This window comes from Phyllostomus discolor, chromosome 1 (assembly GCF_004126475.2).
Source record: "Phyllostomus discolor isolate MPI-MPIP mPhyDis1 chromosome 1, mPhyDis1.pri.v3, whole genome shotgun sequence".
In the NCBI taxonomy this organism is placed as follows: domain Eukaryota; kingdom Metazoa; phylum Chordata; class Mammalia; order Chiroptera; family Phyllostomidae; genus Phyllostomus; species Phyllostomus discolor.
Genome location: NC_040903.2, coordinates 90,705,020 through 90,849,198, shown reverse-complemented (window position 1 = coordinate 90,849,198; position 144,179 = coordinate 90,705,020). Strand labels below are relative to the sequence as shown.

General features: G+C 37.4%; 1 protein-coding gene and 1 pseudogene across 1 annotated transcript; both read right to left on the bottom strand.

The window, feature by feature from the left end:
• Positions 1–42,176: 42,176 nt before the first annotated feature.
• Positions 42,177–43,272, bottom strand: LOC114493422 (annotated as a pseudogene).
• Positions 43,273–81,325: 38,053 nt separating this feature from the next.
• EIF4E (eukaryotic translation initiation factor 4E) lies at positions 81,326–128,443 on the bottom strand. The gene is made up of 7 exons (XM_028505969.2): positions 127,472–128,443; positions 97,827–97,933; positions 91,055–91,150; positions 88,568–88,631; positions 87,367–87,480; positions 86,122–86,261; positions 81,326–83,316 (listed from the first exon to the last, which is right to left on the bottom strand). The coding sequence occupies exons 1-7, from the start codon at positions 127,487–127,489 to the stop codon at positions 83,202–83,204; spliced, it is 654 nt and encodes a 217-aa protein (XP_028361770.1). The 5' UTR covers positions 127,490–128,443; the 3' UTR covers positions 81,326–83,201.
• Between the last annotated feature and the right edge of the window lie 15,736 nt (positions 128,444–144,179).

Here is a 144,179-nt window from a genome sequence, read left to right as displayed (position 1 = left end):
GGGGTGCTGCAGGGGATGTGTGGCTTTGTGGAAGCAGAGAGCTGATGTTCAACATCACCCAGTAAGAGTTCTGATTGTATGCAGATTTGTGGGACTGAAGTGGTTAAAGAGTTTGAGAGGAAAGTTGGAAAAAGAAAGTACTTCTCTCCTGGTCATTGGAAATGTGGTTTTTAAAAGCCCTTATTTTCTCTAAATAAGTTATTTTTCAAATTTTCAACAAAAGCCAGTAGAAAGATAAGTATAGGAGAGTTCATTAACAACATACCAGTAAAATTCAATACTGATGGAGAAATACTGCCATTAATTTTTCCAAGAAATAGAATACCTATTAGAATTGACCAAAGGGTAGAAAATTTCTGGAATGCCCCACCAAAGTGTGCTTCAGTGTCTGTGGTGTATTCATTGTAGCGGGGTGGAAGTCTCTGTACAGGCTGGAGGCCAAGGCAGGATATTAACAGGACAGCTGGTTTACAAAGAAAATTCAAGGGGCAAGGTGAAGCTGTTGACTAGAAGATAAATCACAGAATGAGAAGTTGAAAGATTTGGAGGAAGAGGCATGGTGCGTGACATTGCATGGCCAGTGATTTGGGACCACGGTTGTGGGAGACCAGTGTTGAAGTGTCGTTTGCTGTTTGTTTTGGAGGCAGGACCCACCATGGAAAAGAGAACAGACCTCCCTGCAGGCCTAGTAAGACCAAGACTGTCTCCACACAGTCCAGCATTGCCTTTTGAGAGAAAGCAAACCCAGCCATGATTTCCAGCACACAAAACTACATTGATCCTTGTCTTCCCAACCTTTCCAGCCCCACCTCCCTCCATTCCCAAGCACAACACAGCTCCACATGGTCTTTCAGGGGCCCAGGTTCCTAACATCTTGTTGCTTTACCATCTCCTGGGGCATTGCCCTCATCCACAGGGTGGAAGTGGGCAAGAGAGAATAAGTGACTTTGTCTCCAAGGAGAGGACTCAGAAGTTGCACATATAACTTTTGCTCACATCCTCTTGGCCTGAAGCTAGTCACGGCAAGCTGTACGGGAGGCTGGCAAGTTTAGTCTCTACTTGGTGGCATATGTTTTACCCAAACACATGGTGTTCCAAGAAGGGGGAGCAATTACAAGTTTCTGCCACCTGTCTATTATTTTCTTGGCTTTGAATGTCCTTTGCTCACCTTGATCACTTCCCTGACCTTCCCTTCCTGCCCCTTTGTGACTTAGTTAAAAATAAATTTTCTCTATTCCTTAGCCCTTGCATTTTAACTCCTCTCTGTTATACTTATCTGTGCACAACTTAGGCTGTGAGAGCTGAAGAAGCAGCCAGCAGCAAACTATTGAAATCACTCCTGAAATATAAGAATTTTAAAGTACCTATAAAACCTCCTAGTTAGTGCAGCCTTGGTCACCCTTCAGGACAGTATTGACACTGAAGAAAATTGTTTACAACCCTGAACACACTCTTTTATATATTCCTGAAGTCGAAGATCTTCTGTTTCCAGAAAATGGTCTGTCTTACACACCGACTTCACTGTTCTTCACAGCTGTTACTCCTTGAAGCAACCTGTGTCCCACTCTCTGCTGTTTTCTAAGACCTGCTCAATTTCAGGAACCAGGCATCCCTGTAACCACAAGAGGCTCTCATCTACACAGAAATAAAATAAAAAGAAGTAGGCCTTCATTGAGTGTTTAGTGAGTGAATGATTTACTTATTGAACAAATGAACAAAGACATAAATAAAATGATAAAACTGGTTAATATTTGAACCAAAAGCTAGTTACAGAGGCTGGTTCTTTTGACTGTCTTAATCATCACATGGCATTTGCAGCTCGCACATCTGCTCGCTAGCTTTCCATTGAACAAAGCAGATTGTCAAGTTGCAGACTCTGATCTGAAGGGGTAATACAAAGTTTCACACTTTCTTGAAATCTTGGCAATTCGAAGGAATAAATCCTATTGGACTGCTTGTGTGGAAGGTGGTCTAGGAACCTGCTTTTTCTGGCTTATAGGACAACCCTCCTCTGGCTCTCCCCCAACCCTTTTGTGTAGTCTTTATTTAAGGCAGAGGGGTGACAGCAGAACACACAGGCCCCCGACACTTCAGAACTGACCCAGGGCAGCTACCCATGGTGCGAAGCCCCAAGAGCCAAGGTAAGTATAGGCTGGCATCTCCACCCCAAACAGGTTTGCTTGCACCTGAAAGTTTAGGAGAACAAGGTAAACAAGAAAAATAGTCTGCTATCAGGATTCATATTTAAAGACAAAACAACCAACCAGCTACATCCTGGTATCAATAAACATTCAGCCCTGTCTACATTAATATCCAAAGCACCCTGTAAAGATCACTTCCAGTGATCTGACTGGTTAACAATGTTGCTCAGGCTCTTTAGACCTCAAATCATCACAGAATAAATCGTGTTCAGATGCCCATATTTCTCAAACATTGCAATATGGCCTATATTTTTATAAAGGGTGTAAATGAAAAATTCACTTTCACTCTGTCCCCTGCATTTCTTGAGTTCATTCTATCACAAAGCTGGTTTCTTCTTAAAGAAAGGTAGGGTCAGGAATCTGCCAAGCTTCTAAACACTAATCTAGGGAAACTTCAAGTTACTTGTCATAGTCTCATTATCAAATTCAGTATTGGCTGTGTTTTTCCCCCCCTGAGAATAAGAGGAAACTTTCTATTTATATATAATAATTTATGTCTCACTTTTAACTGGGGGAGAAAACACTCTTGTTGAATGCAACTGGGGAGGTTTTTACAGAAATAGCAACACTAAAACTTTAGTCAAATGAGAGAAAATTTTCTTGAGAGGAAGGCTAATACTTTTGTAATGAGATTTTCAAACACATAAATACTATGTACTTTTACAGAGTACTATAGCTGATGTTTGACTTAGGGCCTGAATAGGATTCAAACATCCTGTTGAGAGGTGGGCAGGTTTGGAGTTAACAGCTTACATAGGAAGAGTTATTTGTGGCTGAAGTAGTAACCAAGGGTTAGAGCACAGGTGCCTGGGGTGTGGACTAGGAAGGGAAGGCCAGTGTGACAGCAGTGCCTTGAACATCTGGTAAGACATGAGGAATTCACACCACACCTGTTATTTAATAAAATAGGCATGCTACAGAAAGAAAGCAAAGCTGATTTAAAACATTCTGGGGGAGATCCAAGGTAGCAGAGGAGTAAGTAGGAGCTGCACAAACCTCCCCACAAGACCAAACTGGAATTACAACTAAATTGTAGAGAAATAAACCTGAATAACCAACTGAACATTAGGCTGGGGAGAAGACTTATAACCATGGACAGACAGAAAAAGCCACATCACTACAGTGTGTGGAGGAGATGCAAGAGGGCTGGCTGGGCTTCCATGGGAGGCAGCTGAAGTGCTGGAGGGAAATTTTAGCATCTGAGTGTGAGTGGGGAAGCCACTCCCCTGAGAAGTGTGAGGTCTAACCCCCAAGCTGGGCTCCCCAGACTACAGCACCAGAGCCTGAAAATAAACCCAAAAAACATATGGCTGTGAAAAGCAGTGGGGTTTCTATCCACCAGGGAGGAATGGCTAGAGACACAGAGAACCTCTGAAAGGGCCAATGCACAAAATTTCATTTGAAGCCATTTACTCTGGGCTCTGGCAGAGGGAGGTCAGAGTGTACTAGAGATGCATAAGAAGAGTCTGGGGTTGGTGGATCTGGGGAGAGAACTAAAGGAACAGCTACCAGGATCCCTGTGCTGAGTCATTCCCCATACTGCAGAGGCCATCTTTCTCAAGGCAAAGTACTCCTCTCCAAGGGTCATCAGCCTGAGGGGAAGCAACAGCCCCATCCAAAGGAATTGTTCTGCCCCACCCTGTGGTGCTTAAGCCAGGCTGCTGAGTACAGCTTGATCTCTGAGTACAGTGGATCTCTGGGAGCTCTACGACCTCAGCTGACCCTCCTCTAGGACCAGTGCTGGTAAATGTTGGTGTTAGTGTGCAGCCTGGTTTTTTCTACATACAAACAGGCCCAGCAAAGGGATCCATAAGCTGTGGATCACTGATAACTCCAAACAGGTTGGCTAGAGCCAGTCACAGGCCATATCTAAAATAGGTATGCAGAAGAGTCTTTGCAGATCTACCTAATATATTGAAACAGATACAAAAAGGCAGCCAAAATGGGGAGACAAGGAAACAGGACTGAAATGAGAGAAGAAGAGAATCCTCCAGAAGAAGAGCTAAATGAGAGGGAGCAAGCAATTGATCAGATACAGAGTTTAAAGTAATGATTATTAGGATATTCAACAGCATGAAAAACACCACAGAAACCATAAAAAAGGACCAGTCAGAAATAAAGAAAGCCACATCTGATATAAAGAATACACTGGAAGGGAAAAAACAGTAGGCTAGATGATGCAGGGGATCCAATCAGTAATTTGCAAGAGAGGGTAGAAAAAAGATACCCAAGCAGAGCAGCAAAAGAATGAAAAAGAATGAGGAGAGTCTGAGAGACCTTTGGGACAACATGAAGCATTACACCATACACATCATAGACTGGAAGGGAAAAAACAGTAGGCTAGATGATGCAGGGGATCCAATCAGTAATTTGCAAGAGAGGGTAGAAAAAAGATACCCAAGCAGAGCAGCAAAAGAATGAAAAAGAATGAGGAGAGTCTGAGAGACCTTTGGGACAACACGAAGCATAACACCATACACATCATAGGAATACCAGAAGGAAAAGAGAAGAATAAGGGATCGAGAACTTCTTTGAAAAAGTAATAATCAAAACTTCCCTAATCTGGTGAAGGAAAAAGACACACAAGTCCAGGATGCGCAGAGTCCCAAACAAGATGGACATAAAGAGACCTACACCAAGACACATCATAGTTAAAATGGCAAAACTTAAAGACAAGGAGAGAATCCTAAAAGCAGGTAGTTACCTACAAGGGAGCACCAATTAGACTGTTATCTGATTTCTTAAAAGGAATATTTCAGGCCAGAAGGGATTGGCATGAGATATTCAAGGTGATAAAAAGCAGGGACATACAACCAAGGCTACTTGATTTAGCAAGGCTATCACTTAAAATTGAAGGACAAATAAAGAACTTTCCAGACAAGAAAAAGCTAAAGGAGTTTGTTGACAACAAACCAGTATCACAACAAAAGATAAAGGGCTTGCTTTAAGAAGAGAAGAAAAAGAAAAACAGTTTAAAAATAAAATGAGGGTAAATACATAATGCCAATAATCACCTTAAATATAAATGACTTAAATGTTAAAACCAAAAGACATAAGGTAGCTGAATGGATAAGAAAACAAGACCCATATATATATGCTTCCTCCAAGAGACCCATCTCAGATCGAAAGATACACACAGACTAAAAATAAAAGGTTGGAAAAAGATATTTCATACATATGGAAAGGAAAAAAAAGCTAGGGTAGCAATACTTATATCTGACAAAACAGACTTTTAAATCACGACTATAGTAAAAGACGCACTACGTACATGATAATGATACAACAAGAGGATACAACTCTGGTGCATTTTTGCACCCAACACAGGAGCACCTAAATATGTAAGACAAATCTTAATGGATATAAAAGGAGAGAAAGGCAGAAGTGCAGTTGTAGTAGAGGATTTTAACAGAAAATGAACAAAGAGACAGTGCTCTTAAACAACATACTAGAGCAAATGGATTTAGTTGATATTACTTATTAATACATTAATATCAATTAATTGATGGTGTTATTAATACAATATTAATACATGTTAATACAATAATAATTGATAATACTTCAGAGTATTTCACCCCAAATAGCAGAATATACATACTATTCAAGTGCACATGGAACATTTTCTTAGACCACATGTTAAGATACAAGTCTCAATAAATTTAAGAAGATTGAAATCATATCAAGCATATTCTCTGACCATAATACTATGAAACTAGAAATCAATCACAAGAAGAACACTGAAAAAAGACACAAAGGCATGAAAGCTAAATAACATGTTATTAAACAATTAATGGGTCAATAATGAGATCAAGAAATATCAAAAAACACCCTGAAACCAATGAAAATGAGGACTCAACCATACAAAATCTGTGGGACAAAGGGAAAACATTTCTAAGAGGGAAATTCATAGCATTAAGATATCTCAAAAAAAAAACAAGAAAAAGCTCAAATAAACAAACTAACTTTACACTTAAAGGAAATTGAAAAAGAACAATGAAGTCTGAAGTGAGTAGAAGGAAGGAAATAATAAAGATCACAGCAGAAAAAACAAAATAGAAAAAATATACAAAAGATCAAGGAATCCAAGAGCTGTTTTTTTTTGAAAAGATAAATAAGATTGACAAACCTCTAACCAAACTCATCAAGGGAAAAAGAGAGGACCCAAATCAATAAAATAAAAAATGAAAGAGGAGAAAAACACTAACATCAAAGAAAAACAAAGGATTGTAAGAAAATATTATGAACAACTATATACGAAGAAATTGGACAACCAGGACAAAATGGATAAATTCCTAGAAACATACAATTTTCCAAAACTAAATCAGGAAGAATCAGAGAATCTGAATAGACAGGATATACCTAGTGAAATTGAAGCAGTAATCAAAAAACTCCCTACAAACAAAAGCCTTGGACCAGATGGCTTTAGAGGTGAATTTTACCAAACATTCTGGGAAGAGCTAACATCTCTCCTCAAAAATTTCAAATAATTCAAGAGGAGGGAAAGCTCCCAAGCTCATTCTATGAAGCCAGCTTTATCTTAATGCCAAAAATAAATAAAGATACTACAAAAAAGAAAATTACAGGCCAATATCCCTGATAAATATAGATGCTAAAATCCTCTACAAAATACTAGCAAACTGAATAGAGCAACACATCAAAAAGATCATATACCGTGATCAAGTAGGATTTATTTTGGGAATGCAAGATTGGTACAACATTCACAAATCAGTAAGTGTGATCCACACATAAACAAAATGAAAGATAAAAAACACATGATCATATCAATAGATGCAGAAAAAGCATTTGATAAAATCCAGCATCGATTTATGACAAAAACTCACAGCAAAATGGGAATGGAGGGAACATGCCTAAACATAACAAAGGTCATATATGACAGACCCACTGCCAGCATCATATTCAATGGGTAAAAACTACAAGCATTCTCCCTAAGATTAGAAACAACACAGGGATGTCTGCTCTCACTTCTCTTATTCAACATAGCACTGGGGTCCTAGAGATAGCAGCCAGAGAAGAAGAAACAAATTTCATACAAATTGGAAAGAAAGATGTAAAACTGTCTTGATTTGCAGATGACATGATATTATACATGGAGAACCCCCAAAGATTCCACCAAGAAAGTACTAGAATTGAGGAATGAATTCAATAAAGTAGCAGGATACAAAATTAATATCCAGAAATCAGTTGCATTTTCATATGCTAACAATGAACTAACAGAAAAGGAAATTAAGAACACAATCCTATTCACAAATGCTTCAAAAAGAATAGAATATCTAGGAATAAATGTAACTAAGGAAGTAGAAGGCCTGTACTCAGAAAATTATAAGATGGTGAAGAAAGAAATAGAAGATACAAATAAGTGGAAGCACATAACATGTTCATGGTTAGGAAGAATTAGCATTATTAAAATGTCCATCATACCCAAAGCAATCAATAGATTCAATACAATTTCTATCAAGATCCTAATGACATATTTCACAAAACTAGAACAAATATTTCAAAAATTTATATGGAACCACAAAAGGCTCCACATAGCAACAGCAATCCTGAGAAAGAAGAACAAAGTTGGAGGAATCACACTACCCAATATCAAACTATACTATAAGGTCATAGTAATCAAAACAGCAATGGTACTGGCATAAAAACAGACAAAAGATCAATGGAACAGGACAAAAAGTTGAGAAATAAACCCACACCTTTATAGTCAATTAATATTTGACAGAAGAAGCAGGCACATACAATGGGCTAAAGATAATTTATTCAATAAATGGTGCTGGAAAAATTGGACAGATACATGCATAAAAATGATACAAGACCACCTTCTTACACCACACACAAGAAGGAATTCAAAATGTATTAAAGGCTTAAGTGTTAGACCTGGAACCATAAAAGTCCTAGAAGATAACATAGGCAGCAAAATCTCAGATGTTGCTTCTAGCAATATTTTATCATATATATCTCCCCAGGCAAGGGAAACAAAAGAAAAAATAAACAAGTGGGACTACATCAACATAAAAAGTTTTTGCACAGCAAAGGAAATCATCAACAAAATAAAAAGACAACACACAGAATGGGAGAACATAATCACCGATACATCTGATAAGTGGTTAATATTCAAAATTTATATAGAACTTACAAAACTCATCACCAAAAAATAAGTGACCCAATTAAAAAATGGACAAAGGACCTTAATAGACACTTCTCCAAAGAGGAAATACAGATGGCAAATAGACATATGAGAAGATGGTCAATGTCAGTAATCATCAGAGAGATGCAAATTAAATCCAGAATGAGATATCAACTCACACCTGTCAGAATGGCTCTCATAAATAAAGCAACAAACAACAAGTGCTGTCAAGGATATGGAGAAAGGGGCACCTTTTTGCATTGTTGGTGGGAATGCAGACTGGTGCAGACACTGTGGAAAGCAGTATGGAGATATCTCAAAAGATTAAAAACAGATCTGCCTTTTGACCCAGCAATCCCACTTCTGGGTATATATAGAAGGAACCCAAAACACTGATTTGAAAGAGCATAATAAGCCCTTCAATGTTCACTGTAGCATTATTTACAATCTCCAAGATATGGAAGCAGCTCAAATGTCCATCAGTATATGAGTGGGTAAAACAACCATGGGGCATTTCCACAATGACATACTACTTGGCCATAAAAAAGAAGAAAATTTTACCCTTTCAGACAGTGTAGATGGATCTGGAGAACATTATGCTAAGTGAAATAAGTCAGTTTGAGAAAGACAAGTACTATATGATTTCAGTACTCCACTATATGATGTGGAATCTAATGAACACACTGAACTACCAAGCAAAACAGAGGCAGATTCACAGAGAGCACGATGACAGCTATCGTGGGGGTAGAGTTAGGGGGTGAAAGGATCGAGTATAAATGTAAAAGGACTCATGGACATGGACAACAGTGTGGTGACTGCAGGGGCAAAGAAGGGTATATGAAGGTTAAATGGTAATGGAAAAATTACGATAAATATTTTTAAAAAATAAAAAATAAAACATTCTGGGCTGGGAGCTGCAAACCTGAGTTTAACCTATCTTTACCTCAATGTCACTCCTCCAGGCTTCCACTTCCTTGTGTTATGTAATTGGTTTGGACTCTATGATTTCTGTGGACCTTCTGGTTATAATGTCCTCTGGCTCTAAGGAGCACTGTGACCAAAAAGGAAATTAACATGGTGTTGTATAATATCAAGATCAGCAACTGAATGGGGGCCAAGAGGCACAGTAAGGAAGTGGCAGTGTGCCTCCTTTTATCAGATGGAAGCGGGACCTGAAACCCATTTCCTTTGACACAGAGGGCAGCAGTAACAGGAGTCATAGATTCCTGTCATGTCTGCAGATCTCAACACCTCTTGTCTCCGTGGGAATGAGGAAACAAGGCTGCTTCCTAACAAACAGGTAGTTTTAAAATCCCATCTATTTAGAAAATTTTCTTCCATCTGCTTCCGTTGTGCTGAACTCTGCTTTGGTAGCATGAAAATAGAAAGGCAAGTAGCAAGTAGCTGAAAGAAAAAAAAATTATCCCCTTCTATTCCACCAGTACATTCTATTCAAAATCTGGGCCATGGGGAAAAATGATACTAAAAAATCTGAATGTCTTTTTTTTCATATTTTGTATGAGTTTACAAACCTATTATAACTGGATACCAAATTCTTCTTAACATGTTATTCCAACCTCTACTTACTCCCTATATTTTAGTACCCATTCTTTGTAATTCCCCTGTCACACCCTTGTCCTTAAAATTTTGTCCTTATTGCCTGCAAATAAACTATGTAAGACACTGATTAAGAGAGTGGTTAAGGGAATTAGGAAAAATATCCAAAATATCCCAGCAATACAAACTTCCTGTCTGCAGTTATCTCTTGCTAATGGGAGTTGGGAAGAGAAGGAAGGTAATCAAAAGAAAGTGAAACATACTTGCTGCACCTTTTTTTTTTTTTTTTTTTTGCTAAGCTATTGTCTGTGTCTCTTATTATGAGACCCAATTATTTCAAGAAAAAATAGAGTGAATAGTTTTCCCTCTGATTCCTAGATTGTTCTGCTGTAAGATGACTGACATACCCTTAAAAGTTAGTATGGAAGAGGTTATGAGAATAACTTACTGGTGAGTTACTTGCAGAATTAAATAAAAATAAGTGATAAGGGTAATAGTACATACTGATTGCACTAATGGACCAATTTTTCATGCCTTCCTATCTCCATGCTCTTTAGTAGTGACCTCCACACCCTGACTTTCTTGTTTAGTTATGTGACTTGCTTTAGTCAGTGGAAAAATAGCAATACTGATGCAAGCAGAGATTTCAAAAACCCTCACAAGTTTTTACCTCCTCTCTTATGTTCTGTCATCATCCTAAAACTAGTGAGCTGTGGAAAGAACTCATATAGTGGACACAACCATGACAGCTGAGGCCATAACAGATTATATGACATCCAGATGACCCCCCACATGTGAGTGAGCACCAATGAGCCCAGCCCTGCTCAGCGGAGCTGCCAGGCAACCTTGCACCACACTGATAGGACAAAGGCACTATCTTAGGCCCTCCTCAGAGCTGGCTGGAACCCCAAGCATGACTGACCCTAGCTGTTTTATGAGCCTTCATCGTCAGGACTAGAAAATTACTGGAAACACCCTGAAGGCACAGAGGCTGAGGTGGGAGTGGGGGCCCCATGGAACAGGACATACCAGACCACAGTGACCACTGGACTCTGCACCTGAAGATAACATCCACACAAATTGCAGCCCAACGGAAACACCCTGCTCTACAACTACCCCATTACCCGATAACAGCCCAAAGCCCTGACCCCCCAGTGCTGGCACTGGTGCATTTCTCCACACCTAGCCCTTTCCCTCTCTCAGAAAGGTAAAAATGAAAACTTTTACTCTCTGCTCTTTCTTCTCTTTGTAAATTCTTTCAAAGCCTGCGTCATTGACTCCCCTAACACACACTTTTTACTTTTCAGAGTAGAATGAATTTGTAGGTGGTTTTTTTTAGGACAGAGTATATATAAGAATACCAGATTCCATGATATTTTTTCCTTCGTGAAGGTTTTTTTTTAAAATTCAGCTCACCTTGATAAGAATACTAAAAAAATTGCTCCTGCCTTCTTCTACTTTGTTCAAAATTTTGGCAAAAAGAAGCTGTCATAGCTAAATAATCATCTATTATGATTTTTTCTGCTGCACAACTCCTTGTTCCTTCTAGAGAACTATGTATCTTGTTTTTAATAATGAACTTCAGGCCTCCATCATTCATTCACTCAATAAATGAAATAATAGTGTTCACCCACCTTCTATTCTAGATTTGGATGATTTCTGCTTTTGGCCATGATAAAAATAACTAACATTTAACTTATTTTTCCACCATAAACAAACATAAAACTAGGCAAAATATATGAAGCTACTCATTGCAGTCAGGAAAAAGAAGCGGCAAAGAACTGAGTTCCGTGAGACAAAGGAACACAAAAACTTAGCATCATATTCACCCCTGCTTTCTGCCTAGGGGTACTTTCAAACCAAAGTGCAAGATGATGGAGACCAAGAGAAGGAAGTCAGCTTGCTGAGCTGAGAAGGCACAGATGAGAGCGTAGGGGGCCAAGGTGGTTGGAATTTTTTTTAATCCTCACTCAAGAATATGTTCACTAATGAGGGACAGAGAGAGAGAGAACAATTACCTATCTCCTCTACACACCCCAACCAGGCATAGAACCTGCAACTCAGGTATAAGCCCAGACTGGGGATTAAATCCACAAATTTTTGGTGCAGGGCTGGCTGGAATTTTTTAGGCAGGGTACCAGAGAAGAGGGAGCTGCAGAAGGTGGTGCTGTTGGGGTGGCATGTGTAAGTTTGCACGGGCATTCACCTTAGGTTCTAAATTATACATGGGCAGCAAAAGACTTTATGAAGCTCAGCAGAGAGTGGCTACTGGGGACACAGAACTGAACAGGGTTACAGGGATGTACAGTCCTAGAAGACATTGGAGTCTTGTTCTAGCCAGAGTGAAGAAACCCATATTAGCACCTTGGGCATGTAAGTGAGACCCCGGAAAGGCCACACCTTCAGAATAATGGCCATGCACTAGAGAAAGGGCCACACTTTAGGAATAAGGAAAATATCAAAAAAGATACACCATAACAAAACTTAAAACCAACCTTGAAAAGATTTAGCAAACCCTCCAGTAATTCACCTATGGACCAAAATAAAACTCAAATCCTTTCAAAGAGAAATCACAATTTAAACTCCCTACAAAGTACATCCACAATGTTTAGCACACGATATAAAAGTTTTAGACATTCAAGAAGGGAGACTATATGATCCATAACGAAGAGAAAAGGTAGCCAATAGAAACAGATTTCCAAGAAAACCCAAATGTTGGACTTAACAGAGTGTAAATTAATTAATAAATTAATTTAATTATTCACTCATTCATTCATTCACTTTTTTTAGAGAGAGGGGAAGGGAGGGAGAAAGAGAGAGAGACACACATTGATATAAGAGAGAAACATGGACTGGTTGCCAAGCACACGTACCTCGATTGGGAACCAAACCTACAGCCCAGGCATGTGCCCTGACTGAGAATCAAACCAGCAACTCTTTGCTTTGCAGGACAATACCCAAACAACTAAGCCACACATATCAGGAACAGAGTATAAGAGAGTATAACTTTAAAACTATTATGAATATGTTTAAGAATTAAGTGTGTATATATATATATGTGTGTGTGTGTGTGTGTGTGTGTATATATAAATATATATATATATATATATATATATATAATTAGTAAACACATAGGAGTTCTCTGGAGCAGAGAAACAAAATTACAAAAAAAGAAACAAATGGAAATTCTAGAATTTAGAAATAAAATACCTGAAATTAAAAAATTTACCAGATGTGCGTAAGAGTAGCTGAAATGCCACAGAAGAGAAGGTCAGTGAGCTTGAAGACAGATCAATAAAAATTATCCCAACTAAAAATACAGAATGGAAAAAAATGTTAAAGAATAAAGAGTGATTCAATGACTTATAAGATAACATCAAGTGGTCTAACATACATGTGGTTCAAGTCTCAAATAAAGAGGAGAAAGAGAATACAGTAGAAAAATATTGGAAGAAATAATGGCCAAATATTTCCTGTACTTTGTAAAAAACAACAACCTACAGAGCAAAGAAGCTCAGCAAATCACAAATAGAACAAATACATAGAAAACCACATGTCAGCACACTATAGTCACAGTACCTGAGAATTAAAGAAAACATCTGTAAGTCAGCTAGAAAAAAAATTTAAATGATATTACAGAGGAACAACTATAAGGGTGATGTCTAACTTCTCATCAGAAAAAATGGAGGTTAGAAGACAAGGGAAACACATCTTTAAAGTGATTAGTGTGGGGTGGGGGTGTCAACCTTGAATTATATATACAGCTAAAATACACTCCAAAGTGAAGGTGAAAAAGATGTTGTCAAGTATTGAAAACTGAGAGAAATCATCAAGAAACCACTACTGAACTATACTAGAGGGAATTCTTCAGGCTGAACAGAAAGCAGAATACACAACAGTGAAATTCCTTAGCAATAATTACAAAGTAACAAGTGGAAAATCACAAGAACAGACAATATGCCTGAGTTTTCCCAGGGTTCATAATATGAAGAAGTGACAGAACTCCAGTGTGCTCTAGCACATTTGTAACTGTTTTGTAAAAGGGGAGGGGGAATACCAGATGCCCCTGATAGCTGATGCCTGGATATGTGAGCTGGAATTTCAGCCTCATCAGCCCTAGTGGACACCTTTGTGCAACAAAACTGCACAAACATCTACTGATCCAAGTGGTTACAGAGGCAATTAGGAAATGCTTCCAGGATCCTGAGCTATGCATTAAAAAGCTTTATGAACATGGACTGTCCTCAGATCCACAGAAAAGAAAATAACTCCTGCATTAATCTTCAAGAAGAGCTTCAGGAACTCAAGCCTGGTATATTTTTGAAGGTTTCATATCCAGCTTGATTAAACTTTGCTTTGTTTTTCTATTTCAATCATATGGGATTGTTTTTATAGTTCATTTTTAAATTTCATCTTTTTAGGAGAAATTGTGGAGGCAGGTGTTCTATTAAAAGAGAAAATATAAAAGTTTGTATTTGTCAATTCATTTTGACTAGTAAGTAACCCAAAGGATATTTTACTAAGGAATGATCTTTATACTCTGGATGAGGAGAGAGACCTGAGTCAGGAGGCCTCCCCTCTCCGCCTCGGTTCTTGTCTAGCCATAAGAGATGAGTTGAAGACAGAGACAAATATGTATGGTGGAAATAAGATAGCAAGTTTATTTGTGAAACACATACAAGCATAAAGCTACAAGCAGGCACTGAACTAGTCTAAATGCCCCACACACAGAAGAAAGAAAATTGTTAGTAAGTTTGTTCTATATACTTGAGCCGAGGCTACAGGTGGGTAGTTGGCTAAGTGTGCTGACTATTGGGGTTCAGGGGTTATATACCTCAGCTGGCTTCTAGAGGTACCCCTCCTTATTCCCTTCTAAATCTTGGGGATAATATACAGAGCTTCAAAGGCTTTCTTACTCAGCAACAGTTCTTTGTCTTAGTGAAATTGTTGCAGTGGCCCCCTTTCCCAGTACAGAATCTCAAGGACTCCTCTGCTTCCTCCTGCTCGTGATGTTTAAGACACCGGACAATCTTAGTGAGACTGTTACAGAAGGCCTCCCTGCTTCTCAGCACAAGCTCAAGGACTCCCTTCCTGCTGCGAGGTTTCCCTTGCAAGGCTTGGGACACCAGCAATCGGCAATCTTCCGGCAGTCTTATCAAACTGAGCTCAGGACTCCCAGTTAACCGGTGGGACACATCTTCCTTTTGCTTCCAAGCTCCTCTTGGTTACATTGTGATGGCGAGGGCCCTGCCTTCATTTCCCCTCCAGCCGCTCATTCCTAGCTGCCACCTAACAGTTAAAGGAGTCTTCCCACCCCCTTTTCCCACTGAGCCCACTCATGTATGAGTGCACACACATTCCACTGTGCTAGTACAAATATTAATTTAAAATGTGGCAGCATGATTATCTTTTAATGAGATAAGTCATCAATCTCCAAACTGGGAGTTAACGACTCCTGACATTTTAAATTATCATTAGTTTCCTTGAGGGGTGTAGAAATTTTAATTATTAAACTATGGGAAAATGATGTTGTTTATATCTTAAAGAAAATAAACAAAAACTAAAATGATTTTTCAATTATGCCCTCAAAACTCGTGTTGGTTAATTACTGATGTATATGTAGTGTTATGTTTTGAAAACACACAATGATTTAAAAAATCTTTAAAATCACATCCTCTCACCTAGAAATAAGTAACACTAACATTTTTTGTTTTTCTTCTTGTCTATCTTCTCTGCATGAATAGGCACACTGAGACAATAACATGAAAATAACATGAAAAGCTACTTTTAATGTTCCTGGCTGGCTGGCTGGATCAATTGGTTGGAGCATTGTCCTGAAATGCCAAGGGTGCAGGTTTCATCCATGGTCAGAGCACAGATAAGAATCAACCAATTAATGTGTAAATGAGTGGAACAATAAATAGATGTTTCTCTCTCTCTCTCTCTCTCTCTCTCTCTCTCTCTCTCTCTCTCTCCCTGCCCTACCCCCTTCCTCTCTCTCTAAAAAAAATCCCCCTGGAGCCCTGGCTAGTGTAGCTCAGTGGACTGAGCTCGGGCTGCAAACCAAAGTGTCGCCAGTTCGATTCCTAGTCAGGGCACATCCCTGGGTTGCTGGCCAGGTCCCCAGTGTGGGCCACATGAGAGGCAACCACACATTGATGTTTCTCTCTCTCTTCCTCCCTTCTCCTCTCTCTAAAAATAAATAAATAAAATCTTAAAAAAAACCCTGAAAAACTATGTTTAATAATCTTTAGATTATACTGAATTAAATATGTTTGAATCTTTCTTTTATCTAACCTATTATCAAAGCTCTTTCAAACACATTATTTTAGATTAATTATCATAATTGTTTATCATCATTGTGGTAGCCAGCCTCCAAGGGAGCTCCCAATGATTACTGCCTTTTGGTATTTATGACCCTGTGCAGTATCCTGCCACACTGAATGTAGCTGAGCTGTGCAACCAGTAATATACTTAAGAAACAATAGCGTGTGGCTTCCAAGGCTGTCATAAAAGATGTTACAGCTTATACATTTCTCTTTTTTGGATTACTCACTATAGGAGAAGCCAACATACATGTCATGAGGGCTCCACATCCCTCTGGAGATTCCCACATAGTAAAGAATTGAGACCTCCCACAAGCAACCAGCAGTAACTTGCCAGTATTCGAGTGTGCCACTGTGGAAGTAGGCCCTCCCCCTCAGTCTGGTTATTAGATGACTGCAAACCTGGACGACACCTTGAGTGCAACCTCATGACTCTGAGACAGAACCACCAAACTGGTCTGCTCCTGGGTTCCCAACCAACAGAAATTGTGTGAGTTAATAAATATTTATTATTTTAAATATCTAAATTTTGAAGTAACTTACTGCACATAGATAAATAATGATTTTGATGCCAGAAGTGGAATACCACTGTAACAATAGACCTAAAATGTGGGAGTGGCTTACAACAGCAGGAAGGAAAGGCTTGGAGGAGTGCAAGTGTAAAGTGCATTGAAGAAACTGTTAGCAGAAGCCTGTTGACCTTCAATGCTGCTGCCATTGATGAGGGCTTGGGGGGAAGTCTGGAAAACATTACTGGAAACTAGAAGATGAGAGGTTCTTTTTAAATAGGACAAAAAATTCAGCAACACTGTCACATAGCAAAAAAAGGAAAATGAAAGAAAGAAAGAAAATACATCTAATTAACTAAGTGATTTAGCTAAGGAGATTTCCAGGCAGAATGTTGAAAGTGTGCTAGTTTTCCTCTGGCTGCTTATGGCAACATGTGAGGAGAGATAAGCTGAGGGAAGAACTACTAAACAAAAAGTAGTGAAGACTTTCTGCTTTTGAAATTTTCCAGATGACAGAAAATGCTAAAATTGTAAAATGGCTTCCAGGCCAAAAAAAAAAAAAAAAAATCAAATCCAGAGCTCTTCCAAGAAAATCTGGCCTAAGGATGAAGTTGAGGCTGTGACTATAAAATCCTATTTTAATGTTTTTTAAAATCTAAGGGCATACTTACTTCAGAGAACTCTAGGGCTCCTAAGCAACTTAAGGGCTTTGTCCCTCTGCAATTTTGACAAAAGCACAAAGTAGAAAATGGCTTATCTTGAAGAGAAGAGATGGTGTAGCTTTTGTCTAATGGAATGACTCCCACCTACCATCCTTCTGTGACCTACAAAGCTGTGTGTAGGTCCCAAAAGGATTGCAACACCACCAGGTTAGACTGAGTGGACAAGAAACATACAAAACAAAAGACCTTTAGACTCCCTACCTTTGATATGAGTTACCTTTAAAAAAACAGGAAGGAAGAATAAGTGGCCAGAAATGAGAAGTAGGAGAGAACAGCCGAGAGCCATGCAGAATCATTCCCAGAGAAGAGTAGGCCCGAATCCTAACTGAGGAACTTGCAACATTTGCCGGGCTGGATTGTAGAATTGCTATGAAGCAATGACTTCTCTGTGTCTCCTGTTCTTCCCGTCTTGAACAGGAATATCTACTGCAGTTATCCTATGCATGCCCCAGCAGTATACATCAGATGCCAGGTCTTCTGATTGAGAAGAACTACACTTGAACTGTACTTGAAACTAAATTCTGAAGGAACCCAAAGAGCTTCATCTGCCCCAGGATCTCATTTAGATGGTGAGATTCCATACTTGGAACTGGTATTGTAACAGGTTAACACTTTCTGGGGCCTTGTGACAGGGTGAGTGTATTTTGTATATGTGAGGCACATGAATCGTTGGGGGCCAGAGCACAGGCTGTAGTAACTAGCCTCCCTGATGACTCCCAGTAATTCTTGCCCTCTAGCACTCATGTCCCTAATTAGCCCTCTAGCACAATGAACAGGAATTATCTGTGCAATGCACAGGATATTGTGCAAAACAGAGTGCAACTTCATAAAAGACATTGTAGTTTCTACTTTGTTTTCTCCAGGGTTACTCATTATGGGACAAGCCAGCTGCTATGTCGTGAGAGGACACTGTTGTCTTGCAGCAAGGTGCATGTGGTAAGGAACTAAGAATTCCTGCCAGCAACCAGCTCTATCTTCCCAAGTGTGTGTGTGAGCTACCTTGGAAACAGAACCCCCAGCCCCTGTCAAGCCTTCAGATGGCTAGAGCCCTGGCCAACACCTTGACCTAAAGCTCATGATGTATCCTAAGGTAGAGCCATCCTACTAGGTTGCTCCTGAGTTCCTGATCACATAAATTGTGAGAGATGATACATGTTTATTGTTTTTAAGCACTAAGTTTTGGGGTAATTTTTTATATATTACTAGATAAATAATACAGCTTTATTTTATCATATGGATATGCTGCAACTGACTTAACCATTCTTCAGTGTAGAACATTTAGATTGCTTCTAAATTTTATTATTATAAATATTACTACTATGAGTAAACTGTTCAAATAATAAATTGTTATTTATTAATCTATTAGTATATCTATAGACTAAATTCTTAGACATGAAATTACTAGATATGAACAATGCATATTTCTAACTGCATTATAAAGGATGGGGCAAGAGTAGGCTTACAGCTGTGAGTACACAAAACACAGAGTTTATTCTTGTATTATTATTTATATATTATTGTATTATTTTCCATATGAACACATGAACCTACTGTTGTCCCACCCTGTATAAGAGTATGCATTTTACTGCAGGTTCAGCCATGATTTTAAAATCACAAGACAGGAATACCGACCATCATTCCTCTTATTTAACACTGTACTGGAATAATCAAACTTAGAAAAGAAAATTAAAAGTATAAAAGTTAGAGAGGAATGACTTAAATCTCCACTTTTGGAAAACATAGGAGAAACTATGAAAAACCTATTATAAATGATAAGAGAATCAGGTCAGTGGACAAGAGACCGAAGAACTGTATCCCTACCCTAAGTGCATTCAAGAAGCCTTGAGCAGAGGTCTGACCGGGTGTGTTTACAGGCAGTGGCAGGAGGAACCAGAACTGCTTCTTGATCATATCCTGCTGAATTTCATCTCATTCAACACAGAAATCACACAAATAAAAACATTTTAGTCGTATAACACTTGAATAATACATGTATCACTCTCAAATGCTTGTATAGACATTTATAATCCCTAACCATTGTGATGGGAGTTATCATTGGTTTCGAAACTACAGTTAGCAGGAGGGAAATAAGGGAGTACAGAGTGACTGAAGCAGTCTGTCAGCCTCAGCTACCTCACTTCTTGCCTCAGTCCCTGCAGCTTCTCACACTCTTTCAGCTAATCCTCTCTGACACTAATAAGCCAGGTCTTCACTGGTTAGCATTTTGCTTCCTGAGCCTTTGCTGAGTCAGTCACTCTCCTGGCCTGGCAAGTTCTCACATGTGAGATTTCTGCTAAGTTAGCTGGTTCCTATTCCAAAGAGTATTTTCAAGCCCAGAAGCCTAACTAGGTTTCTCCTTGAAGCTTAAATTTACAGGATCATGTGTTGGAAACTCTCAGCTACCCATGGTCACAGGTCTCAGGAATACATGGAGCTTGATGCTGAACCATGAACTGGACTCTGCCTATGCGATTACCCTCCTTTACTCGATCAACTGGCAAGTGATTAAACTTAACCAAGATGTGTTGTCTTTGCTCACTCTGCTGCACACCCCCTAAAGAAGACATTGATGATAAGGAAAATGGATAAAAATGAGGAAGGAAGGAAGGAAGGAAGGAGACGGAACAGGTCCAACAAGTGAACTGCAAGTCTCTGGAGCAACAAGGACATCTGTCATCTCACCGGGCACTGTAGGTTTCACGTCTAGGCTCAACACCCTTGCAGTGATGGTTTATACACAGTTGAACAGTAGGAAGGTACTGAGATATTCCTGGTGTTCCTTTTGCAGCCTTTCCAGACATTAGAGAGCCAAGTGTACTGGCCACTAAGAAGACCCTCCAGATCCCTCCCTCTCCCCACAGGGTGGGGGTGGGGGCACTTTGTACAGGGGGAGGGTTATTTAAATAGCTTTTCCAGTACACTGAGGGAGAAGAGGTGACTCTCCACAGACAAAGGTGACAAGCTGCTGGAAGCCAAAGGCAGAGTGTAATTTGTGTGCTGTCTCAGAAGTGAACTGTGGAGATCATATTCTCCAATTTTTAGCAAGCAAAGGTGAGGCTTGTGAGAATCTCTCATTCTGGCTTGGATACCTCCATGCTGAAATGTACACCATGTTTACTCACAAAAACACTGCAAATTTAGCCTATCAAGAACAGAGCAACTGAGTTTTCAATGGTTAGGAAGAGATAAAATAGGAGATAGTCATCCTCAGTATGCACTCATCTATGAAGCTATTAAAATATCACATCCTGGAATCTCCAGAGTGTGAATTTTTCATCACAGTTTCACACCATACGATCTCTCTATTTATCCCATGGGATGTAGGGAATTCACAAAGCAGATTTGCAATTAATTTTATTTCAAATGAATACATAGTGTATCACATTTGGTAAGTCAGATGAAATTCAAAATAAAATAAAAATAAAATGTTGAAAACCATGGCCCTATAGGTAAGTCTGGCGTATTAAATGGATGTGGAACAGAAGAAGGCATCAACACCCCTCCCCAGTGCCCTTTCTGAAAGTCAGGGATGTTGTAATTCTTTGGGGTTTAACCTTGATTCATATTAAATTTCAATAGCACATGTCTTAGTCTCTGATTCAGTCAGGTTTGTGACACGACGGTAAGAAGCTAGGAAAATTCCTGAGCAAGTGAAATACGGAAGAAGACAAAAACATTAAACAAGGCCAAAGAGTCTGAGCAACTTACAGCCAGCTGGTGAATCATAAGGACTTATCTCCCCTAACCAAGGACACTGGAAAGCAAATGGTTTGCACCACCCCTCCCTAACCTGTGAATACATAGGTTAAATCTCTCTGGTCTGAGAAAAGAGAGAACAGAGACTCAGTTAACGCCATTTGTGCCAGCTAAACCAAGGACAGATGAAGTCGGGGGAACAAATAACAAAAACCCGCATTAAAAGCCAGACAGACCCAAGATAAGACTCAGGGCTGGCTCGCTCTAGAGCTCCCCCATGCCCCTTCCTCCTAAACTTTTTATGTCTTCCTAAACTCTAAGGGTTTGCACGAGACTTGCAGCCAGGGGAGAAGTGGGCATCATCATCCCCACCCATGTTCCCCCCCCCCACCCATCCTGTCTTCAAGGCCCCCTTTTCTCTGACTTTTCAGGTGAGCTAAAAGCAGCCCTACCTTGGCTCACTCTTTTCCTAGAACTTTTCTAGGGAGACAAAGCAAAGCACCGCCCAGGCTCTTGCCTGTTACTTCTTCTGCCCTAAGTCCTTCCTTTGTTTCACTGTCCTGAGGCTTACTAAAAATACTCTCAAAATCACCTGGACTTATGTTGTGAAATGTTTCCTCCATGAAGTCAAGAACTCACTCACTGAAGACTGTCCTGAGGCCGACCTGCTCCAGGCTGGTTTCTGTCCAGTAAGAGGTTCAGCCTTTCCCAGCGCTTGCTGCGGAGCTACAAGTGATACTGGTGATACAGAGGACTAACCCATATCTGCTCCAAGAAGAATATAGAAGATGGCATTTTTGCTATTTTTGCTAGCGAGAGAAAGGTGCACCAAGTCAATTCAGCAAACATTATGAAGAGCTGATGAAGGTTCTGGGCAAGGCCCTGATAACCCCCCAAAGAATGCCAAGCAGCAAATGACTTTTTAAAGCCATCCTATGTACTGACTTTGTAATACATAATGTATTTCTGGGCACAGCAGATTTACTTCTCTAACTATGTTTTGCTTATACTAATATTAAAATTAGTCTGTATTCCCTGATCACTTTCAGAGGAAGGAGTGGCTTTAGAAGCATACTGGGCAACAAAATTAAAAAAAAAATTCAAGATACCCAAGGCAAGAAAACATGGCTTCTCTGTCCCACCCTCTGCTCACCCCTCTACAAGTTTTTTTTTTTTTCATTTCTTCTTCTTTTCTTTGGGTATTTTTTGTTTTGAGAAATTATATGTGACTCCTTAGGAATATAGAGATCTTCAGTAATCTTTATGAAATCATGGGAGGAGAGAGAAAACACTTTCAATTTATTGAGCCCCTACAAAGGGCCAGATATTGGACCGAGTATGTTATAAGTCATCCCTTTTCACCCTTCCTGGAGCCTGTAAAGTCGGCATGGCTACCTTCAGTTTAGAGATGAGGAAGCTGAAGCACATAATCAATAAAACATTAAACCAGAATTTAAGCATCAGTTCACCAACTTTAAGGCCTATTTCTTTCCACTACCCAATATACCCTAACCTTTAATATCCCAATTACCAACAGCCCAATAGAGAAATGGGCAAAGGAGAGGAACCAACGATTCACAGAAAAGGCTCCTAAGCACATCATTAGATCTTCCATTATACTCACAATAAGGGAAATGCACATTAAAACCTCACCTACAAAAATAGCAGAGCTGTAGAACATTTGGTATCACATTGTGTCTGTGAGGCGTGGGAAACAGGCTTGCTCATCCGTTGCTGGCAAGAGTAAGGGCACTTCAACAATTTCCACCAAAATTACTCTTCTGTGATTTTATCCTTCAGGTATACTTGCATTTGTGAGAAATGACATATACACAAGACATTGTCTATAATAGCAAAGAATTGAAACAACCTGACTTTCATTAATTGGAGACTTTATCAATTATGGTCACCTATATACAATTATACACAACCATAAAAAAATGAGAGTCACTGTTGATATAACTTGCAAAGTGAAAATAGGAAGACCCAGAACAGCAAGTGCTATGTGCTTCAGTTTATGTGAAGGGGAAAGTATATATAAATCTTTGTGTTTAACTAGACTAGTAAGAAATCAGTAACACTTGTTGTCACCAAGCTGAGGTCAGAGTACCAGGGGGAAGATGGCAGACTTACCTCTGTACACCCTTTGTGCTATTAAAATTTTGAAACATGTAAATGTATAATCTATTTTTAAAAGTAAAACTTAAAAATTAAAAGCATACCAATTAATTGCCTTTAAGAACACCATGTTCAACTACTGAGCAACAAAAGGAGGGCAAAGATACTTTCCTGGCCTACCCTGAAGGTTGTGCAAACTGATACAAAGTCACCACCAACTAGCTTTCTCTGGCCATTCATGTCTTTGGAATTACTTCTTAAACTGGCAAGGCTATGAGTTGGGTGCTTTACTTTTGTTCCTTCTCCATAAAACAATAATATTATAACAATGATGAGAATATTTATAGAAGGGCTGCTCTTTGCAAAACTCTGAGCTTAGCGCTGTATTTATATTGTCTTATTTAATCTGCATGATAACCTTATGCAGTGGGAATATCAGCCCCACTTCAAAGGTAAGAAAATGGAGACTTTACCAATTAGTATTTTCTATTTGTTTTGATTTCCAGATGGTATAAAGCAACTGTTTTCTAATGTGCCCAGCTTTGAGAGAAAAGAGATGTTAAAAAAAAAAGGCCTTTAAAAGACCACCATACAAAAAAAAAAAAAAAACAAAGATGCTGGCACAAAATTTGTTCCACAGAGATTATTCTAAAGAACTCTTGTGACATTCAACTGCAACTCAGTAAAAATAGTCTGTGGATTATGTAAGAGATGCTAATGTTTTAAAGGAAGAAAAAAATCCCTTAAAACTACTGCAGCCAGAGATTCCTTTCCCATTCCCATCAATTTCTCAGTTACAGTGTGCACAAAGCAAGTGCTATTGTTTTAACACAAAGAGAACCAAATTCTTTTCCCACCACACAAAAATAAATCACATAGTACAGGTTTCTGCTGCTATCTGAAAGTAGAACATTCCTATGAGAATTTTCATAAGCTGAAATGATGTAAAGAGAAAACGCAATTGCCACTAATTCATATGGAAAAATGTTTGGGCACCCCTAGACCCAAAATTCAATACATGCACTGTCTTTATTTCATTCACCATGATGGAGATACTTAATTATGTCCAGTTTTACATTAAGCATAACATCCTAATGAGGCTTTTCTGATACCTTACAACACATCTTGCTACAGATACACAAAATAAATGGAGATAAAGCACAGGTGCTCACAGATATATTTCAAATCTCTCAGGCTTGATGCTGATATGTGTAGTGTGGATTCTGGGGGAGCAGTCTGGTGGGACCACTCTCACTGCTTGGAGTGAAAGCTGCCTGTGTAAGGGCTTGTGCAAAACAAATGCTGAACGCAATTTTTGCTTTTTAACTTTTTTCATACAAGTGAAAATCTTTGGATTTCTTTCTGTGAGCAAAAATCAGTACTAATGTAGGTCTTTTGTAATGACAAAGTGGCATATATAATGTGAACTTTTGAAAACTGGGCATACCTGTATATCCTCCTCACCATTTCCTGCACTAGCCTAAGGCATTGTCTTACAAGTTAGAGTCCAAGAGAAAAGACTGACATACTAAAATGTATATCAGAAACTTTCCACCAAAATATACTTGGTATTTTATTATTGAAATAAAGACAACAGAATCAACCATTTGGACTTGGGTTTTTTCCCAAATGTAGGAGGCTTGCAAGAAAAGCTTACAAAACTGACCTTCAATTCCCTGTTGCCCCAGCCGATACCTTAATCAGCCTCAGTTCTGCAACCTCCTCTCTCTTAATCAGAAAAAAGTGTGTCACACCTCACTAAGGAGCCCCCATGAGAAGGGCTACGGTGTTCACACTCAAAATTAAGAAGACTGAACGTAGTTTTCCCATAAAGTTGCCATTTGTGTTTTCAGTGCGCTGTGAGAACTGTGTTCGAATTCAGACTTCTTGGCGATAAAAACTCCTTGTTGATATTGGTGAACTGAAATGACTGAACTGCTACTCTCAGGGCAGAAGAGTGTGTGTAGAGCACAAGATAAGTCCACAGTGAAAAAAACAGTTTAGTTCTCCTTTCAGTTTTGGTGGCTATGGATTTTATTTATTGCTTCCACATAATTCAGTCCACTGGAACATATTATAATCATTACCTACTTATGACAAGGCATGGTCGTAGGCACTGAGAATTCAGGCAAATACAAAACCAAGTCCTTGCTCTCAAGGAGTTTAACATTCTACCAGATGATACGGAAATGTACAAGGTCAGGTAGATGATATGTGACATCTAAAAACAATTAAACCAAATGAGGGAGTAGAAACTAACAAGGGGAATGTGTTAGTTAGGGTGACTGGGGGACGTGTCTCTGAGGAGAGAACACTTCCAAAGAAATCTGAATGAAGCCTGGGGTTATCCTGGAAAGAGAGTCCAGTGCAGAGGGAACAGTGAGTTCAAAGCTTCAAGATGGGAGTGGTTTGGCAGAAATTCTGGAGGCCCGTGTAGGAAAGGTGCAGGAAGCAAAGAGGACAGTGGAAGGAAAGAAGAGGGGTCAGGAAAATAGCTGAGCCCCCTGGTGGCCTTGTAGATCATGATAAGGGCTTCGGACACTGGGAAGCCATTGAAAGGTTTTGAGTAGGTGAATGACATGATCTGATTTATATTTTAAAATGACATATTTGGAATCTATAATGATCTAAATTTAAGAGTTTTTTTCTAAATCATACCTCTGATTGCTGGGTGGGGATGCAGTAGGCTGACTCTGAGATGACCCCACTGATGCCTACCTTCGGTGTCCCTGCCCTTCTCTGATGCCTCCCCTTGTGTATAGGCTGTGCTTACTGACTCACTTATAATGAACAGAATATGACAGAAGTAGTGGGATGTCACTTCTGAGATTAGGCTGTAAAAGTGCTATGGTTTCATCCTGAACATTCTCTCTCTCTCCCTCCCTGTCTCTCTCTCCTCTCTCTGGTCACTCACTCGGGGGAAGCCAGCTACCATACCATAAGCCACTTCAGGGAGAGGCTCACATGATGTGACAAGGAACTGAGACCTGTAGTCCAAAGCCATGAGAGGCTGAAGCCTGTGACAGTCACGTGAGTGATCTTGGAAGTGCACCCTTCTGCCCCAGTCAAATCTTGAGATAACCAAAGCCCTGACCAGCAGGTGAACTGCAGGGTCACAAGAGACTTTGAGCCAGAGGCACCCAGTTCAGCTGCACTCGGCTTCCTGACCCACAGAAACTGTGTGATAATAGATGTTTGCTGCTTCTAAGTCATTATGTTTAGAAATGAATTGCTACAGCAATATATGATGAATACAGGGAAATAAGAGTAGAAGCAGAAAGATCAGTTAAAGGTCATTGCTGTAGTGAAGAGGCAATGACTTAGGAAAGGCCAGTGATGGTGGAAGTGGCCAGAAGTGGGCCTAGGCAGGACAGAAAGGTGAGTAAGGAAAGTACCATGTAATCTGTGACTTGGAGAAGGAAAGCAAAAAACTATGGTCCTGATTTCCACTCTGTAAAGAATAACCATCAAGTCCCACAGTAGGGCAGTATGTTTGCAGTGATAGAAGGAGAGAATAGCTCTCGAAAAATTTTGTCCCTGACTCCTGTGGAAAGGTGTAAGCATGAGAAGTCTGAGCAAATAGCTTGAACCGAGCCTTTTCTACATCTGTGTGGCAGAGAGTAAGAGCTGATTCAAGGAGCTGAGAAAGTGAAAGCGACTAAATTTATGGAACAAAAGACAATGGTGGCAAGAACACCTTTGTTTGGTTAAAATAATCAGAGAAACTCACCTGAATAAATATGTCAGTCCAAGTGGCTAGGATTAAAAGTTATTAAAAAGCCATATTCTTAAGTGCTCCTATATCCAGGATAAGTCACCAGGTAACTGTAAATACAGGAACTCACCTGTGCTGTGCATACCTATTACACAGTCAGGATGTTGCTGGACACGCAAGCATTGGTCCTGGAGGCAGTTTAGCTTAGTGGTTACGGCATGGGTTTGATGGGTTGGAGTAGGAAGTCTAGCTCCTCTATTGCCAACTGTGTGGCCTCACCAAACTTATTTAAATTCCTCAAGTTTCAGTTCCCTTGACTGTAAAATAAGGCTAATAAAAGGACTTGCTCTTATGCCTTTGGTACAACACTGAGGGATAAGAAGGACTTGATAAGATAGTGTATGTGTTTTCCTTCGCACAGTGCCTGGTGTGTAGTAAATCCTCATTTACTATGTGATGGGAACTGCCACCTGCCACTGCTGCTCTGACTTCCTGGAGAAACACAAGACAATTGAAAAAGGAGGCAGTGCCCTTTATCTCAAAGCCAAGCTGCACCACTGTGTCAGAGATTAAAACCAGTGAGGTACACACCCCCCACCCCCATACAGCTACTCTTCTAGGAAGCGCTGTGATCAAAAGCCTCCTTTACCCCATCAGCAAACACAGCTGCTGCTCTCCTCAGCTCCCTTCTCACACTTGATAAGGGAGCTTTTAAAATACCTTAAAGATAAGTGCTGCTGCTGAGTTAAAGGTGGACAACATGGCCACAGGGCAGAGTCATTGGAGAAACAATACTTCACAGAGTGTCGCTTCTTCCAAACCACCCCACTGCCTGCTGTGTCACCCTGTCTGCTTCCCTAGCATTCACTGTCTGCTTTGTGACCATGGATGCGTAAGGAGACACCCACAGAATAAGCAGGTCAAGGTGTCTGTGGGCCACTGAAGGACAAAGCCCACCAAGGCACCCACAGCCACAGGCTAAGACGCACAGACAGCACACCCCCACACCTTGTCACTAAGACCTAATGTATGACACTGATGGGTAAGACAGACTCAGCAGCTGGCAGGTTCAGACACAAAAATCATCACAATGTGAAGCCGCCAACATGACTCTGCTGGAAAGAATGGTCATTTTCATGAATGATAACATAATCCAAGACCACCATGAATTCACAGAAAATGTTACTGACAAGCCAAACAAATATATGCAGTTATATAAAGACACATTATATGTTATAATCAAAAATGCAATACTAATAACATTTACAACAGAAGAAAACAACTGAAAAGGACAAAGTGTTTGTTTTATGTATACATCTAATCTCAAAGTCCACTATGTAGTTAAAGATACCTAACTGAATCCAAGAAGACGTCATCAACTTGGCTTCCTGGGTTAAGATAAAAGATTTTAGAAATCCACATGTACTTGTAAACCTAAATGCTTTTCAGTTAGACTTATAATTAATCCATAACCTCCGGCTAACACCCACAAACAATTTAAATTTATAAAGAGAAGTATCAAAATTTACACAATTTGTTAATTTTCTTAAAATTTTTCTCCACTGTGGATCTTTGCCAGCATTCTGTCATTTCTAATCTGTAGTGTCAGTCTGACAGTTAAAACAAACAAGAGCTAATGTTTGTGGCAGGGGAAAATAATCAGCACATCCATTCATTAGCTTCCTGCTCACACATTCATTGTCAATTATAAATATTTGCTTGGGCTAAATTCTGCCACCATCATCGGAGCTATTACTGCCTATAACGAAGTGATATATTTGAAAAGTCAAGCTTCTGGCATTCTGCAGCTGCGACTCAAGAATAATCAAATGTTCATAAACTAACACTTGGGTCCCAGCAGAGTGTCTTGCTCAAGATAACAAATGATTATCCTAGACAATGGAAATACAAGTCAAACCCTGATTCATGAGTTTCACAATTATGTTTCTGGACTACATCCATTAGTTTTTGTTGAAAGCCTTTTCACTTGCTATTTGGGGACATTTTTAGGGGACATTCAAGTCCACAGTTGGCATTGTGCATTGGCAGATACTGTAGGATTCTTGGGGGAACTCTGGATTCTACTAAATGCAATCCATGAAAGTTGTTGGCGCCCCTGACACTCAGCTGCTGCGAGTGATGGCTGCTAATGACTCACAGCTACCCCCTTCTCCAGAGAGCTATCTGCCTTTGGCCAAACAGAAGCCATCTTGACCTGGAATCTATGTCTTCCCATTCAGCCTCAGACTTTAGCCAATGACTTACTGACGGGAGTATGAAGGGCAAGTTGCTTCTCTCAGGGTAGAAACGGTCAGCTCTCTGGTGTGGTTCATGCTCCAGAGCTTCCTCCTGGGCCAGGCTGAAACTGGCCTCTGTCCGAGACCACACACTTGCTTAGTTTTCCTTTTTTGACCTATTATGGTTCTCCCACTCATCTTCTCCCAAGTGGTCTCTGAAAAAAAATCAACTGAAAAACAACCTCCACCCAAAGTAAGATGCTAAGAATTTCTCTGCCCTGGATAGGACTGTGCTCCTGCCAAGGCCCACCATGACCACTAAGCCCCACCACCTTGAACTGGTTGCTATTTCCCAAATACTTGAAACAGGTGAGTCTTTTCACTTGTGGTAATCTAGAGGTATTCCCTCAGACTGGGAAATACCCATCCAAGGACTGGGTCCTAGCCATCCCTAACATCCAGCACAGTTCTGGCAGAATTCCTCATCTCAGTCTTGACCAACAAAATCATTCTCAATCTTTCTTAGAAATTAGTTAGGAAAAGATGGAAACCCAATAGAAAAATAGGCATAGGGTATGAATAAAAACAACCCACTGAAATGCAAATGGAGACATAAAAAAATAAGGGATGCTCATTTTCACTCATAGTAAGTGAAATATAAATCAAAACTACAGTGGGATACCATTTCTCAACCATCGGGAAAATTTTGAAATATATATTTCTTTTCTATCCATATATCCTGACCAGTGACAGTGGGGTTTTTTCCTTGTTATAAATGAATTGTTTGTCAGAGAAATGCCACTTTGGGATTCTACTGTTGCGAAATGAATCTGATAAAGCTCTACAAAACCCCTTAGGGCTATGGGTGATCGGAGAGTACAAACCTTAATCTAAACACCTACCTCCTCAGGAATGTTACATATTCTATTGTGTTTCTTTTCCAGGTCTTAAAAAACAGCTTCTTTCCTTGTTTCCTCTGTCCCACCCAGGCAAGAGTCCTCTTTATCACCATCTCCCACTTCCACCTGAAATCTTTTTCTCTTCAAGACCATAAAATGTCTTATTAGAATAACAAGGGCGTGTCTTGTCACACCCTTCAATTTCAAATTTTTCCTACTCATTTTACTACAAAATAGAATTAAGTGGAGCGTGCATTTTCCTCTGTCATACCATGCCTACAAGTTAAATGTACACATGTCTGTTCCCTCCATTATTTTTTTCCAAATATTTGCTTCCTCTCTCTGTAGAAGGATTGTACTACTTCGTCCCAATAATGTCACATTTGGTCTTGTAACCTACACTGGTCGGTGAAATGTGAGCAGAAGTGACAGAGGCCACTTCCTGTCAGAAGTTTTAAGACCCATTATGTGGTTCCACTATCTTGTCCCTTTCTCTTCTGCAAGACCACTGCCAGATTAGCACATCCCAGAAATGGGTTATTCCTTTAGCTTGGGTCCTAGAGTAAAGACAACATAGAGCTGAGACCTGAAGAACATAAAACATAAAACATAATATACCTTTGTGGTCTTAAGCTCCTGAGATTTGGGAGCCATGTGTTATTATAGTATAAACTAGCCCAGCTGTCTGCTAGATCTCTGCGTTCCAATGCATCTAACTTTCCTTTGTAGCCCAACAGCATCTAGCATAATCCTTTGGCCACAGTACACATTCAATAAAAATTGGCTAAGTAGAATTTTCTCTTCCTCTTGTTTCCCTTACCCTTACTTTCTGAACAATTCAGTCCAAAATCCATTATGAGGGGCCAAGAAGGAAAGTTGTTTGGTAAAGGTGTGAAGAGGGGCTATGCTAGACCAGAGCCCAGTGTTCGAGCCTGAGCAGAGTGAGGAGACTTAATCAGATAAGTAAATAGTATATTATGGATAATGGGAATCAAGTTTCTTACTATCAGAGAAGGGAATTATAAATATAGAAAGAGAAAATCATATTGAACCCTATTCTGTTAGATTGGAATTGGAACGATTAATGATTTTCAATATGTATAGAGAGATAAACAAATAAGTATAATTGTAAATGTGTGTATACATAAATTAGCTAGCTGTCCCCTGAAAGGCCTGGGAGTAGCAACTCCCCAATGGAAATGACCATACCTAGCACCCAAGCTTTGGTTTCCAAACACCACTTTCTACTGAAGGAATCAGGGGTACTTGGCAAATAGCTGATTCCCAGCTCTGACAGGGAAAGCAAAGGACTAGCCTGGAACATCTTGTTCTGCCATTATTAAGGACATACTAAAAGAAAGAAAAAAATGCCCCTGTCAAAAGGAAACAGAAGCCAGTTTGTAGAGGCTCCCATTGGCTAAATAAAAATAAATAATGAACTAAAACCTATAAAGCAACATAGGAATGTAGTATATATAATTATATAAATGTTTAGATAGATAGAGAAATTGCAAGTTTGTTGAGACACGGGATATTTATACAATCTCAAAGGACCACCCTCAAAATACTTCTACATTATTAAGGAAAACACAGTAAATTTACATTGGAGAAGCCTGGCAAACACCATGCTAATCAAGTAAGCAAAGCTGACATCACCGGTAATGGCACAGAGTGAAATGTGTGCATTGACAGACTGCAAGGAGCCACACAGCACCACGTCCATATTGTCCCTGCCAAAGAAACATAACCAGAACTTACTCATGACGAGGTGCAGACAACCCAAACCCTGGGATATTCTATAAAATGCCTGGCCCGTGATCTTCAAAATTCTCAAGGTCATGATAGTCAAGGGAAAACCTCACAACTGTTCCAGATTAAAGGCAATTAAAGAGAAATGGCAACTGACGTGGCCAGAAAGTCAGAAGTTGGAGGGATGGGGCCACCAGTCTAGGAATACCAGCAACTCCCAGAAGCTAGAAGAGACAAGGAATGGGCTGTCCCTTAGAGATAACACATTTATTTAGCCTCAGTGAAACTGCTCTTGGACTTCTGGCCTCAGTAACTGTGAGAGGAGAGTTTTCTGTTGTTTTAAATGGTTTATGGTAATTTGTTACAGCCACCATTGGGAACTAATACAGAATCATTCCCTCATACAACAACAATGGCTGTTGTCGTATCTGACCTCCTTTCCACACACTGAATTGAAGTAAGACTGGGGATAGTCAACAGTTCCCACATCATCATGCTTGAAGATCCAAGGGAAATCACAGATCTGACTCACTGTTAAAGTGGGCTCACCTTCACAAAGAAGGATAATAATGAAATATTTAATATTGTTTTTTTAATAATATTCTTTTTTTTAAGATTTTATTTATTTTTAGAGAGGGGGAAGGAGGGAGAAAGAGAGAGAGAGAATCAATGTGTGGTTGCCTCTCACATGGCCCCCACTGGGGACCTGGCCTGCAACCCAAACATGTGCCCTGACTGGGAATCGAACCTGTAATGCTTTGGTTCGCAGCCTGCGCTCAATCCACTGAGCTATGCCAGCCAGGGCAATACTTAATATTCTTGAAGAGGTTGATCTCCTTGTTAATAATTAAGAATTGTACTCTCCTTTCATCCACAGCTCAAAACAGTTTCATTCAGCTTTATGAAATTTATTTCCCAGTCATAGGATGTCACTGGATTTAACAATTCAGGGACATCACTTGATTTAACAATTCGGCTATAGCAGGGATACTAGTCAGGGTTATCCAGAGAAACAGAAGCAACAGAATGTGTATGTATATAAAGAAAGAGATTTATTTTTAAGAATCCGCTCACATGATTTGGAGGCTTGACAAGTCCAAAATCTGCAGGGTAGGCTGTCAGGCTGGAGACTCAGAAGGAATTGCAATTTGGGTCCAAGACCAGTCTGTTCATAGCATTCTTTCCTGCTTGGGAAAGACAGTTTTGTTCTAGAAAGGCCTCATGATTGGATGGGTAATCCTATAGAGGGTAATTTGCTTAACTTAAAGTCCACTGATGTAAATGTTAATCTCACCAAAAATAGATCACAGAAATATCTAGAATAATGTTTAACTCACTATCTAGGCCTAGCCATGATGACATGGAAAATTAACCATTACACAGCAGGAAAAGAACCCTCTGTCATTGGGCTGGACATGTGCATAGAACAGGGCTCATCTTTTTGGATTTGTCATTCATTTTGGTTTCATTCAGTAATATGTATGCTTTTAGCTGTGTCTTTCTTTTTTTTAAACCTAATTTTTATTTTCAGAAGGAAAAGCAGGCTTGGAGCATCTTCAAAATTTAGGGCTCATTTCACCAAATTGTTTAATACATTTTTTAACTACCTCATTAGCATACAGGCATGTGGAAATATTTGTTATTAGCCATTCAGGGAGCAAGAAAATGTAGGCCCATCTGCTCTACAGGCCTGAATCAAGAAAGGCCACATCAGGACCAGAGCTCAGCGCAGATAGAGAACATATCTAAGACATGAGGATGTTTTGACTAAAAGTTTTCTACTTGGTTTAATTAGCACAGTCTAATCTATTTGCTATAGAAAAGAAAGACCGGAGTGCACCTGTGGCAGAAATATCCACCACAAACTACCCATTCTGTTTCAGAAGATGATGCAATGCTCCTTCTTCTGCCAGGGACAGAAATGACCCTCACATCTTGGATCCAACTTCTGATCACGTGGCCATGAGCAGAAAAATGGAAACCCTTGATGGGACTGAGAAATGCCTTTGCCCTCAGGCTCCCTAGTTCTCTGGTTTCTCAGAAATGTCAGCTGGGAAAGAATATGTATTTCAAATAAGAGAAACGGGGATAGTAAACTGAGCCAGCCAATAACCATAATAATGATGAATTAAATATCTGTTTTGCACCAGATGCTGTCCTGGATACTAGGGAGACAGGATGACAAAACATGGCCCTGCTCTTCTGTCCACTGGGAGTGACAAATAACCCAGGCACTGTGATAGCTAAGAGAGCTGCGTGCAAAGGAAGGAGTGACTAATTCTGTCAGAGGGTCTAGGGAGTTTCACAGAGGAGGTGACCTTTGACCTGCACCTTGAAAGATACTTGAGTCCAGCACAAGGAGTAACAGGAGACAGAGGACTCCAGAAACTTGGAGTTTATTTTTTATTTACTTATTGGTTTTATTATTGATTATTAAAGTACTGAATATCCAGTTATGATATATGGAATGTACAAAAAATTGGAAAGAAGTCAGAAAAACAATGACTCAAAAAAAGACCCATAACTCCAAAAACTAGAGGTAAGCTACAACAGTAATTATTTTGCCATAATTCAGTGTTTTCTTTTTCTATGCTCTATAATATTGTGTTTATACTACATTGAAAACTCTGCACATTGTTTATTCTCAGAACATCCTATCATTAAAAAACCAATATTTGATAGCTTCTTAAAAATCTCACCAGGTTCATCATAATATTTGCAAGCATTCGTCTATTGTGGATTTTTCTGCTCCAAGTTTTCATTCATATAAAGGATGTCATTGTGTGAAAATTTTTGTTGTATTTTAAAAGTGGAAATTCTAAACCTTATTAACACTCTTGATAACTAACCATATAGCTTTCTAGAAATGTTGCAACAATTTAAATTATTACCAGCAAAGTACAAAAAGTGCCTTTCTTACTAAATTCCTACCAATATTAATAGAATTTTTAAAAAAGCATTTTAGCGTACATTCAGTAAAGTGCACTAATCACAAATATATAGCTTACTGGAATCATTTTTAAATTTTTAAAATATTTGATAATTTAATAGGAAAAATTTTTATTTCTAGAAAAGAAAAAATTCTAAAAGTTTTTTATATCTAGAAAAGTTAAATGTTTTCATATATATATATATATATATATATTATATTCTTGAACCTGTTTCTTTTTAATGGCATTTTTAAATTTTTGTTCAAGTACAGTTGTCTCCATTTTCTCCCACCACTCCCCCCACCTTAAACCCATCCTCACCTCTAATCCTCAATCCTACCCCACTTTGTCTTTGTCCATGTGTCTTTTATACATGTTCCTTAATGGTCCTTCCCCTTTTTCCTACTGTTATCTCCTTCCTTCTCCCCTCTGGTCTCCCTATCAGTTTGTTCTCTATTTCAGTGTCTCTGGTTATATTTTGTTTGCTTGTTTGTTTTGTTGATTAGCTTCCACTTACAGGTGAGATCATGTAGTATTTGTCTCTTACTGCCTGATTTATTTCACTTAGCATAATGCTCTCCAGTTCCATACCTGCTGTCACAAAGGGTAGCAATCCTTTTTTCTTTCTGCTGCATAGTATTCCATTGCTGCATAGTATTCCATTTTAAATTTTTAAAAAAATACTTTATTTATTTTTAGAGAGAGGGAAAGGGTGGGAAAAGAGGAGGAAAGAAACATCAGTGCATGGTTGCCTCTCTCGTACCCCCAACTGGGGACCTGGCCCACAACCCAGGCATGTGCCCTGACTGGGAATCAAATCAGTGATCCTTTGGTTCCCAGGCAGGCACTCAATCCACTGAGCACACACCAGTTGGGGCTGTTTTTTGATCCACTCGTTTACTGATGGGCCCTTAGGTTGCTTCCAACACTTGGCTATTGTAAATTCTGCTGCTATGAACATCAGAGTGCATAGGTTCTTTTGAATTGGTGTTTGAGGATTCTTAGGGTATAATCCCAGCAGTGGAATTGCTGGGTCAAAAGGCATTTCCATTTTTAGTTTTTTTGCGGAAATTCCATACTGTTTCCACAGTGGCCGCACCAGTCTGCATTCCCACCAGCAGTGCACTAGGGTTCCCTTTTCTCCAGAACCTCACCAGCACTTGTTTGTTGATTTGGTTATGATGGCCATTCTGACCAGTGTGAAGTGGTATCTCATTGTGGCTTTAATTTGCATCTCTCTGATGGCTAGTGATACTGAGCATCTTTTCTTATGTCTCTGGACCCTACATATGTCCTCCTTGGAGAAGTGTCTGTTCAGGTCCTTTGCCCATTTTTTAATTGGGTTGTTTGTCTTCCTGGAGTGGAGTTGTGTGAGTTCTTATATATTTGGGGATCAAACCCTTGTCTGAGGTATCATTTGCAAATATATTTTCCCATATAGTTGGTCCCCTTTTCATTTTGCTGATGTTTTCTTTAGCCATGCAAGAGCTTTTTATTTCAACGAGATCCCATTTGTTTATTCTTTCTTTTATGTCCCTTGCTCTAGGGGACATATTGGTGAAAATATTGTTGTGTGGAATATCTGAGATTTTCCTGCCTATGTTCTCCTCTAGGACTTTATACTGTTGTGAATTATATTTAAGTCTTTTATCCATCTTGAATTTATTTTTATGTATGGTGTAGGTTGGAGATCAAGTTTCATTTTTTTGCATGTAGCTGTCCAGATTTCCTGACACCATTTGTTGAAAAGGCTATTTTTACTACATTTTATCCTTCTGCCCCCTTAGTCAAATATTAATTGACCATAGAGACTTAGGTTTATTTCTGGCCTCTCTAGTCTGTTCCATTGGTCTATGTGTCTGTTCTTATGCCAGTACCAAACTGTTTTGATTACAGTGGCCTTGTAATATAGCTTGATATCAGGTATTGTGATCCCTCCTACTTTGTTCTTTTTTCTCAAAATTGCTGAGGCTATTCAGGGTCATATGGTTCCGTATAAATTTTTGAAATGTTTGTTCTACATCTGTGAAATATATCATTGGTCCTTTAATAGAAAGTGCGTTGAATCTATAAATTGCTTTGAGTAGTTATGGACATTTTGATGGTGTTAATTCTTCCAGTCCATGAGCATGGTACATGCTTCCATTTGTTTGTGTCTTCCTTAATTTCTTTCTTTAGTGTTTTGTAGTTTTCTGAGTATAGGTCTTTTACCTCCTTGGTTAGGTTTATTCCTAGGTACTTTATTTTTCTTGTTGCTATAGAAAATGGGATTTTTTTCTAATTTCTGTTTCTGATATTTCATTGTTGGTATACAAAAATGCCTTTGATTTCTGAGTATTGACTTTGTTTTGGATGTTTTGTCAAATTCACTTATTAGGTCGAGTAGTTTTTTGATGGAGCCTATAGGATTTTCTATGTACACTATCATGTCATCTATAAACAATGACAGTTTTGCTTCCTCCTTTCCAATTTGGATGCCTTTTATTTGTTTTTCTTGTCTAATTACTATGACTAGGACTTCCAATACAAAGTTGAATAGAAGTGGTAAAAGCAGATATCTTTGTCTTATTCCTGATCCTAGTGGACAGCTTTTAGTCTTTGCCCATTGAGTATGATGTTGGCTGTAGGTTTCTCACATATGGTCTTTATTATATTGAGGAATGCTCCCTCTACTCACACTTTGCTGAATGTTTTTATCATAAATAGGTGTGGTACCTTATTGATTGGCTTTGTCTGCATCTATTGATATGATTATGTGATTTTTGTCTTTCCTCTTGTTTATGTGATGTATTACATTTATTGATTTGTGAATATTGTACCATCCTTGCATCCCTGGGATGAATCACACTTGCTCATGGTGTATGATCTTTTGAATGTATCGCTGGATGTGGTTTGCCATTATTTCATCCAGGTTTATGCCTTTGCCCCCAGTACACCCATTCCCTCCAGCAATCCCCCCCCCCCACTTAATTCATGTCCATGGGTCATACATACAAGTTCTTTGGCTACTCCATTACCTGTAACTTTCCTTAACATCACCCTGTCTATTTTTTACCTACCAATTTGTGCTTCTTAATCCCTGCACCTTTCCCCCCAGTTTCCCCCTTCCCCCTCCGAACTGATAACCCTCCAAACAATCTCCATATCTATGATTCTATTCCTGTTCTGCTTATTTGCTTAGTTTGTTATTTGATTCAATTATTGATAATTGTGAACTTATTGCCATTTCAATATTCACTGTTTTCATCTTCTTTTTCTTATATAATTCTCTTTGGCATTTCATATAATAATGGCTTGGTGATGATGAACTCCTTTAGTTTTATCTTGTCTGGGAATTACTGAAGAAGTCTCTTGAGAATCCCACAGTTTCTTCTGCTGCCCCAGCCCCCACTGGTTTTTATAGACAGAAGATATAGGGACTTATCTACCTTGTGCTGAAACCCTGGGCTGAGTGGTCTGGTCTGGTCTGCTCTGGGGCTGGGATCCCTCACTCCCAAGGTATCCCTTCCAATTTTTGTCAATCACTTGTGGATGTGGGACTGCCTGTTCTAGACTCCACACCTCTCTGTGCCACTCCACTTCTCCTGCCTCTCCACATGTCTGCACGTCTCTGCCCCTTCTATTCATCTGGATGAATGTGGCTTCTTTAAATCCTTGGTTGTTGGACCAAGTTCAATTTTCTGACAATTTTGGGTGATATTTGTTTTGTAGTCTAGTTGTATTTTTAGCTATAGTTGTGTGTAGAGCAAGGCATGTTTACCTACACTTCCATCTTGACCAGAAATGACCTTTTCCCATATTCTTTGAGGTGTTGATGTTTTTGTCAGTCAAAGCTTTTACTGCTTATGTGGTAAATTTTCTCAATTTTTTCCTTTGTAACTTATTTTAAGTATAATTCAAAATATTTTTAGATTTCTTTGAAAATTCTTTAACTTGTGGGTTACTTAGAAATGTGTTGTGTATCTTCCAAATATTTGGGGGGTTATCTAGGTATCTTTCTACTATTGATCTCTAGTTTAATTTCATTGTGGTCTGGGATCATTCTTTGTATGATTTCTATATTTTTAAAATTGTTAACATGTGTTCTAAGGCCTACTATGTGGTCTATTTTGTTGAATGTTACATGTAAGCTTCAGAAGTACATGAGTTCTGTGTTGTTGGATGGAGTATTCTGTAGATGTCAATTAGATCCAATTGATTGATAGTGCTGTTTTTATTTGTATGTTTACTGATTTATTGCCAACTTGATTTCTCAGTTACTAGCAGGGGGTATTGAAGTCTCCAAGTGTAATGGTGGATTTTTCTATATCTCCTTTCAGTTCTATCAGTTTTGACTCATGTATTTTGATATATATTTCGGTGCATAAGTGTTTAGGATTGTTATGTCTTCTTGGAGAATTAAACCCTTTACTATTATGTAATACCACATTTTATTCCTGATCTTCTTTCTTGGTCAGAAGCCAGCTTTGTCTGAAATTAATATAGATACTCCAGCTTTCTTTCATTAATGTTAGTTAGCATGATATATCTTTCTGTATTCTTTTACTTATAATTTAACTGAGTTTTTATATTTAAAATGGGTTTCTTATCATTAGGTCTTGTTTTTTTAATTCACAATGGCAATCTGTCTTTCATTAGTATATTTAAACCATTCACGTTCATGTCTTCACTATGAAAACCTGCTGGGTTCCTGGACATAAAGATCACAAAAATATGGGGGCTTCGCCCAACAATGTGTCTCTGGGAGTTTCTCACTCATACTAGTCCACAGTCATCCTTTGGAAATGCATTCAAAATTACCATTTAAGTGTAAAATTTTAGTTAACCAATGTCAATGGAAATTTAAGGCAAGGAGATAATAATTCACCATATCTAAAAGTTCATTTGTTTTCAGATACATAACTATGGCGTAAGCATTCTGTCTAAAAAGTGTCTGTGAAGCATCCTTTTAAAAAATGGATTAGTTTCTATGGATACCAAGAACATATACCACTTTTGACTTAACAAAAACCTCACAGCTCCTAGTCTTGGTAGCAGAAAGCCAAGCAGGTGTGATTTGGAAGGCGGAGTGCTTTCCTGCAGCCCCTCAGGCTATGCTTCTGGGAAGTGCATCTCTAAGAGCTTCATAAAAATAGCAAACTAAGCATGGAATTTATATCTAATACCCAAAGTACCCCCTCTTTTTCTTATTGGTGGCTTTGTCCATGTTAATTTGATTAGTTTACAGGTCTTGCCAATGTCACACTATGTCATTGTGCCCTAAAGGAATTTTATAGTTTCTTATATATCTCCTACCTTTCTTCAGTGACAAGTGAATAAAGGTTCTAGTCCAATATGAAGCACAATGGAAATCTAGACAACTCTGGGTGAGGTCACCTGGACAGCCTCTTGCAGCTCACCAATGCATTGTGTTAATGATATTACTAAAATATTCAAGCCACAATCAAACTAAGTATGATGGTAAGGCACTGGATTGAAGATAGACATATAGACGAAGGGAATAGAATTGAGAATCCAGGAATAAACCCTTACATTTTTTTACAAGGATATCAAGACAATTCAGTGCTGAAAGAATAACCTTGCAAACAAATGGTGCTGGGACAACTGGATATCCATATGTAAAAGAATAAAGTTGAACCATAACTTCACAAAATAAAAAAGTACAAAAATTAACAGAAAATAGGTCAAAGAACTACATGAAAAAGCCAAAACTCTTAGAAGAAAACAGGTATAAATCTTCATCACCTTGGATTAAACCATTGTTTCTTAGATATAACAAAAAAAAGTACAAGTGTCAAAAGAAAAAATAGATAACTATACCTCATCAAAAAATAAAACTTTTGTGCTTCAGAGGACCTTATCAAGAAAGTGAAAAGACAACACAGAAGTGGGAGAAAATATTTATAAATCATATATATGATCAGGGAATTGTATATGGAATACATAAAGAGTCTTACAATTCAACAAAAAAATAAAAACAGCCCAAGAGCCCAGATCTTGGTTTCTAATGCCATTCTCCAAAGGTATTAATAAAATGAACAGGGTTCCTTAAAGAAATGGTTGGTTCCAAGACTGATACAAGAAGCACACAAGATGAACCTGGAGCATCTTATAGTGCCAGAAAGTAAGGAAGTGTTCAAACACACATACACTCACACAATGATAGGGATATATCCAAGAGACTCAGGAGCTCATTGAAAGAGTCCCCAGTGGCCTAAATTGAAACAAATTGAGCAAAAAGACAACACAGTATTGGATTACAAATCAAAATATAAGATAAATAACCATGCGTCCATAAAAATATGAATGAGTGAGTGAGTGAACGAATGAATGAATGAATAAGGAAGAAGAGACAAATCTTCCATGCAGAGGTATTCCAAAAAATTTATATAGATATTCTATCTTCAGGAGGTAGTACATAACTCCTTACTCCTTAGAAGTAGGTTGTATGAAGCGATTTCCTTACAAAGAGTGCAGTATAAAAAGGGAGGTAAAAGAAACTGCACAAATACTGCCTCATCCAGGTGATCTAGGTCACCATCCACAATGATAAGCCATGTCAATAGTGTGTAATGAAAATGACACTTTACCTTTGCGGTCTTCTTCCCCAAAACACATAACTCCAGTGTAATGAGAAAACATTAGAAAATTCCAACAAAAAAACATTCTGCAAAACATTTGACCAGCATTCCTCAAAACTGTCAAGGTGATCAAAAACAAGGAGTGTTTGAGAAACTGTCATAGGCAAGAGGATCCTAAGGACACCTGGCAACTAAATGTAATGTTGTATCAGTAACTATAAGATATGCACCATTCCAATGTAAGATTTTCTTAATCAACTGGGAAATTTTTAATTAATAAGTATCAAGTACACTTTACATTGATAACTGCAATACTGAAACTGTGACACTGTAAATTTTTTTTTCAAAAAAATTAGTGATTTTCTTTTGTCTGGGAAACATGAAGATCCAACTATGAGCATTTATGTGGCCAGTATAGGTCACTATGATTTAGTTAATGCTAGCATCTAAACAGGTGTTGACATTTCACATCTACAATAAGGCAGACAATGAATTTCTGTATCATTGAATTTTAGCAAAAATTCCATGAGTTAATTTAAACAAATATCAAATTTCTGAAGTGCAATCTCATAAACTACTCATTGGGGTCGCTTTTTGCTTGAAGTACATCTGACTTGACAATACAGGTGATTTTTTTCTTAATTCCTTGGAAAAACATTTTTGCAATAAGTCTTGTGTCTTCTTTACTATGACTGGCTTGCTTTTAAGAAAGAGTATCAGCTCTGTTGTTAGTTTCCCACAGTTGATAAAAATCTATCGAAAACATAATAGAATTTGCAAAGGTAAAGGTTGTTTTTCAAAGGCTGCAGGAACAGGAAAGAAATAACACTTCTTATTTGTATAAATGCAAACATTTTAAAGCTAATCATACTACAAGTAAACCCAATATAGTATTAAAATGTTCTATAAAATGAACAAAAGATACCTGCTTGCTTCCACTGTTTCAACAGTCAAACGTTACTGCATGAGAGTTGGACTATAGTAGTTTGCTGGTCCAATTTAAGGGTTTGAAGTTATTTTTGTGTATTTGGCCCAATGATGTCCACATCCCAGATAAATTCAGTTCAAAAAATGGAAATTAGGACAAAAACTCCACGTAACAAACCGCAAGGATATGCTACCAGAAGGTGCTATGCTTCCATGGCTAATGCAGAAATAAAAATTTTGGAAGCAGAAAAATGACATCATGCAATATTTTCAGCAGTGAGAATGACCCCTACCATTTCTTGCAAAGAAAATATCACTGCAAACTAAAAAGTAGGATCATGGGAAGAAGACAAATCCAAGAACACTTGCCACACAACCAAATAAAACACCTGTCATATCCATTAAGTTTGGATAAGTTTGGAAATAAACAAAACATTCCTAGACATCCAATTGTACTGATCCCATACACATAGCCAAACTGGAAACGCCAGCCAGTAACAGTGTGGCTCCAAAGGCAAGGCACAAAACCATGTGTCCTGCCAGATCAGCCTCATTCATGATGCTGCCACCTGCTACTTTTAATGGATGTTAACACTGTTAGTGTTTTTGGCCAGATGTGGTCAAAATTGATACCTAATTCTTCTAAAAGAGGTGGCTCATCCTCAAAGTTGTTTTCACAGAATGGCTGAGGTGTAGTTGGAGTCTATGCCTGAGCTGGCTGGAAAATCTGCCTGGTGTATGGCATTGTGGCTGCATCATGCCTGGAGGGACAAATCAGCCTTTTAGTGATGAGTCATAGCTAGCCTACTGTTTGCTATAGGGATCTCCACTTCCTCCATAATCATAGCACTGCTGTGATTGGTCATCAGTGCTATAACTGTCTGGTAGTAATCCATGTTTAAATTATCAAAGCCTGTCATTGTAAATGATCAAATGTGGAGGTGGTGTTAGTAGCTCCAGCAGCCCCAGATAACCCCCAAACTATGCTTAAGGCCCTGCATTGACCCTGTTGCTATGTGTCACAGGCCAAAGTAATATAAGGTGTTAATAAGAGAGGAAGTTTGGTGCAGGATATGTAAAAACTCTGAATTATCTTCACAATTTTTCTGGAAGTATAAAACTTCTAAAAAATAACACTTATTTTAAAAAATAAAGTTTAGAAAAACAAACAGACCAATTTAAAAACAGGTAAAGGTTTGAATAGATATTTAGCCAAAGGAAATATACAAGTGTCCAATAAGCACATGAAAATATGTTCAACATTTTTAACCTGTAGGAAAATGCAAATCAAAATCATAATGAGATACCACTTCACATCCACTGGGATAACCATAATCAAAAGATAGACAATAACAGGTGTGGCAAGGATTCAAAGAAATTGGGACCCTCATACATAGCTAGTAGAAATTAAAATTGTGCACGATATTTGAGAAGTAATCTGGCAGTTCCTCAAAAAGTTAAACATCTGGAACTAGCAAATAAAACAAGAATTCCACTCCTAGGTATATACCCAAGAAAATTTAAAATGTATGTTTACATAAAAATTTGTGCACATTCATTTTAGCATCATTCATAACAGCTAAGCAATAGAAACAACCCAAATATCCATCAACTGAAAAATGGATAAACAAAATGTAATACATCTATACAATGGAATATTATTCAGCTGTAAAAAGAAATGAGGTGTTAATAAATGCTAATACGTGAATGAACATTGAAAATATCATGCTAAGTGAAAGAAGCTAGGCACAAAAGGTTACCTATTGTGTGATTCCATATCTATGAAACATCCAGAATAGGGAAAGCCATAAAGACAGAGAGTAAATTAGTAATTCCCATAGGCTAGGGGGAGTAGAAAATGGGGAATGACTGCTACTGGGTACAGAGTTTCTTTTTTGGGGTGTTGAAAATTTTCTGGAATTTAATAGTGCCACAACTTTGTGGATATACTAAAATCTAGTGAATTGTACACTGCAATTAATAAAATAAGAAAAATAAGATTCAAGTCATAAACTATCATTCAAGATATAAACTATCCTCAACATTTTCCTCCAAAAATAGGGGGAAGATGTTTCATGTAACACATATGATATTTATAGAAAAGTTAAAGCACCAAGTGGACAGTCAAGCCACCATCATCTTGATCAGCAATCAAGGGGCACCTGCTTTAGGTAGGGATGCTACATAAACCATGTCCCTAGAGAAGGTAATGCAGGAAAAGGCAAAAAAAAATCTGTCTCTACATCAAGTGGAAGAAATAAACATAGGTCCCATCTATTAAATAAAACGACTAATGGAAGCTAACCATTCATTTAGAAAACTACAAGCTTATTATGATTGCTTGTACCCATCTGGCTAGGATCCAACTGGCTATGACTACAACTGAAAACATGAGATTTAATACTCTGCGCTTACCGTTTCTATAGCTATTTAGCATAGCCCCCATTTCCATGGGAAGATAGAAAGAAGGAAGGTAGAGAGGAAGCAGATTTCAGACAGGAGGGAATGGCCCCAAGGTGACAGAAAACAGAGCAACCCCACCTTGCTGAAACAGTAGACATCTGCTGGGATAACATGGCAATGAGCAGAGACCAGTAAGGTAAGCCCTGGATTCTAGGCTAAGGAATTTAAACTTAACCTTGTATTGAAGAAGCAAGAAACTGAGCTCAAGGAGCCAGAAACCAGCTCAAGATACATATATTAATGAGACATCACCTTGAAGATAATTCACACTGTAAGGAGCTGTTCAAAATTAAACCTTTAAAATGTTAAGGATTAGAGTAACTGGAGAAATATGCATAATAGGTAACCATATAAGCAGTATTTCAGGACCATAGAAAACGTACACTGAAGTCAGGAGACACCCCAAACAAGAGAACGGCCCAGTGGAAGCTGTATCAATGACTCAAAAATCAAATCAAGTGCTTGTCTACTTTTCTTTCCCTGTGTTTTTTTTTCTTTCTTCTTTCCTGCTCTCTTTCCATCTCCTTTTCTCCTCCTTGGCCAAGACTATCTTTCCCACTATGCTTTCTCCATACCCTCTCTCTTTTACTCTCTTATTTGCAACTTCTCTTTCATGTACAAACATGTTGAGACCTCATTGTCTCTTCCCTTCTACCCGATTTTAAATCCCATGTATTCTCCATTTTGTGTGTGTGTGTGTGGGAAGAAAAGCAGAAGTAGGTGCTGGTCTATGTGACTGTCTGGTTGTCTGGGGCAACAGAAGCTACAAATGTCCCTTAAATATTTATTACTCCCTCCCCCTCCCTAAAATCAAGCAGAGGTGCTTTGGGTGAATGAGGAGAGAAGCATAAGGACTTGCTGATGTCTTCAGTACCAGAAAAGGAAAATCTCCTTTATCTGTATAAGTAGTTCAAGACAGTTATTCCCTATGAATGGAGGTTATTCTATTTTTCCTATAACTAGGTCGATCTTTTTTAAAGGAGGGAAATAATTTTTTCAAGGGGAAGATTCATAGATTGAATCTCTGATGAAAACATTTTTAATAAGGCAAGAAAGAACAACAGACAGATACTATATATGTTTACTAAGTTTCAAAAAGTATCCATGCTTTTTAGAAGGTGATGAAACAAACTTGGGTGTACAACATTGCTGCATCTCTCCTGCTCCATGAACCTGCTCAAGCGCCCAGAAGTGAGAATGCCCTGGGCCATTAAGGACAGGACACAGCAATGTGTTTGATAAACCCTCACACCCTTTTAAATGCAATCAAGATTACAATATTTTTTTCCTTAACTCTACTTAGAAAAAAGAGTCTCAACTTGAGAGGGAAAATTAAAAACAACCAAAGCTGCAAAAACAACAGAGGAATGCTCTCAAACCCAGCACGTGGACCAGGCGAACAGTTCTCTGTGGGGGAGGAGCTCACCTTCTAAAACACTAACTATTCCCCTTTAAAATACCACGAAAATATTAAAATCCCTGTATCTCCAAGTATAGTCATGTAAGAGTGTGAACTGTCTTCTTACAACCCCAATAACTCTGGGAACAAAATGCATATAAAATCTATTTAATTGATTATAAATAGATTTAAGGTTAGATTATTCGATGAGTTTGGTGTTTCTGGAGAGCCTGCCATGTGCCAGGAGCTGTGCTAAGGCACACCTACTTTGTCTTCTGTAATCTTCAAGTTCTCTAGGAGGCAGGTAGCACTATTGTCACTTTGCATGAAAAAGCTGAGATTCAAAAGAACCGATTTGTCCAAGATCACACTGGTATGTAGTGGAGATTCAAACCTAGACTCCTCATAACCACTTTTTCTGCTTTATTTCACTGATTAAGGGTTCAAAAAAGCAGAATCCATCTGAACAAGGTCATGTTTGTAATCAACAGTGGGAAGAGTCCTGGGCCGAGGTCCAAGTTCTAGCACTGGTTCTGCCACAGCTCAGCCCTAGGAGGACACTTCCCTGCCATTTGTTCTGAATTGTCAAGGTTGAAATAATAAAATTATTTTGCAAAAAAAAAAAAAACCCCCGTAAAATGAATGCATGGAATGACACTTTGAATCATTTTCTCAGTCCATGGGCTTTTTCCCTGACTGAACTTGATGAAATTCTTTCCACCAAGGTCATTGACCTTTCCACCAAGGTCATTGTCAAGACCGTGGCAATGGAGTGCTCTAGCCTGGAAAGCCCATCACACAACTGGAAACTTCACAGCACCCTCAATGCCTGTAGTGCCACCTCTTCAGAGGTGTCTTCTGATCACTCTTTCTATAGTTGGTACCTTCTGACACTCTGTTGCAGGTTCCTTCTTACCTACTTCCTATATCTTAACCTAATAACTACTGTATATGTTTACTTGTGTTCTCCACCAGGATATAAGGACTACATCTGTCTTGTTCACCACCATATCCTCCTTGGACCAAGCATAGCACATAGCAGGTACTTAATCAGTATTTGTTGAATGTAAGAATACTGCTCACTCAATATCCATTGAAGATCTTATCTTCTTGGAGGTATTTTTCTAATACAAAAACAAACCAACAAAAAAACCCAATGGGCTCAAAAAAAAAAACCTATTAATGTGAAAAGACTTTCAAATCTTAAATATAAAAACAACATACAATACAATCCCATTTTTTAATAAACATATAATATATACTAAAATATGTGAAATAAGTAGAAAGTGAATGCCTCTAATAGTGTGGGATTATCAACATTCTTTATAATGTTCTTTTTGCTTGCCTAATTTTCCTGTAATAAGCACATATATTACTTTCATAATGAGAATACACAATAAAGTAAATTTGGGAGATGGGGGTAGGTTTGACTAACAACCTTCAATAAACACAACTGATAACAAAAGTAAACTGTAATGGCTGCATCAAAAAGGTGTTTGGAATTATTAGCCTTACCCATTTTATTTGATAATTACAATGGATATTTTCTCAAAATCTTGTAAGGTGAAAAAAAAATGAAATTTTAATCCTCCCATGTTTATTTAGTTTCCTCACCAAAGCTTCTCTTGGTAGAATGTCGGGAACCACTCATCATAAACACCTTTATAATACCATGTTGTTGCCATTTTAAAAAATAAAGGTGAGTGGGGACACTAGACTCCCTCAGAGGTCAGATGCTCACAGCAATTCCCAGCCTCAGTTTACCCTATGACATAGAAGTGGACTGGAGCATTTTTAAGGTATTATTAGTTCCTATAATTTTATTAGCCTGTCAACCATATAGTAGAAGAGTGTGTAAGCTTTAAAAGATGACAGATAATAGATATAGACACATAGATAGATATTTCTGTATATTGAATTTCTTTTATATAGATGTACAAGCAGGCTACACTATATTTAACAATGCTAATGGTGCTAAAACCCACAGCAGTTCCATAAGAAGCAATTCAAAAGCTGAAATAAATAACCCAACATTATCCCCCAAAATTGAAGAAAAAATACCATCTGACAATTTTAAATATTCTCTGCAGTTGAAACACTTTAATAATTATATTTAGGAAAGAGTCTCCCTGACTGGTATGGCTCAGTTGGTTGGGCATGATCCCACAAAGTGAAAGGTCGTTGACTTGATTCCCAGTCAGGCCCATGCCTGGGGTGCGGGTTCAGTCTCCTATTGGGGTGCATACGAGAAGCAATCCATTGATGTTCCTCTCTCATGTCAATGTTTCTCTCCCTCTCTTTTCCCCTCCCTCTCCCTTCTCTTTAAAAATAAATAAATAAAAATTTCAATAATATTTAGGAAAGAGTCATTCTGTGTAGTTTCAGAAAACTGGTCATAACAGGCAGAGCTCAAGACCATCCATGAGTTGTTGGCTCAAGCAGTTATTAACAGGTTCAAGTTCAGTTCTCTTGGAATTTTTAAGAGGAAGAACTATGTAGGCACTAGTAATTTATCTTGAATAGGAGACTGTGCCTGGCATATTGTAGCTGCCCAAAAACTTTTTTGTTGAAAGGAGGAAACACAATATAGTGAATACAAAGGACTTGGAATCCAAGGAACACTCAGGTGCCAGAGGAACACTAGAAGGAACAGGTCCAGCCTTAGAGAACTGCTAATTTCTACAACCAATTCCCATAAACTCATGCCAGTATATTCCTGCTGAGGATGGTAATTCTACCTCATAAATTTTTCCTCCTAATACCCTTGAAAGAACTCATTCATATTATACCAGGATAAAATAGGGAAAATACAACAAACATTAAATTGGCATTGTCACTATGTCATATATTATGAAGTGAGGAGTCTGATCCCAGAGCTCACAGCTCCAGTTTAAACCTAGACTCTAGCATGGTCTTTAAGAAAGTCATCGAATCTCTTTGACCCTCAGTTTTCTCAGATGTTATACTCAGTTGATGATCATTTATAGATATATTTCTTTTTTAAAAAAATAACAGCTTATTAAGATATCATTCATATACCAATCTATTGAGAGTATAATTCAATGGTTTCTAGTATAGTCACAGAGTTTAGAATTTTAAAACATTTTCATCACCCTAAAAAGAAGCCCTGTACCTATTAGCAGTCAGTCCATCTTTCCCCTCATCCTCCCTCCCCTCAGCTCTAGGAAATCACCAATATGTTTTCTATGTCTATAAATTTGCCCATCCTGGACACTTCCTATAAATGGGAACATACAATATGAGGTCTTTTATGACTGACTTCTTCCACTTAGCCTAATGTTTTCAAGATACACTGCATCATAGCATGTATCAATACTTCATTTCCTTTTATTGTGAAATGATACTCCATTTTCTAGATGTGGCACTCTCTATTTATCCATTAATGGGTATTTTAAAATATTTAAAAATACTTTTGGCTACGTGGACTGATATTTAGAATCAGGTGGATTGCTTTTTTTTTTTCTTCAGCTATCTTATCCACAGCAGGGTGACACATTGGTTTGGGTGTTCCCAAACGGCTAGACCGTAATGAAACTCCTCATTAAGGTAGGTAAAGTTAGTACCACCAATAAAGTGTTCTTTACTCGTCATTATTGTCCTTTGCTATGTAAATCTCCTGCCACTTTTTCCGTTCTGACTTCACTCGTGGTCATATCTAGACATTGTCACTGCCAACAACAGTATCCCTTTCAAATCTTTGATTTCATTTGAGGCTTGATGATTCACTTCCTCAACTGTTATCACTCCAACAATTCATCGCCCTTCCAGAACATCCATTCCATCCACTCTACTACATGTTACCTATCCAGTAACACTTTCACATCTTCATTTTCTTCCTTATCCAGTTTAGATGCCATAATCCATCATCATGATGATCCATCATGATCCATCATGATCCATCATGATCATCGTCATGCTCTTGCATAACACCTCCTCTCCTAGCCATTCTGCCTTCTGTTGTCCTTGCCTGGCAAAGTTACAACCATGATCTAATGATCTGCCTACTCTGTTCCCACATCTGAGCAGTTGAATATGGCTGGAAACAAACCACCCGACACACTGAGGGGCATTATTTTAAATTGGGAATCACAAATCTCAAGAGGGGCTCCAGCATATCTGGGAAATCCTATTTCATTTTTCTTGCTTGTTTACTTTCCAGCTTCCTCTAGCTATTTCTTCTTTCTTCCTAGATTTCCAGATCCTTGACCTTTCTCACTCTCACTGATGGACTGATGGACTTGCTTTTTATTCAACTGAGAAAACAGCTACAATCCAAAAATAACTTTCTCAACATCCCTCCAACAAATCTGCCAGTTTACTCTCATCTAAATGCATACACTTTACCTTCATTTTGATTTCAAGGGATGGACCAATTTCGTTAATGTGAAAAAATATATAATGCTTAGGAAAGTTCTGAAAAGAGATTTGGAAAACAATGGAGAGTTTAGAGTTGAATTAGTGTGAAGTACATTTGACAACTAATTCTAGGGTCCCATTCTCCATTTGTGTGCTAGACCCCAACTCCTCTTGCATTCTTCAGTAATGTGCACAGTAAAGGAAAAGTTTCCCACCTGGTACATCTATGGAGAGGGTTCACAAAGTCATAAAAAAGTAAACCCTGAATATGGATTGAGACAAAATTATGGAGTTATGAATCATCTATTTACCTCCCACCATGGAAGATGAGACTTTAACTTTCATTTGTCCCCCTCATCCCCTCTGATAAAAATAAGAACTTAGAAAGCTATCATTTCTACTTTGTCATTCCTTCTCATGGGCACACAGGAGTCATTGGTCATCTTGTCTCTTACAGAAACAAGATGCAAGAGACAAGATGATCAATGACTTCTATGTCATCATATCAGTGACCAAGTCTCAGTCCTCACCTTACACATACTGCTAGCAGCCTTTACACAGTTGATCCTTTACATTCTTCCTGAAACACTTTCCTGACTTCATTTATAGGATGTCACACTCCCTTGGCTTCCCACATTCCTGGTGGGGAATGGCAGACCCAGTAGTCCATAAAACTCAAGGCACTTGTGACAATTTGGGAGAACCACACCAGAGCATTTCTGAGCACTTTCCTTCATGAGGAAGTCTCCAGGAGTGATTCTGAAAGAAAAGGATCTTTGATGTCCCTTGTGCCTCTGTACCACTAGGATGTAGGGTGTTCCTTCCCCAGGTGCTTGGTTGTTGCTCTCTCTCCATTGTAACAAAACCTGTGTTTCCTAGTTTGGTAGCTATAACTTCATCTTTTTTCCAATCATACCCTACTTGCACCCACACATTTTTTCTGGAAAGGTCAGGTGGCAGATAGATGTGGGCATTCACAATAAAATTTACAGAGACCCATTATGTCCTCCATTCTGGCCAAATAGGGACTTGGTGAGCAGTGTGCTCAACTAAATAGTCATTATTTCATAATATAGGACCTTATCAATCCAAAAAGAGAATCCAAATACCTGTACTGGAACTAAGTTTATATCCCCTATGCCCCCTTTTGACTAGGCTGCCACTGGAGAGTATACCAACCAGGCTGGCGCAAGATTGATGTTAAAGGAGAGAAAGGTACATCATGCCTAGAAAGTGTCAGGGTTAAAATCCGTGTAAGTCTGTATAACACTCTAAACCTGGTCACTGCCCAAAAAGACATTGAGAAGAGACGATCTCTTTCTTGGCACAGCTGCACTACCAAACTGCCTTACTATGGTGTCTACACCAGGAGATGAAGGAGGTAAAATCAGAAATATTTTTGAGTAGCAGATTTTTTTTGGAGGTCATTCCAACATTTAACACCACCAGAGGCATATGGGTCATAGGGGCTATGAATTTCTTAGAAATTAGCCCACTGTTGAGTGGCTTTTGTGATAAAAGATATCTATAATTAGATTGCAAATAATCCAAAAGGCCAAATACATAACACAGGTTATTTTCAAGGGCCACAATAGTGGATAGTAAATGAACTTTTTCTCTACTCCAGAGGAAGACGTCATCTCTGTTTTCTAAGGCTGCTCACTACAGCAACCTGAAAATAGTGTCCGGGAAGAGGCAGACAGAGCCTCTGCCCACAAGATGTGCAGAAACACAAGATACTCATGTCTCCCAGCAGGGAGCTGAGTACAAAATGAATACCAGAAGCAATGATAATTATATATGTGTGCATACATACATTAACTATTTAGAAAATATAATAGAAGAAACAAATTGATTAATTATTAAAATGAATAACACCAAGTCCTGGCCGGTGTGGCTCAATTGGTTGGAGTGTCATCCCATGACTGAAGGATTGCAGGTTCGATTCCCAGTCAGAACACAGGCCTACTTTGCAAGTTCAATCCCAGGTCAGGACCTGATCCCAGGTCTGGGCATGTACAGGATGTTTTTCTCTCTCACTGACGTTTCTCTCTCTCCCTTCCTCTCTCTCTAAAAGCAAGTTTTAAAAAAATGTCCTTAGGTGAGGATTTTAAAAAAGTTAGTATCACCAAAATAAGAAATAAATGAACATAAATGAGTCTGTGACTATGATACCCTGAGAACACAATAGTTTATATGGTTTCCAACCAAAAGTTCATATTCTAAATCTAACCATGATTATAAAAAACAAACTGTAAAACAACTGACAGGTATTCTTCAACAACATTATTGTCACAAAAGACAAAGAAAGTCTGAGGAACTGCTCATTGAAGGAAAGTGAGTCACAATGACCAACACAGAGCATAACCCTGGCCTGGCTCTGTAGCAAGAAAGAAAAAAGTGACCACCGAGGACACTATTGGAACAACTGGCAAATAGAGATAGGAACTTCAGAGTAAATAAGAGTATTGTATAAATTATAAATTTCTTAAGTTCAATTACTATATTGTTTTTATGTAAGAGAATACCTGTGAAGGATTAAGGTAAAGGGGCATGATAAAAACAACATACTTCCAAATGTTCAGGGGAAAATATATATTTATATCAAGAAAAAGAATAATAAAGTAAATGTTGCAAAATGTTGAAAACTGGTGAATCTGAGTAAGGGGAATATGAGAGCTCTTAGTTTTATTTTTGCAACTTTTCTATAAGCTTGAATTTTTTCAAAATAAGCAAAAGGATTTAAGATAACAAATATTTGAGAATAAGCATAAATAAAAATGTTCATGATCTCTATGAATAAAACTATAAAACTCTACTAAGAAACATAAAGAATTCTTGAGTAACTAAAAGACATATCTTAGGGAGAAATATTATAACTGATTAAGGTGTCAGTTCTCCTTAAGTAAGTACAAAAATTTAATGTGATCTCAGTTAAGATACAAACAGCAAAAATAGTAGGAAATATTTTTAAAGCACCATACTGAATATTAAACTGTATTATAAAGCCACACTTGTGTACAACTATATGACCAGGTAGACTGCTGAAGAGACTAATTTCAAAAACCAGAAATGCATCCAAATATACATGCAAATTTTGACCCAGCCATTCTAATTGTAGAATTTTTTTAACTAGCTAAATATTGCATGTATGAAAAATGACATCTGTATGTCATGCATTATAGTATATTAACATAGCAAAAGATTGAAAAAAGCCTACATGTCCTATTAGAGATAACTAATCTGATAAATTACAATCCTTCCACACAATGGAAATCTATTCATCCATAAAGAAAAATGAGGATATTCTCTATGTACTGATAACAAGTGATCTCTTACATGCAAAGCAGTATGTTTAGTATACCACCACTTATTTTTTAAAGAAGGGATGGGGAGAAGTTAGTTGTCTCTGTATCTCTGGAAGGATATGTTGTACTTAATAAGAAACAGAGTGGCAACAGAAATTCAAAATATTATCTTTATCATTGACACATACCAGAGAATGCAACTGAGATGTGAGTCAACAGTGGGTTTCTCAAGACCAGACCCCAGGAGCAAGCAGTCTCATCCACCCAGCTGGGGCCCTTACAACATCCCCATGTGGGAGCCTCCCCTGTACATTTCCTGACATCAACCTGCAGAGCAAAAATCTTTGATGGAGTCATCTTGGCTCTCAAAATAAAGGAGAGGAGGGAAGGGACTGGGCTCCACACACCAATTTTTCTCCCTAACTCATCAATCATGTAATTTGCTCCATTCTAGGGGGAGAAGAAAGAGATAGGGTCAAAGGCCAGAAGAGTCAGGAAAAAAATCCCCTTCATGTAAACCTTGCAGATGAGCAAGAAGCATCATTCTCCATCCCCTGCCACAACAGAGTAGACAAGAAAACGGTAACTCTGAAGTCCTCTAGAAACAGGTACTAGATTACCGGAGACATGGATTGAAGGAGACCATGAACTGAGTTCCCTTTTGTATTTTCAAGTTTAATCCATCAGATAGTGAGGGTATATTCCCCATTCAAATATAAATAAAAATATAATAAAATAAAAACACCTCCACGTGATTCTGAACAGAAAATTGAAAACTGCCAAAAGCAGATATAAGAAACAAGACTGAATTCATGTATCATTTGCTTCACTACTGGTGAAAGATATGGAATTTTACCTAACTTAATAATTAGAAAAATTAGATAGTGGGAATTTTCCCCCCAAAGTATGTAACCTACCCAGAAATTACGACCTCTCCAGCCATGACTTTGGTCCCTTTGCATGAATTGTGTTATATGTCCATCAAGAGACCATAGACAGAATTCAAGAAGGCAGCTGCAGACGTGGTCTGTGAGGAATCATGGACCTAGAGAGAGATGCAATATGCCCAGTAAACACCTTCCCCACACCTGGGCTCATACAGAGTGGGTGAATAGCCTCATGTGTGAAGTGTTCATCTGCCCAACATTTATAATGTTTAAGAATGTTTTCCTATGATCTAGGGGGCACTTTTCCTCACCTCACAAACTGGGGTTGGTCATATAAAGAGGTGCATGCCAATGCAAACACAAATAGGCTTGTGCTGAGTCCCAATTGTTCTCTTCAAAGTAACCCTTCTTTGCCTTTTGGACACTGAACAAATGGAGAAACAGAGAAACAGCTCAGTAACTATCACTTTGACTGCTATTTGTGACCAGAAAAGTATAGATTTTAAGACTACTCCTATATGAGATATATATATATAGGAGTGTGTGTGTGTGTATATATATATATCTCATATGTATGAGATATATATATCACATATATATGGTTTAATTTTTTGTTATTTTCATTCCTTTTTCTACTCATGTTCCCATATTTCTCATAGACTCTGAAGTGTCAAAGCAGGCATATTTTTAAAATGGGTACTATAAATAGGTCACAAGAGGCAGCCAAGGAAAATGTCACTAACTGACAGAGGCACTGAAAGTAACATTTCAAGGAATAATTGACTCAGAGTACCCTTTTGATGGGCATGCAAAGGCTGGGGTGATTACAAAAAATTCAGAAAGGATGTTTAGGACAACCATCCACTCTGCCCTCCCTCTCCTCCTCTGACTTCCTCCTCCCATGAAAGAATTGACTCCTCCCTGAATGGCTTTGCTGTATTTGAAGGAGTGTTGTGTATATTCATTCAGCTCTGAGTTTTCCAGTTAGGATAGAGGAAACAGGACAATTAATTGTGTACCAATGAACAGGTAAAAAAAGAGAGGGAAAGGGGTGGTAAGAGTACTAGAAAGTATAAAAGAACTAACAAGGGGTATTAAAAAACAAAACAGCCCACCTCTTCTCTCAAACACTATAGCATAGAAGTAGCTTCTGGTGGCAAAACACTGCCTTGGGTAGCTCATTTACCTACTAGGACCTCAGACTCCCAGGCAAGGAAATCCTCATACTCTATTGTAAACAGTGGCAGGTCCCTGGATCAAAGGAATTTTGAAATAAAGTTTTCCCTTGTCTGTGCGAAACTGAGGAAAAATGAAGCAATGTTGTTTGTTTTTTTTTTTCTGAAGCTAAAATTGAAGTAACTCTTTTATTCTTATATGTTGATCCTGAGAGGGCATATACCTGTCAAAAAGGACTCCTTGTGGTTAACTGGACCCAAATTCATAATCAGAGTCTAGCAGTGGTTGTTTACAGTAGGTCTCTCACCCAGGTTGCATTTCAGGGAAACGCTGCAGACTAGACTGCCATACCTCCTGCACTGTGTTCTTGCTGTCTGAACTGACCTTTATAAAGGAAGTCCTGGAATTGTATTTTGACCGGTGGACTCAGACCAGTCTCATCCAATAGGAGTTGCGTAGCTATGTTGACATTAGCGTTTTTAATAACCAATCAGAGTGGCTCCAAAAACAACCAATCAGGATGCACGATTCTGACCAATCAGGACAGTGCAGTTTGGAACAATAAAACTGAAAATTTGGATTCTTCATTCATGTAAAAATGGACCAATCAGGGGTCAAGCTGAGCACTTTTTCCATATAACCCAGCATCCCTTTTGTCTCAGGGAGTGCACTTTAAATTTACTCCAGAGGCTGTGTTTCCTCAGTTTACAAACTGTTCACCTTAATAGTCTTACCTTTTTCTGCACCCCCAATTAGGAACTCCCACTGGCATTGGATTGGTGGCATTGACTTTCTGTTAACAAGTTAAAACCTTTCTAAATTTGTGATATTAAAATGTTCCTTTTTATCTTTATGGAGATAATAGATGCTAGTTACATTTTTTATTTATTTTTTGTAATGTTCTGTAAAATTTCCAAGTGGGAACTACATTATTCAGGATCTTTGAAACTTGCCTAATTATACAACTCTTTTATTGAAAAGCACTTAATAAAAACTATTTTTCTGTAAATATTTTTTCTATCTTCCTATTAACTGTCTTTTTCAATTGCTTTTATTTTGCTCCACTTGGCAAAATAAAAAGATGGGGAAGCTCTCATTATCAATTTTAGAAATATATGTTACTGACCCATGAAATATAATAACCTGGGAGACAATAACGTGGGAGACATAAAATGTCTGCCAAAGGGGTGCCACAGGAAGTTAAATTGAATGGCAATAAAATGTGTTCAAAACATATCATTATGGTGAGAAGCTACTTCAAATGAATATCAAAAATAACTTCACAGTAGAGTAGCTTAACAGGTGTAAAAATAATCCTTTTGAATTCCAAATGATGTGCAAGCATGTTGCTCCTCAAAAATTAGGCAAGAGTTCGTGAAAAGTCTATCTGCAATTTAAAAATCTATTTGTTATTAGAGACTGCTGGCTCCATAAATCTTTTTCTTGCTTTAATAATTTAACAGCCATCCTTTAAAAAACCAAAATAGTGACTTACTTTTAACAACTTCAGTAAAGTTACAGCAAAATATTAATGCAAAGTTTATCACTTTTCATTCCTGTGGTCAGAAAAATTGTATTTTACCCACAAATGGCAATTATATCAGTAATGACATAGTCTCTATACTTCCCTTCTGATATATTTTAGACTTCAAGTCTACATTACTAAAATTTTGTGAACTTATTTACCCACATCTCTTGTTCCCTGGATAAAATTCAAAGACAGTAGACCTAAAGTCTAATATGAAGATATGAGTATGATCCTTAAAGAATTAGAAAAATGCTCCTGACATCAATATAGAATCAAAGTATTTAAAGATAATTCTGAAATTTCTTGGTTCAGCATTTCTCAACAGAGTTTCTATTAAATGCTTTTCCATGAAAGAGCTGTAAAGTCTGGCAAGCTTAGAAGTTCCTGAATAATGTTTCCTACTCGGGAATTCACAATACGTATAGGCACAGTAAAAGCTCTGAGAAGCCCTGCATTAAGGAAACCTCTTTAACTTGCTTCAAAGTTTCCCAAACTTCTTTTAGCATTTAACATCATGAATGAAAAACACCTTGGGAAACAATAATCTAATTTAACCTATTTTATTGCTTGAAGAATTAGGACCAGAGAAAGTTTAAGAGATTTGTTCAAGATTACCCAAGTAGGTAGTAATACAGAGGACCAGAACCCAGACGCCCTGGATCCAAGTACAAGGCACTTTCTTATATGACCTGCTGCCTTTCTTTTACCTCCTAAAACATTTAAATTATTAAGGAAAGCCTGTTATGAAAACAAAACAGAGAAAACCCAAGTGGATATAAAGTATGTTGTTACCAATTTTTATGACTTTATACTTGATGTTATCAGAAGATTAAAAAAAAACAACTTGGATGAACTTCTGGCCAAGATGGAGGTGTAGGTAGATACACTGTGCCTCCTTGCACAACCAAAACAAGGATGACAAATTTAAAAACATAAAACAACCAGAATTAACAGAAAATCGAACTGTATGAAAGTCTGACAACCAAGAAGTTAAAGAAGAAACATTCATCCAGATCAGTAGGAGGGGCAGAGACAGGCAGCCAGGTGGACAGGACTCGTGGCAAAGCTGTGGCTAGAGGACCAGGTGAGGTGGTGGTTGGTGGATCAGGAGGTCCCTCATTTGTCTGCAGATAAACTGAGAGGAACAACAGACGGGGAGACAGACCGCACAACCCAGAGTTCCAGTGCGGGGAAACAAAGCCTCAAAACCTCAGACTGAAAAAACCTGTGGGGTTTGAAGCAGCAGTAGAAACTCCCAGCCTCATGTTGGAGAGATCAATAGGGTCCTAGAACATACACAAAACCACCCACCTGGGAATCAGCACCAGAAGGGCCCAATTTGCTTGTGGGTAGTGGGGGAAGTGACTGAAAGCGGGCGAAGTGAACACTGTTCCCTCTTGGACCCCTCCCCCACACACAGTGCCACGATGCAGCAACCTGGATTGCCACGCCCAGATGAATACCTAAGGCTCCACCCCTTACTCTGTAACAGACACCCCAAGACAAAAAAAAAAAAAAGGCCCAAATGAAAAAACAGATCAAAGCTCCAGAAAAAATACAACTAAGCAACAAAGAGATAGCCAACCTATCAGATGCAGAGTTCAAAACACTGGTAATCAGGATGCTCACAGAAAAGGTTGAATATGGTCACAAAACAGAGGAAAAAGTAAAGGCTATCAACAGTGAAATAAAGGAAAATTTAGAGGGAACCAACAGTGACAGGAAAGAAACTGGGACTCAAATCAATGAGTTGGACCAGAAGGAAGAAATAAACATTCAACTAGAATAGAATGAAGAAACAGGAATTCAGAAAAATGAGGAGAAACTTAGGAACCTGAGAAAACTTTAAACATTCTAACATCTGAATCATAGGGGTGCCAGAGGAGAAGAGGAAGAGCAAGAAATTGAAAACGTATTTGAACAAATAATGAAGAAGAAATTCCCGAATCTGGCAAAGGAAACAGACTTCCAGGAAGTCCAGGAAGCTCACAGAGTCCCAAAGGAGTTGGACCCAAGGAGGAGCACACCAAGGCACATCATAATTACACTACCCAAGATTAAAATTAAGGAGAGAATCCTAGAAGCAGCAGGAGAAAAGGAGACAGTTACCTACAAAGGAATTCCCATCAGACTGTCAGCTGATTTCTTAAAAGAGACTTTGCAGGCAAGAAGGGGCTGGAAAGACATACTCTAAGTCATGAAAGGCAAGGACCTACACCCAGGATTGCTCTGTCCAGCAAAGCTATCATTTAGAATGGAAGGGCAGATAAAGTGCTTCTCACATAAGGTCAAGTTAAAGGAGTTCATCATCACCAAGCCCTTATTACATGAAATGTTAAAGGGACTTACCTAAGAAAAAGAAGATCATCAAAAATATGAACAGTAAAATGACAAAACCCACAAGCATCAACAACTGAACCTAAAACAAAAACAAAAACAAAAAACAAACTAAGCAAACAACTAGAACAGGAACAGAATCACAGAAATGGATGTCTCATGGAAGTTATCAGCAGGGAGGGGGGAGTGGGGGAAAAGTTACAGGGGATAGGTAGCATAAATGGTAGGTACAAAATAGACAGGGGGAGGTTAAGAATAGTATAGGAAATGCAGAAGCCAAAGAACTTATATGTATGACCCATGGACATGAGCTGGGGGAGTGGTATGAGGGGTGGGAGGGAGGTGCAGAGCAGAGGGGAATAAAGGGGGAGGGAAATGGGACAACTGTAATAGCATAATCAATAAAGTATATTTTAAAAGGTGGCTTAGAATGCAAGGAGAGGTGAAATAATCAAGGAAGTAGTACAGGGAATGAATGAGGGATCTACACAACCATGAGTATGAGGAAGCACTTGTGGTCCACTGAAGGTTATGGTAATGAATTAAGTTAATATGGTTGTGTTTTTCTCCACTTATGTCCAGCTGCACAGGTACAAGCACCTGAAAGGCAGAGCATTGGATTTAACCAGCTTTGCAATTTTGCCATAGAGTAAATGTAAATTTCGCAAGTGAGATTATATATTTTTAACCAGTATAATTAGCACTAGGCTCTCTCCATGGTCAAAACTAGGAAATAGTCTTGACCAAATATTAGACTTTAAAATAGTCTAATATTTTAAAATGAGATCATATTAATATTTATGGTTTACCATCTATTGCTGTGTATAATGCACACCCATGTTTTCGGCCGAAGCTTTCAGGAAAAAATCTTTCACTTTAATATTTTGGTTCAACTTTTTATTTATTTATAGTTAGAAACAAAACTGATTATTGTATTCCAGGGTATTATGTTGTATATGGATATTGTTATTGCTTTCTAGAGTTATGCTTTCAACACATAAGCATAAATTAAAAACATTTATATAAATATGGCAGTAATTCTACCCCAGTATAATGTGCAACTTTATTTTTCCCTCAAAAATTCTGGCAAAAAGTGTGCACTGTACATGGCAAAATATAGTATATTTAATATTATAGGGATCTTTCTGAACTTTTGTATTATGTTTGCATCTCTTTTTTCTGGTAGTGAAAATCTTGGGTCCTGATTAATTCTAAACCAGTATTACTATCAGCAATAAAATTATACAGTGAAGTTTTAAGATTTCTTTTACAGTAATTTTTGTTCTTAGAATAGATCCCATTAATGATATGTAGATGGGACTCTGGTCAAGATGGAGACATAGGAAGACATGCTTCACCTCCCTGCACAACCATAAGAAGGATCACAAGTAATCTCAAAACAAAAAAACACCCAGAACTGCCAGAAAATCGAACTGTATGGAAATCTGACAATCAAGGAGTTAAAGAAGCCATCATCATTCAGATGGGTAGGAGGGGCAGAGATGAGGAGCAGGGATGGAGAGGACATGGTGTGGCAGCAGTGATGTAGAGGTGGCAAGGCAGCAACAGCAGTCGGCAGAACGGGCAGTCCAAATTCACATGTGGTAGATGAAAATCAGAAAGGACACCTGGGGATCCAGTGATCCCAGCTGCAGGCCAGACTGTGTAGCCCAGGGTTGCAGCACTGGAAAAATAAAGCCTCATAACTTCTGGCTACAAAAACCAGTGGGGATGGGGTGGCAGAAGGAAGTGCTGACCTCTCAGGAGAGTGTTAAAGAGATCACATGGTCCTAGAACATATGCAAACCCACCCACTCTGGGAACCAACACCAGGGCAACAGCTCGAGGGATGCCAGTTGAATACCAGAAGTGGTTGAAGTAACTGGAAGTAAGGCAAGTACTAAGCAAACTTCCAGCAGCCAAGCAGAGCCATTGTCCCCTCTTCAGCACCTACCTCCAACACAGAGCCACAAAGCAGTGAAGCAGGTTACCCTGCCCTGGATGAATACCTAAGGCTCCACCCATACAACTTAACAAATTTGCAAAAACAGGGAGTCAAAACATCTCTATCTAATACACGGAAACAAACACAGGGAGGCCACCAAATTGAGGAGACACATATGGCCCAAATGAAAGAACAGAACCAAACTCAAGAAAAAGAACTAAGTGAGGACTTGCAGCCAAGATGGAGGGGTAGGTAGACATACTGTGCCTCCTCGCACAACCAAAATAAGGACAATTTAAAAATAAAAAACAACCAGAACTGACAGAAAGTTGAACTGTATGGAAGTCTGACAACCAAGGGGTTAAAGAAGACACACTCACCCAGACGGGGGTAGGAAGGGAGGAGATGGGCACTTGGAGAAGACTTGCAGCAAGGCAGTGGCTGGTGGGCCCAGCACTGCCTTGTGGAGCGGGGTGCGCAAGGATGCAGCTGGCCCGCAAGTCTATGGTGGCGGCTGGTGGAGCAGTCCCACATTTGAGCGCAGATAAATTGGGAGAACAATTGGGGAGTGAGACAGACTGAGCAACCCAGAGCTCCAGTGCCGGGAAATAAAGTCTCAAATTTCTGATTAAAAACACCTGTGGGGTTGAGACGGCAGCGAGAGAAACTCCCAGCCTCACAGGAGAGTTCATTGGAGAGACCCACAGGGTCCTAGAACATACACAAGCCAACCCTTGGGTCCGAGGCCTCTCAGACTCCTCCCCAACATAGAGTGTCACAACGGAGCAACGTGGGTTACCGCGCCTGGGTGAATACCTGAGGCTCCGTCCCTCACTACATAACAGGAGCCTCAAGAGGAAAAAAAAAATGGCCCAAATGAAAAACAGATCAAAGCTCCAAAAAAAAATGCAACTAAGTGATGAAGAGATAGCCAACCTATCAGATGCAGAGTTCAAAACACTGGTAATTAGCATGCTCACAGAATTGGTTGAATTTGGTCACAAATTAGATGAAAAAATGAAGGCTATGCTAAGTGAAATAAAGGAAAATGAACAGGAAACCAATAGTGATAGGAAGGAAACTGGGACTCAAATCAATGGTGTGGACCAGAAGGGAGAAACATCCAACCAGTAAAGAATGAAGCAAGAATTAAAAAAAAAAAAATGAGAGGCTTAGGAACCTCCAGGACATCTTTAAACATTCCAACATCTGAATTATAGGGGTGCCAGAAGGAGAAAAGGAAGAGCAACAAGTGGAAAAGTTACTTGAACAAATAATAAAAGAGAACTTCCCGAATCTGGCAAAGGAAACAGACTTCCAGGAAGTCCAGGAAGCTCAGAGTCCCAAAGAAGTTGGACCCAAGGAGGAGCACACCAAGGCACATCATAATTACACTACCCAAGATTAAAATTAAGGAGAGAATCCTAGAAGCAGCAGGAGAAAAGGTGACAGTTACCTACAAAGGAGTTCCCATCAGATTGTCAGCTGATTTCTCAAAGGAGACCTTGCAGGCAAGAAGGGGCTGGAAAGACGTACTCCAAGTCATGAAAGGGAAGGAACTACACCCAAGATTGCTCTGTCCAGCAAAGCTATCATTTAGAATGGAAGGGCAGATAAAGTGCTTCTCAGAGGTAGGTCAAGTTAAAGGAGTTCATCATCACCAAGCCCTTATTATATAAAATGTTAAAGGGACTTATCTAAGAAAAAGAAGATAAAAATATGAACAGTAAAATAACAGCAAACTCAAAATTATTAACCACCACACCTAAAATAAAAACAGAGGCAAACTAGGCAAACAACTAGAACAGGAACACAAACACAGAAGTGGAGATCACATGGAGGGTTAGCAACAGGGGAGTGGGAGGAGGAGAGAGGGGGAAAAGGTACAGAGAATAAGTAGCATAGATGGTAGATAGACAATAGACAGGGGGAGGGTAAGCATAGTATGGGAAAAGTAGAAGCCAAAGAAGCTATATGTATGACTCACAGACATGAACTAAATCGAGGATGTAGGTGGGAGAGGGTGTGCAGGGTTGGGGGGAGTGAAAGGGGGAATGGGACAACTGTAATAGCATAATCAATAAAATATATTTAAAAAAAAAAGAACTAAGTGAAATGGAGATAGCCAAACTTTCAGGTGCAAAGTTCAGAACACCAATGATAAGGATACTCAGAGAACTCATGGAATATGGCAAAAGCATAAGGGAAGAAATGAAGGCTACACTAAGTGAAATAAAGAAAAATCCACAGGAATTTAAGAAAAAACTGTGAAGGGAAGGAAGCCAGGGTTCAAATCAATGATTTGGAATACAGGGAAGAAATAGAGTCAACCAGAACAGAATAAACAAACAAGAATTAAAACAACAACAACAACAACAAGGAGTAAGAAGGCTCTGGAACACCTCCAAAAGTGCCAACACCTGAATCACAGGGATACCAGAAGGAAAAAAGAGCAAGAAATTCAAAACTTATTTGAAAAAATGAGACAAAATTTCCTTAATTTGGCAAAGGAAATAGACAGATAAGTCCAGGAAGCACAGAGAGTCCCAAACAAGTTGGACCCAAAGAAGACCACACCAAGACACATCATAATTAAAATGCCAAAGGTTAAAGATAGAGAATCTTAAAAATAGCAACAGAAAACCAGAAAGTTACCTACAAAGGAGTTCCCATAAGACTACCAGCTGATTTCTCAAAAGAAACTTTGCAGGCAAGAAGGGACTGGCAAGAAGTACTCAAAGTGATGAAAAGCAAATACTTACAACCTAGATTACTCTATCCAACAAAACTATCATTTAGAATGGAAAGACCAATAAAGTGCTTCCCAGACAAGGTAAAGCTAAAGGCATCATCACAAAGCCATTATTACATGAAATGTTAAAGGGACTTATTTAAGAAAAAGAAGATCAAAACTATGGGCATTAAAATGACAACAAACTCACAACAGCTGAATCTTTAAAAAAATGCAAACAAGAACAGAAACAGAATCATACATATGGAGATCACTTAGAGTGTTAGCAGCTGGGAGAGGGAAGGGGGAGGATAGGGGAAAAGGTACAGGGATTAAGAAGAATAACTGGTAGGCACAAAATAGACAGGAGGATGTTAAGAATAGTATAGGACATGGAGAAGCTGAAGAACTTATATGCATGACCCACGTACATGAACACAGGGGTTGGATTGCTGGAGGGAAGGAGGGTACTGGGCAGAGGGGGACAAAAGTGGAAAATTGGGACAACTGTAATAGCACAATCAATAAAATGTATTTTTAAAAAATGAATGTACAATGCCCTGGCTGGTGTAGCTCAGTGGATTGAGTGTGGGCTGCGAACCAAAGTGTCGCAGGTTCGATTCCAGTCAGGCCACATACCTGGGTTGCAGGCCACGGCCCCCAGCAACCACACATTGATATTCCTCTCTCTCTCTTTCTCTCCCTCTCTCCCTCTCTCTCTCTCTCTCTCTCTCTCTCTCTCTCTCTCTCTCCTCCTTCCCTCTCTAAAAATAAATAAACTCTTTTAAAAAATGGATGTACAGATGGAGTATTATATTCAACATTCACTTGGAATAATTTTCTGTGTGGATCCTACCAATAAAGCATAAAAATAGGCTTTTTAATTGTTGGAGTTAAATTTATTTACATTTTACATGCCTCCTAATTTTAAATACAAAAGGTATTGGTAAAAGAAACTCAATACTTTATAAAGGTTATACTCAGAGAAGTGCTGCTTCCAAGCTTCCTCTCCCCATGCCCTCTTCATCCCTTACAGGTAACCACTTCTTTACTTGGTAAAGGAAAGCATTAAACTCTTATCCTTACCTTTGGGGAAGAACTATAATTTATCTCCTGTTGATGAGAGAAAATACTTCTTTATAGAAAACAATGTCAATTAGTAAATGTATAAAAATTAGAAAAAATATTTCTGCAAATCTTAGTGAAATAATTCAGACAAGGATATTAAAATCATTGGGCATGAAGTTGTTGAAAATGATGTTGGCACAGAACCAAAGTAGCAGCTCACAGATTACTTGCCTGTTGTGAAACAGAAACATGTCTTATAAGAGAGATCTGGCATTATCATCTTAGCCAAGTGGTCAAACTTGACATTATGTGTTCACTGATGGGAGGGCAATATGAAATACACAGCATTCACCATGAAGCATTCTTGCCAAAAACGTTTAACATGGTTCTAGCCAAACCTCTGGGCTAAAGTTCTAGTTAATGGAAATATTGGAGATAAAAGAACAAGTCAAACAATGAGACAAATCCAGAGTGTAGGCCATCCAATAAGATAGCTGATCTGGTTTCTTTCAGCAGGCAGTATCAGAGGGGAAAAGTGGCAGCACTGGTCTAGGTTTAAAAAAAACTAAATGAGACTGGATTTTTAAAGACATGATTCACAAATAGTCAAGTTTTCATGCCAGGTACAAAAAGTGTAAGATTTTGTGCTATGAGGCAACTCATTATTACCCATACACTTGTGTACGAACATTAGAAGATATATGAAGTGTGTTACTAATTCTTTACATTGGCAACAAGATGAACATTGAATAGCAAAGAGTTTTATTTATATAAACCATTTAATAACATTTCATTAGTTTCAAAATTTTAAAAATTTTTAAATTTTGATTTAAAATTGAGACATTAATTATATTTGTATTTTGCCTTAGTTTTAACAATTTTGAATATTTAATAAAACTATTTTGAAAACAAAAAGTTTTGAAAACATAAAAATAATTTAATATTTATTTTTATTACATTTGGAATACATATTTTATAATTCATATTATTGCCAACAGAAATTATGAGAAAATTTTTATTATAAGAATGTATTTAATGATTTTGCTAGAATGAAGGCAAGACAAATGAAAAAGTTTCTTCAAATAAAAATTTTAAAAGAAAAAAATAATGCAAATGAAGGGTAGCCAGATATATAGAGAATAGAATCAAAATAAACAGTGTTTCTTGTTTCTGATGGAGAGACCTGAACAAAAGAAACAATCAAGAACAGATGTCTTTTTTTTTTAAGATTTTATTTATTTATTTTTAGAGAGGGAAGGGAGGGAGAAAGAGAGAAAGAAAGAAAGATCAATGTGAGGTTGCTGGGGGTCATGGCCTGCAGCCCAGGCATGTACCCTGGCTGGGAATGGAACCTGCAACACTTTGGTTTGCAGGGTGGTGCTCAATCCACTGAGCTATGCCAGCCAGGGCTCAGATGTCTTTTTTTATTTTTAAAACTTTTATTTACTGATTTTTAGAGAGAGAGAAAGGATGAAAGAGACAGAAACATTGATTTGTTGCTCCACTTATTCATACATTCTTTGGTTGATTCTTGTATGTGTTCTGACCAGAGATCAAACCCACAACCTTGGTGTTTTGGGGCAGTGCTCTAACCAACACAGCTACCTAGCCAGGGCAAAGACAGTGTCTTTGTCACTCACCCAAACATTGCTGTTCAATATCCACATACGTTCAACCATTAAATTCACTCATCCCTGATCTTTTGTACTTTTCCATATAAAAATCATAATGCTACACATCTATATTTTATTATAATGTAAAATTGCCAAGGTAAGAGCATAGAATATATTTTGTTAGCTTGAGTCAAACATTTTAAATATTTAGACATATTGTATGTGAATTTCCACTTGAACGCTTGTCTTGGGTCCTGTACATTAGGGATGGGGCCTAATTGCTAATTTAAATAGCAAGGATAATTAACCAATATCTATTAAGTTTCTAAACAGAAAATCCTGTAACACTAGAATGTTAGACAATTTATACCTATTCAAGTGTCCTTTACATGGAAAAAGAAACAAAAAGAGTATTTCAGCTATGCAAATGCTGAGAAAATATACCATCCAATAACCCTTCTTGGAAAAGTTATGTAAAGATGTCTACCAACTGCCCTGGCTGGTGTAGCTCAGTGGATTCAGCATGAGCCTGCAAACCAAAGGGACACCAATTTGATTCCCAGTCAGGGCACAAGCTTGGGCTGTGGGCAAGGTCCCCAGTTGGGGGCATGCAAGCAGCAACCACACATTGATATTTCCCTTTCTCCTTCCCTTCCCTTAAGTAAAATCTTAAAAAAAAAAAAAAGATGTCTACCAACTGACCTAAAATTGAGCTCAAGATTGGGAGATTTCTGGGAAGATGGTGGTATGAATGCATTCCTACTGTTCAACTCTCTAAACTCCAGCCCAAATACCAAGACCCTACACAAGTAGGCAAATAAAGCATATGAGCTAAGCCTCAAGTCTGCTTAGATATCTTCAGAGAAAGTAAACTCAGGACTCTCCCTCCTAGGCCTCATAAAACCTTAAGGTCTTGTAGAAAAGCAAGAGGTCTGGGACAAGGATAGAAAAGTCATTGAGATATGATCATACCAGATCTTAGGACTATTCCTTTTCACATCTCTGGCCCTTGGGGATAAGTGGGAACCAACAGCTTGACTCAATCCTTCCTGCCCCAGTATCGGAGAAGTCAAGGGAGCAGAGTTCTCCTCTGAGTACCGGCCCACTTGAGGCTGGCAGGCTAAAGACAGAAAATGCCAGTGCCTCTCAGAACTAGTGGAGTTACAGTGGAGGTGCAGCTGCAGAACTCAAGCCCTGAGCAAGGGTGGAGCCCTATGGAGGCAAAGAAAAATAACAAAATCCCTCACTCAGCAGCCAGAGAGAGGAACAAGTAGAACACCCAGAATGGAGATTACCTCCTGAAACAGAGCTACTCTAGGGCCAAGAAGCCACCCTAAGCATATGAAGTGAAAGTGCTTAAGGAAATCTGATTACAAACCAAAACCATGGATTATTTTAAATTAAATAGATCAATCCAAGCATAAGACAGTCACCATGCTGATCTCCATTAATTAAAAGTCAGGTCAGAGGCCTATCTCAAAACACTCAGCAAGCATGCACAAGAATGCAACTCAAAAGGATGACAACTTATCTGGACAGATCCAATGGCATCTCATTAAAAAAAAAAAAATCACAGGAGTGCCAGGAGAAGTTAATGAAATATAGAGGAAGGAAAGGTAATAAATTAAATAAATAAAACTTAATTCTGTAGATTGAAGAGGTTAGGATCCCCATCAGATCATTTGAGAAAATATACACACTCAGACTAGCTTCACAAAACCCTCCATGTCCGTGATAAAATCATACAAGCTCCCAGACTAACAGAAAACAGGGAGAGAATAGGAATCATCTCCCAGCCCCACTCCACCAAAAGATCAGTATTGAATTTTTATAAAATCTCTAACAATAATCCATTTTTCTTCTTTCTTGAATATGTTGCTAAGATGGTGTAGGGAGCAGGTATAGTCTGAATATTTCCCTACCTGCGAGTATTTTTTTTCACTTAGCAAGTGAAGGATATCTTGGCTAGGAAACCAACACTTGTATAGTATGTAGTGTGCCAGGCACTGATCTAAGCACTTTACAAGTATAACACTTTTAATCATCATAACAACCCTATGAGGTAGATGCTGTTCATAATCCCTATTCTACAGATGAGAAATGGACATACAAAGAGGTTACAAAATTTGCCCAAAGTCACAAACTGGTAAGTGGCAAAACCTTTTCTCTCCGCTAATATCAGCCAATGTGTAATATAGTATTAAAAGCTATAAACAGAAGAGAGACATTATATGAAAAGCAATTTAGGCCCATATAAGAGTCATAGATCTGTAAGCACTAACAATATAGATAGATTTGACTTCAAAAATTTCTATTTGTGGATGAGAAAAATACCGTAACAAATCATTAAATGATATACTTGTAAAAGTATTTATCACATAAAACAGAGTTAAATAGCTCTTAGAAAACAACAGTCAAAAACAACTTGACAGAAAATAGGAATATTAATAAGCAGCAGAGTAAATCCAGATACACATATGAAATATTTTCAAAACATTACTATACCGAGAAATATTAAGTAATGACATGTCACTTTACAGCCATCAGGTTGCCAAGAATTAAGAGCCTCAGTTAACACCTTACCAAAGTCCTTACTACGGTTGACAAGGCCTACTACAAGCTAGCCCTGCATGACCCCTCCTGACCTCAGTTCTTTCCACTCATCTCCTATCACTCAAGTTACACTGTCCAGCTCGTGGTTTTCAAACACAGATTATTCCCTCTGCTGGAAACATCCTCTTAGATATCTCTGTGGCTGTTCTTTCCCTCAAATCAGGTCTTTGCCCAAAAGTCAACTGCTCAGAAATTTGCCATGATCACCCAGTCTAACTGAGAATCCCCCTCCCATAATGCTCTACCTGCTTATCTTACTTTATTTTCCTTTACAACACTATCAGTTACCTAGTATAACTGCTTTTTGTATTACACAATGTTTATTTTATTAAATTGCATTAGTTTCATTGCATTGCATTTGCTCATTGCCTATGTCCCTCAGTAGACTCAAAACTCCATAATGGCAGTTTTTTCACTGTGGTGCATGAAATAATGTAAGACACATGGCAGAGACACTCAATTAATATTGTTGACTGAACAAACACACAATGAGCAAACACCTACTGCTAGTAAGGGTACTAATAAAATAGAACACTTCTACACTTGTGGGGGATGTGAACTTATAATAGCATGTTTGAATTATGTAAAATTTTGCATTTGTATGATAATACTCTCTTTAACCCAGCAATGAGTCACCAGCCCCATTACCTAAATAAAGCTCCAAATACAAGGACACATACATAAGAAGGATGTCTATAATGGCAATACCAGAAGAGGAAAAAAAAACCTAGGAGCATGAATGAATGCTCATCAATAAGGATATGGTTGAATAAAACATGATATATACACAGCATATATTCTACAGGCTTTAAAATAACTGAAATGAGACCTGTGCCTGCTGACTTAGGAGGATTTGTACTATGTAAAAAGCAACAAAGGCAAAACTCAGATAAATGTATATAATGTGAGCCCATTTTCCCACAGTGACTAAAGCTCCACTCTGTACATGTGTGTACATACAAGCAGAAAGGTGAGGCAACAGATTTTTAATGTTCTATGCAGTTGGTATGGTTAAGGAAAACATTCTTTTGAAAAACATCCATACCAAAAAACACATGACCTGTCCCCCTCATGTACAACTGTACACATGACAGATACGCAGGTTGTCTAACAGTCATTCCCTGTCATTCTTTCTTGATATCAAAGTCCCACCTCTCAATGCAGAAGCCAAAAACGCCAGCAGCACTCTTTCCCAGCTGCCGTTGCAGGTACGACATGACCATGAACCTGACCAATGTAAAAATTTGCTAGGGTCTCCTAAGAAATATTCCTTTTCTTCTTGAAGAGAGAGTCACAAGTAGTACCACCTATTCTTTGCTCCTGCCTTTAAACATAATTCTCAGAAGTTGTGGCAGGAACTGTGAGAGCCATCTTGTACAGTCTAACAGGAAAGCCAAGGAAACCAAGAGAAGCCAGTCCCAAGCCCTGACTTTGCTAAGCCACTGAAAGTCCTGTAACTGTCAACATGTAGCCTTCTTATTATGTTATATACTTAATAAGCCTCTATTGTTGACATTACTTTAGTCAAATATTTGGGTGAACTGCAACCCAACATATTGACTAGCTCTATGTTTATGTGGATATTATAAATATATGAAAATCTGACCATCACAATATTAATGGTAATCCTCATACTCATAAATTGCTTTCATTTTTAATAATCAAGTATCATTTATATAGTCAGATCAAAATAATAAAGCCGATTCATTATTTTAGAAAACATAGAGATAAATGTAAATGCTGTAAATGTGATTACAAAACAGTGCAAATTGTCAAAATTTCTACTGAGAAAATAGACATTGTAAAAAAAGTATTAAAAATAATCTATCCTCTTAAAAAAAGACTGAAAATTGTAAGAAGTGAAGCATTTTCTTAAACAAGAGGGGCTGAAATTATTTTATGTCATGAAATGGTCAACGCTGACAAAGAAAAAAAAACTCAAATTTGAGGATATACACTACAAGAATCAAAAATAAAATATACATTCTAGAAACACAAATAATTTAAAGCAAATTACTGAGAAAAGTAACCATCATTTTTTAAAAAACTAATGACTATTACCAAAAACATAAACTGTAACAATAAATGAATCTTCTGTATTAAAGACAGATGGTCTCAGAAAGAATTAAAAATGATGAAAATCTGGTTTCCAATGGAAAATAGACTGAGGATAAATTCATCTCCATTTCTTCTCCTAATCATAATTAAACAACAATGAAGGGGAATAGGGCTTCTGGTGTGAAGGAGCTGTGCAAATCAGCATTCTTCCCTTTCTCCTCCTGGAAACTGTACAAAAGCAGCACAAATATAGGAAGGAGGAAAACCTCATGACCTTTCTCACTGAAACATGGACACTAAAAAAAAAAAAAAAAAAAAAAAAACCAACCAGGTAAGTTCTGCACCTGAGACTGGACAGAAATCAAGAGACCACCCCATGGTGGCAGATCTGAGCACTGGCAAAAGTGCAGCAGCACCCTACCTAACACAGAGATCCTTCTTTACAATAACCAGTGCAAGAACTAAAGTGAGGGCTGTCACAGGCAAAAGGGAGCAGATAGCTTAATGGTATCAAGACCCAGCACCAGAAAATGTGAGAAATGCCAGAAAAACATGGTTACATTTAAATTCACTAAATAACTTTTTTAAATGGGGACATCAAACATAATATGAGAAATAAAATGAAAAACAGCAAAACTGATCAACAAATGAAGAATACTCCTTCACAGAATATGAAAATTATAGTAATACAAAAATAACATGGTTATTTTCTTCAGGTTATTCTGGTAGCCACTGAAATCCAACTAAGCTAAGTCAAAGAGTTTGCAGGGGGATTCATTTGCTCACAGAATGCAGAAATTATGAAATGAAATTTTGGAAGAATGGGAAAATATATGATCTTCAACAGCAACTGGAACCAGGAGACCAAAACACCATGTTTCACATTCTCCTTGATTCTGGGCATGCACATGCGCACACACACACACCCGTTGGGGAAGGACTATAGATGTGGCCAAACTGGAGGCATTACATAAACAGAGTAGCAATTTTCAAACCTCACTGTACATTTGATGACTTGGTGACTACCTGAGGAGCTATCAAAAATACCAGAATGAATCAACTTGGGTAATAAACCCAAGTTGGTAATGGGTAATAAAATGGGTAAAAAATACAATTTTTAAAAACACACATGCATGTTCACACATGCAGATGACACACCTAGTCCTTAAAATATATTTGACACCACTCAAAAGAAGAGAATGTTAAAACTATACTAAAATAGCATTTCTCCTTTTTCCACTGACAAATATTAAAGTATTTAACATTCTGTTGATGAGGCCATGGGGAAACAGGCACTCTCATACACTGCATGTGACAATGCAGTGACGCAAACCTTAATGGATTAATAAAACTACACTTACCTTTTAACCATACAATCCCATTTCTAGTTGTTGAATCCGAAGATACATGAATATTTAACTGCCTGAAGTGACTGACTGCAGTAGTGTTTGTAATTGCATATATTGGAATGCATATGGTCATACATAGGAAAGTGGCTGAAAAAACTATGGGACAATGACATAATCTGTAGCTGTAAGAATAAGACCTTTGTGAATTGATTTGGAACAATTTTCAGAGTACACGGTCAGGTGAAATAAAGTACCAAAATATTTTTAATATGTTACCTTTGCATAGGAGGAAATAAAATATACACGTATGTATTCCTGTGTGCAAAAGGAAGGAAAGGATAACCAACAAGATGTATGAGTTTGGTTACTTAAAGGAAGGGGTAGGAATGGGTTAGAAAAGACCAAAGGAATTGGGGGCAGCGCAGGGGAAGAGTGTCATTTTCCTCAATACAACTTTATAAAACATACTTTTGGGAACCATGTTAATGTTTCATACGTGCGAGGAAGAGAAGCAGTGAAAGAATGAAAGAGAGAAGGGAGAATGCAAAAGGGAGGGAGAAACGATAGGAAAAGGAAAAGGGAAGGGAAAGGAAGAGATGGGAAGAGATGGGAAGGGGAGAAAAGGTGGGAGAGGAAAAGATGAAAAAAACAAGAAACGATGGGAGCAGGGGGACCTAAAAGGAAATACAAAAGGAAATGAATGAAATGATAGTTCAAATGATAGCAGCTACACCGTAGGAAGGGATGGGTGGGATGAACTTAAGTTTTGAACACAGTATTTGAACTAAATGACCTAAATCTAAAGATAAAATACACTCTAAACATATCTTGAATTCTTAGGTTTATAATTTACAAAGGCATAGACTAGCAATTATGAAAATATTTTGTTTATTCTAGGATTGAACAAGCAAGTCCATGTTGAGGATATCCTGCTTTCCCACTGTATACACAGAATTATAAAGAGAACACAAAAACCCTTGTGTTCAGTTGGAATTATCAGTGTCAACTCACAGATTTAAGGTATATATGTATACTTATTTAAAAAGTTGACCTATAAAAATTATAGTCAGACATATACGTGCTTCTATTTCCTAGCTCTCTCTGCTGTCATACCTTATAGGCATTGACACCCTGGTAGCAGCAATGAGTAAACCAACTGTCCAGGCTTGGTTGCTAAATTTCATTCTCCACTAAAGAAATCAGTACTTCACGGAGAAATCAACAAATTTCAGAGCTGAAGTAAAGAAAGTACAAGAGGTCAAGCTATGCCTGGGACATATTTTTACTTTTCTTTTTTATCCTACCAGAGGACATTTTTTTTTTTTTTCATTACTTTTAGAGAGCAATGGAGAGGAAAGGAGAAATGACAATGTGAGAGAGAAGCCATCCACTAGTTGCCTTCCGTGCATGCCTGAATGGGGATTCAATTTGCAACCTCAGTATATGCCCTGACCAGGAATTGAACTCCCAACCTTTTGGTTACGGGGTGATGATGCTCCAGCCAGCTGGGCCACACAGGCCAGGGCTGGGACTTATTTTTGTACCCAAAAGTAAATGACATCAAAGAATCATATGGACTTTGTCCCTGTTTAAACAGAAAGGACTGAGGACCTGTTTCAGATTAAGAGAGACTAACAGAATATGACAACTGAATGTGACACATAAACAGGTTTTCATTTGCTATCAAGAAAATTATTGGGACAGTTGGCAAAATCTGAGTCAGATCTATATTGTATTCATGCTAACTTCCTGACTTTGAATATTGCATTATAGTTATGTAAGGAAATATCATTGTTTTTAGGAACTATACACTTACACACTATTTTAGGAAACACACTGAAATATTTGAGGCAAGGGAGAATGTCAGCTTATTCTCAATTGGTTCAAAAAAATTATTTAGGCAGAATACGGTAAAATGCTAACATATATACCCTTCATTGGGTGAAGGGTATATAAAGATTCTTTGTATCACTCTTAGAACTTTTATCTTTTGAAATTATGTCAAAACAAAAAGTTTTAAAAAGACAGGTATTCAGAGTTCACACAAAGGTAACTAATTACCTGTCTTGGAATGATATTTACATGAAGACTCTAACCTACACTAAAGCCACATGCACTTCAGGGAATAGGAGGAAGCAGCAGTTCCTGGGGGGACAGGATTCAGGGCAGGTAGCATCAGTGATGTTACTACAATGAGAAATATCAGCCATTTCTGTGATACCCAAGCATGCAACTACCAATGAAAACTGTCATCTTTTAACATCAAATAACTTGAATTGTATAAGGCAAAAAAACTTAGAATTACAAGGAGGAAGATGAAAAACGTTATCTACAATGTAGAAAACTTCATTAGGTGAGATTTTTGTCATTAGTCTGACATAGTAACCATTTAACAAATGTATGTTCACATTTACATTACATAGACTCACATTATAGTCTTCACGAGGGTGGAACATGTCTGTTTTGTTCTCCAGTCCACTCAACACTTTGCAATGGCTAGCACACCATGTATTCAATAGACATTTGTTGAAAGGCTCTTTATGGGCCTTATCTTTAATTCTTGTGGGAGATTGAATAAGAATTATCTTTAATAGAGCAGAAATCCAGTGGAATAACAATACTAATGTACATAATCCCTCTATCTTCTTTTTAATTTGTAACTTAGTGCCACACTTGTCTAAAATGAATATAGGCTCTTTTGCAATACGAAGTATTCATATTACAGATGATATGGGTTTATTGTCTTGAATTGTGTGGTCTTAAATAGGCAACTAGTCTTGTAATGTGATTATTGCCCCTCCCTCTGAGACATTTCAGAGCACCTATGTAAAACCAGCATTACTACTGTACTTTTAGCAACATTTTAACTAATTGATTAACAGTGCCATGTAGCAAGGTAACTCATTCACTTATCTAGTAAGTTGTTTTATATTTGTTACAGGATAACTGAAAGTTAAGATACCTGTATAAACAAACAATGGAGGCTTTAAAAATGACTGTTTTTACGGCCAATGTGGCCAACTGGTATAAATTGCTTTATAATTTTAATAGGCTCACATGACCAGGGACACTTTCCATATTGTTTTCAAAATGTAGACTGTGATTGGCCATCTAGATGAAGAGGATGGAGATCAGAATAAAAAAGAAATAGACTAGCACAGGGAAATCTCAGAATGCATTCCCTATGGTCAAGTTGGGTACACCTTCGTGAAACTTGTTTAGGTATGGAATACACAAACTGTGCCATAATTTAAACAGTATTTCTTATTGTAGGTTGTAATAAGACTATTTTGAAAAAATGTTTTTGATGCTTTAGAACTCATTCAGTACAACCTAGACCCATCTCTGCGGAGCTGATGACGTTCTATTCAGGCATGTCTTTATCAAGCTCAACACACAAAAATCTGGCAATCTTAGTTAAACTCTGCTCCTAATACATATGATTACATACATAACTACACCCTCAGATAATTGCCTGGAAGTAAAACTCAGCCTAAAAAACAACTTAAACTCAAAAGAACGAACCAATCTAAAGAACTGGTTCTCAATGGGTAACACACCACTGGCATTACAAGGGACCAGCAATACACACAAGAGATAGACACACCTAAGAGTTGGTATCCCAAATGACATTCAAATATCCTGACACTCATGTAAATTTTTAAAAATCTCTTTATGGAATTGAAATTTTAAATCTAACTGTATGTCTAACATTATCCAATACCAAGTAATTTTTTGAAAAATTTAGTATACTCTGAATTTTACATTAAAGTTGAGAAAAGATACTTGTTGTCCAGAACTTTACTAAGTATTTATTCACCATTTCAGAGTAACCTGACAGCTTTTATTTCAGAGTAATTTAATGGCTTCAACTTTTGTTACATTCACAGTGATATTAGGTATAGATTCAATTGTTATACACTTTTGTTACACTTGGGCTATAGTAATTTACTAAAAACTACTTCCAGTTTCCCCTTAGTATCCTACTATCACCTCTATTATTCTTTAATTAGAGCACTTGTTAATTTCTTTTAAATTGCACATCAGGACTATACAAATGTACAGCGATACATTTGCTTTTACATGTGGGATGCTGTGTCTGACAGATTTAAGGATGTATGTACCCATTTACCATTCCCCTAAATCAGAGGCCCTTATTTTAGGAACACAAGGACACTTAGCCTAAGAAATCCACGGAGTGGCTATGTATATCATGGAGTTCATTCCATCAAACACTATTATTTGCCCTGGCTGGTGTGGCTGAGTGGGTTGAGCGCCACCCTGCAAACCAAAAGTGTGTTCGATTTGTGGTCAAGGTACATGCTTGGATTGCAGACCAGGTCTCCAGTTGGGGGTGTGCAGGAGGCAACCTACTGATGTTTCCCTTCCCCTTTCTCCTTCCCACCCCCTCTAAAATTAGTATCTTTTAAAAAAAACCCTATTAGATTAAGAATCATACATTATACCCGAGTGTATATATTGGGTTGGATTATAAAGTTGGATCTCAGAGTGGTCGAGTGCCCTATCCAATTACATTTACAGAATTGGAATTTACTTCACTTCATCAGCATAGTGACAACTTTAACTTGTACAATGACAAGTTTCACTTGACTAAGTTTATATATCTAACAGATGGTAGAACTAGAATTTGAACTCAAGACTAACTTCAAAGCACTGTATGCTTTTCTGGAGCTGGTGGCTTTTTAAAAAAAAAAAAATCTTACTATGGAGTATCTACTGGATACAGTCTCCCTTTGGCCTTCAGATACCACACCAAAAATTGTGTCCCACAAATGATAGTTGACCTAGCATGATCAACATCATCAAATTACTTGTCTCTCCCTTTCATTTGATCACTAGAACAGGCTTTACAGAATGCATTTTGCAAGATATCCTTCCTTTTGGTCTAATCTTTTCTCACATTTTCCACCCTTATTCATATTTTCACTTTCTTTAATAAAGCAAAGAACAAATAAATGCATACCACATGCTAATTAGGTAATACAGGACAAATATTAGTACAACAGTCCTACAAAATGAGAGCAAGCTTAGTTAGATGACTCAAAAATCACTTTGCAATTATTTTTATAATTTAAAATACCAACTATCACTTTGAAATGTGGTTTGCTGGAAGTGAAAGGAAATGAAAAAAGGGTATCTGGTTATTATCAATACCATCACTACAAACCATTTAGAGTAAGGGTCAGCAAACATTTCCCATAAAGGGCCAGGTAGTAAATATCTTAGGCTTTGCAGGCCAGTCTCTGTCACAGTCACCCAACTCTGCCATGGCGGCATAAAAACAGCCACCGACATATGTCAACAATGAATAAGGCCATATTTTAACTGAACTTTATAAAACAAAATGCGGGCCAAACACAGCCTATGAGCTAGTTTGCTGACCCTTGACACACAGGTCCAATAGGCAGGGATCCATAGGCATGGATCTGAAGCACAAGAGGAAGGTCATGGCTAAGGAAGCAGATTAGAAGTCACTTTCACCAATAGTGACAGGAAAGATAACCTTAAGTAGAGATGAAAGATATGAACACTTAAAGACAGAACCCTCATAAATAGCAGCAGTTTAAAAAAATGCGTAAGGAGGAGGTAAATAATTGTTTCCTAAAAGGAGAAAAACTATGTGAAGAACTTATGATTCCCTTAAATATCATTCTGGCTCAATTACAAATCCCTTATACTTGAAGGGCAGGACACTGCAATATTTAAAGCCCCAGGTGTGTATGTAATATGTTAACACTGACATAACAAGACAAGCATGGTCAAGCTGGGATAAACCTTTACCCTAAACCAAAACTAAATGTCAGGGGATTGAGGTGTCGTTGTCCTATATACGATGTTTCTTGTATCTTCTTCAGTAAATGTCTTTACTTGTCATAGCTAAGAAAAAAAACCTAAATGTCAGACCACCACACAGACCATTTACCCAAAATTGCACCCAAAGACTGCAACCAAAAAGAAAGCAAGAAAATAATACCCTTATAAACAAAAGTAAACTGATTATAACAATATAAATGTGTTTAGGAAACAAAGAATACAAATACAATGTGATTGCGTGCTGACAATTCATTTTTGCTTCCAGCAATGGACGAACAGGTCACAAGAATGAATATGCAAGTCTAAAACTACTTAAGATACTAAGGCAGCAGCCTAATAACCTACTTTGCAGTTCACAGTAAGCAGGATACCTCAGAATGCTATTAAAAGATGCTACCGATTAGGATCAAAATTTTGAAACTAAATCCATTAGTTGTGAGGAAATGAGGAGTGGAGAGATAACAAACCCAGGTGCTTTAGGGATTAATGGGCAAATGAGCAGGCTTTGGCTACTGAGGAAAACCACCTGAATAGTGTTTCTCAAATTGCACTGTCAAAAACATACTTTTGTAAAACATATCTTTAAAAAATTACTACAAAAATGATCACATACTTTTAATATCACAGCAGTATCAAATTGCTATAGAAGTTTCTAGACACTCAATGTCTGTAAGTCCGCAGAGATGCTGAAGAGCACTGGGCTAGTTTTGTTTTTTAATGTCAATTTGACCTAAAATTTTGCATTTTCTAGAGGGTCTAACTCTAAGAAAATTCAGTTGTTTTCTCCTACACAATAAAGACAATCCATAACAATTAGAGATAAAAAGTAGACTTGTCATCAACTTTTAATTTTAAAATGTAAAACAAGGTAAACGTTCAGTAAGTTAAAACTATCCTTTTTAAAAAAATCCTCACCCAAGGATATATTTATTGATTTGAGAGAGAGGGAGGGACAGAGAGAGATCGGTATGCAGCCCAACTGGGGTTTGAAACATACAACCTTAGTATGTGCCCTGACTGGGACCCAACCCACAACCTTTTGATGCTCAGGATGCTCCAACCAAGTGAAACACGTAACCAGGGTTAAAATTATCTTTTTTAAATGCAATCCTTAGCATTTAAGAATCTCAACTGCTACCAACCTCAAAGTTTTGCTTTATTTTATCTTAGACTAGGATACAAATAAAAATATGGAAATATTCATGTAACCTATAAACCCCTACACCTGTCTCCATGTTCTCAAAATTTCCCCAAATGATGAATTTAATTGATTGCTAATGGTGAGCCAGGAAGATTCTTGATCCAATGTGAATTTCATTACCAAAGGAAATATGTTGAAATTTTCATATACCTAGCCTATAAACTGACTATAATCTGGTATGATGTACTATGTAGCCTATAAGATAGGATCTATACTATTGATAGTATAATGTGATTTACAGGGTCTCTGGAACCAAATTTCCAGAGTAAAACCCACACTTTGCAACTTACAAGCTGAAGAGACTTGATAAATTCTCAATGCTTTTGTTTCTTTAATCTGTAAAACGGGGATAACAACAGCTACATCAAAGGATTATTGTGTAGGTTAAAGTGCATGTAAAGTGCTTGGGATAATACCTGGCAGACAGTACCATGTAAGTGTTGTAATTATTTAATTCTCATATAGTATGCCTTACCTCCTTGTGTAGAATTTAGATTACAATAAACTGGTTAAATGTAATATATCACATCTTTACAATGAACTACTTACTATTCATCTGATAATGATTTTAATTCTCTATTATGAAAATATATTCATTTATAATATCCTATTGGATAGAGAGAAAAAAGTTAGAAAATCATGTAAAGTCTAATATTTAGAAAAGATGCTAATGAAATTATGAAAAGTTGCACATCACTATAACTTTTAGTGGCATTCCCCAAAAGTGATTCAGATAATTTATAATTCCTCCCCACTGGGGAAAAAAAAAAACACTTAAAACTGATTGTGATTTTAAAATAGCAATGATAGGATAATTAAATGCTGTAAAATCAGGGTTTTAAAAAATGTATAACTGTATACATTTAATTCATTATTGCCTCTCTACCCCTGAAAGTGAATGCTTCTTAAAATGGACTGCATCTTAGAATTAAGGATTCTAAGATAATTCTAAGATAAGAGTATTGATATTTAATAGATATACTAATGCCAATTCCACTCGCTGATAACATACCACCACCACCACCACCACCACCACTGTTTGTTTAAACAAGCTCTGAAGTGCTCACAACTATATTTATCAACAGGCAGTAAATTACCTTAACCAATCATACAAGTTTAAACAGCAGATTAAACATGTTACTAGGTTTAGTAAATTGAGATTATAAACACAAGAGCCAGTAATTCTGGAACACTGAACAAGAGTTGTTTGTGATATCGAGAGTACTCAGACGATAGCCTGTGGTAGGTACCCCCTGTGGGAAGTACCCTTTACAATGTCTTAAAATTCTTCATTGAAATTAATTTCATGTTTATTTTACATAGAACTTTCGTCAAGCTTTTCCATTTTCACTTAAAAGACACATTTTCTTCTAATTGAATGATTTCCATTCTATCTATAGTTCAGCTTACATTAGTCTATGATAGCCATATTTCATTTCTTGGCATCTGAAATCTCTAATTACATATTATAGGCAACATGTTTTCAAATTTGCTTTCAAATGATACCTACAAAGAACAGATCAAATTTAAGTTTACATAAAACCATACCAGACCAATTTACCAATATAAATGTCTTACTACATTCTATTTAGGCAGCAACACTAACAACATTCTTAATGTATATGCCCACCACCACCTGCACTCTCCCTATGCCATCATTTTGACACGGCAACCAAGTTTTACAACTACTATTCCTAACAATCAAATGGTGATGCACAAAGTCACAATTCTTATAAGTTAAAACATATTAAGAATATTTGATTTACCTAAGACTGAGGGACAAGGCCTTATTTTATAAAAAAACAGATAGCCACATTGATTTATTCCACATATACAATGCTACCTATTCAATTTATTAAAAATTGTAATAAACATAATAATCAAACTAGTGCTCCAAACTTATGCTGTTCACAGGGAAGACACTACAAGAGAAGACAATAGAGACTGGCTTGCAATAAGAAGTACAAATTCCTTCTATAGAGATGGAGAAATAAAAGGACAAATCTAGTTGTCTAAAAGACAATTCACTGTACACATTTTATTTACAGTTTTGTACACTGTCTTAATGTGAATGGGATTGCTTTTCTATTTAAGCCATTTTTTAACCAAAGCAAAATAACCTAAGTAATACAAAGTGTTAAAATACAGCAAAGAGATACAAAAACAGACGTACTAATTCTAATTAGGAATGTAATTATGATGTTACATTTTTATAATCCACAATTATGTTTAGGAAATCACACAAACATAGATCACTGATTTGAATGAAATGCATAAATTTGTAGCAAAGCTTTGTAGTTATAAAAAAACAAAAAATTACCAAAGAATGCCCAAAATTAATGTTTATTCCACCTTTGTGTCATATTCCTGGATCCTTTACCAATGTTACATGAGGAAAAAAACAAAGCAAACAAATGAAAAAGTGAAATCAGAATCACTAATGTTATCAAGTAGGGAACCAAATAAATTAAAATCTAGCAGCCATCAGCAAGAGTACAGCAAAGACAATGCTGTAAAAAAAAAAAAAAGACAAAAAAAAAAAAGAAGAAACAAACAAAATTGCTAGAAAACTGTATGCATCATACTCTTTCAAACCAGCAAAATATGCTCCTGCATACAATGGAACATAAACAGAATTCTTTTCCTGTAAGGTATAGAGAAATGTTAAGGTCTTTTTGAACTTTGTGGATGGGTCAAGTGTTTGTAATGATAATTTTCCTAAGATATTACACAGTAGGCCAGAAACACATTTTTGGATTCTGGGGACAATGTGTACTGTTAATTCTTTGATTGGGTAAGTGAATATTCTAGCCAAAGTTAAAAAAAAAAAAATGAACACAGAAGTACAAGACAAAGGCGAATGAGACTTCTCATATCTTTGCAATGTTTAGATGGAAATCAAATTTAAATGCAGTCCACTCTGCTTTTGAAGAGGCTTTGGTTCAACTCCCAAATCTCGATTGCTTGACGCAGTCTCCTATGAGAATACTCAGAAGGTGTCTTCTTAAACAACAAACCTATTTTTAGTGGTGGAGCCGCTCTTAGTAGCTGTGTCTGCATGAGACTGATAACCAATCGTCATCTTTGGAGGAAGTCCTAACCTTTCCTTGTATACCCTCCTAGAAAAAGAAAAAGAAGAAAAGTGGCCATTAACTTTTATCCATACACACACCAAATTCAGTATTATTATTCTTTATACTAAAAAAATAACTAGGCTAGAGGGTGAAAAAGGAAATCACTTACCCTTTTAGCAAAATTTACTCTTCATTTTCACAACAATCTTGGTTAATCGCTTAACCAGGATTTGTGTCTACTATGTACTAGGTACTGTGATAATTATTAATAAATCAGTAATTAAAGAAGGGGCAATAGCTAGGCTCAGTATTTATATTTGATTATTTACAAAAAAAAATCACAAATACACATGGTGGACCTGTAACATTATAATTAAAATAAAAAATAAAATCCATTACATGAACATGTCTATTTTAATTCTCTGATCTAAAATGCTATGATTAGGCTGGTGTGGCTCAGCTGGTTGGAATGTTGTTCTGTAAACTGAAAGGTTGTGGGTTCAACTCCCAGTCAGGGCACATACCTAAGGTTACGGGTTCAGTCCCTGGTTAGGATGTGTGAAAGAGGCAACAAATGAATGTTTCTCTCCCTCTCTCTTCCCCACCCCTCTTTCCCCCTCCCTTTCCCTCTCCCATACAAGGGGTATGTCCTTAGGAGAGGATTAAAAACAATTAAAATTCTACAATTAGCCCTGGCCAGGTGGCTCAGTTGAGGCATGGCCCTATGTATCAAAGGTTACAGGTCTGATCCCCAGTCAGGGCACCCAGGGGAGGAAACCGATTGATGTTTCTCTCACATCGATGTTTCTCTCTCTCTTCCCCCTGCCTTCCTCTCTCTCTAAAATCAGTGAACATACACCCTTGAGTGAGGATTAAAAAAATAATAATTTAAAAAATAAATTGCTACAATATTTTTTACATTTAAACCCTAGTAAATATTGCATATTATTGCACAATTACCATAATTATTGCAAGATTGCACACACAAAAATTAAACACTTTGAAGGCAATTTATGATATTTTCTGGATAATTTAGGATATAATAACTCTACAACTTAACTTTCAAATAAGACGTGACACTATTTTAAAAACAAAATGTGTTAAGTATCAAAGAGGGTAAGTATTGGGGTTGTGCTACTGTACAATAAGAAGTGAATATCATCTGTGAAATTATAGAAATATTCCTTTTAAAAGTCATGAGGTCGAAAGTATAATGCCAAGAGAATGAAGCACATCTGAAGGCTGAGGAACAAAAATAAGGCCATGTGGCTACAATTAATAAGAAAAATAAATATGAGAGATAAGGCTGACAAGAAAACTAGATTCTTATTCTAAGAAAAACCAGCAAAATTTCAAATATAAGCATCAGAATTAAATTAAAATAAAGGGACATACATTTTCATGGAACTAAATTCTCCAATATAACACTAAGACAGTTTTATTTATACTCCACCCTCCAGAAGATTTCAGTGCCTTCCCTTGATGTAGGCATCTAAAAACAATTTTATGATAACTAAAGTTATAAGCATTATCATCAGATTTATGTGTATGACACAATGTATTCCCTCAATTATACTAAATCATTAAAAATGCCAGGAAGCAAGTACACTGAGCCACATAACTTGGATGGGTTTAAAAAATAAAAATCTGTCCTTGGAAGTCAAATGTTTTATATTATAAAGATTTCAAAGCTTTGAATATTGAAACAAATACAAAATTTTCTGAGGAAATAAATTAGTACTTAATATCTGTAACTTGTTTTCAAAGAAATATAAAACTCCAATAAGAGTTTTAAACAATCAACTCCTTTCTCTTATAGAAACCTGCAGAATTAAGCCTGGAACATATCCATATCTTTTAATTCAAAAAGGATTCATAGAATTCATGTTTGAAAAATCACACACAAAGGGCAAACATTGTATTACCTATGACTAGTACTTAATTTTAACACAAAATATTCTAAGACTTTATCTGAAGAAACCCAAAACACTAACTTGAAAGAACATAAGCGCTCTATGTTCACTGCACTGTTATTTACAATTGCCAAGATATGGAAGCAGCCTAAGTGTTCATCAGTAGATGGAGTGGATGAAACAACTATGGGTCATTTCCACAATGGAATTCTACTTGGCCATAAAAAAAGAAAAAAATTTACCCTTTGCAACATCATGGTAAGTAAAATAAACAGAATCACAGAGAGCAGGATGACAGATGTGCTGAGTGGTGGAGATTAGGGGGTAGAGGGATCAAGCAAAACAGTAAAAGGACTCATGGATGTGGACAATAGTGTGGCGAATGTGGGGGGTGGGGGAAAGGGCGTAAAAGGGCTAAATGGCAATAGAAAAAGTACAATAAAATTTCTTCTTGAAAAGTAATGCACACACACACACACACAAAGGTTACTAATTTAAATGTAGCGAGAAGAAAATTCTAGTTAACACTGATGGATGTTTGGGGGAGAAAAAAAAGACAGGCAATTTTTACAAAGAATAGTATTTACCAAAAAAGTTTAAAGCTTAAGACATGTAGATTTTAAATATGGACAAAATCAAGATAGTGTCACTTAAATTTCAATACAAACATTATGTACAGTGTACACACAGGCAAAAAATACACATATAATATTCATGAATAATTACATTATTATGGGTATTATACACTTAGCACTATAATTTTAAACTAGAAAGACTTATATTGTCATCTGATAAACTAATATGCCAAAATAGGTAGGTGTAAAAGAAGCAATACAAGGAAAATAATGATCTCTAAATCCAAATATTTCTAAAGCTACAAATTACTCTGCATTTAGTTATTGTATTTTAAAAGAAATACACAAACAGCAAAACTTACCCTATATATGTAACAGCATCTCTGTTTTCACATTCAGTAGTCCATATTGCTATCTTATCACCTTTAGCTCTAACATTAACAACAGCTCCACATACATCATCACTGTAGTCATCAAAAGATTCTCCAATAAGGCACAGCAGCTTAAAAACAAAACCCAAATGCAAATTACACCCAACAGATTATAAAAAGCTAAATAATTCAACTGCAAATGTCTCATATATACAAAACTAGAAGTTTTTTAATCAAGTGTGGACTTTTTGAATGTCTACATTATTTTTATGTAGTTTTATCCTGACTTTAAAAAAATTTACTTTCTCCTTTGTTTTTTATTAATAACAAGAACATTAACAGTTGTTTTATTAATATTCACTTGCTATGCAGTTGCTTAGTAATTGCCTCTGCTTCTTGCTGTTTTTCATGAACACTTTCCAATGTTTAATTGCAGTAAATATATATTAACATAAAATTTGCTATTTTAACCATTTTTGTATAGTCCAATGGCATTAAGTATATTCACAACATTGTGCAACCATCACCACCATCTATCCCCAGAACCTGTCATCTTGCAAGATGAAAACTTAAGGTAGAATTCTAAAATGATATTTACTGATAATCTCTCCCGAAAGCAAAATAAGTCTCTTCTTAAAAAAAAATCAGTCACCCAAATATATATTAATTGCTTCATTAAGTGCAAACTATAAACCAGACACTGTGCCAAGTGCTAGGGAAACAAAACAGACTATGAATACTGCTCCGAAAGCTTGGGATTTAGAACCCTTCAGTGTAGAAAATGCCTGTTACATCGTATTTAATATATAAAGCTAAAAGTTCTAGGTTCTATCACAACAAATAAGCTATATGATATCAAGCTACAATTTTAGTTTGCTTCATTTACCTAAACAGTTTTGTGTACAAGACAATACTCTAAGAGGCTTGTAAAACTTACATTATACAAAATGTAAGGTTCTATAATTTTGAAGTTAATGTAATGATCAGAATGAGCTTGTTGAGGAAAGGCAGAGTCAGTTGTCCATCACTATATATCTGATTTGTAATGTGGAAGGGGGTTTCACTGTACTAGTATGTAGAATATACAGGACTCACATGATAGAAAACAGTAAGCAGCTGGCTTAGAATTTCTACAGTGGGCATTCTTATCTCTTTGTTGACTAAGTAACTGAGGTAAAATGTAATGTAAATTAGTTTTAGTGTTCTAAACCTGTTTCTGTAATTTTAAAACCTTACTGTCTCTAGCCAAAAGCGATCGAGGTCACTTCGTCTCTGCTGTTTGCTTAACGTAATTAGCCATCGTCCTCCTCGTTTGTTTTTCTCATCTTCCCACATAGGCTTAATACCATCCTACAGGGTGAGAAGACAATATTAGATAATATTATTACTTAAGAGATCATCACTAGAAACAGCAAGCAATACTGTCAACTTTTTACTTCATTCCCCATAAAACTGTGATCGAAGTAGTGGGAAAAAAACATACAGGACTTATAGCCAGAGGCCCAGGGTTGCAAAATTGAGAGTCCCAACTTAGGGACTTATTAGCTATCAAACATTGGGTTTTATTTAACTTGGAGGTTCTTAAACATTCTGATGTAGCTTCTCAAAACTACATACACTGCTAAACCTAGAAATTCTATACAAAATTATGTACACCTGTGCAATTTCAGACACTTAATAAATGACCATCCCCTACTACCTGACAAAACCCATTTAAAAATATTTCAGGTCCCAAGTACCTCATGTTAAGAATTCCCAACATACAGGGATATAAAGTAAAGCATAGGAAATACAGTCAATAATATTGTGATAACTTTGTATAGTGCCAAGTAGGTACTTCAAAGGTCATGGAAGGTAAGCATGGGGGACCACTCTGTAAAGTATGTGACTGTCTAACCACTATACTATAGACCTGAAACTAATACAATACTGAATGTAATCTATAATTTAAAAAAAAATCTTGACAAGCTCTGAACTTCATTCTATTCAAATATACAGGGTCTGGCACAAATAATGCCCCCTTTTTATTACAAAATCACAAGCATGTGATTCTGTAACGTAACAATAGCACACTCAAGCATACCACATGACATTTTAGGTGAAATGTTCACACTGCTGTCCATCTCATGTGAGACATTCACCATACTCAAGCAAGCCTTGCTTCTGCCAGAGCCTGTATAAAGAAGACTGGATTTGACAGACAAAGCTTTCTTCAAAATCACTCACAGTGGGTACCCACAAAGTAAGATGTTCACTTAACTTCAGTTATTTATACTAAAACAGGGCAAAATATGTTTATGCTAAGCCTAGTAAAGCTAATTTAATTTTCCTTCAATCAACAGAATTCCCCATAACTAAGTTTGTGGCTAAATTTCTTAATGAATACGTGAATGGTCCAATCTTACTACATAGATATGAAATCACCAATTAAGCATACCTTAAAAAGTGAGTAGTCACAGCCAGGCATTAAATTACTAGACAACTGGATATGGTTGTACAGACTAGGTAAAAGAAAAGGACAATTATACACATAGAATATGTAATACAGAGTTTAGGTACTTAAGTAATATTCAGAAAATACAATAAAAATAACAAAAACAAAGGTTTATGTTCATTTTTTCCCTAAGGATTCAATTTCTGAAATGGACCAAACACATCTTAGTAATGGTCAGTTCAAGAATCAACACCTGATGATTTAAGAAAATATTTTTAATAACTTTATTCTGACAAAATTTGGTATATTGGTTAACTCAGTGCATACCTGTGTATATATAAGAAACTGAGAATAGAGGTATGAGGTTGCTTCAAGTAGACGAAAAATTTTACAAAGCTAATGAGCAGTTTTAAACACACAACAAGACAAATCAAAGAAAAGCAAGACAACTTTTTGACTATCAGCACTGTATGACTGAAATAAGCCAACATTATTATCCTTGAAGATATCCAAGAGAAAAGACCAACGGTTCCCAAACACCACAGACTGTTACTAGTCAGTTAGCATAATAATCATTTGGAGAGCTTTAAAACACAAATAACAGCACCAGCTCCAGCCGTATTCCTTGTAATTTTAAACCTTTAATGTTGGTGGACTCTGGAATCTGTATATCTAAACTATTCCCCACATTACAATGTAAAAGAATAACATTTGGGATGACTTAGATATCTACTAGCTTGAAGGTACAAGGCTAAATCATTTGAGCTCCTGAAGTCTTTTACAACAAAATTGCTATAAAACTGACAACAGAGTAAAAAATGTTTTGCCTTTCTCCAATATATGATACAGAAGACAGACCATGGATGATAGTTATTTATCCTTAGTCAAATTCCCTGTGCTATTTTAACCCAGTGCAGGAATATTCCAAGCAGAGTATTCAGAAAGAGTCTGCCACCCTTCAGATAACATTCCACAGGATAAAATGCAAACCCAGTTTGGATGAGACAGTGTAAGACCGAGTAAGGTTTCTTGAGTCACTGTACCTAATGATCACTTTTCCTGAACTACATAATCACTGACAGCTTCTACTAGACAACAAAAGAGGCCTGGATACTAACAGTGTGCTGCAAAATTAGCCACCACCATTTTTACAAAAGTAATGAATAGTGTGGAAGTGACCTTCTTCAATGTCATTCAAGTAGAAAAGACCTCCCTTCTCCCTCATAGTGCTGTGCTGTAAGGTCCCTTAGTAATAAGTTCACAGTGAGAATTTGTAATGGCACATTTAAACAGAACCCTAACACGATAAACAGATTAGATAAATCTGAAAGGACTGAATGCTTCTTTATCACTAAATTTGATAGAAAAAAGAGGTAAAGAAGTGACTTAGCTGAAGAATCCATTCATATCTCTAAATTATGGTATAAAAATCTACTATGCAATGACATTGCTTACACATAAATAAAGTGTGGGGCCATGTGTATACTGGTGAAAGTCAAGCAAAGTAGATAAATAAATTTGATTTAGTAGAAGAAATGGTTCAAGACTCTTGCTCCTCCTCCTCCTCTTCTTCCACCAACTGGAAACTATGTTTTAGAGTACTCTTGAATAAATACAATTAAAGAAGAAAAACACAGATATTTTGATAAGGCAAAGCTGAAAACCCCAGTTTAACTAGACTAGACCTGTGAATTACTGGGGGGCTTAAATGTAATTCTATTACTTTTAAAGAAATTCAAAGCTTTCCATAAAAAGTGAGCTAGCTAACAATTTATAGTTTTCACTAATGATTCAATGTTTTGTTTCTTTCAGTGATTCAAATGCATACTAAATGCCTATGATGGGCAAAGCACAAGGAATATACAGAAGAATATTGTTCCTGCCCTGGAGGAAGTATACATATATGAATTTGCTGAACATAATGTGTTCTTTCATATGGGAGAACACATTCAAGAAATTATATTAAAACACAAGAGTAGCATCACTTATTCAATATATGAATCCAAAAATATACAGACTTAACAGATACTGTCATTCTTTTACAAACCCTGAATACTGAGCACTTAAGCCTTTGAAATCTCAAAATTCTTATAACAACAAATCCTGGATGTTACACTGAAAATAATTTGCAGAAATGAAGAGGTAACAAAGCTCTGGAATACCCAAGTGTGGGGTAAATGTTTCCAGGCAACCAAGAAAGGGGAAAGTTCCGACAAGTTGTCACAAGTTCTAGGAGTAATAAAGTGAAGGATCTGTCAGGAATAAAGAACATGCAGGCCTAAATGATGACAAGGCGGACGCTTTCTAAAAACTGATGAGGAATAACCACCAATTCAAATAGTTGTAAGGAGAAGGACAAGCAAAAAGGTAGTTCTATAGATGAATATATATTAACTTTTCACTTTAACATTCATTTTGTAAATGTGACATAAAATTAAAAACTAAATACTAATGAAATAACAAACATCCTGAAATGAATGGGTTACTTACGCCCAAAAGTCTTCAACAGTATCAAACTCAGAGATCAGCCGAAGGTTTGCTTGCCAAGTTTTGCTTTTATCATTTTTAAAAAACCAGAGTGCCCATCTAAAAAGAAAAAGTTGGTGTCAAAAAAATATAGCAGTTTTACATCAATGTTCATTGCAGCACTATTCAAAATAGCCAAAAAAAGGAAGCAGCACAAGTGTCCACTGACATGAATCAATAATAAACAAAATGTGGTAAAAACATACCATGTAATATTAGTCAGCCTTAAAAAGGAAGGAAATTCTGACACTTGCTACAACATGGATAAACCATGAAGACATTATGTTAAGTAAAACAGGACAGTCAAAAAACACAAAGGTATGAGGTACCTAGAGTAGTCAAATTCAGAGACAGAAAGAATGATGGCTGCCGGGGGCCTAAGGGAAGGAAAATGGGGGACTGTCATTAAGAATGGGGTTCAGATTTAAGCTTTCATTCTGCAAATGAAATGACTGGTTGCAAAACAGTGAGGATGCCCTTAATACTACTGAACTGTACATTTAAAAGATGGTATATTTTGCCCTGGCTAGTGTAGCTCAGTGGATTGAGAGTGGGCTCTGAACCAAAGGGTCGCCGGTTCAATTCCCGGTCTAGGGCACATGCCTGGGCTGCAGGCCAGGTCCCCAGTGGGAGCCATGTGAGAGGCAACCACACATTGATGTTTCTCTCCCTTTCTCCCTCCCTTTCCCTCGCTCTAAAAAATAAATAAAATCTTAAAAAAAAAAAAAAAGGATGGTATACTTGATGTTATGTGTACTTTACCAAAATTAAAAATAATTTTAAATTGTAATTATTACAGTGGCAAATAGAGTAGCTTTGTCTTTTTTTAATTATTTAAATGGTATGGATTTTGTTATCTAATACATAACAAATTCTCTGCTATACACAGAGGCCCACTGAGGCTCATTCCTCAGGGGAATTCACAAAAATTTATCAGACTATTGCAGTATGCTGAGTGCTATAATAATCAAGCATAGTTACTTTAAGAAAAACAGAGCAGAAGCACATAAGCAAAGTGGGGAACAGAAAAGCTGAGTTTTAAGAGAAACAAAAGGGTATAAGCCAAGAGGAAGAAATGGGAGCACTAGAAAGAGGGAACATTATGAAATGTGCCCCTGTTTACTCAAACACACAAATGGGAAAATAATAAAGGGATTTACTGAGTAATGCTACCACAGATATGTTCTGCAATAATGTATACCAGCTTCTATATATCTGTATATACTTGTTAAAGGGTCTTTTTACTCTAATACTTTGAAAATAAACTCTTGTTACATCAAAGCTTAAATGTTATCATCCAAGATAATTCATTTTTAGAACTATATTCACTCAACTACTATACCAAAGGTAACTAAAAAATTTTCTCAGTGATAAAAATGTCTGATAACAGGGTTTCTAAATAGAGGTATGGTATTTTATTAATCTCTATGACTAATGCTTGATAATCTCAGATATAAAAATAAGATACATTTTACCTACTTGATAATTTGTATTTGCCAACTCACTATCAAAATCACAAAAAGCAAAGGCAGAAAATCTATTAAACACATACATACTATTCAAGTACTGTACTCTGGATTTCTAAAATTAATTTACTCTTTCCTCAAAACTTAAAAATAGAATCATCATATGATCCAGCAATTGTACTACTGGGTATTTACCCCCCAAAATACTAAGGATGAAGGGGTTTGAAAGGTACAAAATTCCAGTTATAAAATAAGTAAATAATTGAGATTTGATATATAGTATGATAATTATAATTAATACTATACTGCATATTTAAAAGTCACTAAAAGAGTATTTCTTAAAAATTTTCATTGCTAGAAAAAATTTTGTAGCTGCGTATGGTGACAGATGCTAGCTAGACTTACTGTGCTGATCTTTTCACAATATATACAAAATATTAAATCACTTTATTGTATACCTGAAACTGATACACTGATATATTAATTCTGTAAGCCAAGTATTCCTCAATTTAAAAAACAATAAATAATAAAATTAGTTCAGTCAAATATTCTTGGTTTTGGAAAGTTTAGAAAAACCTTAAGTGCTTATCAACAAGGAATTTATTTTATTTTTTTAAATCCTCACCTAAGGATATCTTTACTGATTTTAGAGAGAAGGGGGAATAGAGAAACATCTATGTGAGAGAGAAAACATTAATCAGTTGCCTCCCATACACCTGACCAGAGATCAAAACCTGCAACGTACTTATGTGCCCTGAGCAGGGATTGAACCCACAACCTTTCTGATGTAGGGGACAATGCTCCAACCAACTGAACCACCCAGCCAGGGCTCAACAAGGGAATTTTTAAATCAGCCACTTTCAAAGTGTGGTTTACTGACCCCTAGGAGACTCCAAGACTCTTTCAGGAGCTCTGATGAGTAAAAGGTATTTTCGTAATAATGTGAAGACATTATTTTTCACTGTATTGACATTTGCACTACTGGGGCAAAAGCAATGGTGAGTAAGTCAGCTGGTGCCTTAGCAAGAATAATACAGTGGCACCAAAATGTAATAGACGACACTATTTTTTATTACCTCCAATTCTCACAGTAACAATAATGTCAGTTTTGTTAAGAACCATTGATGAAGCAGTAAAAACTACTGGTTTCATTAAATTTCAATCTGTGTACATGTCCTTTTCATATTCTGTACAAAAAACACGTGTGCTGCATACCAAAATACAATTTTAGGCAAATGAATTATAATATGAACTAGCCACTTTTTTCATGGAACACCATTTTAACTTGAAAGAATGGCTGATAAACTATGGTTTTTTTCCTGGAAAATAATCAGAGTGAGACTGTCAGTTAAAATGTCAGCTTTCAGGAAAAAATCAGAATTCTGGAAAGCTGATGTGTGCTACTATAAGCCTGATAACTTACTAAAATGTAAAGACATTTCTGATGAGTTTAGTAGTGATATGATATGTTTTTGACACTATATAATAAAAAGTGTCAATGTCTGGAAGATTCCATAACTCATTAACACCAGTACTTTCCAAATGACCAGTGTGTTGCAAAATCACATATGGGTAAAAACTCCATCCCAAATATAGGACAGGCCAATGGATTTTAATGTAATTAAGTACAGAAAATTCTTGGATATGATTTGATTCCACATTGCAACTAACCTATGAGAAACCTAGTATCAAAGGAGAATATTCATAATTCTTTTAGAAGGCTTTTAAAAATTCTCTTCCCAATCCTGGCTGGGTGGGCCAGCTGGCTTATAGATTAGAGCATCATCCCATACACCAAAAGGCTGAGCAAAGTTCTATCCCCAGTCAGGGTGCATACAGGAGGCAATGAGCAATGTTTCTCTCTCTCTAAAATCAATAAACATATCCTTGGGTGAGGAATTAAAAAAGAAATTATCATCCCTTTTCCAACCACCTACCTTTATGAGGTCACATTTTCTCACACTTTGTCTAAAACAATTTATGTCTTACCTCCACAGCATGAATGCAGAAGCATTCTGCATAGAAGCATTCTATGAAAATCTAGCTAACTTATAACTAAGAGATATGAAAAGATTTATAAAAATGCTATTCCTCACACTACATTTTATTTTGGATATTTTTCCATAAAAAATTAATATAAATTTTAAAATAAATATAGCTTTATATTTTCCTAATTATATTTTCTAATATAGTAAGAGAAATGGATAGAAATCTACACAGCCAAAGCTCTGTGGAATCTCAATAATTTTTAAGTGTCAATAGGCCACAAGACTGAGAAGTTTGAGAACCGCTGATTTAAATAAAATATAACACATCCATGCAAGAGACTACTGTGTGCTATTAAAATAATTACATGGATTTTTGCTGACATAAAAACCAGAAGCCATGAAAGAAGGGTGATATTAGACTCCATAAAAATAAAAAAAATCCAAAAAATGTAATTCCATAGACAATATTAAAAGCCAAATGATTTGGATAAGTCATTTTCAACCTAATCCCCCTCTTGGATGATTTAGCATTTCCTCATATACAATGCTTGGAAATGAAAAGATAACCTAAAAGAACTAAACAGACTACCACAGTCTGTTTAAAAACACAGATGATCAATACAATATGAAAATGTTCTGAAACTTCAATAAAAAAACACAAATTTACAACAGTAAGACAGTGTTTTCTCAAATCAGAATAGGACAATCTGGCAATAATTATAAAGATTGATGGTTGGCAAAGATGCAGAAAACAGGAACTCTCAAACTGTTAAAAGTCTAAGCTGCTAAAAGAATTTGGCAGTATTTATAAAGGTAGTCTTTTAACCTAGAAAATCTGAAATTTTACGCTAAAAACATATTCATATAACGGTGCAGAAATACCGTATTTTAAGGACTATAAGGTGCACTGGACCATAAGACGCATCTAGGTTTCAGAGGAGGAAAACAGGAAAAAAATTTTTGAAGCAAAAAAACGTGGTAAAATATTTTATAACTTGTGACCCCACTCCACTGCTGCAAGCCAGGTAAGCTACATTCAGACTTTAAGATGCACCCCCCCTTTCTCCCAAATTTGGGGGGAAGGTGCATCTTATAGTCCGAAAATATGGTATATAAGGATGTATAGGTAAGGATGTAAGGATGTAGTACTATTTGTAAAAGAAAAAAATCTATAAATCCATTCATGCAAATTTGGTAAAATATACACCAAAAAAGTATGGCCGCCTGTATAAAAAGCATACATGTGCAACTGAAAAGTATCAGAATACCAACCAAATTTAATACTGACTACTCCTCCAGGGAGTGGAGAAAAGTAAAATGGGGAAGAAGATACCTGAGAAAAGCAGAAAACTTTTACTTTATATTGTACCACCCTTATTTAATCATTATAATTATTAGAGATTATTTTTTAAGAAAGCAAAATAAATTCTGCAATATTTGTAAAAATAAATGAGAAAACTACAAAAATTTGAACCATAAAGCATCTTAGAATATCTTTTCAAGTGATATTTATCATTTTACACAAGTAGAATTTATAAAGAAACTGAAATCCTCAAAGACTTCATTTAGCACTTAAATTTGTTTACCAATGAGGCCCCTTTCAGAAATTTCTTCTTAGCCTTCATACGAGCTGTGAGGGATATATGCCTTGATAACTTCTTCCCACAGTAACAGCAACAATAAGAACATACAGCTAGAAGGCATAGAGAGCTAGCTTTTAAAAGATACCAATAAAAGATGAAAAAATACTTTAAGGGTTTCGATGCTACAGTGAGGATGAAGTATATGAAATTCCTGCTAATCAATATTTCCACTTAATACCTTTGGTACAGTGCTTTCCTAAGAAGGATTTTACCCTCTATGGACTATTTTTTTTAAATAGTGGTCATACGTATTCTTTTATTTTAGATTTTACTTATTTATTTTTAGAGAGAAGGAAAGGAAGGGAGAAAGAGAGGGAGAGAAACATAAATGTATGACTGCCTCTCATATTGTCCCCCAGTGGGGACCTGGCCTGCAACCCAGGTATGTGCCCTGACTGGGAATCGAACCAACGACCCTTTGCTTCTCAGGACCATGCTCAATCCACTGAGCTACACCAGCCAGGGCCCTATATGGACTATTGATTTGATAACTCACTCACTAGCTGACAATCCCCATTGTCTAAAGAATGGATTATGTTCCTCATTGAAGGATACCCTAAAACACAGGTCTCCTGTGAAAAATGACATAGAACACATTTGGACTATTATTTCAGTAGGTCTTCCGTGATAATGAAGAAATGGTAAAAAGTATTGAGACCATAAAGGGAAAATGTATTTTTTAGATAACTGAAATTAAACCACAGCCAGGCTTATGAGATCTTTAAAATAAAGTAAAAATGAGGGGAAATCAAAGGAACTGAATGAAATACTTAAATATCTTCAGAAGTCAGTTCCAATTTACTTTCCTCCAGATTCTTACAATGTTTGTATGTTGCCATTTTGTTCCCACCATCAACTCGCAGTGAATTTGTGTAAATGTTCATTACATAAACATGAAAGACAATAAAGTAAAAACATAAACATATGGGGAAGAGGTGGGGTGGAGTTGGGAAAACCATGCAATGAACTACCACCAAGTACTATTGCTATAACTATGAAAACATTAATTCACCTTAATGTCTCGTAACTGGTCTTAAATATGAACCAACCAACCTCCAGACTCTAAACCCCCTAGGTCTCCATTTTCTCCTTCATAGCCAATTTCAAAGTGTCTATTCTTACTCTATACATTTTTGTATATTCTATTTACTCTCCAAACTACTCCTACTTTTTTCATCATCTACCCTCTACTAAATTTTCTCATCCTACATCAGCAAACACTTTATTGTTTAATCCAATTGGCATTTTTAGACTACTTTATTGTTCAATGAGTATTTGATCTTTTTATATATGTATAATTTATATTGTTTCTATGTACCGTCAAAAAAAAAAAAAAAGAAATCCCCCATTTGCTAACAAAGCCCTTCTCCTGAGTCAAGTTCACTTCTTAAAAGAACTTATTTAATACTGTGGTTACAATTACCACCATCAATTATTGATGAATTTCAAACCAACCTCTCAATCAGTTCTTTCTGAGCTTGAGATTCATACATAAAAATGCTTATTGGACATGGGTCATCCAAGTGAAAATGGAATCCTCAACCTGACCTATCTGAAACTAGTCTCATCTAACTTTTCCCTCCAAACCTGTCCTATTCACCTTGTTGCCTAAATCAAAAAACTATGTCTACAAACTTACCTGTTCTGTAAAGGATGTTTAATATAGTGTTCTGGATTAGCAACCTCCTGGTTAGATTCTGTTTTCTCTTCTTCTGTAGGCGGGGGATTAGGAGTAGGGGTGGTTTCCTAGTGGAAAATAATAAAACATTATTTAAAAGTTCTTAATATATCTTAAACGGCAATACTCTAAATAGACTTGAACCAATAATACCAATATTATCTTTTAAAGAAGAAATTTCAGTCCTGGCCAGTGTGGCTCTGGTGACTGGAGCATCATCCTGTAAACCAAAAGGTCACTCATTCGATTCCTGGTAGGGCATATGCAAGAGGCAACCAACTGATCAGTGTTTCTTTCTCTCTTGGATTGATGTTTCTCTCCCTCCTTTCCCCTCTCTCTAAAATCAATAAGCATGTCCTCCAGCAGGTGAAGACAAAATAAAAAAAAATAAAAATAAAAGAAATTACAGAAACATTTCATTTCAGAGACCACAGATCAACCTCTTAGAAAAGTTCCAGACTCTTCATTCTAGCATATCTACATTAATAGAAAAGGGTTTCTTAAATTAAAAATATATATAAAAAAATACTATATACAGTTATCTTCCACTATCAAAAAGATTATCAGAGACCATGCAACAAAGCTGGGAAAACAACATACCATTATATTAAAGTACTATATATGGAAGTGGGGAGGGGGAAAAACACACCTAAGTGTGGAAAGTATAACCATATTATAATAACCAAAAAAAGTCCATTAAGTGATCAAGCCAATAATCAATACTACACATGAAGGCCTTTGCCTTCACATCACACTGTTATATATGGTAACTTAAAAGTTCAGCAATTTTTGTCATTTCCAACTGGCCCAATGCAAAAAAGCTGAACACTGGCTCATTAAATCTTTTTTCTAGGTTAGACATAATTAATACTGTCATTTAGTGTCAGAAACGAAAGAAACCTGGGGATAATGGGTGTTTTCCACATTGCTTCATATAGCACTATCATAAATTAGGGTCAACAACAGAGGGCAAAGGAGAGTCACCAGATGCTTATACCAAAAAAAGGGGAGGGTGCTACAAGAGTTTGGGTATCAGATTTAAAAGGCAGCAAAGCAACAGATATTGGTTCACTATAACAAGATTATGTAAATCAGAGATGTATGATTTAAAAGACCTCAGAGTAGACAGGTGATAAGTACTTACTTTACAAAATACTCTTTTCTTATCAAGATGGTACATTCAGGAACTACTTCCTACTAGGCTAAAGTCACTCACAAGCAAGGCTATGTCTTGATTTTGCTCACAACTGTAATGCTAATGAACAAACACAGTGCTATACCCAACTGGAACTTATTGGATCGATCACTTAACCAAATGAATTTAAATGTTTACAGAGTACTTAAGGCCCCAAAATTTAGAGTAGTCAATGCCTTAAAATTTCCAATGGTTTCTACCAGTATTTCCTCATCACAGTCCATTTAAGTCTTCACAGAGATGATAATTATCAACTGTCATTCTTTACCCCACTTGATTAAAACTAATGATAGTTTCCAGACAGAGACAGTCTCAATGAAAAGAGAAAACAGGGAGAGTTAGGAACTGACAAGGCTGGTGGGCTTTCAGGGACAGGGTAAAAGTGAGCTGCAGAGAACTGAGTTTCATAAATCTATCTTAAAATCCCTCACAGGTCCTTGGTGGACTCCTAAACTGGGATGTCCGGAGTGCAACTCTTGAGTGGCCTAGCAGAGACCAGCTGAGCCAAGACTTCAGAGGTTGGAAATCCTCAACTTTCAGATGAACTTGAAAGAATCAAGTGAAATAATCTGACTAACAAATCCTAAAACCAATTCATGACAGGAACAAGGTAATATACCTAAAAATTAACTACCTTCAAGAACCAAACTCTACACTCTTCAAAGAAAATATAATCCAGAGCCTCTATGAATATCATCTACAATACCTAGCAAACAATCAAATACTACTAGACATGCAAAAAAATTTTAAGAAACAAATGATCAAGGCATTAAATTTTCCATGGAGGTACACCCAGACATAATCCAGACGACAGAGTTATCAAAGACTTACTGTAAGAACTATGATTACTATAGTAAAATACAAGATCAGGGAAAGTGATTTAAAAAAACACGTAATTTTTTTTTACCAAAAAGTAAAACATTTATTGTGTCAAGGTTATCACATAATGTCTAATATCCATAATATTCCCGAATATTTTTGGTTGGTTGATAGCTTCTCTTTATTTTTTTATCCAGTTTTTGAGATATAACTGACATAGAACACTGTATAAGCTTAAGGTGTATAGCATAATGATTTAACCTACATATATTATAAAATTATTACAATAATCTTAGTTAAAAACAATCAACTCATATAGATACAACAACAACAACAAAAAAGAATCAGATAGACACTATGTAACTGCCAACTATGATGTCTGAAGTTAAGAGTTCACTGAACAAGTAACAACAGACTGAACTCTGCTGAATGCAGGGTTGGTGAAGTCAGACAAGCCAATAGAAAATATTCAAACAAACCCAGAGCAGGGGAAAGGATAGATGATAAGGCAAAGGTGGAAGATGGTTAAAATGTTGAAGGACAAGAGGCAAGAGAATGAGACACAAACAATACAGAAAGATAAAGCCAAAATTTACCAAATTTCATCAGAACCTCATGCCATAGACAAAAAGCTTGGGGAACTCCAAATAGTATAAATACAAATGAAAGTACACGTGGGCACACAAGACTCAAACTGAGTTACTGAAAACTAAAGATGAAGAGATAGTATTAAAAGCAGCCAGGAGCCCTGACTGGTGTGGCTTAGTGGGTTGGGCGTCATCCCACAAACTGAAAGGTCACTGGTTCCATTTCTGGTCAGGGAACATGCCTGGGTTGTAGGCCAAGCCCCCAGTTGGCAGCACATGCAAGAGGCAACCAACTGATCAATGTCTGTCTTGCACACTGATGTCTCTGTCCCTCTCTTATCCCTCTCTCTCTAAAAATAAATAAATAAAATCTTAAAAAAAAAAAAAAAGCAGCCAGGAGGGGTGAAAAAGGAACACGTACCCATTACTTTCATAGGAACAGCTAACAGCTAACTTCTCAACAGAAACTATGAAAGCTGTAAGACAAAAAGATGACCTACTACTGCTGTAAAAAAAAGTTAACCTAGCATTTTTATAAAAAAGATTTTATTTATTTTTAGACAGAGGGGAAGGAAGGGAGAAAGAGAGAGAAACATCAAAGTATGGTTGCCTCTTGAGCCCACCTTACTAGGGACCTTGGCCTGCAACCCAAGTGTGTGCCCTGACTGGGAATGGAAACAGTGACCCTTTGGTTTGCAGGTCAGTGCTCAATCCACTGAGCCACACCAGCCAGGGCAATGTTAACCTAGAATCTGACCTAGGACAAAATATCCTTCAGGAATGAAAAAATACAAACTCACACAGATTGACCCCTGCCACCCCACACCCCGGAGGTCCAAGGAAAGAGGAACACCAAAGGAAAATCTTCAGGCTGGGGGCAAAATTCCAGATGGCAGCACAGAAGTACAAAAGAAAAAGAAAAACACTGTAAAGAGTAAATACATAAAAGGCTATTAACAGTGTAAAGGTGCAGTATGTTTTGTGTTTTGTGAAATTTAAAATAATAATGATGGATCTGCCAAAGGGGTAGACATATTAGATTTACAACATTGGGTGTGTGAGTAAAAGCTACTCTTCCTCTCCAAGTTAAAAAATACTGCGCCTTCTCTTAATAAACTAAAAGACAAACGATAAGAAAAAATTTACTCATAACTTCAAAATCCTCATTAGAAGTCCTAATTTCACAATATTTACTAAAGCATTTTAATTTTACCTCAGCAGCACATAACAATGGATTAATTACAGCATGGGATAATTCTAAGTTTCATGGAGCCCAAAATACCACCCTTCTTTTCAGTTGTTCATTTGGATTTTCAAAATTAGGAGAATAATGGAAGACTAAAATAAGACATACAGAAACTAAAAGCAGGTAATAAATTCAGGAAAAAATATATCTAGTTCCTAGAATTAAAAGATTTTTCTTTTAAATTAAAAGTCTTACTTTAACTGGTGTTTTACTAAGAGTATATAATTGTGAATTTTCCTGTAATTACAATAGCTACTCATCTTTAAATATGTGGGTGTATGCATCAATAGGATACCAATTATTAATCTTTCAGTCTTCACTTTTAATATATAAGTGTGCTACATTTTGGGAAGAATGCTCTAAAACACTCTGAAAATGTTTATTAACCACAGAGAATTATCTTCTCAATTATTTGAAACTTTATAATGCAAGCACAGTACTGATATTTCTGTATAAGCCTTTTATGTTACTACCTACAGTTTAACAGTCTCATGTTCAAATTTTAAACTATATGATTCTCAAACCTCTTGCTAAAGCAGAAGTTTTAACAGCCAACTGCTTCCAAGCTAGAATAAAAAATACTAAACTACTCTGAAAATATTCATTCACATGGCACAGACCAAATAAGATTTACAAATCATGTCAGAAATTACTTATGAAAACATTAAAATTAAAATCTGTATAAAAGGGCATATTTTCCTCAAAACAAATTTTCTCAGAACAAAAAAAAGAAACAATCCTTTTTTTTGTTTTGACTGATTGAGAGAGGAAGGCAGGGAGAGAAACACTGATGTGTTCCACTTATTTATGCATTCATTGGTTGCACCTTTTTTCCTTTTTATTTTCTTAAATATATTTTATTGATTATGCTAGTACAGTTGTCCTGATTTTCCTCCTTTGCACCCCTCTACCTGGTACCCCTCCCTCCAGCAATCCCTTTCCCTTAGTTCATGTCCATGGGTCATGCACGTAAGTTCTTTGGCTTCTCCATTCCCTATACTATTCTTGATATCCTCGTCTATTTTGTACCTACCATTTATGCTTAATACCTGCACCTTTCCCCTCCATTCTCGGCTCCCAGCTGATAACCCTCTAAATATCTCTGTATGTGTGTGCCATGACCAGAGATCTAACCCACAACCTTGGTGTTCTGGGTTGAAGCTCCAACAAACTGAACTACCTGGCCAGGGCTCAACAATCCATTCTTTATTAGCAGAAATTTAAACCAAAATGCTTACTATCAACCATTCCTCCTATAAGTTTCTTGATTTCACAGTTACATTGTAAATTATGGTAAAGAAAAAAGATTGAGACTGATGAATGAGACATGCCTCATTATAAAATCATTTTCTGTTCATTTACTTATTATTTTGTCACATAGAACTTCCTCAATTTAAATAATCAGGATGCCTTTTTTCTTTCTTATTTTCAACTTAGATAAAACAAAACAAAAATATTCATATAGAATGTGATTTAAAACTTTCAGTCCAATGCTATGGGGGTGGTCCATTCTGTAGGAAAAGTCCAATTCCTATACTTTTTGAATCTGTGGCAACACATACAACAATGAGAATTATTTTCAAGAATGATACCTACATTGTACTAAATTCTTTGATCAAAACATGATTTATAAATGAATGACAATAAAATTAAACTATTTTTTAAAAGAATTCATTTAATTAATTTTTAGAGAGGGGGAGGAAGGGAGAGAAGGAGAGAAACATCAATGTGTGGCTGCCATTTGCACACCCTCTGTTAGGGACCTGGTCCACAACTCAGGCATGTGCCCTGACTGGGAATTGAACCTGCAACCCTTTGATTCACTGGCCAACACTCAACCACCCAGCCACACCAGCCAGAGCTAAAAATTAAAATATTTTGAAATTTTATCTCCTCTTAAAATTCTTTGTAAGGCTATTAACTACTTAAGTATCTAAAACAGGATAACCATTAAAAAGGTACAAGGGGACTATGTGATAACTTTTATCACCCAACTTCACAACATTCTCCCCAAAACCCCCAGAATACGTGTTCTCATGGGATATGCCTAAAATTTGTCCCATCAGCTATTTTTCAATTATGTAAGACTAGGAAAGAAGTAAAGGAAATAAGATTACCATATGATCTTGGGACAATAACTAAACAATATATTTTACAAACTTGTCATTTTTATGGCTATTTTCTACAGAGCAGACAGTAAAATTGTTTTAAATTTACATTTGGTTGAAAACCAAATTCTTCACTGCCAAATCTCACAGTAATCCTCTCTACCTATTCTCTCAGCTTGGTGGCCTCCCACATAAGCAAATTTCATTGAAATAGCTACGTTTACCAATATTTCTAGGTTTAAAAATTATCCAGACAAGAAATGCTAACTTATTAATTATGATTACTCTCAAAGTAACCAAAGACATTTTTGACTCAAAGGACAATCTGCACTTGAAAAACCATTGTATACATATGTCAGATGGGTAAAGCCGTAAGATCCTGCAGTGTTTATCTAGATGGTAAGGCATCAGTGAGACTGAAAGAGAGGGTATGTGAAATGAGACAGAGAGAGAATGGTAGGTTGGAGTGAGATTGTAAAAAGCCTCAAAGGTCAGGTTAAAAGTCTATCTTTCATCCTGTGAGCAATGGAAGCCATTAACTAACAGGTCAAAGTGATTAAATAAGATGACAAGGAAATTGAAAAGACAGCCAGTTTAACTGCAAAATATTAAACCTCATTTTAGATTTGCTGAGCTTATGAGATTCAAATAAAAATGTAGAAATAAAATGGTAAAAAATATTATTATTTTAAAAAAATAATAAAATGGCCTTGGGGTTAGGTAGCTGTCTTAGCAATAGAACACAGTTGAAGGGGAAGAAAAATGCTGAACAAGGGTGGGACAAATTTCACAGTTGCAAAGAATCTCGGGTGGCTTTTTACATTCTACAAAAATCAACACATGTATCAAACACAGTATTAAACCTTGTGGGATAATCCTAATATTATAAAGCTCCCAAAATCTAGATAGCTCCCAAATCTAGGATCATTTCTGTACATTTTTTAAACCTGATTAAAGTTCAGATTCGTCCTTTACACCTCATTTCAATTTATATTGCTTAAATTCCAAAACGATGTTCCCTCCCCACCCCCCGCCATGGTTATGAACATTCAATGTCTCCTGCACTCTCAACCCAAACACACAAACCATCTCTTTCAGAAATAATGAGCCTTCCCTTCAGTACAACCAAATTGTGTCCTCTATTACTTCACTGAACAAATGTATTTACTAAGAACTTTCAGGATTTTTTCCAAAGGTTAGGACATTACCTAAGCCTTAATTTGAAATATGCAAAAATAAATTATTCTCCTGACACTAACAAAGGTTTGAAGCACTGGCTCAAAGTGTGGTCTACAGACTTCTGCTGGTTATAGTCTACAGCCAGGTTAAGTATAGAAATAGAAAGTAAACATTCAGAAAACTTTCTAGCCATTTTACACTATAGAAATGTCTGCTGAAATTAGCATCATACATTTTATATGTATTTCTTCATCTTTATCCTACTTTTACCATTTTACAAAAACGTAAGATTGGAAATAGCTTAAAAATAAACTAGTTCTCTAGCAGAGTATAAGAAGCACTGATTTAGATCACATACTGATAATGTAAGAACCTTGATTTAGGTCACATACTCTTTAGTACCATGGCTGAAATCCCAGCTCTGCCATTCACAAAGGTATAATTTGGCAAAGTTCAATATCATAGCACCAAATAATGAATAATAATATTATTAGTAACCCATTTCCAGTAGCATTTTCTGATATTCCCCCTTCTTTACTTCATTATTTTTTAAATTAGAAAGACCACTGTGATCTTTATGTTAATATATAATTGGTTTTTTAACAAAATGTATTTTATTGATTATGCTATTACAGTTGTCCCATTTCCCGCACCCTTTATTCCCCCTCCATGCTGTACCACCCTCCCACCCCCAGTTCATGTCTATGGGTCACACATGTAAGTTCTTTAGCTTCTACATTTCCTATACTATTATTAACCTCCCCCTGTCTATTTTCTACCTACCATTTATTCTTCTTATTCCCTGCACCTTTCCCCCCATTCTCCCCACTCCACATCCCCCACTGATAACCTTCCATGTGATCTCCATTTCTGTGATTATGTTCCTATTCTAGTTGATTACATTTTTTTTTCATTTCAGTTGATAGTTGTGAGTTTGTCGTCATTTTACTGTTCATATTTTTGATCATCTTCCTTTTCTTAGGTAAGTCCTTTCAACATTTCATACAATAACACTTTGGTGATGACAAGCTCCATTAACATCTTATCTGGGAAGCACTTTATCTGCCCTTCCATTCTAAATGATAGCTTTGCAGGATAGCATAATCTTGGATGTAGGTCCTTGCATTTAATGACTTTGAATACTTCTTCCCAGCCTCTTCTTGCCTGCAAGGTTTCTTTTGGGAAATCAGCTGATAGTCTTATGGGAACTCCTTTGGAGGTAACTGTCTCCTTTTCTCTTGCTGATTTTAAGATTCTCTCCTCATCTTTCCTCTGGGGTAATGTAATTATGATGTGCCTTTGTATGTTCCTCCTTAGGTCCAACTTCTTTGGGACTCTCTGAGCTTCCTGGACTTCCTGGAAGTCTATTTCTTTTGCCATATTGGGGAAGTTCTCTTTAATTATTTGTTCAAATAAGTTTTCAATTTCTTGCTCTTCCTCTTTTCCTACTGGCACCCCTATGATTTGGAAGTTGGAATGTTTAAAGTTGTCCTGGAAGTTACTAAGCCTCTCATTTTTTTTTGAATTCTCGTTTCTTCTCTGTTCTGGTTGGATGTTTATTTCTTCCTTCTGGTCCAAACCTTTGATTTGAGTCCCAGTTTCCTTACCGTCACTGTTGGTTCCCTTTATTTCACTTTTTCATAGCCTTCACTTTTTCCTCTATTTTGCGACTATACTCAACCAATTCTGTGAGCATCCTGACTACCAGTATTTTGAACTCTGCACCTGATAGGTTGGCTATCTCTTCATCACTTAGTAGTTATTTTTTTTCTGGAGCTTTGATCTGTTCTTTCATTTGGGCCATTTTTTATCTCCGCACACTTGTTACATAGTAAGCGGCAGATCCTTAGGTGTTCACCAGGGTGGAGTAACCCATGTTGTTGCGTTGTGGTACTGACTGTGGGGGAAGGGTCCGAGAGGGAACGATGCCACTTGCATGGCTCTTGGCTGGCTCACTCACTTCCTCTGCTACCCACATACAAATTGGGCCCTGCTGGTGCTGATTCCCATGTGGGTGGATTTGTGTACATTCCAAGACCCTATGGGTCTCTCCAACGAACTCTCCTGCGAGGCTGGGAGTTTTGTCTGCTGCCTCAATCCCCACAGATTTTTTCAGTCAGAAGTTTTGAGGCTTTATTTGCCCACGCTGGAACCCTGGGTTATGTGGTGTGTCTCAATCCCCAGTTGTTCCTTCCTGTTTATCTGAATGCAAATGTGGGACTGCTCACTCTGCCAGCCGCTCCCTTGCCACATGTCCTCTCATCTCAGCCCAACTGCCCATCTCTGCCCCTCCTACCAGTCCGGATGAATGTTTTTTCCTTAACTCCTTGGTTGTTGGGACTTCTATACAGTTCGATTTTCTGGCAGTTCTGGTTGTTTCTTGTTTTTAAATTTGTTGTCCTTCTTTTGGTTGTTCCAGGAGGCACAATCTGTCTACCTATGCCTCCATCTTGGCCAGAAGTCCTGACTGGAAAGACCTTTGTGGTCTTAATAGAAATGCAGATGTTGCAAAAAGGTGCTGTAGTTACCCAACATTTCAGTAAACAGAAGGCACTATATAGAGATATGAAATAATGAGCAGAAGGGTAAGCAAAGTAAGAACTGAAAAGGATGATGGCTTTGTAATTTTTAAAGTGGTAACACCAACTCTCAAACTTCATCCAAACTATGAGTTTTTACTTGATAGACAACATTCACTAAGCAGCAGCTATCAAGGAAGTTGTTACGTATTTTTATATACATTATTTCAATATATTACATATTATCTCAATATATTCAGTCTTCACAATTCTATCTTCTCTCCTCTTCAGAAATAAGCCCTGGGAAGTTAACCTGTCCTAGCTGTATGCTACATTGAAATCCAGGGCTATCAGTGTTCAAGGCTCGAGTCACCACATGCCATAGTTTTACATGTTTGTTGCTTCAGCATTATGATTACCAGAACTTTCATTCTCTCCAAAGTACCCAGAGAGGGACAGTAATTACACACTGTTACCAAGGTACACAGACAGCACAACCCTACAGCACATTCTATGCTTTGTACCACAGCCTAAGGGCAACACCTTCACTATATTGCAAGTACATGTCACTGCCAATAAACTAGAACAAAAGGCATGGATGGTACACCTCACATTCCCCCAACACACACAAAAATCACACTATTAGGGAAAAAAGCAAGTTAATGTTAATGTTTAATTATAGTGAGTTTATATTATTATGCAAGACAGTGTACTATAGTAATGTCTATGTGAACAAATGCCTCAAATATACATTTACATATAAAATAAAAGCCTCTCTTTCATGAGTATGAATAAGTAACACTGAGGGAAAAAATTACTTAATACAAGTAAGACAGGTAAACAAACTTCATAATACTTTACTTTCTCAATTTCCAAGCATTCAATCCCTAGGTCTCTTTTTACCAAAGGATGCATTCCTCCCCCACTCCCACACCCTTCTGTAAGTAAATTAGTATAATCAACTAACTAATACAAGACAAAGTGAAGTCTTATCACCTGCCTTCTAAAGAATAAAAAATTTGCTCTCAACACTGAATACTACCTCAATTAATCAATTCTTTTGGTTTTTAGTTTTCAAATATATGTCCGTAGTAAAGAAATACCAGCTAATCTCACATTTCATCAGCCAAGTGTACTTGTGGATTTTGCAGTTCTTCCTAGTCTGCAACAAATGATTAAAATGGTGACCTCTGTGCCCTAAATTAAAAAGTTGAAGTAGAAAAACAGCACATGGAAATTTAGCAAAAAACTGTAAAGCGCTGCTCATATGGAAAAATTTTTTTCATGCAAAGGATTGTGAAATCCCATGTATCAATTTTTATTATAAAAACAGTATTCTTGAATATTCTTTTCAGCTATTATAAAATGACATCTAAACAAAAAATACTAGAAGCTGAGGTATAGTGAGAGGGGCTGCGATGATTTGTACAAATTGGGTTATATCTAAAAATATTGCAAAATTTAGTATGTAGGTATTTGATCTACTAGATAACAATAACCTAATTAGCTGGCTTAAGTGACTAGCACAAGACTCTTTCATGAACAGAGTTTATTAAGTTTATTGTAATGGCCATACCCAGTAGCTCAATTGGGTTAGAACAGAGGTGTCAAACTCATTTTCATCAGGGCTGGAGGTGGCACATCAGCCTTGAGGTTGCTTTCAAAAGGCAGAATGTAATTTTAGGACTGTATAAATGTAACTACTCCTTAACTAGAGGCAAGGAGCTCGGCACTGCCACTGGGTAGAAACAAGGTTCTAGGCCGGATAAAACAAGGTAGAGAGCCAGATTCAGCCCTCAGGCTTTGTATTTGCCACCTGTGGGTTACAGCATCATGCCAATACGCCAAGGTTGCAGGTCTGATCCTGGGTCAGGGCACATAAGAAGCAACCAATGAATACATAAATAAGTGGAACAACAAAACCAATGTTTCTCTCTAAAATCAATAAATTTAAAAAGTTTGTTGTACTGTAGCTAAAAATGGACGTTTCTAGATCAAGCTACACTTAAACGCATTTTACTCATACATTAAGAAAATACCTACAAGCTACACTTGAATTCTTGTAGAATACAATTTTGCAACTTGAATGCACATGTCCTTAACTCTTAACTACTACAAAGGCTTGCAGGCATCTTGTACATTTAAAATAAATGAATTCTTAATTAAGGTAGCACTAATATCTATCAACTGTATTATTCTGCACATCTATGCAGCTTAGGACAGAATTTCAAATTCCAGAAAGGAAAGTGTGACAACAGAGACAGAAAAAATGTGTGATACTGTAGAATGATAACAAGGCAAACAAAAAATTTAAATGTCAATGCTACTTAAAGCAAAGGCTATCAGAAGACCCGTATCTAAAGATAACTACGAAAGGGATGCTTCCAGTGTGGAAATATGGCCCTGAACGTTCAAGAGTCATGTGTGAGTGTGGGCAGAGGGGGGGTGGTGGTGGTGGTGGAAAGGGATGGAGTGGACTCACTAAAAATGAAGATGAACATTGTAGCGAGGGCTACAGCACTGAGGCTAGAAGATGAGGATCAAGACATTGTTGACACTGGAGGTTCTATAGCAGAAGTGTCAAACTCATTTTCCGGGGACCACATCAGCCTTGCAGTTGCCTTTAAAGGGCAGAATGTAGAGCTCCTTGTCCTTACTTAAGGAGTAGTTACATTTACACAGTCCCAAAATTACATTCAGCCCTTTGAGGGCAATCACGAGGCTGATGTGGCCCCTGGTGAAAATGAGTATGACACCCTTGTTCTATAGAAAGGTGTGACTTAGAAGAGGGTCACTTTTCTTCTAATGATTAAGGAACAGAAGGTGATAATGAAGATGAAGTTGAACACTGACAAAAATGCTGCATAAGCTGGTGTTGGACCTAATGCAAGCTGGGCAGGCTTGGGGATACAATCCTTAACAAAAAAAACTCCTAAAAGTAAACCTACTATTCTGGTCAAAACAAAGAGCTGGAAAGGGAAAAAAAGTTAAAGCAAAAGAGACTAGGGGAAAAAAAAGAGAATAGTTTGATAAGAAGCAGGAATGTGAAATGATGACGTGCAGAGCCAAGCCAAATGTTGTCAAAGACAGAGAGGAATCGTCAGAGAATTGCAATGACAGATGTTGTACAATTATTCAATTTTCTTCAGAAGCATCAAAGGAATGTTGATGAAAAGGTTAAAGAAACTGGCAGCTCTATTAGAAAGCATGCTAAGTTGATTATCAACTGTTTTCAAGAAAGATTTCATCAGTGTTCTGAGAGGTATGCATGCAAGGACACACTAGAAAAATTCAGTGAGAAAGAACTCAAAAACCAAAGGAGACAGCCCCCTTCACTGCTGATAGGAATGTGAAGTGCTACAGCAACTATGAAAAACAGTATGGACACTCCACAAAAAATTAGGAAGAGGATGACCAAATAACCTGGCAACCCCTCTTCCGGGAATCTACCCCAAAATTTTTAAAACATTTTATTACAAAGATACATGTACCTCTATGTTCACTGCAGCATTATTCATAATGGCCCAAGACATGGAAACAAGTGAAATGTCCTTCAACAGATGATCAGATAAAAAAGATGTGGTACATATATACAATAGAATACTATTCAACCATAAGAAAAAATGAAAGACCACCATTTGTATCAACATGAATGGATCTTGAAAATATCATGCAAAGTGAAATATGTCAGATACAAAAAGTGAGGAACCACAGATTCCATTCAAATGTAGAATATAAAACTGAAAGCAACAAATGAAAAAAACAAGAAAAAAACAAAACTCAAACACAGACAACAGTATAGTGGTTACCAGAGCGAAGGGGGTTGGGGGTTAGTAAAAGGTAAAGGGGGTCAAATACTTAGTGACGGAAAATTCAACTTTGGGTGGTAGACACACAATGCAATATACAGATGAAGTGTCATAGAATTGTATTTTTGAAACCTATAATTGTATTAACCAATGTCACCACAATAAATTTAATTAAGGAAGAAAAGAAGGCAGCAGCAGCCCAGGATGGACAAGCCTATGTGATTTTATGATGTGAGCATCCATGAAAGATTGGGACAAAGAAAGTGATGGACTGGATAACAGCAGACAAGAATCTGGATAATGACACAATGCTATATAGGAAACAGTGTACATCACTTTATTTTTCCTAGAAAAATACTTCATGCCCTGAAAGTTGGGGCATTTTAAAGATACAACTTTTAAGAAAGACTTTTACTATTACCAACTTTGATGTTTCCCCCTCCACATAAACTTGCTAAAATTATTTTTCAAACTTTTCATATGCACTTTGCCACGATTATTACAAATTCACATATTGGTCATGGATATTCATGTTTTGTCTCAGTGTTAACAACATTACCAGTGTTTCCAGAAATGCACTACTTTAATTAAAATGAAGTTAAAAGAAATGAAAATTAAGGTTTTTTAAAATAAAAAATAACTGTAAAGGTTTACATAAGTTGAACATTATAGAAAAGTAAAAACTACTTCAAAATACATCAATTAATAATGCCCTGGCCAAGTGGTTCAGTTGGTTGGAGCGTTACTTGGTGCACCAAAAGGTTTAATCCCCATTGGGGCACATACAGGAGGCCAAAAAAACAGGAAAACAACAACAACAACAACAACAACAACAACAAAAGCTCTCTCTAAGATCAATAAACACATCCTCGGGTGAAAATAAAATATATATTAATAACATTAGGACAAGCATTTACACTGCACAAAATTATATTGGTTCCAGTAACATGGTAATTTCTATTTCAATTATTCTTTAAAGCTTTATAATTATAATTTCAAAGACAAATATTTTAATGAACTCAATTATTGCTTCTAAGTTTATTCCTTTAAAAATGTTGAAAGGCATAAGCAAAACTTACTATTAAATGTTAGTTTAAAAAATCAATTTTACATGTCATAGTTACACAAATAAGCAGCTGAATTCTTTCTAAAATTCTGTTAAGGTTCCATAACATTAAAAGTTAAAGGTTAAGCCCTGGCTGGCGTAGCTCAGTGGATTGAGTGCGGGCTGCGAACCAAAGTGTCGCAGGTTCGATTCCCAGTCAGGGTACATGCCTGGGTTTCAGGCCATGACCCCCACAGGCACACATTGATGCCTGTCTGTCTGTCTGTCTGTCTGTCTCTCCCCCCTTCCCTCTCTAAAAATAAATAAATAAAATGTTAAAAAAAAGTTAAAGGTTAAAATTTTTATGTAAACTATAGTTTTAGGGGAAAAAAGATTTCTTTTTATACTCCAAATATTTAAAATCACCTTTCAAAAGAAATTAACCTGTATTTCTTCAAAAGGTTAGAAAAATGAACACGAACCAAAAAAAAAAAAAAAAAAAAAGACAAAAAAGCTCTACAAAAAAATAGTAAGTTAGCCCTGGCTGGTGTAGCCCAGTGGATTGAGTGTTGGCCTGCAAACCTAAAGGTCACAGGTTCAATTCCCAGTCAGGGTACATGTCTGGATTGTGGCCACATCCCCAGTTGGGGGCATGTGAGAGGCAACCAATCAATGTTTCTCTTGCACATCAATGTTTCTCTCCCTCTCTTTTTCCCTTCCTTCCCCTCTCTAAAAATAAAAAATCTTTTAAAAACATAAATAAAAAATAAAAAGTTAGAAAACCAGGTAGTCACTGTTTCAGTATCTCCAGGTTTACAGAGTAGATTATATCCTTCTACTTAGCTTAAGCTAACGAACTATCAAGCTTCCAAATGTAAAAAGATCTATATAAACTTTCCCATAGATATTTCTTTAATCCAATAAATACACTAAGTTTTTGCTTTCTTCCAAGAAACTGTCAGGACATTATTTTACTATTTTATATTAGTAAACAGAAGAATACACACACACATACACACACACACACACCCCAAAAGATACAACCAAAAGGTAATATAAATTATGGTGTTCATGATACAGGCATTAAATGTGATGTTTGGGAAAATACTTTAAAATGTTAATGTAAATGTGGGAAAAAAAGATGATTATAGAAATGTATAAAAATGAGCACCTTTACTTTTGGGGGGAGAGGACACATTTTATTTTTAATTTAAGATGCCCTAAATAAACTGTCATCCATCCAATGAAATATTATCCTATGCAAAAAATGGCTATCATGCTGTGAAAAGACACAGAGGCACTGACTGATGTGGCTCAGTGGATCATGCATCCTCCCTTAAACCAAAAGGTGGCCAGTTCGATTCCTGGTAAGGCATAGGCCAGGTCCCCAGTTGGGGGCGTGCAAGGGCAACCAATCAATGTTCTTCTCTCCATTTCTCCCTCCCTTCTCCTCTCTCTAAAAATAAATAAAATCTTCTTTTTAATTAAAAAAACACAGAGGACCCTTAAAAGCATATTCCTAAATGAAAAAGACAATCTGAAAAGGCTATATACTATATGATTCCAACTATATGACATTCTGGAAAAGACAAAACTATGAAGACAGTAAAAAGATTAGTGGTTGCCAGAGGTCAGGAGGGATGTTATCAACAGAGGACAGAGGAATTGCAAGCAGTGAAACTACTCTGCATGATAAATGCATGCCATTATGCACTTGTCCAAATTCACAGACTGTACAACAGTAAATCCTAATGTAAACTACTGACTTGGGGTTATGATGATGTGTCCATGTAGGTTCATGCAGTGTTAACAAATATACAACTCTGGTGTTGATATGGACTGTGGGGAGGCTGCGCGCGTGTGTGTGTGTGTGTGTGTGCGCGTGCACGCGCACGGGGGAGAGGCAGAAAGTATATAGGAAAGTACCCTCTGCATCTTCCTCTCAATTTTTCAGTAAAACTAAACCTGATCTAAAAAATAAAGTCTATTTAAAAGGAAAAGACGAATACAGCAAGAAAAAAAAATCCACAAACGGGTAAAGCAAAGACCAACCAGTGGACACCTAATTGTTGAAATGATTGATAATTTTTATTTTCTTCATACCAATCTAAATGTTTCAAATTTATTACAAGAAAATTATCCTGAAGACCAAATATATATTTGAGTCTATTTCTGGACTGCTCAGTCTGTTGCAGTGATCTGTTAGTGCCCATTCACCAGCATTACATTTTTAAAAGTTACGGTACTTAGGCTCAGTAAATGTTTTTTCTCACTGAAGAGCAAGTTCCCCGTTGCCCCTTTGCTCTTCCTTTCCAGAAATTCACTGCTGATTCTCATTACTTATTCTTTCAAATAAACTTCACAATTTTATAAAGCAGGAGCTTGCAAACTTTTTCTATAAAGAGTAAATATTTTAGGCTGGTGTTCTAGCACTTATTCTTGTGTTTTATAACCCTTTACACAAAAGCAGCCTTAAGGTAGATTTGTGGAATCCAGCATAAAGTGTAGGTCCCTATCCACCTGCAAAGAGTCTGACATTTTGATGCAGTTTGTACTGAATTGAGCTAATTCAAGGAAAAAAAATATATTTCCAAAATAAATCATTTTTAAAACCCACTTATATTCTTCATGTATTAAAATCCTGCAATGTATTCCTAGGTAAAGGTGTATAGCTTTTATTTATGAATCTTGCAAATTACTTGTTAAATATATGAGTGTAATTCCCGGGCACATGAGGACACTAGCACTTGGGTACATGAATGCCAAATTGCTTGCTAAATTTTCTATTCCTGGGCAACTTCTGCTCAAGGTGGAGACATAGTTGAACACAGCTTGCCTCCTCACACAACCACATGAAAATTACAACTAAAATACAGAACAACCATCACACAGAACTGTCAGAAATCAAGTTGAATGGAGGCCTGACAACTATGGAATGAAAGAAATCATATCCATCAAGACTGGTAGGTGGAGCAGAGACACCAAAACGGCTGAATCCACATCCACCTGTGTGGATAAAAATTCAGGAGGGATATCTCGGGAGCAAGGAGTCCCAGCCCCACACCAAGTCCCCCAGCCCAAGGTTCCAGTTCCATTCCCCACAACTTCTGGCTGCAAAAACCAGCAAGGGACTGACTTGGTAGAAGAAACTTCTGGAGTCCCAAGCAATTCCCCTTAAAGAACCCACACACAGACTCAGACTCTTTCCCTCCGAGCTCCAGCACTGGGATAGCAGCTTGAAAGGCACCACTGATGAAAAGCACAAGAAGAAAGTGAATTATCTGGCACCAGGACATGAGCTGAGGGACAGCTTTATTCTAGACAGACAAGCAGGCAGAGGCCACTGTCCCTTTTCTGAACCCTCTCACCACGGGGCCACACAGTCAGCACACTGGTGCCATATCTGAGACTCCATCAAGGTAATGCTATTTGCCCTGCCCTGGAGATCCCCAGAAACTCAGCCCCACCCAACTAATAGGCCCACCCTGCTGCTTTTCCATATGAATAGCTGGTCTTGGCTCTTGCTTCACAACTTCCTAAATCCTCCCAAACAAGCAAAAGCCAGCCTTAGTGAGCCTCCAGCCCTGATACCTCTTCCTAAGTGGCCCCAGGCCTGGCACTAGTAGCCAGCTTAGATTCACAGCTTGGCTTCCCCTGAAAATCTCCAGGCCCAGCACAAGTAGCTGCCATCTCAAACTGCTTTGGCAGGGTGACCGCACACAAAACACAAGTAGGGACTGACCTTGGCCTGCACTACCCAGGAATCCCCTAAACCTACATATCCAGTGGACAGCTACAGATCACATCAGAGTACCACCATCCTGCCCCTGCACAGCTGATCCTCCATGAAGGGCAGAGGTTGGTGGTCAGTAGTCACAGCCAGTCCTTGCAGCTGACTGGCCTACGTAAATCCCTCCTACTGACCTGCCAACAGCAATCAAGGCTCAATTACAAGAGGAGGGTGTACTCAGCCCACACAAAGGGCACACCTCAAGTACTCAGCTTGGGTAATAGGGGAGGCTGTGCCACTGGACCCTACAGGACATCTATTACATTAGGCCACACTACCAAGACACGGAGTCATAGCAGCTCTACCTAATACACGGAAACAAACACAGGTAGGCTGCCAAAATGAGGAGACAAAGAAACATGGCCCAAATGAAAGAACAGACTAAAACTTCAGAAAGAGTCATATGAAATGGAAATAAGCAATCTATCAGATGAAGAGTTCAAAACACTGTTTATAAGGATGCTCAAGGAACTTAGTGAGAACCTCAACAACATAAAAAAGATCCAGTGAGAAATGAAGGATACACTAATTAACGAACAACTTACAAGGAAACAGTGGAGTAGATGAGGCCAAGAATCAAAACAATGATTTGCAAGATAAGGAAGCAAAAACCAACCAATCAGAACAAGAAAAAAGTATCCAAAAACAGGACGACAGTGTAAGCAGCCTCTGGAACAACTTCAAGAGTTCCAAGTTTTGCATCACAGGGGTGCCAGAAGGAGAACAAAAAGAGCAAGAAACTGGAAATCTGTGTGAAAAAATAATGAAAGAAAACATCCCCAATTTGGTGAAGGAAATAGACATACAAGTCCAGGAAGCACAGAAAGTCCCAAAGAAGATGGATGCAAAGAGGCCCACTCCATGACATATCATAACTAAAATGCCAAAGGTTAAAGATAAAGAGAGAACCTTAAAAGCAGCAAGAGAAAACCAGTTAGTTACCTACAGGGGAATTCCCATAAGACTGATAGCTGATTTTTCAAAAGAAACTTTGCAGGCTAGATGGATTGGCAAGAAATATTCAAAATCATGAAGAGCAGGGACCTATAGCCAAGACTGCTCTCCCCAGCAAAGCTGTCATTTAGAATTGAAGAGCAGAAAAATAGCTTAACAGACAAGAAAAAACTAAAGGAGTTTATCATCGTCAAGCCATTATTTGAAATGTTAGAGGAACTTATTTAAGCAAAAGGTCCATACTATAAACAATAAAATGGCAATAAATACATATCATTGAATTGTTGAATCTATCAAAAACTGAATCTGTAAAACAAACTAAGGTTACAGAAAGAATAGAGACAGAATCATGGATACAGAGAGTGTTTTTTGATAGTTGCCAAATGAGAGGGTGGTATGGGGGAAATGGGTGAAGGGATGAGGGGATTAAGAAGTACAAATAGATAGTTACAGAATACCCATGGGGATATAAAGTACAGTATAGGAAAAGGAGTAGCCAAAGAACCATACACAAGACCCATGGATATGAACAATAATGTGAGGATTGCCGAAGGGATTGGGCAGTGCTGGTGGAGGGGGGTAAACAGGGAAAAACTGGGGCAACTGTAAAAGTATAATCAATAAAATATTAAAAAAAGAAAAAATAAACTTGCCATTCCTAGCACTTTTTGCCTAGTTACAGAAAAAATGTTGTGCTGTATTCTATAACCAGAATGCAACATTAAGTTACCTCTAAAATGTCATGATAAGCCCTGGCTGGTGTGGCTCACTGGACTGAGTGCTGGACTGTGAACCAAAAGGCTGCCGGTTTGATTCCCAGTCAGGGCACATGCCTGGCTTGGGGGCTAGGCCCCCAGCAGGGGAATGCAAGAGGTAACCACAAGTTGATGTTTCTCTCCCTCTTTCTGCCTCCCTTCCCTTCACTCTAAAAATAAATATTTTTCTTAAAAAAAGAAAAAGAAGTAATAATTATCATGGTATTTTAATTTTATTTTTTTGCTTACAGATTTAAAAAGCAGGGAAAAAAAAGAGCTGGAATGTAGATGGAAGACAAGTAGTAACTGATGAATGGGCACAGTTACATCCTTAAAGTGTTAGAAACAGGTAACATCTTTAGAAGGGGTGGTGAAGGAAGGGAGGGGGTAATTAAAAAGAGCTGTTTATGAAATAACTAGATCCCGGAACCCCCTTACCCCTACTCCAAGTCGCTATGTTTGCTGTCATATGGGTTCAAAAATAAAAAGAAAATAAGCAACTTGGTGGGAACAGGCAGCAGAAAGAAAATGCCTTTTAAAATATGTACCTATATATATCCTTAACAGAGTTAAGATTTTGTATGCATACAACAATTACAGGAAGCTATAAAAGTGAACATTCAGGAGATGAAAGAAAGGGAGGTGGAAGGGAGAGAGGGAAAGGAAAACAGGGAGGGAGGAAACACCTGAAAATTATTATTACCAGGAAGAAAGGGTTGAAAAATAAATGAAATTTCCCAGAAAATAAAGCAAAAGTGATGGAAAATCAGCAAGGTTTAATTTTTTTTTTTAAGTCAGAGAGAGAACCAGTCTAGGAGACTGACTACCTGAATAACTGTTTCCAAAAGAAAAAAGAGAGGAAAATAGTAAATAATATCAGAAGTGACGAATATGAGTTGTTGTTACCATATTGAAAAAGTCCAATGAGTACTTAACACAATGGACAAAAATACTCATACCAAAACATGTCACTGTGAAATGGGGACAAGGAAAGAGTCTACAAATTTCTGGGGAGTAGAAGGGAACTAGTCACATTAAAAAACAAAAATAAAAACAACTATCAGGATAATTTCTGACTTATCAACAGCCACAACAGAAAATGGCCATAGAACAATGACATCAAATTCTGAAGAGAATTCTACACATGGCCAAACTATACTGCTTAAGATGCAATGTCTCAAAAATCTTTAACCTTCATGTTATTCTTTAAAAACTACTAGAGGTGTGATCCACAAAAGTGAATAAGAAACTAAGTAAAAGGGAGAAAAGAGACACAGAAAGTGTAAAGATACAACACAGAAGTCAGATGAGAGAGAATCAGGAGCACGGTAAGAGGAGATCCAAAAAAGACAGGTGTGCACCAAATACAGAGAGCAGAGGTACAGATTGGAGCAATGTGATTTAAGCTATCTTCCTTTGATAAGGCCATCATGACAAAGATGCCTATTATTCTACCCTTAAAAAAAAAGACATTGGTTGCCTGACCCAAACTTTTATCTATACTTAACCATGTGTTAAGGAAGCTCCCTTTCTCTCTTGGAGTCCTTCTGGAACAGCTAAGAATGTAACAGGAGAAGAGTTCAGCTTTAGCCTAACTCTTAAAAAAAGACAGAGCAGCCCATTACCACAAACTATCGTAACTAAAGGTTCTTTACCTGGCCCACAACAGAGCCCCATCAGATAAATGTAGAGTCCTGTGTTTCTCAGAACACATTCATGAGCATGCCCACTGGTTTCCCCAAGAGGTGCTCTAGCAGAAATTCCAGGAAGCTAAAGCCAAACTATAACCTAGAAAAGGTGTTCAGCTTACCTTCTTTTGGGAACTTCATCTAACAGTAGCAATAGTAACCTTTCCTTACATATCCAAGTTTTTAGTTTTTCAAAACTAAAACACATAGCTAAAAGAGACATTCACTGGAGATTAGCCCTGGATGGCGTAGCTCAGTGGATTGAGCACGGGCTGCGAACCAAAGCATCGCAGGTTGGATTCCCAGTCAGGGCACATGCCTGCGTTGCAGTCCACAGCCCCCAGCAACAGCACATTGATGTTTCTCTCACTCTCTTTCTCCCTCCCTTCCCTCTCTGAAAATAAATAAGTAAAAAATCTTAAGAAAAAAAAAAAAAGAGAGACATTCACTGGAGATTAAACTTGGAAGATAACTGTACTATTTAAAAATTCAAGGGACTGAATAACACAAAAGTCAGGATAGAGGAGCAAAGAAATATGAATGTGACCATGGATACATGGGTCTTCAGTCTATTTTTCTAAAACTTAGGCACATATGTATTTTATATTTGTCTACATATAAAATTTCACAATTTGAAAGGAAGGAGCTCTAAAAAAATGGTGGTCTGATATCCAGCTATAGTCACAAAAGTGTTTTATTTGACAGTAAAGTTTTTAAATTTTCTATTTTGTTGCCAAAATATTTAACTTATAGATTTACTACCTCAAGTATAGAATGATAGAGATAAAAAGGTTATTGGAAAGAGCACTGAAATAACCTAACATCAATATAAAAATAATTATGTTCAAGAACAAACTGTGTAATACATACACATCAGGAAAATAGTGAAAGCTTTGTGTGTTGATATGCAATAACCTAAACAATTAGTGAAAAACATAATGTGTCAGTATAGGGTATATAGTTGACTACCATTTCTTTAAAGAATATACATATTTGATTATAAATATACAAATCTCTCCAAAACATAAAAAATGACAATGCTAGTTACCTCCAGAGTTGATCTAACTTGATGGGATCAGCTGACAAGATTTCACTATATACTTTTTTGCACAAATTTCAAATTTTCTAACATAAATATACTGAAACCCAAATATATACTTGAGTCTACTTCTGAACTGCTCAGTCTACTGCAGTAGTCTGTCAGTTCCCACATGCACTAATATTACATTTTTAAGTTACCTTGTTCAGTAATGTTTTTTCTCATTGTAGATCAAGTTACCCACTGCCCTTTTCCTTTTCAGACATGTACTGCCAATTCTCATTTGAGAATTGAGTTTTGAGCAATGTAAAGTACTGCCTATTCACGTATTTTTAAAATAGAAAAAAAGACCTACAAAAAAAACCCATAGAGCAATTTTAATTCCATGTAAGACCAAATAATTATCTTTGAAAGTATAAAATATAGACATTTTCCTAGGATAAAATTAAACAACTTATCAAACCAAACTGGTCATATTGTTGTACAAAATTAAGCCAAATGCACTATGCATATGTTTGTATATATCAGAATTTTTCCAGATTCTAGAGCTATGCTGTCCAATTTTATAGCCACTAGCCACATACAGAATTAAATTTCAAGTAATTAAAATTATATTTAAATTAACTAAAGTTTAAAATTTATTTCTTTGGTTGGACTAGTCACATTTGAAGTGTTCAATTGCTACGTTGGATAACACATATATATATAGCATTCCCAGCATCACAGAAAGTTAACTTGAATAGCCCTTCTCTAGAAGAAACCTAAAAAAAAAAAAAAATGACTAACAGAGGATCTCAGGACTAGAGGATCTAGTCCTGGGGAGAGGACTAGATCGCTAAAGATAGAAAGAAGATAGATTTTTCACAATAGTAAGATAAAACTTAGCCTGTGCCAGTATCCTTAATATTTCATGTTAACTCACTCAATCCTTAATCCTTACTGTATGCTTAAATATACCTGAATTCCTTTGTAATCTTAAGTATTTTATTTGATGCATTTTAAAACATTTTTCTAAGAATGGGGCCATAGGCTTCACCAGATTGCTAAAGAGTCCCATTTAAATTTTAGGCCATGAGCATTTATTACTAATTTTTAAAAAAGTAACAAAAAAGAGCTAAATACCATTAAGTACAGACCAAAAATACAAGAGATTTTACCGTCCTAAGCAGTATTTAAAGAAATAAAGTTTACAATTTTAAATGAAAAAAGTATCACTCCTCTCCCCACTATGCCAAATCCCCATAAATCTGGTACGCCCTTTCAGATGATTTTATATTTATTTCTGTATAATGATGATGCATGCACTGATTTTTATCCTTACAGTAAGAGAAGTCTGACTAAAGATAAAGAATTGAACTTTTTAGTTTGAGCTGATTTATTTCTTTTTTGAATAGAATAGTAATAAAAGTTGAGGCCAGGACCTGCTTCTAAATTCTAGTTCTCTTACTTAAGGAACTATGTGGCCTTGATAGAAATTTTTGAAAAACATCTAAAATATGAATTTTTCACCTATAAAAAGTATTCATCCTAAAATACTAAGAGGATTAGGAAGGGAACTACAAGAAAGATGTTTTATTTTTCCAATTAAAATATCAAATTTTCTTGCCTTAATTAATAAAGATTAGAACTAATTTCCATATAGCATTTCATAGTACCAAGTTTAAAAGACAACCAGAAACATGCAAAAGCACATTTTGCTTTTAAGAGTACTATAAAACCATGAGTTTCAGAGAACTCTTGTGGTCTTATTACTACCTTCCCAAAAACAATTCAGTTTTTCATAATCTCAAATTTTAAAAAATGTACTACTGATTTCAGTAGCAAAATATTTTAACTGGCAATTGTCAATCACTTGAACTGACATGGTCCAGAAATAAATGAGAAACTGGAGATGGGAAATGACAGTTCACTTTCTTAAGAAATCTATCCATAAAGTTCTGGATCAGTTACTAAAATATGACTACTATAACTAACTACTTGTTTACTCCTCAGATGTAGACACCAAGGTGCTATTTATTTCCTTATGATTCTGTACTTTAGTTATCAAACATTGTAGTAGCCTGAAAACAAATGTTCACAAATTTTTCTCTTATAGCTTGAGCAAAATATCTAGTTAAGTTTATCAAATTAATCTCCCCAAGTTGCACAAGGAAAGCACATTGCATGCCTGTTGGAAAGAGTATCATGGTTAAGAACTCATCTTCTGGAACTTAGCTGCTTTACCTTGAACCCCACCCCACCACTTACCAGCTGTGTGATCTTGGGCAAGTTAGTCACACAAAGTTACTTAACCTCTCTGTGCCTTGGTTTCCTCATCTAAAAGAATAATAATACCTACCTCACAGGACTGCTTGTAAGGATTAAATTAATTAATGTATATAAAGCATTTAGTGTGGTGCCTAACATACAGCAAGTGGTATATTTTAGCTATTAAGAAATAGAGACCTGCCTACGTTAAAAACAGAGCCCTGGCTGGTGTGGCTCAGTGAATTGAGCACCAGTCTGTGGACCAAAGGGTTACCAGTTCGATTCCCAGTCAGGGCACACGCCTGGGTTGCTGGCCAAGTCCCCACTGGGGGGCACATGAGAAGCAACCACGCACAGATGTTTCTCTCCCTTCCCCTCTAAAAATAAACAAATAAAAATTATTTTAAAAGTAGATATAACAGATTGTTTAAAAGGCTATTTTCATTAAGTCAGTTGCTAGAAATCCAATGCCGGTTAGATTTGTCATAATTCCACATAAACTTACTGAACACAGAGTGAAAGACCAAAGTATAGCTTCCCATTGTTTCTGTGAAATAATGTATCAAAAAAAATCTTATTTTTCTGACCACATTCTCAGGTTCTAGAGATGACTCTTCAGTTCATAAGAGACAAAAGTGATTCTTTTTTTCCAGACACAAACAGGAACTCTTGAAGAAACACTAGTGATTTTTATGGTAGAGCTAGAAGTGGGAATAGAGTGTCTGAGGTTTGTGGATCATAAGCTTTGCATTTTTTGCTAACGGCCAAAGAGTGACAATTAAAAGGCAGTTATGTGAATTTCCTACCAAAGAAAGGAAAAATGCATATACTAGATATGGATGGACACACCTGCATGGAACACATTCATGGAGTATGAACTTTATCTAGTTCTTCCTAACTGATACAGGTCATCTCAGAATACTGCATTAAAACATCAAAATCATTATGAGACATCTTATTTCCACTTTTCAGCTACACTTAGAATTTTCAGTCTTCAAGGTCACACAGATATTAAAATTAGACTATAAATCATGTTTGCTTACACCTCTCTGAATAATCTCTATAACAAAGGTAGAGCAAGTCACAGGTGCCAGAAGAACCAGAAAATTTCCAGTAGTAGCAAGGAAAAGTAGAAATTACCATTGCTAAAAGAGCTATTTCACAGGTTCCTTGTTATATCCAGAACTACTGGTACTTCTATATTCTTAACCATATGTAAATCAGACTATTTCATTTTTAAAAATTTGCCTAAAGTTTTCTGTCCAAATTGGATTAAGTTTATATAATTGATTTTACACATTATTCTCTGCAACTTCAGTGTTATACTGTGTCTATTTCTAAACTGAATTTCTCTATGTCAAAAATTATGTATACTAGTAATTCAAAGTATAAAATGAAGTGAAACTTGGAATATAAACATTAAAACCATTTAGCTGCTTTATGAATGAATTTTGATACACAGGGCTCTTTCATTAACGCAAGAACACACATTAATTTGCAAGATATGCTTGTCAATCAATGGTCTTTGGTTAACAAAAAAACACTGAATTATATAACAACATATTTGTCAATATGTATTTAAGCTCTATTCACTTGTAATACATAAACTCTGCAATACAAAGCATCTTTCTAAAGGATAAAAAAGAAACAGATCAGCTGACCAAGTTGACTGTACTTCTGAAATGAATATACAGTTTAAAAAATTCAGGACATAGTGTAAAAATCAAGTAAAATTATATGGCTTCAGTTTAACTAAAAAAAAAAAAAATGCCTTACCTTGAAAAGAACTACAAGTAAAAAAACAAACAAACAACTCCACAGCCCAATAATAAAGAATACAGAATGAAGATAAAGCTGCAAAGAAACATGACCCACTGGAGACAAGATGGCTGGGGAAACTGCCTTGCCATCTTCACCAACTAATATTAAGTCTAATTTTGATCCAGCTGCAATTCAAATGCCAACAGAATAACAGGAGAGTACTGTTTACCCCTAATGTTCAAAATTTTGCCATATTACCTGTAAAAAGGGAAAATGCTTCCTTTACTTTGACCTATCAAGTTTCTCAACAAATTTAATACAACTGAACCCATACACATGCACTTGAGACAAATCTCAATATCAAATTGAAATGACTGACATTTTATGTAATTTACATAGATAAAAAGTCCCCAAGTGCCTATGAAAGGTGGGACAAGCAGGAAAAAACCATGGCTCTTTAAGTGCTTGTTATGCCCAGCAGAAAAGCAGTAAGGGAACTCACAAGCTACCCCTAATAGCATTGAATAAACATGCTTTTTGTAGGCTTCAGCGGGGATATCACAATTCCAACCAATATTAATCAGCTGTTTTTAAAAAAATCTCTTGGCAATCTAAAGTTGCCAAAAAGAATTCTAAATAACCTCTGGACAAGGGCACATTAAAAGTGCTAAAAAATCTGCATTTTCACTAAAAATAAACATTCCAATACTATTTTATATACATTCTCAAACTACTATAGTTTCAATCTGGCTTTCCACCTTCTCACACATTAGGTTTTTAGGTTCCCTACTCCCCAAATTCAAACGCAGTATCCAAATCATCCTGGTACAGCACTAGAGCAAATACTATACTGTATCACTGACTGGAATTAAGCTCATTAAACGTTTACATTAAACAAGGTATAAATCACATCTTGTGTAACTTTGTCGGTACAACGGTCTAAACATATCAAGGTCTATAAATATTTACTGACTCAAAATAGTCCAATACTTTGTAGTTCTGTGTTAACAAAACCGCATCACTCTGCAAAATCTAAAGGATCTAATTGTTACTGAAACTTCACATTATACATAACTATTTAGAGGATTTAGCCTTGCCCCTATCGCCAGCTGTACTATTTTCTAATAACACTGGTACAGTGGGTAGGAGAGCAGATCCCGCCAAAAGTGAACACCAGAACCCATTAAAAGGATGTTAAGTTAAAACTTTACATACTTATCCTAAGTCTACATCCCCAAGCCAGTTAATTGTATCAGCAACTTAAAAGACATGTTTGCAGTCAATCTAACTTCCAGAAACAAAAATGAAAACTGATACTAATAAAATCATACACAGAAAAGTTGCCTTAAATTCTGGCAACAAGAATAGTTTACAAAAATGTAATTTTTAAAAAGCTCTTATTTTATTCTACAGGCCTTTCCATTTAAAAAACCACAGGACTATTTTCTTCAATAGTTATAAAGGCCTTTAAAAAGACAAAGCAAATTGGTAGACCATAGCGAAAATAAAAAACTACTATTAAAGACATACAAAAACATTTGGCAGACTAGGTCTAGAACTGATTCTAGAGTGTCAAAGGTTTTCTGGTTGTTAATAAACTCCATTATGCCTCTAAAACAATGCCACTTAGATATGACATTCCTAATACGGCAACACAAGCAAGCCTAGAAGTTTCAGTGAGCCAGTGCCAACAAACCCAAACTATGACAAAGATACCCTCTCTTTTGGGCGGTAACTACAAACTTTCTGTTCTGGGATCAGCTTGCTTCAACTAACTTTAAAATGGTGCCTAATTTGAGGAAAGCCTGCAAAATAAATAAAAAGAAAATAAATGGAAATTATTTTAAAAGTTCCTATTTGCAATAAAGTGTGTCTTAGAAATGTTTTGGACAATAAAAACAAGAAAGAACAGGATCCAGACTCATTGCATTCTGTGAGGCGTGCGCACTGCGCGGAACCGATGAATGAATGGAAGACAGGCGTATGAGAAATGCACCAGGTCTGGTCGGCACCCAGACCCGCAGCAGCGATCTGTAGGCCTCGCTCCTCCCCCTTCCCTCCTCCATGACAGCCCAGTCTCAAGCATGGAGGGGCGAGAACAAAGTGATCCCCCTCGCCGCCACCACCGTTCATCCTAGTCAGAGATCTGTACTGCGAGACATAGGGTTCTCCTCCCCACCCCAAACCTTTCTCGCCTCCCCTGCCGCCAAACCCGGCAACTCTCCGGCGCGCTGGAGTAACATGCGCTAGTTCCCGTCGGCTCCCCTCGGCGAGGTCGATGCTCTCCGCGCGTGCCGCCACACCAGTCCCGCCCAACCCACGCTCCCGCAACGCCAGCCCACCGGCTCTAATCACCGGACTACTGAAGACCAGCACGCGACCCGCGCCCGAGCCACCGGGCTGGAGGGTGGGAGGGAGAAGGAGGCAAAGACTACCCCGGGGCTCCCTCCTCCCTCTCATTCCAGGCCGGCACGCCGCCCACCCTCCCTGGGGCTCCGGGCTCCCGGTAGGACGCAGCCCCGCGCCCTCCTATCCCGAAGACAAACCCCACACTCCTATCCCAGGGCCCAAATCAACCTCCACCCAAGTGGGCTACCTCGCGGCTCGGCAGGAGCGCCCCGCCGCCCTTCACCCCCTCCTCTTGCCCAGCTCTCGGGCCCCCACCAGAACGTGTGCGCTACACGCCACCAGGGCCAGCCTCCGGGGCGCCCCAAGTTGCCCACGGGGAGGTCAGGCTCAAGAAGAGGGGGAGGGGGCGGCAAGGGGTAACGTACGCGCAGGGAACGCCGTCCCGCGGGGTCCCGCAGTCCGAAGGGAGACGTAGCGCGGGGACTGGTGGGGGTGGGGGCCAAAGGCAATACTCACCGGTTCCACAGTCGCCATCTTAGATCGATCTGATCACACAACCGCTCCTGAAGGGGGTGGGGGGGGTGAGAGGAAAAAATAGGATTCAAACCGGGTTGGCTAGTTAATTCCACGTGACGGACGCGTCCGTTTGGACTTAGTGGCGCCTGCGCAAAACTGCTGCTGCGTGGGTAACGAGAGGCTTCTGGGAAGTGGAGTCTCTCGCTCGCTCTTTTTTTTTTTTTTTTTTTAAGGGCAAAGAAAATTAAAAAAAAAAAAAGGCTGGTCACGTGGTCCGTGGGTAAGGTTCGCGGTTCTCTCCCCGGCGGACACCCGCGTGCTGGTGGGTGATTTTCAGTCCTCTGTTCTACCGCCTGGGTAGCTGCTGTCGCACTTACTGCCAGGCATGCCTACTGTGCCCTTTGTTGCCCTGTCCTCCCATCTTCCCGAGAAGGTTAGGGACTGCAGGTTCAGCACGCGCTATAAAGCTTCATTTGTTTAGTTGAGGTCGTAGGACAAGTCGCCGGCGTGTTTATTTAATTTTCTTTTGACTTCCCACCATTTTCTTTTAGTTTCAAAAAGAGGCGGTGGCGATGGAGAGTCGTTTAAGCAATCAACCCTCCCCCGTCCCCCGGCTCCGCTAACGCTGGTGGTCACTCGCCATCACTGCGAAGGCGGGTGGGAGAACCGCCCACGGTACCCACTTGCCACAAGTTGGGGGAGGGGGAGTGCACCCGACAGCTTTTCCTGTCCTAAGTCCTGAGAGTAAGATATCAGGGCTAAAGCTTGAGTGGAAGTAAAAATGATTTGTAAGTTCTCTCCTCTCTGTTCCACTATTCTGCTGTACAATGTGAACAGAAATAGCCTAAGTCCAGGTGCCAGCCAGGGAAGCCACTCGGGGCCCCGCTGACTAAGCCCTGGACTGGTCGTCAGGAGGCGTTAGGCCGGGTCAACTATGACTCGACGTTGACTCATTCTCCTTAGGCGAGTGACTGAATCATTCAGTGCCTCAGCTTTTTCATTTATGAACCACGGATGATAACTCGTTTACCTCACAAGGGTGTGCTGTGATAATAATGATTGTAAACTGGCTTTGAAAATGCATCAGACTCTGTAAGCGCTTCCTTGTGCCTTCCTAAGGACCAGCTAATTCCCCTGCTGTGTGTTTTGGGTTTTGGGGTTTGGTTTTTTTTTTTGTAACAACGCGTTGAAGTTTTCTGCTGTTTACTCTGTTTTATGATCAAGTACACCAGTGAAATTTTTAATGTTCCAACACAGTCTTTTCTAGGGAGGGTAGTTACCCTCACTAGAAGGTTAAATCTTCAGGAAAATATTGTTATATTCACAACACTGTCAATTTGTACTTTACACCCACGCTGGTATCCTATGTTTCCTTTCCCTCTAAGATAGCAAGACAGTGTTGTTCTGCACTTTCTAGTTATTAATACAACAAATAGAGAAATCTAGTAGAGCATTGCTATAAGGTTCTAATGGGAAAGACATGTTATTACTATTTTCCACGCTTCTTAGGAATATTAGCACCAAACATCAGTATAAGCAGGCTGCCTGTGACTGCCTGCTTATAGTGTTACTAATGTCCAGAGCTGTGTCATACCTATTATTGAGTACATAATGGTTGCTTGAGTTGACTAACACATAATTGAGGCTGTATGAGTACTCAAAACCATTGCCTGTTCATGTATTTTGATTTACCTTAATGTCAGATTGATGAAAGCTTTTATCCACTCTGCTTATCTGTAGTAGGTTTAAAGTAGATGGAATTCTAAAAAAGTATCTGATAAATGGATTTTTACTTCAGAGACTCTAACTAGTAACTATTATAGTTACTTAAACTATCCAAAGTAATTATAATCGATTTCAGTGTTTTTTTTTCTGTTGGTTAAAAGTGGTATCTGATTATGTTCTTTGAGGAGATACCACAGATACACACTGTTTTCACGATGCAGCTAGATAACAAAGTATTAAAGAGATTTCAGTACCTATTTGGTGCTGAGAGCTAGTGATTTTCTTACAACTTTTTAAAATGATAATGTTTATCTTACTAACTTTTCCCTTTATCTAAAAAACTTCCCACTTTTGTCAATCTTCATACTTTTACAATAGTTATATTCTTTATAACTTCATTTCTCTCCCTTTTGTATACATTTTATTGCATGTGTTTTAGGGCACATTTCTATGTCTATGCCTACTATCACCATCAGATTCTATCATGTCAAAGACTTGAGATTAGATTTTTTTATGTGTTATGTAGTTATTTTGTTTTGCCAATATGAAATATACAAAGCAGAAATTTTATACTTTTTCCTCTATTCTGTAAAAAATTACATTTGTTACCTTACTACCATATTTGTGCTTATAGTTAAAGAAAAGAAAGAGTAATAACAAGATATATGAAATGGGCCCTGTCTGGTGTGGCTCAGTGGGTTGAGAGCCGGCCTGTGAACCAAAGGGTCACCAGTTCCATTCCCAGGCTAGGGCATATGCCTGGGTTGTTTGCCAGGTCCCTGGTAGGGGTGTGTGGGAGGCAACCACACATTGATGTTTCTCTCCCTCTTTCTCCTTCCCTTCCCTTATCTAAAAATAAATAAATAAATATATTTTTAAAAAGTAAAAAGAAGGAATTCTTTTTAAAAAAAGATATATGAAGTGGGACATATGGTGTTAAAATATTATTCTATCTGATCAAGTTATCTAGTTTAATACATAACTACTTGTGGATCAGCATGATATCATAGTAACTATTAATTATAAGCCTGGAATAATTGGTTATCATTTAGCATCTGTACTCTACATAATATATTCAAACTGGTATGTTTTCAGTCTTTATAGATTTTACTCATGTTAAAAGGCTTTAAATAATTTGATAGAACACAAGTTAGTCTTAATATGTATTCAATATTTACCTCTTTGTCATTGGAATTTTATTTACATTTTTTAGATAATTAAAGTTGTGTTCTGGACATCGTTCCACTATGTCATATTGATTATATCTGCTGTGATCAAGCCCTCAAAAATATTACTACCTCACTGTCTACAATTTTTAAAAAAAGATGCCTCAGAATTTTAGACATTCTGTTAAGATTAGATAGATGTTTTTCTTAATCTCTGATCAGTACCAAGCAGCAACTTTTCTTTAAGTAAGTAGGTTTTGAGAGAGAAGATATGAAATTGCATAGTAAATGATCTTTAATACTGCAATATTGGGTATTAACTTCAGATATAATGTAAAACAACTTCTAATTAACATTAACATGGATTTTTTTTTTACTTGGTTCACTCTCTTTTTAAATTTGCTCACATGTACTTTATGCTCTATTTTTGTTGTTATTGTTACTACAGTGATATTTCTTTAGAAAAGACCCAAGATGATAGCTCCTAACAGGATAATTTTAAATTACAATTGTATAATTTAGTAGTATTTAAGAACATGAACTCTGATGTTAAACTATCTTGGCTATAATCCCAACTCTCCCACTTACTGTGTGACCATAGCCAGTCTCTTTAGTCCCATTTTTGTCATGAGTTAGATGGGCATAGTAACAGTACTTATCTTACATGGTTAGTGTGAGAAATAAGTGAGTTAACCCATATAACATACTCAGAATTATTCTTGTACATACTAAGCATTCAATGTTAACTATACTTCCAGTGATAAAATATTATGACATAAATTTATTATTTCTACTTTTTAGTATAGTGTCATATGCTTAAGAATTCTTTTAAGCAGAGAACCAGCCCCAGCCTATTATGCCTAAGGATATGCCAAGCTTTCAAAGCAAACTAACATTTATTGATTTCCTATGACATACCAAGTATTTTTCATATCAATTACTTCATTTGATCTTGATAACAATTATATGAATTAAACATTGTCATCCCCATTTTATAGATAAAGAAACAGACTCAGTAAAGTGAGGGGACATATGCAAGTCCACACAACCAATGGTGAGCTGGAATTTAAACCCAATTCTCTTGACTCCAAGATTCTTTCCTGCATACCATAGGTGCTTTCCTCTGACAGGTTTTTCCAAATGCCTTTCTCTTAAAAGGACATATAATACTAAGATCACTTATAGAACTGACAAACCATTCAAGAAGTACTAAGTTAGTAGTGGGAAATGTGTAATTTCTGAAGGCTATTTAAAGGACATGAGAAACCCAGACAGTTCCTTCTTGCACTGTAATATCTTTGACATCCTAAGTCATAGAAATATAAATAGTTCAGAGTCACATGTCTCATTCACATTCTTTATGACAAAAACATGTGACTAAGAACTGAAAGGATGCAGCTAACAAGCACTCATTCACCTAATGAATAAGCCAGTCACATAGTTCCTTCCCTCCTTTCATTCCAATCTCTGTTCCATTGCCATTTCTGCGGGAAACCTTCCTTGACCACCCTGTCTAAATTAGTATGCTCATTATTCTTTATTGCATCACCCTGCTTATTTTCCTTGGGACCACTTCATAACCCTAGCTTTAAACCCAATATTATACTAAACATTATTTCATTAAATTGTTGGTTGTCTCCACTAGGAAAATATTAGCTTCTTGATGATTTGTAGATAGATTGCTAACAAGTATTTAGGAAAAATCAAAATCTAATTTTAAAAGCTGCACAAAAGTGCAGCCTCAGGACTAATAATGTAAGTAATAGGAAATTATTACATGCAAGGCACCATGTTAATCAGCTCTCATGCATTGATAATAACCTCATTTTATCTTCAAAACAACATTCTGAGATAAGGAAACAAGTTAAAACACTTTCCCAAGAAGATAGTTCTGTCTTCAGAGCTCTTTTTGTTCTGTTTTATTTTATTTTTCTGGGGTTTTTTTTGTCTTCAGGATTCTTAACATTCTATAATATTGGCTAGATTGTAATTGGACTGCCTAATCCAACTGTTGTCTGAAATAATGAGAAAAAAATACTCTACAAAGAGTGTGTGAAAAATTCATATAAGTAGTATGCTGAGGCAATAATAAAGTACTTCCCAAAATGAACTTAATTTACCTTTAAAAATTGAAATTAGGAAAAATTAAAGTGTATGGGGAAAAAAATAAATAGTCTTTAGAAAAAACCCACAAGGTTAAAAACACGCAAAATTCAAAGATTTGGTTGGAACTCCAGGGAGACACAACTGGATTTTCATTGCTGCTCACAATTAAGTCCTTGTATTGAACTTGTCTAAGGTTACCTGAGATTAGAGATATTCAGCTTTTAAGAAGGGAAAAGGATTTGATCAACGTATGTACATTAGCAACTGGAGTATTTCACTGGTAAAAACTGATGTCTGAGAAATGACAAAATACCACTCGGCATATTCTATGAAACCAACACCTTATTAATTTTTTAAATTGAATCTATTGGAGTGAGATTGGTTAATAAAATTGTATAGGTTTCAGGTGTACGATTCTATAATATATTATCTGTATATTGTATTGTGTGTTCACCACTCCAAGTCAAGTGAAACGAGTTTGTCAGACAATTTATGGAAAAGGCACTAAGGTTGAGAGAATTTATTCAGATGAGAGTTAAGTGTGATAAATATTTTGTTTTATGATAAATAAGATGGCAAGATGACTAAACATGATCTTATCTCTTTACTAGTGCTTAATTTTTACACTCTAAAAGATTCTTTGGAAATATATAAGAAAATATAAGTACTCATTGTTAAAATTGAAAAACCAAATGGTAATTCTTGTGTTGTAAACTACAAAAAAAAAGATTACCTAAACATAATTAATACTTGGAAAGCAAAGCAATCGATAATGTTTGACTGAAAATACTTGAGTTAAAGTATTGAAATATTTTGGCTTATTATTTTTGTTTGTTTTTATCTTAAAAAGAAATGTTACATTGTGTGCCAACTATACCACAATAAAGCTGTTCTTTTTTAAAAAGCTGAAAAACAAAACATTAAATATAGGAAGTCCATGCCATATTTTGCACCTGCCTAGGGTATAAAGGTATTTAAAGTACTCATAAAGAAATTTAGAAATACGTTGTTGTTTTAGGTGATTACATCAGATATCTGATAGAAGACAAGATTACTTAAAAGCCTGATGCTGTTCTATTAAAAAAACATACTTATGCCCAGAGGTGAATTTGTTTTATAATTATCTTGCTTTTAACTTGGAACTGGATGTTAGTATACAATTTCACTTTGGGAATGGGATAACAGTTTAATTGTTTTGAATCTAAACTAATTTTGTTTTTCAAAGTGGTTGAGGAAACTTGGATCACAATTGAAATTTAAAAAATTATTATTCTTGTTCATGTATTTTCTTACCTTTGATGATTTTTAATGTATATAATGTTATATAATGGTTTCATTTTAAACACAATATAACAAACAATTAAAATTAAAGAAAATGTGTGGGGTTTTTTAAAAAAGTAAATCTCTCCTACTACCCTAATATACTCACGTGCCAACATTTTGTACTTTTACAATTATAGGGCACATTAAATTTTGAACTCTGCACATTTTCACATATTGCAAATACTTTGGACATATAGACTGGATTACAATTTTTAAACATTTTGCTTTGAAATATTTACTAAACTTACAGAATAATTGCTATAGTAACTCCCACAAACCCTCCTGCAACATAACAAATATGTTGCCTTGCCTCTCTTAATCTCATTATGTTTGTGTCCATTTGAGAGCAAGTTGCGGACATAATGACCTACAAATACTTCAGCATATTCATCTTTAAGTATAAAGACATTGTCTTAAAGCCATAGTATAGTTACTGAATTAGGAAATGTAATATTGATTCAAAATACAATCACATAATCAGTATTCAAATTTTTCCAATTGTCCCAATAATTACTTTTATATAATTTCCCAATTCAGAATCATGCATTTCATTAGTTGTCATGTCTCCTCAATTTATTTTAATTTGGAACAAGTCTTCAACTTTTCTTTATCTCTTGAGACATTGATACTCTGAGGACAGTTATCTTGAAGAATATCCTTTAATTTGGTTTATCTGATTCCTTTCTTGTGTCAGTTTAAAACTCAGTGTTGATAAGGTTATTGTGAACTTGTTATATTGATAGAACGCTTTTGGATTTGCACATTTTGGTCAGAAATACTACATAAGTAATATCATGTTCTTCCTAGTGTACCATATCACCATTGATAACATCAATGACTTCTGAATATTCCAGCCAGTGGGGACTATCTCTCAGTATTATGGAAATAGTTAATAGGACATGATGTTTTCAGTTATTAAATAGATGGACATCCAATAAGGGCACTACTATTCAATTTGTATTATCAGTGTTGGATAATAAGGAGGCTAAAGGTGTACCAATAAAACATCACAAACTTTTGCTTGATTTCTGGACCCAAGCCAGTTTTCAGACCCCAAATTCATTGACTGCAGGAGTTCAGTGCCCAGGAGAAAGGAACCATAAACAGTAATGAGGAAATTATTTCCAGTCCTTCCCCAAATGGGTAAATGGTCACTTATTTAAATAATTGTACACTTTGGAAAAGGGAATACCCAAATGTTTCTAATATTTTGGACTCAGATATGACTTTACATTAATATCCAGAGCCCTGAACCATCATCCTGGCTCCCTTCAGAGAATGAGGACATACTGTGTTCAGGTAATAAATGGAATCCTGGTCAAGGCCTAGCTCACAGTGAGTCCAGTGTACCCACAAACCCATTCGATGGTTATTTCACCATTCACCAAATGTACGAGCAGAATAGACATACTTAGTAGTTGGAACCTTGGCCCTTGGGAGAAGAGCTATCATACTGGGGAAGGTCAAGTGAAAACCTTTGAAACTGCCCCACCCCCACCCCCAGTTAAGACAATAAGGCAAAAGCAATATATTTCTGGGAAGGATAGTGATAAGTAGTAGCAGTTCTAAAACTCAAAAGGATGCAGGGATGGTGGTCTCCATCATATTTTGATTTAATTTACAATGCTGGCCCATGCAAAAACACTACATCCCTCAAAATGACAGACTATTGAAACCCAGCCAAGTGGAAACCTCAATTGCTGTTGCCATACCAGACATAGTGTCTTTGCTATAGCAAATTAACATGGCCCCAGTACATGGTATACATTAATTTGGTGAAATTCCTTTTCTATTCCCATCCAAAATGGGGATTAGAATACTTTGCATTTGCATGGACAGGGTAGTATACATTTATAATTTTGCTCTTGGACCATATTATAATAACAGTATATTATATACTTGTATCATAATCCAATGAGGTTTTGAATGTTTGGATATCCTGCAGAATGTCACATTGACCCACTATAGCAATGACATCATTCTAATCAAACCAGATGAAGAAAAATAGGCTAGTACATTGGAGACCTTGGTAGGACCTATGTGCACCAGAGGTTGGAAGATAAGTCCTACTTAGATTCAGGAGCCTGCTATGTCCAAAGAATGTTTAGGGGTCCAATGGTCAAGGGTATGCCAGGATATGCCACCCAAAGTGGAGAACCAATTATTGTATCTCACACCTCTCATATTGAAAATGGAAACAACATCAAATATTCCTCAGGATCTGGAAGCAGTATATTTTACATCTGGGATCAAGTGATTAAAAAAAAAAAAAGGATGCTTGCTTTGAGTAGAGCCCAGAGGATAAAGGGCTTTGAAGCAGGACTAGACTGTGGGACAAATAGCCCTGCTGCTTGGACAATGACCCAGAAGACCTATGATGGTAGAGGTATCAATGGTGGAAAAAGATGCCATGTGAAATTTTTGGCAAGCCCTGGTGGCACTGTTAAAATGAAGCCCTCTGTGGTTCTAGAGCAAGGCCATGCCATTTGCAGCAGAGAACTTTGCTCTTTTTGAAAAACAGTTTGTGGTTTGCTGTTAGACCCTGATAGAAGGAAAGTGGGATACCATGTGACCATATGGTTGCAACTATCCACAATGAATTGGGTTCTATCAAACCTATTCCACCAAGTCACAATGTTACACAGCCTAGCAAAAATCCATGATGAGATGAAAATAGTTCATCTGGGATCCAACATAAGCAGGACCAGAGGGCACAAGCACATTGTATCAGCATCTCTCTAACTTGCACTATGGTTGTATGGGAAATTCCTCATGATCAGCTGATGGAGGAAAAGCTCAAGCTTGAATCATGACTGGGTCAACTCAATTTGTGGTTGCAAGCTGAAAATAGAAGTGTCATTACAGTCCCACAGGACTATGGCTTTGAAAAACACTGGCGAGTGAAATTCTTCCCAATGGGTACATGTGCACTGGGTCCCTCACCTTGTGTGGAAATGTGAGTGCCCAGGGTTACAACATATATAAACTAATGGCAGTGGTGAATGGCTTGGCCAGCTGGGCAGAGATCTGAAAGAAAAAATATTAGAAGATTAGAGTCAAGTACATCTGGGGTAGAGCATGTAGACAAACATGAAAGTGAACACAAAGTATGAGGATCTTTATGTCATGTACTGTTCACTAGAGAGCATCTATGGAAGAAACACTAAATAACCAAGAAAACAAAATGACTTGGCCATTGATATTAGCCAGTTTCCATCATCAGCTACCTCAGCACTTGCACAATGGGTATGTGAACAGAATATCTACAGTGTCAGGGAAGGGGAGGCTGTACACGGGCCAAAAAGGTGAACTTTACCTACCAACGCTGATCCAGCTACTGCCTTTGGCAAATTCCAAATTAGCAGACAATAAGAGGAATCATCATCCTGTTGTAAGTGACCTTGATGATCAGGAACAGATAGATGCTGTTGTGGGGAAGGGGAGGGCAAGGAGGATAAGCCTGGTGCCCAGGAGATCTGTTGGGTGCCTCTTAGTACTTCATTGCCCAGTTCTGATGTCAAATGAACAAATACAGAAACCCTGGACAAAAAAGGGTACAATATCCTGAGAATCAGTGCCCTAAGATAAGGACCTGGGCCAAACTATGGGCAAACTACCAAGACCAGCAAAGGTGCTCTCTGAAGAGGGAAAGGGTAGAGAATCTTGAGTGGTTAGTGGAGAAGGGAGATGATGAGGCATCACCTGCTGTGGTGGTGGCTGTAATTGATCCCACTCACCTTCTACTTCTAAATTTCCCTTAGAAAACAGGTCTATTGGGATCCAGGAGAAGGTGTTCAGGATGTATGTGAGGCAGGTCTGTGCAGCACAAGAGGTATACTGTTGACACAGGTAAGCCACAAAGATTCCCCTTGATGAACCGCTAGTTGCCCCAAGCTCTGAGTCAGAGTCTACTTCCCAGGAAACACAGCTACAACAATCACTACACATAGATAGGTTTAAAATTTTGAGTAGTTGTAATTTGAGATATAGGTGTAGAAGAACAACTATATTTAGTATACTTTAGAGAAATATTTTTAAAAGATGTACCAGTATTTGTTATGGCTGGGTGGCTCAGTTTGTTGGAGCATCATACTGTATACCAAAAGTTTGCAGGTTCAGTTCTGAGTTGGGGCACCTACCTAGGTTGCCAGTTTGATACCTGGTTGGGGCCTGTACAGGAGGCAACCAGTCAAAGTTTCTCTCTCATATCAACATTTCTCTTTCTCCCTCTCTCAAATCAATTTTTAAAATGGATTTAAAAAAGATATACCAGCACCTGAATTGACCTGGAAAAGTTTATGATTCAATTATAATTGTGAATAAACTGGAAAATGTATAATGGCATATTTTTTCATAAAACCCTGAGTACATATATTAAGCTGAATATGTAAATCAAAGAGCAAAAAATATTAACTTGCAGTGTGACACATCTGGCAACTTAAGTTGTGATTTCCATATTTTTTTCTCAGTTGTTATATGGAAAATTCATGTGTGCTGACCTAAAAGGATTACTATTGCTATTTGAATAATACAGTTTGAGAATGTGGCTGAATGTTATATTTAGATGGAAGGCTTACTCATTTCCATATTTGGAAATGCTAAAATCCTAAAATTATACTTTATATTTTATTTATAACATTCTTGCTATTTTTGCTTGGATTGAGAACAGGTAAAAATTCAGCATCAGACAAACTAACCCTACAGTTTCTAATCCCCACCACCAAATTCTAGCCTTTGGCTGCTAGGGCAAGATTTTCTCCATTAAGTGACCTTATGTGACTGCATTAGTCAGGGTTCTCCAGAGAAATAGAGCCAATAGAGTGTGAGTGAGTGTGTGTGTGTGTGTGTCCGTATAAAATCTTATAGGAATTGGATCATGTAATTATGAAGACCAAGAAGACCCACAATCTGGACTTCTGGCCAAGATGTAGGCATAGGTGGACGTACCGTACTTCCATGCACAATCAAGATTGGAACAACAACAATCTAGAAACAGAATAACATCCAGAACTGACAGAAAATTGATCTGAATGGAAGTCGGACAACCAAGAAGTTGAAATGGACCCGTTCATCCAGACCAGTAGGAGCAGCAGAGATGAGCAGCCAGGCGTGGGTCGTGGCTCAGAAAGCAGAGAGAGTTGGGACTAGGTGTGTAAGTCATCCGGGGGCACATAAGGCATCTAGGGCGTGCAATACTGCAGCAGATGGACCCTGAATGCGCAAGCAGCAGCTGGCAGACCCTGGCCAAGTGGTGGCAACTGGCAGACCCAGCGAGTCAGCGATTGTAAAACAAGGCAGTGTGCGCAACCCAGGATCCCAGTGCTTGGAAATAGAGCCTCGGGACACTGATTGAGGGCATCTGTGGGAGTTGAGGTGCACAGAGAGACACCCAGCCTCACAGGAGAGGTCCTTGGAAGGTCCCACGGTGTGCACAAGCCCACCCACATGGGAATTGGCATCACAGGGGCCCAGTTTGCTTGGGGGAAACAGCAGAAGGGACTGATCTCCCACAGAGAATGGAGCAACTGCCATTGTTCCCTCTCGACCCCACCCCCCCATACAACGTCACAATCCAGTGACTGGGGTGCCCTGCCCTGGTGAACACCTAAGGCTCCGCCCCTCACTATAACAGGCATGACCAGACCCACCCCCCCAAAAGAGAGAGAGAGAGCGAGAGAGAGAGAGAGAGAGAGAGATGGCTCAAACAGAAGAACATATCAAAGCCCCAGAACCCACCCTTTTAAGCGACCGAGAGATAGCCAACCTATCAGATGCACAGTTCAAAACACTGCTGATCAGGAAGCTCACAGAATTGGTTGATTTTGCTCGCAAAATAGATGAAAAAAGGAAGGCTACCCTAAGTGAAATGAAGGAAAATGCACAGGGAACCAATAGTGATGGAATGAAAGCTGGGTCCCACATCAATGGAGTAGACCAGAAGGAAGAAAAAAAACAACCAAACAGAAAAGAATGAATAAACAAGAATTCAAAAAAAAAAAAATGAGGAGAGGCTTAGGAACCTCCAGGACATCTTTAAATGTTCCAACATCCAAATTACAGGGGTACCAGAAGGAGAAGAGGAAGTGCAACAAGTGGAAAAGTTATGTGAACAAATAATCAAGGAGAACTTCCCCAATCTGGCAAAGGAAATAGACTTCCAGGAAGCTCACAGAGTCCCAAAGAAGTTGGACTCAAGAAGGAACACACCAGGGTGCATCATAATTACATGAGCCAAGGTAAAAATGAAAGAGAGAATCCTAGAGGCAGCAAGAGATAAGGGGACAGTCACCTACAAAGGAGTTCCCATCAGACTGTCAGCTGATTTCTCCAAAGAGACCTTACAGGCAAGAAGGGGCTGGAAAGAAGTATTCGAGTCATGAAAGGCAAGGACCTACATCCAAGATTGCTCTATCCAGCAAAGCTTTCATTTAGAATGGAAGAGCAGATAAAGTGCTTCTCAGATAAGGTCAAGTTAAAGTTCATCATCACCAAGCCCTTATTTTATGAAATGTTAAAGGGGCTTATCTAAGAAAAAGAAGATGATCAAAAATATGAACAGTAAAAAGACAGCAAGCTCACAATTATTAACAACTGAACCTAAAACAAAAGCAAAAACTAAGCATACAACTAGAACAGGAAGAGAACCACAGAAATGGAGATCACATGGAAGGTTAGCAACAGGGAAGTGGGAGGAGGAGAGAGGGGGGAAAAGGTACGGAGGATAAGTAGCACAGATGGTAGGTAGAAAATAGACAGGGGGAGGGTAAGAATAGTATGAGAAATGTAATAGCTAAAGAACTTATAAGTATGACGCATGGACATGAACTGAAGGGGGGGAATGTGGGTGGAGGGGAGTGAAGGGGGAAATGGGACAACTGTAATAGCATAATCAATAAAATACATTTAAAAAAAAAGAAGAAAACCCACAATCTGCCATTTGCAAACTGGAGAACCCAAAAAGCCACTGGCATATTTCACTTTGAGTTCAAAGGTCTGAGAATCAGGGTCCCAATGGCATAAGACCCAGTGCCAGTTCAAAGGCAAGAATCAGGAGGCTGATGGCGTAAGTCCAGGACCTAGAGAATGAGGAACACTGATGTTGAAGAGCAGGAAAAAATGGATAGCTCAGCTCAAGTAAAGAGCTAATCCACCCTTCCTCTGCTTTTGTTCTATTCGGACCCTCAACTAATTGAGTGATTCCCACCCACTTTAGTGAAGGTGATCTTATTCAGTCTACCCTTCAAGTGCTGATCTCATCCAGAAACAATCTCACAGACACACCCAGGAATACAATTTTTGAGGATCTTATTAGTGGAAAAAATGTTCCAAACAGCCTGTGTAATCTTAATGGCACACTTCAAAATGTTATGACCTAAACAAAGTAATGTTTCAGAAATGAGAGAAATGAAATGGGAGTCTCCTTAAGCTAAGAGGAGGTGGGCTCTTCCTCCCTGGAGCATGCCCATGCCTTTTTTTCCCTCTCAGGGTTCATCTCCTAAACTCTAACAGTCCCCAGGAGACATGCAACCTGGGGAGCAATGGGCAGCTGCAGCTCTGCCTGGGCTAACCCGTGAACCTGTCTCCCAGGCACCTCTTCTCCAACTTTCCAGTAAGCCAAATCAATCCTGCTAAGGCTCATTTCTTTCCTATAACATTTCTAGAGAACCAAAGCAGCTCCGCCTAGGTTCTCTCCTGTTGCTCCTTCTATCCAAAGCCCTTCCTTGTTTCACTGTCTCCATCTTTAATAAATATACTCTAAAAAAAAAAACCTGAATGGGATATATTATTTAGGAACCTAGCATAAGCAAAAAAAGGAAAGTTATTTGTGAATCTCTTTTAATTGGAGAAACTTTGGAAAAGACAAGAATGCAACCTAAGTCTCAGGAACAGGGAACGTGCATGACTTCAAAGTTTCCTCTGTCTCTTATTGTAGTCCCCATATCTCCTTCATTCTCTCATTGCAAATTGGCTCTCTCCAAACTGTAGGAAACATGGCTGGCCAAAAGTCAAAATCTCACTAGCATCCTGTAGGGTTTCCTACCATAAAGGTATTGACTACCATGGTCCTATGCTAAAGCAATCTGAATGAAGGAAGAGTTCTAAGTCAGGTGCCCATACCTGTACCAATCAAGGAAGCCTAACAGAGGTGGGGCTTTGATTGGCCTATTTATATGCTTAGTTTTGGACCAGTCAACTCTGCCTAGAGAGTAGTAGCATTTGGAGCAATTTGGTAGCTCTGTGTGAGTCAGAAAGTTGGAGGAAAGGGAAAAATAGCAGGTTATATAAAGGGGATAGGAGTGTTCATTGTAGAATAAAACTCAGAACAAGAGCTTACAATCATACACAGATAAGTAATTAATCCCATTAATCAACCTACCCTTAAGATGAAAAAGCTCTAACAGCTTATTCATAGAGTAATAGAGTAAAAACTAAAGCATATTTTGAAAGAACAGTAATATCAAAATATCCAGAAGGATATATATCAATATATTAACAATGGCAATCTCTGGGTAGTCTGCAGGGGGAAGGGATCATGTAGAAACTTTCACTCTTCATATTCCCATAGTTTTTGGAATTTTTAGGAATAGATGTAAGTTTGTAGTATATCTGTCAAAGCTGGGAAGAAATAGCAAACAACAATAGAAGACCCAAGATTCTTTTAAAGATTTTTAAGCAACAGTAGTAGGGAAACTAACAGAGGTGTCATGTGTGGCGAAAAACACACCAGAATCTAGAGTGTAATGGTCTTCTATTCTGTAGATTTGAAGGGAAGAGGAAAAGCTGTTCTGTCCTCTGGGAGAAGAATGCATTAATCCCCACTCAAAAGCATCATAGGCTCTTGGAAACTGGGACTTTAAGTGAAATGATGTGCAAACCTAATTTTACCATAGGCTGACATGAATAAGAATTAAATTCCTTCCACATATTTCTGGTCATAAAAACATCACCAAACTTCCAAATAAAGACCCAAAAGACTTCTAATATTAAACATTGAAGTAAATGTGAGCTATACATACATTTAAGAAACATGAATAAAAACAAGTAAAACAATGATTTCCCTACCCACTTCAGGGTTGAGGGTGGCTGGAGCCTGTCCAGGCAGTTCAGGGCACAAGGTAGAACCCACTCTGGACAGGAGATCCTTCCCTCCAGGGTTATTCATACCCACATCCATGCTCATCAGACTGGTATTAATGAGATAGGCCAATATGTACCTCATGTGTACCTCTTTGGGATGGGAGAGGAAACCAGAGTCCCTGGAGAAAATCCACATAAACATGGGGAGAACATGCCAACACCACACAGTGGTCCCAGCCATTTTTTTTCCTTATCAAAGTTGTAACAAAACTATGCTTACTGAAACAACATCACTCCAGGACCTGCTGTATCTGCCAGAGAACATCCAAGCTGATGAAATTAGTAAGGTACTGGTATGAGGTTACAGAGTGCATTGGAATCTAGATAGATTAGAGAACTCTGTGACAAGATAAAGGTAGCTAGTAATATTTCAAATATATTTAAGGCCTAGATTGTTGAGATAGGCCTGTAACCAATAATTTAAAACATAATAAAAACTGGGTGCGGGTAAACTTAAGTGATTCAAGGAAATGAAAGCAAGTGCGATACAAAGTGATGAGTATGCTTCCTTAGTGAGAATGGAATGAGGATATGTAATGTTTCCTGGTTAGGCAGAATCTGACATTTGTTTGAACAAACTTAAAAATTATCAGCTGCTACTACTCTAAGCAGAGACAGAATTTGACTTTAGAGCAGATCTTTCCTTTCTGATGAGACACACTGGAGTGAGTCCTTTTAGTTATATAAATGTAAGAACATTGGCACCTTATACCTGAAAACAAGGAGCCTCCTGGATGGAAAGGAACCAAGACCTTGGCCTCTTATCTTCTGATATTTCAATTTATTAGAATATATTTAATAGATTGGGATAATTCCAACTAATGCCCTCTTGCAGTAAAGAACACCAAACTCTTTACCATGAGAAAAGGGGGGTGGGCATCTGGGGATAGGGACCAAGCCCTAAGTGGCACAGCATGTGGCTCACAAGGAAGCTTCCTCCCTCCCAACCTCGCATCTTTCCTTGTCTTGGAGGGCATAGTCCAAGATACAAGTTAAAATGCTGTGGCTTTGAGGGCCCAAACCTAGAGTGAACCCTGCCCTATTAGGACCAGTGAGGCTATCACTATTGTATTAATAGTTTAAAATATTAACCGCCAGCTAGAGCTATTAGGTCTACTTCTCTAATTCTCTCACCAGAAGCTAAGCAGTTTGGAATCAGAAAAGGCATCTTTAGACTGAATGTTTATAGGAGTTTTAATAATTCAGTGGGAAATGCCAAAATGAGTAGAAGTTACAAAATTCAACAAAGA

What these genes read in the sequence shown, in the direction of transcription:
- EIF4E (XM_028505969.2), bottom strand. An exon ending in AAACATCCTTTACAGAACAG is followed by an intron (nt 91,151 to 97,826) that starts GTAAGTTTGTAG and finishes TTTTCTTTTTAG; the next exon opens with ATGGGCACTCTGGTTTTTTA. An exon ending in GTGACTACTCACTTTTTAAG is followed by an intron (nt 87,481 to 88,567) that starts GTATGCTTAATT and finishes CTCACCCTGTAG; the next exon opens with GATGGTATTAAGCCTATGTG.